Here is a 133,598-nt window from a genome sequence, read left to right as displayed (position 1 = left end):
TTTTCTGCTTCGGAGTATAAACAAAGGATCGCGGAAGCGGTAGTGACGAGGAACGTAAAGCGGTGGTCTGACCAATCAGAGGCTGAGCTACAGGACGCTCTGCGTATTGTCGACTGGGACATGATCCAATCCAGTTCCAGTGACGTCAGCGAGTTTGCGGAAGTAGCAATGAGCCTCATAGCAACGCTAACGGACACCATCGTCCCCACGGTAAAAGTTAGGGTCTTTCCTAACCAAAAGCCGTGGGTTGATAGATCCATCCGTGAAGCTGTGAGCGCCCGTACTGCTGCCTATAACTCCGGTCTTGTATCCGGCAACATGGGCAGTACAAGGCAGCGGTCTATGGACTGAGGAGCGCGGTGAAGAAGGCCAAGAGGAGGTACCGAGACAGAGTGGAATCACAGATGGAGCAGCGCGACACCAGGCGCCTATGGCAGGGGCTACGGACTATTACAAACTACCAGAGCAGACCCGCGCAATGGTGAGTGCCGACGCATCCCTAGCGGACGACCTGAACTCATTTTATGCACGGTTTGAGGCTAGCAACAACAGCGCTAGCTCGCCACTAACAACAACACCGTTAAGCGTAGCCGAGGTGAGTTATACCGCTGGGATGAACACACACTCTCTGTGACCGAGCACAGTGTGAGGAGGGCTCTGTTGAGGGTGAACACCAGGAAAGCTGCAGGTCCAGATGGCATATCTGGGCGAGTACTGAAGACCTGTGCTAACCAGCTAGCTCCAGTGTTCACCACAATATTCAACCTCTCCCTGGCTGAGTCCGTGGTCCCGCCTGCTTCAAGAGATCCACTATTGTCCCTGTGCCCAAGAATGCTTCTCCAGCATGTATGAATGACTACCGACCGGTGGCCCTCACCTCGGTGGTCATGAAATGCTTTGAGAGGCTGATAAAGGACTACATCTGCGCCTTCCTCCCTTCCTCCATGGACCCGCTGCAGTTTGCTTATCGCCCAAACAGATCCACGGATGATGCTGTCTCCCAGGTACTGCACACCACACTCTCTCATCTGGACAGCCAGAGGGGGGGGCTATGTGAGACTGCTGTTCATTGATTATAGTTCAGCTTTCAACACCATAGTCCCCTCCAGACTGGCCGGCAAGCTGACTGAGCTGGGACTGAACACCCCCCTGTGTGCTTGGATCCTGGACTTCCTGACCGCCAGGCCACAGGTGGTCAGGGTGGGCAGACACACCTCCAAATCCTCACCCTGAACACAGGATCCCAGGGTTGCGTCCTCAGCCCCTACTGTACTCCCTGTACACACATGACTGTGTGGCCAGGTTCAGCTCAACACCATCATCAAGTTTGCGGATGACACAGTGGTGGTGGGCCTGATCTCCGACAACGACGAGAAGGCCTACCTGGAGGAAGTTGCTGATCTGTCACTCTGGTGCCAGGACAACAGCCTCATCATGAATGTCACCAAAACTAAGGAGCTGATTGTGGACTTTAGGAGGGCACAACAACAGAGGATGTACTCACCACTGGGGATTAACGGGACTACTGTGGAGAGGGTGAGCGGGTATAAATACCTGGGAGTCCACATCACCGAGGATCTGACATGGTCAACAAACACAGACACTCTGGTGAGAAAGGCAAGGCAGCGCCTCTACCACCTCAGGCAGCTGAGGAAATTTAAAGTTTCCCAGAGGATCCTTCAGTCCTTCTACTCTGGAGCTGTAGAGAGCGTCCTGACAGGAAGCATCACAGCCTGGTTTGGCAACTGCTCCGCTCAGGACAGGAAGGCTCTGCAGAGAGTAGTGCGTTCGGCTGAGCGCACTATTGGAACTACACTCCCACCCTGCAGGACTTGTACACCAGGAGGTGCAGAACCAGAGCCGGCAGGATCATGAAGGATCCTCACCACCCCAACAACAGACTGTTTCAGCTGCTGCGGTCAGGCAGGCGCCTCCGTAGTCACGCTGCAAGAACAGAGAGACTGAGACGGAGTTTCTTTCCTCAGGCCATCAGGATTGTGAACTCCGACCTCACCAGGACCCCCACATAGACCCACACAACTGCCCCTCTTAGGCACACACACACACACACACACACACACTTACTGTAAATATTGTGTTGTTTTTTATTTGTAAATAGTGTGTACTTGTTGCCCTTGCACATTCCTGCTGAGCATTGCCACTTTCATTTCACTGCACACCCTGTGTGTGTATGTGACAAATAAAACATCTTGAATCTTGAATCTTGAATCTTGAATCTGCTTGTTTCAAACTGTGGCTGCGTTGTTGGCCAGCAGGGGCTCACACGGGACCGCGGGCCTGATACCCGATGTCCAGTCCGAGTAAAACAATACATCTAATCTCTCTCTAACCTGCTGTACACAACACCGCTGCATGTGCCGGAGCCTTTATGGGCGAGTTTTAAAGCAGTGGTCCCCAACCTTTTTTGAGCCACGGACCGGTTCCGTGTCAGAAATAATTTTCACGGACCGGCAATATAAATGACGTAATACATATGACGTCATACAATTATACGAAGGGCATATAGTGCCAAAACTACAACTCATCATTACGCGAATTAGTGTGAGCCGTGCGCTTGTTTACCTGCAACGAGCCGCTGATGGAGACGGCGACACAGACGTGTGTTTGGTCCGCTGCTCCTAACCGAGTTCTGGTCGCTGTCATTAGAACAGGCAGAGTTGTTGTGTGAAATGTCCCTTAAGGCCACCGTCATTTGCATCTCCAGCACATTTTTTTCTAGCTCGGACGGGCTCGATTCACCGGGTGGGTTTGTTTACAAATGGGTTGCAGGTCTGTTCTGTTGCAGTCGGATCTTTTGTGGTTGGAGTACCGCTCAAACTCTTTTAAAAGCCTCTTCCACCCGGTCAACGTCTGAAACATGTAGAATATTCCGCTGTTCACTCGCCCTGCAGCAGCGACTTTATCGGCCAACTTGAAAACAGTTGTCATTTCCCTGAAGTGACAGAATTCATTGAGCAGGTTGAATCTGTTTGAAGATTATTTGTCACTGAAATGTGCCGCCAGCAGAGGGTTCGGCGCGTGAGACTCGCCTGCTAAACCCGAACTTTAAGACTCCTGAACGCGGCTCAGACGTACACACGGGTGGATCCGGTCCTTTTTCAAAATAAAATATTTTTCCGACTGATTAAAAAAAAAAAAAAAAAACTTTATTTATTCACTTTTTTTCCGCGGCCCGGTTCCAACCAAGCCGCGGACCGGTACCGGGCCGCGGCCCGGGGTTTGGGGACCCCTGTTTTAAAGCACTTAGCATCAGTTGAAATCCCAAAAGACTCTTCAAATATTCAAATGATTCTCCTGCACCAAGACGTCGAGACGCGATTCCGCTGCTGCGAAGCAAATGAATGACATCCAAATGGATTAAATTAAGGCTAATCTGATTAGCGGCCTTGTAAGTGACCAGGATGAAAGGCGGCTTTATTATTTCCCTCGCAGTATTCGTTTATTTTTATTTTTTTACTGTCGACGCAGTAACGTAACGGGACGAAAGCGCCGCAGCCAAAAGGTTCAAACGCCACGGGCGAACACGCCGGCCTGCCAAAGTGCCCTTGAGCAAGATAACGCGCACACATTGGCTCAAAGTCTGCATGCGACTGGAGGAATTAGTCACCCGCCGCCATCGGGCGGACATTGTTAGCCGCCCTACTTCAGGATGACCCGTCGCCAGCCCGCCCCGCGGAGGCCCGCCGGCCGCGCGCCGTCAGTGATCCTCCTTCACCTGCGTGGTGCGTCACCATGATTTATAAATAGCCCTGTTAAATATGCATTCGTCAGCATTTGGGTATTCTGTACTTCAACAAAGTCAAAAGGACAGGCGAGCAATTTGCAACCGATTCCCCGACTGAATATGAACACAAAGACGTTGAAAAGAAAATGATTTCTTTGGGTTTATTGGATTTTACGTGAACACAAATTTGCCCAAAACCAAGACACATTGTTGAGCTAGTGTAAAATATTATATGTGGGCTAAAAGGTCAGTCAATATTTATATATTTGGATTCAATAATTGATATTAACTGGATGCTGTACAGTTGTCATGGTTTCCGTCTGAGTCCTCAAAGGATCTTCCCGTTTTACTCCCATCGGTTGCTTTTTGCTTTTTTTTAATGAGGTGTGTCTGAAACTCGGGGGGAAAAAGAGAGCGGGAGCATTTTGGGGCGTTCATATCACATGACCTCCATCAGCAGGTTTCTGTGGTCAAGAATGAACTGCGATGCTACCGCGCGAGAATTTTTGAAGAGCCCTGCCATACAGCAATGGATAAACGCCCTGTTTTATAAATAATGCGCACCAGGCACCAGCGGTGATTGAGAAGTGGGTATACGCAATGCTGACTGAAAAATAAGTGGGTCTAATGATGATTGAAGCAGCTTCCTGCTTCAGCTAACGTAACTAGCTTAGCCGCTCGGGTTCGACCGGGGGATTTCAGGCCAATTTGTGGACTTTAGCTACCTCTAAAGCATATTTTGTACATGTTCGTTACAGATTAGAACTAGAACGGGCACTCGGTAGAGCGCATACCTTCGCATTTCACAAGATTGGGCATTGCATTATCAACATTTTGGCATTAGTTGCATGCCAATTGGATAGAAATTGACCGTGCTATGGTAAAAAGAAGATTTTGACCTTTTCATGACCTTGACCTTTGACCCAATTGATCCCAAAATCTAATCAGATGGTCCCCGGATAATAACCAATCATCCCACCGAATTTCATGCGATTCGGTTTAATACTTTTTGAGTTATGCGAATAACACGCATACAAATAAATGGCGATCAAAACATAACTGTAGCAGGCCTGAGGCCGCCACCCGTGGGTTTCCCCCCCCAGCACCAAGGATCCGCCAGACAGCAAGAGGGTTTGTTCCAAGACATGTTTTATTCCGCACACACGACACCGAGCAGACCGCAAATCACGCGCTGCTCACCTCTCCCTCTCCACTCTCGAGTGGGAGCTTTTATAAGGGTGGCCTCGGGTGCTGAGTGATTGCCAATCACCAGCAGCCGAGGCCAAATCAGACACAGCTGCCACAATAACCTTCCGCATTTTCAATGCGAAGATAATAAAGATACATATTAATAATATATATGGACAGACATATAGCAACACAGACATAGCCTACTGTAACTACTCAAAATCCCATTTAGTGGACATTGAGCTGGTGGATATAGCATTTTGTGAAGATTACCCAAATATATTTAATTTGTATAATAATCAGAGAAAAAAGGAGTTAATTATAAGGCATGTAAACTTCTATAGAGCTTTGTTCTATTTTTAAAATGTATTCTTTCGACAAATAAAGTCTACACATGGAAACTTACAGATGCAGACAGTAGGTCTATAACCAACATTTAAATGAGTAAATTTGATTATTCAACATTTTAATATGAGCACATTTGATGATTCAGCTTGCGACAGTGTTCAGGGCCTCTACTTAAAGTACAGTTATAAAAATAAAAAATAAATTGCTGCGGGCTGCTATTGCAGAAGGAACAAAAGCGAGTTATTCTCCATTTAAGTGTTCTGTGTCCCCGCCCAGATGGAAGTCATGTGACAGTTTGGTTCACACTCGCCTACAGCTGAAAATGACAATATGTGGCCGAGCTCCAGAAGATGGAGTCGTCCAATCGTCTTATGGATTCCTGAGTTTAAACTGTCGTGCACGTGTGCTGTGTGTGCAGCCGTAAAGGAAACGTGGCTGCAGCCTCTCACTCCCTCTCTTCCCGTCTTCTCATTGGGAGAAGCAGGGCACTCGTACACCATTAATCCAGAATGAATGCGCAGTTTCATCTGTATTGATCGTGGAAGATTATACCAGCATGCAGAGAGGAGAGACGTTTCACCAATAACCTCTTTTTCAGCCTCAGAGGCGTCCACGAAACTGACTCGCGAATCCGAAATTGTTTCTAGCGTTTATCTGAGAAACGTCTGTTGTTCGCTCCCGCCAGTCAATATGCGCCCGCGGTGGCATTGAAAAACCCATCATCGGTTACAGTCCCATTGATGCATGTAATAAAATGTTTTTTTGATTGAACGACTCGGCTCTCGTTGGAAACGAGCATGACTTGTTTATCAGAGTTGGCGAGAGGCCGATTTCCACTGTATTGCTCTTCGCTTACGTCTCTTCTGCCAAAGATTGGAGGTGGTCAGCGCTCTGCGAATTTAACATATTCAACCCTTACAAAGGAACATATGATCCATCATGATGTCAGCTTTCGTCTTCACATTTGTAGTTAAGATTGACCGAGATAAAAACTTCTTGTGCGCGAAACAATAACAACTTTTTATCCTTCTAAAAAATAAGAGCAAGCCGGTTAAGTCAAGGTTAAAAGAAGAAGAAGAAGAAGAAGAAGAAGAAGAAAAATATCTCTTGTGACGTCAGAAAGCTAGGACTGAATACTAGAGTGCCATCTTATCACGACTTGACGGGGAGCCACGGAAAGTAGGACTCAATTGCAGAAATGAGGAAGTCAGATTTCGAAAAAAGCAAACGTCTTTTACTGGGCAACATTTAGAGACGAACCGAACAGACAAGAGGTCGACACAGACTAAATACACAGGGGAACTAGAATGGGCACTCGGTAGAGCGCATACCTTCGCATATCACAAGATTGGGCATTGAGTTATGAACATTTTGGCATTAGTTGCATGCCAATTGGACACAAATGTATCGTGCTATGGTAAAAAGAAGATTTTGACCTTTCCATGACCTTGACCTTTGACCCGATTGATCCCAAAATCTAATCAAATGGTCCCCGGATAATAACCAATCATCCCACCAAATTGCATGCGATTCAAGAAGATGTGACCTGTTCATGACCTTTGACCTTGACCTTTGACCCGATTGATCCCAAAATCTAATCAACTGGTCCCCGGATAATAACCAATCATCCCACCAAATTCCATGCGATTCGGTTCAATACTTTTTGAGTTCTGCGAATAACACGCATACAAATAAATAAATAAATAAATACACCGCGATCAAAACATAACCTTCCGCATTTTCAATGCGAAGGTAATGAGGCACAGGTGGAAACAATGAGGGCGGGGTCTGCAATCACACAGGAGGGCGGCACACAAGGAGGGAGGAGTCTGAAACGAGAGACAAGGTGAGTGACAGACGACACAACAGGAACAGACAGTGAACACAGAACTACCCAGAGGGTCTGGGTGTAACACATCTTGCCTTTTACTCCAGCAACAAGTCAAAATTGCTTCTAAAAATGTGCTCAATATAGAGTCAAGCCAGGGCAGTGTCTATTTTTAAGGACAGCAAAGATTCACACTCTCTAAATTCTTTGAAACTCCAAAGTTAACAGCCTTCGGCTCGGCGCTGTGCCTCTAAAGAACCAGGCGGATGTATCCCTATAGCAACACATCCTTTACATATAAGAATTACTTTTCTTTGCCACAGTAGGCATTGTTTGTCTGTCGTATTTTGCACCCTGACGACACGCACACTCCTCTTTCAGAGCCGGATATTCCCTCCACGGTGAGCAGTGATTAATGTCTTTATTCTCAACGTGTGTTCTTAATCTATCTCTAAGTGCCGCGTGAGCCGTCTAATAATGGAACTGGGATCGCCTCCCCGAGAATACTTTTTTTTGACCCCGAGCTGAATATATCAAGCGTGTCTAAATTGATTCATGACTGCCAATAGCCTTACGTTCATTAATGCCATACATCTCCTGCACTCTCTGGATATGGAGCTTGTCAAGGACGACTATCATGGCGCTGTGTGATGCTGAAAGTGACCTGCCTGTGAACTGTCAGCGTTATCTGAGGATTAATTAAGGGGCCGGTGAGCTCCATCATAAGTGCTCGCTCGAGCAGCTCTCCTCTCATCCCCCCTTTGTCCTTTTCTTTCTTCCGTCTTGCATTTAAATGTGTCCCTTCTTCTTTTCCTCCCCGTGCGCCTTTGATGACGCACAGTGCATAATTTAGTTATTAGATTCAAATTTTTTTACATTTTTTTTAATAGACTGCGATAAAAACAGTGCTACTAACGATTAAGAACTGTGTCAGTGGCCATTGTCATCATTCCCTCCCCCCCGAAACAGAGAGCTGTGCCCATTGTTTTCCCTGAGAGCAATAACCAAACACAGGAAGTCCTGCCTGCCTCTGGCTTTAATGTACACACACACACACACACACACACACCTCTTTTCTCATCTGTAAGTACGAGTGAATGAACTGGTGGCGCTGTGATTCGGATCTTTCCAGCGAGCATTCATTTATCTGTTAAATGTTGTCTTTATTTTTACGTGGCAATCGCTTATCTGACCAACGCCCCTCCCCTCCCCCCCCCCCACAAAAAAAAAAAAAACATATTGATGCAGAATAGATATGCTGTAATGACATCACCGATAACCAGGTTTCGACGACGGTGGAACGTGCCGCTCAGGATCGAGCGCTCTCTGTTTGGCGTTGCCACGACGATGCGTCGCGTTCAAAGGCATCTGCGGGTCGTGAACACTTATTCCAACCGCGACGCGAACGATGATGCATCGTGGGTATGCTTTGCCCTCTCCATCTTGGCTCAGCGTGCTCGAACGCGAGCGTTAACGTACAACTCGAAAGTAGAGTTAAGAATGATTTTAGCGAAATATTCAGCCTTTGAAACAAAGCGCTGGTTTATTTAACAAAAATATGAACCTCACAGAACCGTGTGTGCCGACGAGATAAATCCCTGAGTAAGAGAACGCTTTGACCGAAGTCATCGAGACAAATCGTCTAGAATCTATCAACGTCTGTTCCGATCTTCAAATACATCCGATAAGTGTTGACGCAACATGCCGGTAAACCACTCCAGCGGTCTGATCCCGTCTCTGTGGGGAACCTCGTGTCCAGGTGAGAGGGAATCTCAGGGAGCGGAGAGACTAACCCGGCGACATTTTTCTTACCACTGTTATGCTGATGATATCCAGCTCCAGATTTCTTTCAAACCGGATAATTTGGAGAAACTCTGCATACTCCATGAGTGTCTATCTGCCATAGAGAGTTGGATGGCAAATAATTTCCTCCAATTAAATGCAGCTAAAACTGAGGTGCTAATTATAGCTGCTGACCACATCACGTCCAAAGTGGCACACCACATGGGGTCCCTTAAGGGAAATGTACGTACCCATCTGAGAAACCTTGGTGTAATATTTGATCAGTCGATGCATTTAGAAAAACATGTCATATCCCTCACCCGCTCATGTTTCTTCCACCTAAGAAATATAGCAAAACTCAGGTCCATTATATCCCATGCGGAACTAGAAATGTCTGTACATGCCTTTATTTCATCCAGACTAGACTACTGTAACTCATTGTTCACCTGCCTCAATAAATCATCCGTCAATAAATTAAAACTGGTCCAAAATGCCGCTGCCAGGCTGCTCACCAGGTCTAGGAGGTCTTGCCAAATCACCCCCATCCTTGCCGCACTGCACTGGCTTCCAGTGCATCTCAGGATTAATTTTAAAGTTTTAGTAGTCACCCACAGAGCCATCCACGGTCAAGCCCCTGCTTATATCTGTGATCTCATTCAACCACACTCCTCTAGTCGGTCTCTGAGGTCATCCACCCAGGAACTTCTGCAGATACAGGACCAGACTTAAATCCAAAGGTGACCGAGCTTTTGGGGCGGTAGCCCAAGGCTCTGGAATGCTCTCCCCTGGCCCTGAAATCATTGCCCTCCGAGAGCATGTTTAAAAGTAATTTAAAGACTCTTTTGTTCAGGCAGGCGTTTGGACATTTATAGACATTTTCAGCGTCTGGTCCTTTTAATTGTTGCTCCCTGTGCATGTTCTATGTTCTGATTTTAAATCGTAAATGATCTGTTTGATGTTATTTTTTTATTTTATTTTTTTATTTTATTTCATTATTTTATTATTTTTATCTTACCTATTTTAAGGATGTGAAGCACTTTGTACATTCGTGTTGTGAAGGGTGCTATACAAATAAAGATTTACTTACTTACTTACTTACATTCGTAACTCACCCCAGGTCGACACTGAGGAGAGAGAGTGTCTCGACCCTTTAGCCTCCCGCTCTCCGACATGATGGATATCCAGCGCTACGTCTCCACTCGGCCACTCGGTGACCCTCGCTGAGAGGTCAGCTCTGTTCGTGTCTGTTGGAAAGCTTTTCTCAGGAGCCGCATCCTTCACCACTCTGAGCTAACAGCAGGTTGTCTTTTATTTATTTTTATAGCCCCTGTTGTGATTTATTTCATCCCTCGACTTGAAGCTACTTTCACACTGATATCTGCAGAGAGAAAAGTGAAAGACCCGCGCTCGATACCTCCAAAACGATGTAAAGAACATCAGCTTTAACGACTTTCTGTAAATGACCTCTTTAGGTGTTTTTAAAAATAGATTAAAAGAGTTGCAGGGAGGTTCATCTGGTTGTAGATGTTTTCTTTGATTGAGGTTTGTGCTCCTGTGTGAACTGAGTTATGATGACTTGAGTCTTATAGTTTGTGTAATGTGCTGCTGCTACTGTCTTGGCCAGGACTCTCTTGTAAAGGAGATTTTTAATCTCAATGAGGCATTTCCTGGTAAAATAAATGTAAAATAAAATAAATGAATACATTTGTGGTATTTTGCACATAACTTGATCTCTTAAATTCTCGTTTCTTCGATTTGTTTTGCTCGGGGAGTTTGAATTCCCACATTTCAGGCCTCTGGCAATGTAATCTTGGCTGAATGATAATCTGCCCCGGGGACCAGATGACCTCAAACCCTCCGAGGAGAAAAACACGAGCCCGACAATGAACGACGGGATTTCAGAGAGTCTAACTGTCATTTAGGTTTCTTATATTCCCAGACATCACACGGCATGTTCATGATGCCCCTTATCGGCTGATTTGTAGTTTGAATGCCACTTGCAGATTTGTTTTGAAGCCCAAAACTGAAGTGAATAGCATCCAAGGTTGATTAACTTCATTATATTTTTACCCAGTGGCCTCGTCGTCCTTCTTCTGCAATGACGGTTGATCAGGTGGGAACTGCATGGCACCAAACTGCAGAGAAGGATCATGATGTATAACCCAGGGAAGGGGAGGGAGGGGGGGTGTAGAGAGAGAGAGAGAGAGGGAGAAAAGCTGTGTTAATGAAAATATCAATTGTCGACCTGCGAACACCAACGGCAGGTGGAGAAATATCATGAATAGTTTCACGAGTCCTGAAAAGGCATCCGTGCGTCAGGGAGCAGAAACAATTTGCGCACACAAACCGATACACACAAACGTGCACGTGTGTGTGTGTGTGGCTGTGTGTTCACTGTGACTCGCACGGTGTGCGTGTCTTTGTTGGAGGAGAGTGTTCATGAGTCACCGCAGTCTCCACCCCGAGGCTCATCCAGCCAGCCAGCTGTGTAGGAGGGGATGCATGTTTTATTTCCGTCTCTCTAATACGCCGTGAAGACGTCATTATTCCCCCGAGACGTGTCGGATTCCACGAGCCTCTATCGTTTAAAAGAAATCGGCACTCGGAAGATGTGGGTATCTTAAAACGATCATTAAACGTGTTGCTGCGCGCGCCTTCCATGGCACGTGAAGGGTGTGTGATGGTGAGGGGTGTGTGATGGTGTGTGATAGTAAGGGGTGTGTGATGGTGAGGGGTGTGTGATGCACATAGCAGCGCTGCCCATAAGGGAGAGGTGAGCATGCAAGGAACTCGGCCGATTGAGGGCACACACACACACACACACACACACAGACGCCGCCTGTGAATACTAAGGAGGCCTCACAAGAGTCTCTTTTGTCAGCATCGACTCCCTTAGAGGGGAGTCGTGAATAGCAAAGAGTGTGTGTGTGTGTGTGTGTGTGTGTGTGTGTGTGTGTGTGAGGGTTTCGACATTCCTCCCAGAGCAGTATTTCACATCTTGATTTTTCTTCTTCTTTTCTCTCTTTCTCTCCAGAGTAAACCTTCTTCCCTCACACGCCCAAGACACAATACAGAAATCGGTGTAATTCTTTGGGCCTCAGACGCGATTTGTGACGGTGAAATATGAGGTGTACGAAAGCGTGTTTGAGCTGAATATATCGACAAAGAAACTGGAGACCTAAATGTTCTGCTATGCCCTTCAGATCGATGACACCTCCAGAGTGATGCCATGGAGGGTCGGAGATGGACGAGAGATGGATAACAATAAGCATTTACTCAAGAGCTGTAGTTTTTTTCCTCCACTACATGGATCTTTAAAGCTTTATTGACCTCACAGATTCAGATTATTAGTTTCAAATAGAATCAACTGATAATGTATGATGTGTTATTATATATCCGACTACACAGGAGTATTACAACTAGTTAAACTAGAACGGGCACTCGGTAGAGCGCATACCTTCGCATATCACAAGATTGGGCATTGCATTATGAACATTTTGTCATTAGTTGCATGCCAATTGGATAGAAATTTACCGTGCTATGGTAAAAAGAAGATTTTGACCTTTCCATGACCTTGACCTTTGACCCGATTGATCCCAAAATCTAATCAAATGGCCCCCGGATAATAAGCAATCATCACACCAAATTGCATACGATTCAAGAAGATTTTTACCTTTTCATGACCTTGACCTTTGACCCGATCGATCCCAAAATCTAATCAAATGGTCCCCGGATAATAACCAATCATCCCACCAAATTACATGCGATTCGGTTTAAAACTTTTTTTGTTATGCGAATAACACATAAATAAATACACGGCGATCAAAACATAACCTTCCGCATTTCCAATGCGAAGGTAACTAACCCCCTTATTAGCCAGCTGTGTCCCGTGTGGCACTTTATATCCATGCTGGGAAAAAAAAGTTATGTCTGCCCTACAATAACAACACTAAGCTCAACTCAGTAAGCTCAGCTTCCTGCACACACACACACACACACACACACGGACAGAAGAAGAAGAGGAATCCCTCCTTTTCAAATGGAGCAGCCGCCCAGTGCGTCAGTAACCTGATTACCCCAGCTCCCAGTCTGAATAAGGCCGGTCTTTGGGATCCTCTCGTCCTCTGATCCACTTCTCAGATCGGTCCTCCTGGAGAGTCCGGAAACAAGCTCAGGACAAGACGGGCGCAAAGAACCTCGAGGACGGAAAGCACCGCGGCTAAGAGGCCGCTCAAAGGAGGAGTTTTAATGGAATCCCCTCAGACATTAATTCAGCTTTATGATGCTGCTCTCCTTTTTTAGATTTGCTTTGGGAATTTTCTCCTGATATCCAATTATATTACCACATTACTGCGAGGTTACTCAGACAAGAATATCAGACAGTGTGAATGCGGGAAAGTGAATCGTAAAAGTTAGAGTTGAGAGGATAAAGGGGGGGGGGGGGCTTTGGGGCAGCCAGGCACTGAGGGGAGGGCAACAGGATACAACTACTGGGTGGACCGGGATGATTGTTTCTGAGCACAACAGATCTCTCACTTCCTCGCTTCCTTCCCTCAAACGAGGAGCTCTCTGCGTGAGTTGGAGGCAAGTTCTCGGAGTCTCCTTGCGCTTCGTTAATCGGTGTCTTTCAGCGCCGCATAAGACCCTGGATCCCCCTCTGGACGGACGTAACGCGTCACATCGCTGTGGGAAGGCGAGGAACCTGAGCTGCACTCGGCGGCTCCGAAACAATGGCGGAGTGCACACAGGACGTCAAGGAGGACTCCGCGGCGGCGGTCCGAGTCAGACCCGCGGACCTGGGTCCGACTCGAAGCTTGTCCAAGTCGGACTCTGACTTGTTTGCGTCGCCACTCGGAGAGGAGGACGGAGGTCTGGCCGGCCGCTGTGGGTCCGTGTCCGACTGCAGCTCGGGGCGGCCGTCCACGGAGCGCATGTCTTCCTTCGCCTCCGAGTGGGATGAGGTAACACTCCAGCTCTGGGGATGGGAAACAAGTGGGAGGGTGTGTAGATGAAAGAGGGAGGGGCTACTGTCGGCGTGAAGGCCCGGTCAGGCTTTCAAGTAGAGTGTGTTAATGTCCTGAAGAGAGAGAGAGAGAGAGAGTGTGTGGGGGGGAAAAGAGAAAGAAATGGGAGGCAGCATATTTACCTTCGCATTGAAAATGCGGAAGGTTATGTTTTGATTGCCGTATATTTATTTATTTATTTATTTATTTGTATGCGTGTTATTCGCATGACAAAAAAAGTTTTAAACCGAATCGCATGAAATTTGGTGGGATGATTTGTTATTATCCGGGGACCATTTGATTAGATTTTGGGATCGATCGGGTCAAAGGTCAAGGTCATGAAAAAGGTCAACATCTTCTTGAATCCCATGAAATTTGATGGGATGATTGGTTATTATCCGGGGACCATTTGATTAGACTTTGGGATCGATCGGGTCAAAGGTCAAGGTCATGAAAAGGTCAAACTCTTCTTTTTACCATAGCTTGGTCAATTTTTATCCAATTGGCATGCAACTAATGCCAAAATGTTCATAATGCAATGCCCAATCTTGTGAAATGCGAAGTATGCGCTCTACCGAGTGCCCATTCTAGTTTATTTATTTGTATGCGTGTTATTCGCAGAACTCAAAAAGCATTGAACCGAATCGCATGAAATTTGGTGGGATGATTGTTTATTATCCGGGGACCAGTTGATTAGATTTTGGGATCGATCGGGTCAAAGGTCAAGGTCAAAGGTCATGAACAGGTCAAAATGTTCTTGAATCGCATGCAATTTGGTGGGATGATTGTTTATTATCCGGGGACCATTTGATTAGATTTTGGGATCAATCGGGTCAAAGGTCAAGGTCACGGAAAGGTCAAACTCTTTTTTTTTACCATAGCACGATACATTTTTGTCCAATTGGCATGCAACTAATGCCAAAATGTTCATAATACAATGCCCAATCTTGTGATATGCGAAGGTATGCGCTCTACCGAGTGCCCGTTCTAGTTTAAGAGATAGAAAGGAAGGAAGGAAGCAAGGAGTCCAGAAGCAGTGATAGACCGTAGTAACCTTGCCCATGCCGTTGGCATAGTGCCGGTGGGTGAGTGCTTGAATGCACGAATGGCCTCCCGGCAGCAGCCCTGGCATCTAAGACTAATTGGGCTTGTGCTGTCATTCCACATCCGCTCTTCACGAGTCTCAGGGGCCCGACCCACGCATCCACCGTCTCCTCCTGCACTCCTCTGGCTCCTTCGCTCCGTCTCACGCCATCGACTTTCAGCCCAGTGTGAGAAATCCCTCCCCCTCCTCCCTTATCCCCAAAAACCTGAACTTGTGATTTGGGGGCTCTTTGGAGCGTCAACGCTGAAACTCTGCAGAGACCCTGACGGATTTTTATATCGTACCAAAACATCCAGACGTACTTAAATAGTCACAACCTTGAGAGGGCAACAGCTGATGTTGTATAACGCCGAATATTATCATAGTGCACAGCTTAAAGGCAACATTATGTGATTTTAAAAAAAAAACGTCGACAGCATATTTCTGGTATTTAATCCCCAACCCAAAGATCCCAAAAATGTAAGATCTTATTCAGAATATTAGGTTGAGATTTGGCATACTGCAATATTTTGATATCTTGGCGAGCAACTTGTTGTAAATAACAGTGAAAACAATTCACATCGATCTACTTTGACATCCAAAAGTTGAGCAGAATTGAGCAGAAGTTCTGAATACATTCATATTCATATAAGTAATTCATCCTGGAAACCTTTTAGATTAGATTAGATATTCCTTTATCAGTCCCACAGTGGGGGTGCATAGAGGATATCTACTGTAATACTAAATAATAAACGTCCGTGAATATATGGGGCTTAATGGCACATCTAAATATATTATTTTATAATAGTTTTCCGGCAGAATTACAACATAATTACATACTCAGCCAACTTTGAAACAATATTTAGATCATAATTAAGGCCGGTAAACTTCACAGAAAACAAGATTGTTCACCTAAATGAAGGAGACATTTTGTAATTGCTCTTATATCCTCAGAATTGGACTCTTGACCCCATTTTATTCTGGCTAAAGCCATATTGGTCTCGACTGAGCCTGGTTATCTTTTTTTCGGGGGTCTCGACTCTTTCTTCTTGCTTGTCGTGGTCTCCCAGCGGCCTGAAGGAGCTGCTCTGCTGTCACTACCCTAAAGTCTTCCTCACACGCTGCTCTGAGCTGTCAGGTGCTAGTAATGCTTATTTCCCGTAGTCTGCACTTCGATCGGCGTGTATTTATTTATTTATTTGTATGCGTGTTATTCGCATAAGTAAAAAAGTATTAAACCGAATCGCATGAAATTTGGTGGGATGATTGGTTATTATCCGGGGACCATTTGATTAGATTTTAGGATCGATCGGGTCAAAGGTCAAGGTCAAGGTCATGAGAAGGTCAAAATCTTATTTTTACCATAGAGCGGTCAATTTCTATCCAATTGGCATGCAACTAATGCCAATATGTTCATAATTCAATGCCCAATCTTGTGATATGCGAAGGTATGCGCTCTACCGAGTGCCCGTTCTAGTTCTAGATGTATAGATGTATGCACAAATGTGGTGAAAATGTAAAATACGACTGTATTTTCATAGATTTCATTTGTTTTTACTGCTGTACAAGTAATTAATTTAATACAATCATATATTGTTTCAGTTTGAATCATGATTTTAACAAAATGGGGCAACTTCAAAGAACATTTATGTTGTTTCCTGCAGTGGAAAAACAACCAAACAGCAATCACACAAAGCTCACGCTTAGATCGATGCACGACACAAAAACTAAAAAAGAATGAACTTGGTCTTTTCTCCATTTGGAATTGAATTGAAACGAAGAAGACACGTATGAGACTTCAGGGGTTTTAGACGACAGCCCTCTGATGCAATTACGGTCGCATCGAAGGGGTCTGGCTTTTAAACCTCCTTTCAACAAGAGCAGTTGTGTGTGTCCCCAGCTTCCTACCCCGGCATCTTGGACTTTGAGTATGCCTTGTGTGTCCCTCTCTCTGTCATCCCTCCCCGTCTCCAGCCTGCTCTCTGCTCCACCCCTCTGCTCTCTGAAAAAAACTGTTTATTCAGGCCTTGTTGGGTGGGGTGTCCTGTTCTCAAGGGCATCCTGTTTTGCAGCTGCTCTTGAGTGTCTGTTTCTCTTCCAGATTTCAAGGGATTTGTTTGGGTTGGGGATACGTGGGTGTGAGTGAGTGAGTGAGTGTGTGTGTGTGTCCTCTATGTTGTCAACCACCATCGAGCGATCAACCGGCATAAAACATTGAAGTGATGCGCGAGTCTCAGAGGGAGGCCGGGCTTCAGATCGGCTACGTAAGCACATATATGTCAGTGCATGAGCACACAGGAAGCAAAAGTACTGAACACGAACGCTGGTATTCAGATGGTGTTATCATAAAAAAGGAAGTTATGAGATCAAGCGTAACCTTTAAACCCCACTGGCATTTTCAGTGGTATATATACATTTTAAATTGTATTATTTCTGGCAGCTTGTGTAACTGCTGACCATTTTGTGAAAGCACTTGGTTTTCTATTTAAACTTTCAAAGGAAACAAACAGTATTTGTTTTTAACTGTCACAGCCAGCTGTATGCACTTAATAGTCAACATTGTAAGGTGTCCTATTTGTACAGGACTGGATATCTAAGTGTGTGTGTGACACTTAAACTCATGGTTAGCTTTCTGCAGGTGCCATGTGTAATTACAAAGACGTTACGCCATGTTCATCTGTAACTGGTGGCTGCATCTGCACGGTGAGTGTTAATGCCACAGTGGTGGTTCAAGTTTATCATGTCCTCTTTGTCCTGTCAGTATATTCTTTTGACATTTGGCTGAGGTCGTCTTTTTGGATGCTCACTCTTTATCATTCAGATCATATAGCAGGGCTCTCAAGTTTTGAAGACAGGCAAGAGTGACATTTCCATCTGGGTCAAAACCGGGAGATCAGTCCAAGAAGCAAACACGTCCAAAAAGGGGCGGGGCAGAGAATCAGAGGTCAGGGCAGGCCGGCAGGGTCAGAACAGGCAGGTCAGGAATATACACTAATAACGCTGGAGAACTTGACATGAAAACACAAGACAATCTGGCAGAGGACAAGAGCAAGTGAGGGAACCTGAGTAGACAGGGACTAATTAGGGAATGGGCAACAGGTGAGATGGGCATGAAGACCAGGTGAAGGTAATGAGGGACTAACGAGGGAGTGACCAGAGGCAGGTGAAGGGAGTTGGACTGACGAGATGGGAAGCAGCATCTGGAATGAAGTGATAGTTCGTGAGACAGGATGAAAACAATTAATACAAAAAGGAAGGAAGGAGCTAAACTTACAAATACTGTTAATAGGAAAATGTATATCTTGTTCTCCTACAAAACCTTTACTTCTGCATGGCACTTAGCTGTGTGGTAAATGTTAATTATGTTTTCCTAGTTTGAGTTTCAAAGGGTACATCTGTGCAACATTGTGTGTCCAGATAAAGAGCGAAGAATCTGGCTGAAAGAGTGAGACCTTAAAAGTGCACAATAGCTACCTAGCTACATCTTGTAGATGTCAATAATGTACCATCGCTACTATTTCATGTTAACATGGCACAACTCTAAAAGCTTAATCCATTCTCAGTGTAGCTTAGCGTCAATAGCGGTCAATGTAATGTAATCGGTTCTCTCGTCAGACGGCTTTGTAGCTGCTGTGGAACTATTTAACATCCCCGTGTTGACATTGGTGCAAGTTATTTGCAGAAATTGGAAACATGCACCTCTGAAGAACACAAAAATTGATCGCTGAGTGTGAGGCACATCCTCAGCTCTGTTTCCATGGATATTGACACCACGAACAACACATTATATGATAATCTTGCATTTCACTGGCCGTCATATGACCGATGAGAGAAATGGCATCAATGATTAAGATGATTGATGTCTTCGCCACATCTGTTCAATACTCAAAAGGCGAAGGTTAACAGAGCCACATGTTACAGATGCTTCAGTGGCTTCCTTCGTGTGCGTACTCTTAATTTCCCGGCGGTATTCCTTTGGTCATTACACATGCAAGCTTTTAAAGTGCATAGTGTGTGTTTATGTATATGCTGCAACACTCACTAACGGGGCTGTGGTCTTACACAACACAAGCAGATTGGCAACCATAAAGAAAGAATCCATATTTATTATTACGTTACCTTTGGTTTATTGTAATCTTCTATATGTATAGGATTTATACAGATGTTCTAATGTAATCATTTTGAGCGTGTGAAAACAGATATACCGTAGCTCTTATAAACCAACATTAGTTTTCATTAGTCATCTATGCATTTTAATCTGCCGTTATGAAAATGAAATAAATCCAATTTAACAAAAATCTTCTTCATGCTGGTAGATCCAGTTGATGTGGAGGGAATGTTTTCAAAGTACACGTAAGTTGGTTTATAATTCATACGGAGCGCCACGGCAGAGTGAACACATCTCAAGATTTGGTTGGACAGATGAGGTACATGAAAATGAGAGCCGCGGTGATGGTGTTGGTGGGTGGGTGGAGGTAGAGAGGGTGGGGGGGCAGTCCTTTTTCACCTGGCACATTGCCCGTGAAGTTTCTCACCGAGTGCAACACATAGGAAGCCTCATTTCCTCCAACCCGCTGTTAAATGCTGTATTTTCACACATGCAACAGACCGGTTTAAAAGCTTTGTGGCAGCGTAAAAAAAAAAAATACACACCCAGATGTTTGTCAGTTTCAAAAATAGCAAAATGAGGATTTGTATTTAAAGGGGAAGATATGGTGGCTTTCCAGTTTCAAAACGTTCAAGCAATTGTTTTACGTCATCTAGTCAAGCAACGGGTTAAATCTGTCTTTCTTGTTGTGAAGCAGCTTGAGACTGAAATCTGACGAGCTCAGCGACGCTTCACTGTCGGCCGGTTTGACAACTGCATCAATAGCAGCTGCTTGCTAATTACTGTGAGATGTGACTGTTTTGCTTTTGAAAAATCACATTTTGGAGGAAACATATTGCCCAACAGCATTGACTAATCAAGTTGAAGTGCAACGAAATTGTTAAATTATTAATTAAAAAAGCGTAACTATTTACCAAAGAGCATGAGAGTGAATGCATCAGCAGTGAGTGCAACGTTTAGATGTGGCTATATGGATATCTCACGGCCTAAACAGGTGCCGCCAATTTAGGATAACGACCCTCCTGATTGACGCTCCTGCAGGAGGTTCAAGGGGTCATAACAACATTAAATATCAACCTTTTGCAGCATTTGTACGACTTTTGTTTCTCCCCAAAAAAAACAAGGGGCGTTAGGAGCAGGAATGATTGTAGAAACCATTTTCCATTTTTCATAATAGTTGACTTTTAGTTACTTAAATAAGCAATTTCGTGTTGCAGGAACATGAATGTGTGATGTCTCAAAGAACAGCACATCAAATATATATATTTATTTATTTATATGTAATGTATGAATGTGAGGTCCAAGTTTGCCCATTGTGAGGATTTGCTGCTTTTCTTGCTCTCGTGTAATAATTGAATATTTTTTGTTTTTTTTACCATCGGGCCGACATTTAAAGACGTCACCTTGGGCTTTCCGAAATTGTGATGGCATTTAAAAGGTCAAACAATTAATCTAAAATATAATCAGCAGCAGCAGCTGTTAGTTGCAGCCCTACATCTCCTCCATCAGCCACGTATTTAGAGTTTATAAGTCTTACAGGTAGAGAAAGTGAGGTGGGTTGGCACCAGCAGACGTTTATTTTCTCGTAGTGGTTAAAAGTAGCTGGTGATCACTAAATCAATACAAAAACATTAAACACGATGTTCTTTAAAAAATAAACTACAATATTTGACGCTTAGTTCGATAACTGTAAAATTGCATCAAATTCATGTCCCTGTGCCTCGCCTCATTTCCCATAAAGGCCATGATGACTTTACTATGATCATTCTCAGTAGCTTTATTTATGCTGTGTGGTTTCAAAGCTGAAAACAATCATCTAATCACAAGCACTGCTGGATAGAATTATGGGATCTGGGTCTTGTATAGTGAGGAGCTCCTGGCCCATCTGTCTTTATTGACTGATACTGAGTGCTAATCCTGTTTCCAGACCAGCGCCAGTGAGCCAGGCAGCCTTTTGGGTTAGTTTATTATTATATCAGTCATCATTTCCATGATCTCTTCTGCTTTGGGCTCGCTGCCATCATTCATGTGCAGGAGACGTCGGCTCAGTGAACAATATTTTACTCACTATCGCTAAAGCACATTGTTCAAGATTATTTCACGTCATCCGCAATCTTATCTGCTGGCGTGGAGTTTATGCGAAAAAGAAAAATAGGAAGACAGGCAACTGCATGCGGAAAAAAAAGACCACAAGGCGAATTAAGAACTGGACTCAAATATGTCAGTATTTATGCAACATTTTCATTGATCCGTTGATGAACACCACTGCCCCACAATGCAATGCACCCTGGAAATCAAGAAAGCAGCTCAAAGCTTTAAGAAATTGGGGATGGTGAGTCATCTTTAGGAAAATCTTGTAAAACAAAGAAGGGAGTAAAACAGTTTTTTTTCTCTTTTTTTTAAAGTTTAAGTTTCAGTCTCAGTGTGATGATCGACAGCGTATGTCTCGTACAGCTGGCACAAAATCATTTATTGTATTCTGGCTGCATAAAATGTAATATGCTGATTAGCTCACTCTATATAATCAATGTTTAATGTAGAATTGGGACGCAGCTATGGTGTCTGTGTTCTTCAAAGTCCATGGGATAAATCATAAGATGTGGCATCTAGGCTCAATGCACTGTAAGTTCTTTGGCAGCTGGAATTGATTGTCTTTGTAACTACACTACCGTTCAAAATTTGGGGTCATCCAGACAATTTTGTGTCTTCCATGAAAACTCACTTTTATTTATCAAATGAATTGAACATTTCATAGAACATATCTACAAACTTCAAGCTCAAAGGAAGGCCAGTTGTATAGCTTATATCACCAGCATAACTGTTTTCAGCTGTGCTAGCATAATTGCACGGGTTTTCTAATCAGATATTAGTCTTCTAAGGCGATTAGCAAACACAATGTACCATTAGAACACTGGAGTGATAGTTGATGGAAATGGGCCTCTATACACCGATGGAGATATTTCATTAGAAACCAGACACTTCCACCTTGAATATTAATTTACCACATTAACAATGTATAGAGTGTATTTTTGATTAATTTTATGTTATCTTTATTGAAAAAACAGTGCTTTTCTTTGAAAAATAAAGACATTTCTAAGTGACCCCAAACTTTTGAACGGTAGTTCTCATGCAATTGTTGTACAGTTTGATTATGTTTGCACCATTTTTTTGTTTTGTTGCCATTTCTTTCTTTTATTTAATACTTTTGCGGCACATGGTCATTTAAAAAACAAAACAAAAAAAGCAACTGTGCACATGGACCTTTTCGCTGGTTCGATAAATCTGAGAACGTGTGCCAGATAGTTGGTGGTAATAGGCAGAGCAGATTGTCCATTGATCAAAGGGTTGGTAGTTACATGTCAAAGTGTCCTTGGGCGAGACACTGAACCCGATTGTCAGGCCGGCACCCTACGTCCTCGCCTTGGAAAGTTCTTTGGATAAAAGTTTTGCCAAATTTAGATAATTGGAAACATTGCCAATTAATTTAGATTATATTAGAATATTCCATTCCCTGGTTTATTTCAGTTTTTCAGGACTCTTTCATAACTTTTCCCTCGTGGAACAGTGACATGTATATATGCTGTGTATTTTCCAGGGGCAGTGGAGCGTGTAATGAATGTCGATGTAATAAGGCCCGTGGAGGCTGACTGACTCATGGCCGATGTGGAGCTCTTTTAATAAGTTGAATCCATATTGATTCAAGTCAGGAATCGGTTGTAGTTTGGTGGCTTGGTTAAGGATGCAGTCGATGTTTAGAGACGCACCAATACCGATTGATACTGATGCAGATCTGATAGAGGAAACCGTTATTTCAATAAATATTTTCTTTTGCAAAGCAATGTTTAGGTCAAGCCTGATGATGCCTCACCCATTACATAATGATCCCAGTCTCTTCCACGCAGTGACAGGTTATTAATTAAACACCGGTATTGTATCAACAGGTGGTATCAGCCGATACCCAAAGCCCAGGTTTTGGGATCGGAACTCATAAAGTTGGACAGGTGCATCACTATTTATGTAGCTCATTTTATCTTCCTTGGGTCCTTCTGTGTCCAATCAAAAAACAACAATCCCCACATCATTATTTTGACTTTTTAGTCCTTCGAGTTGTACTGGAAAGTGTAAACACAAGACCCATGTAGATCTATTTCTGCAGTTTTTTGGAAGTCTTGCTACTGCATGCAAATGATCTGACTCTAAATTACGAGTTGCTTTCAGATCCCGAATGACAGAAAGCATAAAGATACTTCACTACATCTCTAAGAAAGATATATCTTAACATTTCCTTGGCTCAGTTAGATTTAAAATCTTGTAATTCTTCAAATGTTTTACTTATTTCCATGTTTTGCCACCTGTTTCTGAGTTTGAGAAGAACAAGTCATAATATATGAGGATATGCATAATAAGGCAAATGCTAGGGACAATACAATTGTGTTAAACGTCACCTTACTCTCAGATCTTTTCAAATTAATAACATGTACTTGAAAGGGTGAAACGATAGATAATTTTAATGTGCTTGAGTTGAAGTGCAGATCAACCTGTATTAGCGTGAAAATCACTTCAGGATGTGCAACTATCGCTCAGAGTGGAGCCCCACGGATGTAATACCAGTTCTAACCACACCATCAATTACCCTTTTGTGTGAATAGATCTTCTTCGTTGAATATTTCCATCCTGCTCACAGACATTGAGGTGAAAGGGCTCTCTGAGTCACATTAAGATTTGGCTTGCAGGTCAGTCTAACTGCACCTTTTTCTTTTTGTTTAGAGATTATATTGCAGGCTTTTTTAAATCTTCTCCTTTATTGGACAGTGTTGGTTGAAGATCTGAAGGGAAGGAAGGAGAGAGAGAAACATGTAGCAAAGGGAAGTGGGTTGGAATCAAATCCGGGCTGCCTCTAAGGACTCGTACAAGTCTGCTCCCCAACCTTTCCTTGAATACATCCAACGTGAAGAGCTCAACACTCGATTACACGTACACACACTTGCTGATTTTGGAGGCTGTAGTTTGTGGGGCTGTTGAGGTATGTTTTTTTTGTTTGGGCTAATCTTTTTATTTTTATTATTTATTATTGTTATTATTATCTTTATTATTATTATTATCTTTATTGTTATTATTATTGTCGTTGTTATTATTATTATTAGTATTATCTTTATTTAAAAGGGACCATGTACAGTTAAAACATAAATGCCACCATTTGATGCGCTCTACCTGATCGTAGCTATACAGCTAATTTGCATCTGTCGTCCCTTGACAGATCATAATAAACATAAAACAATAACAACCAGTACAGGATAAGACGCACTACAACATGTGGTAATAAGAACACAAAATACAGAACATTGAAAGAAAGTAATACAAATAATTCTAAGTAATAAAAAACATTCAAAGTAAATAATAAAAAACATTCAAAGTAAGCAATACGAGCCATAATCATTGAGCTCAATGAGTACAGCGCTGACCAGCTTTCCTCACTGATATACATTGGGGGGGGGGGGGGGGGGGGGAGATGCGGGACAATAAAATAGAAACACCTGTCAGGTTCAGCTGCCACCTGCCAGTGTAATATTTTTTTTAACAATGAACTCACAACCTGATTGTCACTTGTCGTCTGCAGCTGTAGTTCAGAGCTGAACCAGATGGAAGGTGAAGATACCGACGGAGCAGTTGTTAGCACCCCCCCCCCCCCCCCCCCCCCCATGACATTCTCAGGGTTAAGTGGGTTTAGCTAATGACTGGATGGAAATGGAAATACTAATGGACCAATTGACCTGAGTTCACGTGTCAACTCTATTTTCATGAACTGGTGCCGGAAAAATCTGTTTGACGTGTTTCACAATAAATTTCTCTTTGGAATAGTATAATAATAAATAATATAAATATATTCTGCATACCCCGAGTAGTCCGTCCCTCGTGCCACACGGCTAGCTAATCGGTGGCCGCTGAATTTCCATGATGTTATACCAATATTTCATCAGTTAACCTACGATGACGCCGGCTTCCCTAGAGGCAGCGTTTTAATAGAATAGAATAGAATAGAATATACACTTTTATTAATCCCCAAGGGGAAATTAGTTCTCTGCATTTAACCCATCCTTAGTTATTTATTGGGCTGCAGTGAGCGCCGCCTGCGGAAGCAGGGGGGGTTCAGCCTGCTCAAGGACACTCGACTTGACTTGCATGGGGAGAGAGGATCGAACCCACAACCCTGCGGTTGCAGGACGGCCCTCTTACCCCACTGAGCTAAAGCCGCACTTAAGCTCAGCTTTTATGTAGTCCTAGTGTGTGTGTGTGTGTGTGGTAAAGAATGTAAGTAGGTTAATTCAAAGAGTAATGTGAGGTCTGTACTGCTGGAGGCGTACGCCATGCGTCCCACGTGCCTGACTTCCAGATGAATCAAGGCTTTTCCACAGTGTTGATGCCACCAGCAAAGTGCACCAGGCTTTTTTTTCCAAACACTAAATATTACATTTAATGATCCTGGCTGTGTCTCCGGTGTCGGCGGTGAAAGCAGAATCAGCTTTTCAGGCTCTCCCGCGCACGAAAGAGAAAATCGTCACCGCTGATTGTGAGTCGACTACTCTCGGGATTCTAAATTTAGATCTGCCGTAGATTGCACACGACACGACGGCTGTGGCCTCATCCTGCTAATTGCCTCGTTGTAAATCATCACAAAAAGTCCTTTCAGATACACTCTTTTCTACAATAGTCATATTGAATACTGTTAATATGTAAAAGTCTGTTCTGTGGGAGAAAATGGGATACATATGTGTTCGTCCTGTTGTGGCGATCATCATTCATTTGGCTCGACAGTGTAACTTCCTGTCGTCAACGGGAGTCACAAAAATCACACGTGGTTATGTTTTTGTTGTTGTTGCAATGAGCAGATGAGATGCATGTTCGTTAGCTATAGCTTTACAGATTTAATTCAATTCAGTTCATTTTATACATCCCAGTATCACAAATTGGAAATTTGCCTCAGAGGGCTTTACAACCTGCACACATCCACGACATCCCTGACCTTTGACCTCACATAGGACCAGAAAAAAATCCCAAAGAATTGAAAAAACAAGGGGAAAAAAGAGAAGAAACTTTCAGGAGAGCAACAGAGGAGGACCCCTGTCAGCAATAGATGTCATGTGACCATAACAAAGGCATGACAGAGTTACATGAACACATTGAATGAACATGACAGAGTGTATGAATAGTTCTTAGTAAGCATGGACCACGACCCTGAAAAGGGGGGTGGGGGGCATCAGTCGGGCCTTGGCAGGAGGCATCAGACCCGATGAGAAGTGAAGTCACAAAGACTCCGGGGAAGAAGCAGATGCAGGTTGATAAATTGGCTCCGTATGAATAAATTGTCCTACTTCTATTTCTCGACTAGCTGTTCATAACCTACGTGCATCGAGCGCCTGAAACGCACTTTGTTGGAGTTACTGTTCAGTTATCCGGCAAAATAAACAAAAGCAAACAACCTGGAAATGTGTTTTTTCTTCTCCCCTGGAAAGCCGGAGACTACTTCAATAAACCTTTCTGTCTCTAAGCCCCCGAACAACTCTCCTCCGAGTCGCTCTGTAATCTCCCGCATGCAGCACTGTGCTCACTGAACCCGGCGCTGAAGCTGTTGCCTCCTCCGGTGAAGCGTCAGTAATACAGGTCTGAGAGGGCAATCAAACACTCACAAAGAAAACAGTCAGCGGCCGATCTGAATCTCCGGAGGGGTTACTTTGGGAACGGCGAGCTCGGCTACACGGGCCTCCCGTAATTTGGAGTTTTAAAAAAAGAAGAAGAAAAAGCTTCTGGATTGTAATTCACCTCATGCCCTCGCTGTGTTTCTGCTGACTCGTGGGTTTAGCCGTTGCATTGATGTCCACGTTTGGGCCGTTGCTCGAGATCCATCATCGGAGAAGCGGCCCTCCTCCTCCTCCTCCTCTTCCTCCTCCTCCTCCCTCGTCCTCTCGCCCGGTGTCAGTTTTAAGTGATTTGGCTGACGGACGACTCGTAATTGACATTTTTTAAAAATGTGTTCTCTTTCGACAGATTGAGAAGATCATGAACTTGATTGGAGCAGGCATTGAAACGTCCAAAAAGAAACAACCCGGCTCGAGCTCAGGTAACGTCCCCCCCCCCCACCCTCCCTTCTCGCCTATATTGCGTTTTCACGCTGATGGAATGTTTCATTCACGCTGAATTGAGTTTTTTTTTTTCTAAAATATGACTATGTGGCGTCTGATTTAAATTGACAACGGGGGATTAAGTGAGTCGTATTAATTAACTATTTATAAAGCTCCTAATTGCTCTGCTGCGTTCATGATAGCCCCGCACAGTCTGCTGGATGGGAATCACCAAACCTCTTACGGCTTTTAACTGATTACGTCTGCGTCAGTATTCAAATTACACCTTGGGAAAAGGTTCCCGTTTGTCCCCATAAGTCAGGGAGATCCACGCTGACAGTTGTTTGGCACATTGTTGTTGTTTGTTGGACGCGAGGGTTTCCACTTTGAGAGGAAATCTGATTTAAAAAATGTCCCTCGCTGTGATATCTCATACTGCACATCTCCATACGGCTCGGATCGACAGTCTGCTCCATCATGTGTCCTTGGGGCGGTTCAGAGGGAGAAGCCAGCTGGCGTCGGCTCAGTTTGTTTAGATAACACTGCGGAGTTGATACAGTGTAAACCTGCCTCCACCAGAGACTCTGCCATACGGTGGTTTCATCATATAAATATATATAAATAGTGTGTAACAGCTCCTCTGGGTATGCACAGCACTGCCTTTTAGAAGTCAGGTTTATTAAGATACCATTTTCAGAAACATTACAAAATGTGGCTGTGATAAATAGGGATGTAAAGAAAGGAGGCAGACAAGTAGAGAGGATAATTGGATGATGGTATTCGGATAATTAAAACTGTCACTGCTGCGCCGTCATTCAACCATCCACGTGTCGGCGTGTGGTGATTACATTACTTCTTACATCACTTCTTCCCATCAGCCCATTACAAAGCAAGCAGTTAAAATGGCAATAATCTACAATTACTTATAAAAAGTAAGTAATAGTTTGACTAAACGCTGAGTCTACAAAAAGCCCCGGACGTCTCTTCATCCAATCGGCTCTCTTCTTGATTTAATATGTTGAACTTGAGATGAGGGCCGTGGTAAAGGTTGATTTGTTTATTAGGCTTTTTGACAACTAAAAGCTATATTGTGGAAGTAAATATATATATATATAATATATATAGATATATATATAGATATATATATATATATCATATATATATAGATATATATCATATCTATATATATCTATATATATATTGATATATATAATGTATAAATATATAATATATATAAATATCTATATATCTTTATATAGATATATATATAATATATATATAGATAGATCGATAGATAGATATATCCCAAGTTATTGAGGAAATAATAATATAATTTTCACAGGAGTAAAACACTAATTGTTTATCCGTGATTCGGATCCGCTCCGACCTTGAAGGGGTTATTCTTTTATTCTTTTAATCCCTCTCCCACCAAGTTTCATAAGAATCACTTCCCCTGCTGACGTCACCTCCTCGGTCGGAGTTAATAATTATCTGAAAACGTGTGCCTTGTATAATATTAAAAAAAGAAAAAGGAAAGGAAAGCGTTGACAATTTAAACAGCTATTCTTGTAATAAATGTAAAACAAAAGGGGTATGAAATGAGTAAAAAATTAAACATGTGTAACTCTAAAAGAAACAATAGCAAAAAGAATAACCAAGAGGAGATGCTGAAGCACAGCTGGTTTCCAGTGTTAATTTATGATTCAACCCACTTCACTTCCAGCACACCCAAGCATTCTTAGATGAATTGCTATCCTAACAATAAAGACCTGAGGTCATTCTACGTTGCATAAGAGGAAAATTGTTTTTGTTTTTCTTCTTCCACACATATAGGTGTGTGCTATTTATAGGCCTTGTTTGGAGAACAGCATGCAGAAAGTGTCCCAGATTCAGCTGAGTCATGCAGTCGCTCCCCCCAAATTTTAATCAGAGATCGTGCACAAGTAGTGCTGGAGGTTTGCTTTGAGATGCTTTTGTTGCTGCTCTCGCGCGTGTCGATAGGTAAAAAGGCGGTTTCTCTTTCACCGACATGTGATGAAAGAGAACAACCAGGTACCCGTCAGAGCCGTCGCCAGGAGAGGGAGGAGGAGGAGGAGGAGGGGGGGGAGGGAGGGGAAGGAGATTACAAAAAAAGATGGAAACCTAAATTGTCGTTCTTCCACCTTTCTCTTTTTTATTGCGACAGAACCATTCCAGTGAATTCTACTTCCAATAAACCTTTTTTTTCTTCTCCTCGTGTGCTGTCCCTCTCATATCCGGAGCCGAGGACGGCCAATAACTCATCTTATGGAGACGGATTTGTGTGTGTGTGTGTGTGTGTGGGGGGATGAAACCAGCCTTGCAATTTTGTGTTGGGTGTTTATCTGTACGTTGTGGCGTGAGAGCAGACGGCGGCTCGAGGCTCGGGGAGGAAAGAGAAGAGGAGGAGTCGCGGGGCCTCGTCGTGAATCGTAATTAGTCCGCTTCGATCCTTCTCACGTCCCGTAACCGTCTTATCTCGCTCGTGCGTTTCATCGCCTCCTCGTCGTCCTCCTCTTCCTCTTATCTGTCTCCCACATGTCTCGCTCGCTCCCTCCTTCCGTCATCTTTCCCCAGCACTCGGGGCACATCGGGCAGCGGGCTTCTCCTTGTGATGGCAGACGATGGAGCACTGGTCCGACGGTGATCGTAAAAAGCCAGAGCAACAGGGGGGTACACAAGTCGTGGAGTCCAATCACTTGCTTATTCGGGCTTTTCCCCCCACAAGAAGCTCTAAAAATGTGCAACAAGGCGTGATAACCCTGCAGGACATCGTGGAATTTGCCTCATATGAGTGTGGGGTGAGATGAAGAAGAGGACTTGAAAGTGTGTCTCTTCTTCTCTTCTCCTCTCTGTAAAAGGATCAAAGCCGTCTGCTAATCAGAGGCTCTTTGTTTCCGACGGCCCGTGTTGGACATCTCGGCCGTCGCTGGTGCAGAAGAGGACCATCGAGGTCTTCGTCGTCGTCCCTTCATACGTTCTAGTCATTTCCTGGCCGAGAAGGACCGAGACATTCTCTCTGTGCTTTGCACTTTTCCTCTGAAGGTGGAATCCTTTACGTGCACTGGCGAGATCAGAGTGCCTCTGCAATTCTAATCAGTGCAGTGTTGTGGGGGGGGGGGGGGGAGAGAGAGAGAGAGAGGTGGGGTAAGGTTAGAGAGAGAGAGAGAGAGAGAGGTGGGGTAAGGTTAGAGAGACGTGCGGAGAAGAGCGGGTGTGTTTGAGTGTTGTACGTGGAAGAAAAAGGGGAGCGAGAGAGACAGACGATGACGAGGAGAGAGAGAGAGAAATAGTGTGTTTGAGGACGAGAGGCAGGGAGGGAGGGATGGAGAGAGAGAGGGAGGGGAATTGAAATAGTGAGAGAGAGAGAGAGAGAGAGAGGTGGTTACGTGGAGCAGCACCTCACTACATCTGGCAGCATACGGCAGCCCTGCAGTGCGATCACACAGCATGGGAATGGGGCTATGAGAGAGAGAGAGAGAGAGAAATAAAGCAGAGAGCTGAGTCTCTTGTCTGTTGTGGGGATGTGAGAGAGTTCTCCTCCTGGAAGTGAGGAGAGAGAGAGAGAGAGAGAGAGAGAGAGAGAGACAGGCAGGGGATGCAGCAAAGCTCTGCCCTGAGCACAGAGGCTGCTACAGCCGTTACCCAGCGAGGAGGAGGAGAACCAGGTGGCGGGCTGAGGTGGGAGCGGAGGGATGGGGGGGCGAGGGACGAGGGGGGGGGGCAACCTGCCTCACGAAGGAGCCGTAGCTTAACCCGCACCGTGGTCCTGCAGTGATCCTCGCTTTTCAGTCGAGAGTTTCACCCGGACGGGAATCGAACCTGGATTTACGGCTCGGCGGGAGACGAGGAACTCGCCCTCCGGCTGAAGGCTGCCGAGGAGCGCGAACGCCGGGCAGCACCGGGGACGCCGAGCAGCCGACCGGGAGCTTCATCGAGGAATCTATATTTGGATTTGATTATGAATTGAGGAGTTTTGGAATCGGCACACTGGAAAATCCTTCTTTTTTTGGGGGGGGGGGATGTCGGATTTACAATCTGTCCACCTGACCGTACTCCTTCGTGGCTCCGGACACAAAATGATTTAAAGAAATGTCTATTCCTTGATATAAAAAAATAAGAAGAAGAAGGAAAAACACGAGTGCCGCTACCTTCATTATATGAGCCGTGTCCTAGCTCTCAAAGAGATTGACCAATGAAGCCATGGGACACAGCCAGAGCTTTACAAGTATGTGTTGAACTCCATCACGAGTTTATTTGTTGGGGGACCTGATTATTTCTGTGTTACAACCCCGATGGAGTAATTTCTGATGGTAAAAAAAAGAAAAAGATAATGGGGATAGTTTATATCAATACTATGTGATGTATGAAGATGTCTGATTTAGTGATAGCTCTTCCCCCTTTTCCCCTGAGATGTATTTAGCCTCCTGACTTTCAGAATATTGTGACGAGCTCTAGAAGCACTTGTTCTTCCTCTCGCTCCTCTGCTCACTGAAGGAATGCTTAGTGAACCCCGCCGGCTGGAAGACGGCCGTCGTGGCTCGGTCCGACATAACTAACAGTACCGAGCTTCAGACGGGCTTCCTCCCCCGCACGACCTCCACCCTCGCCTGACATCCTCAGTCACTCTCACACCACTGGGTGTATATTAGCCTAGTCAGCCTGCAGCACTTCCTCCCCCCCCCCCTTTCCCCTCCCATTCAACACCCCGTACCTTGGGAGCCCCTCACCCCCCCGGCCTGGACCCTGTCCCCCCCCACCCCCGCCCGGTGCCGCTGCACTCGGCGGCTCTGCCTCCGCTGGCCGAGGATGATGTGGCAATGCCACGTGTCGTCCTCCGAGTGCCGCTGCTACCGGCTGAACGGCTTCTCCCTGCTGAAGCGCTTCCCTCTCTCGGCAGATGGGGCCTGTGGTAAAGCCCTGGACCAGCCGGTCGGCGAGTGGCTGGAGCACGTGGGGCTGCCGCAGTACGAGAGCAAGTTCCTGCTCAACGGCTTCGATGACCTACGATTCATGGTGAGTCACCGGCAGCACGCCATGTCCGGGGGGGGGGGGTCCACTTTGCGTCAGCCGGTCTCTCTCACCTCGTGTCAAACTTGCTGCTTTGGTCACCACTCTGCTCTCTCTCTCTCTCTCACCCTCTGGCTGTCTGTCAGTAGCTCCACTCCCCCCCCCCCTGTCGCCACCCACGGAAAGATGAATGACAAGAAAAAAAACCATTAACTTCTCCTTCCCCGACATCCCCTCTCCTCTTCTAAAAGCCACCTCGTATTGAATCTGCCTTTTTAGGGTCTCGACTTGACCTTTTTGGGTAGATGCAACCAGATAACTTGGACAAGCAACCCTCTAAACACGCCGTCGTTGCACGGTTGCTTGCCAGATGTCACTAAATCCTCAACTCATTAGGCTCTGCTTGTGGTGCTTATGAGGGGGGCTTGAAATAATTGCACAATGTAGTAATAAACTGCAACAGCAAGCTAATTTAGTTGTTTTACACACAGCATACTCCTGGGTTTAAGCGCTTAATTACAATTTTTTTTGCATGCTGGCATTTATTTTTTACGAGTAAGTAAGTTAATTAACAGCCACGCGGTTCGTCCGCCGCGAAGTTTCTAAAACACGATCGGACAGTTTCTGGAAACAAAGAAATAAACCTTTTTGGGCTGAATGTTTAGCATCAGATGACACGTTGATGAATGGATTCAGCTGCCGCTCCAGTGACGTCGGCACGGCGACCGAGAGCGTTGTCGTGCTTCCTGTGGAGAACACTGGGAGGACGCTTCATATTCAGCTCGGGGATGATTCTAGAACACGCACTTTTCTATTTGTTCCCGAGGTGAAGCGTGTGTCGTCATGAGATGTGATCGTAGTAAAACGGAGACAGGAAGTGGGTTTGACGCGGATTACATGCCGATATATTGACGTTGTGTTTAGGCGGTAAGCACGAGGTCATCACGCGACGTGAACCCTGAAGATGGTGTCTTTATGTCATCGTGTGTCCACCAGACACTAACAGGTTGTGTTGATCTACTGGTAAATGTCCTGCTCACAAAATATGAAAAGGATCATTTTATTTTATTTCTTGGGGCATTTATTGCTCTTTTTTTGTTGTTGCATAAGCAGAGAGAGAGAGAGAGAGACATACAGAGACAGAGAGACAGAGAGAGACAGAGAGAGAGAGACAGAGAGAGACAGACACAGAGAGAGAGAGAGAGAGAGACAGAAAGAGACAGAGAGAGAGAGAGACAGAGAGACAGAAACAGAAAGAGAGACAGACAGAGAGAAAGAGAGAGAAATAGAGAGAGAGACAGAGATAAATAGAGAGACAGAGAGAGAGAGAGACAGAGAGAGAGACAGACAGAAACAGAAAGAGAGACAGACAGAGAGAAAGAGAGAGAAATAGAGAGACAGAGATAAATAGAGAGACAGAGAGAGAGAGAGACAGAGACAGAGACAGACAGAGAGAGAGACAGACAGAGAGAGAGAGAGAGAGACAGAGAGAGAGAGAGAGAGACAGACAGAGAGAGAGACACAGAGAGACAGACAGAGAGAGAGAGACAGAGAGAAATAGAGAGAGAGACACAGAGAGAGACAGAGAGACACAGAGAGACAGACAGAGAGAGAAAGACAGAGAGAAATAGAGAGACACAGAGAGACAGAGTCAGAGACAGAGAGAGAGAGAGACACAGAGAGACAGAGAGAGGGAGAGAGAGAGAGACAGACAGAGAGAGAGAGACACAGAGAGACAGACAGAGAGAGAAAGACAGAGAGAAATAGAGAGACACAGAGAGACAGAGTCAGAGAGAGAGAGAGACAGACAGAGAGACAGACAGAGAAATAGAGAGACAGAGAGACAGACAGAGAAAGAGAGAGAGACAGAGAGAAATAGAGAGACAGAGAGACAGAGAGAAATAGAGAGACAGAGAGACATAGAGAGAGAGAGACAGACAGAGTCAGAGACAGAGACAGACAGATAGACAGAGAGAGAGAGAAATAGAGAAATAGAGAGACAGAGAGAGGAAATTGCATGGAACAAAGGAATTGAACCCGTGACGTTGGCTTCATAAAACATGTTATCTTCATCCTTTGATGAGCTGGACGCCCATGGATCCTGATCATAAATGTTATTTATAACAATCTGTTTGCCTTTATAATGGATGCCAACGCTCTGTAAATCCAATATTAACCAGAACTGTGTCCTGCTTATTGACCACAACAGGCCTAAAGCCTAAAGTTATTCATGAAAGAGCAGACTGAGTACCAAACATACTCAAAAAATCGTTTTCGGTTGATAGAAATATTCCTCACGGTGAACATTGTCCGGTTTTCCCGACGTTACTTCGCAGACGTCCTCAGAAAGAAAGTCTTATATTCCACGTTGATGAAGATTTCCGAGACGTAATGCGACGAGGAAGACGGGTCGTTAAGCATTCCCGCGTTCGCGCCGCGGCCGATGCGCCGGGGAGATGAATCGTTAATTTCACACGAGGCGAATTACCCCGCGGCTATTTACAAGGATGTGGAGGTCGAAAACAAGGGAAAGGTCAGCAGTAGTCGGACGTGGCGAACGGGTAACAGTCTGACCTTTAGGATTCCGCCAGACTCGCTTCAGATCTAAATGAGCGTCAGGATTCACCGCCAGTCAAATAATCCCCCGTCATTTATTATGTTCCTTTTCGTGGCAAATGTTCCAGCGAGAAACGTCTCGAGAAGTTAACCCATCGTGCATCTTCCCTCGTGCGTTAATATTGCGTCAGACGTTGCAGCCCTCTCATTCGCAAACGTCGTAATGTCGAACTAAACATGAACATATTTGACATATTTTACGTCTTCTTTCTTGGCCAAATCATTTCTGAGCCGGCCGACACACCATGTGAATATTTTTTTTCCTTCTTTTTAACAATTCCCCTGTTGTGCAGAGCAGTTCTAGTTACCTTCGCATTGAAAATGCGGAAGGTTATGTTTTGATCGGCGTGTATTTATTTATTTATTTAGTTGTATGCGTGTTATTCGCATAACTCAAAAAGTATTAAACCGAATCGCATGAAATTTGGTGGGATGATTGGTTATTATCCGGGGACCATTTGATTAGATTTTGGGATCGATCGGGTCAAAGGTCAAGGTTAAGGTCATGAAAAAGTCAAATTTCTATCCAATTGGCATGCAACTAATGCCAAAAAGTCGAGTCACATTAAATCAAACTGCCGTTGCTCATGAGCTATGGAAGAACTGAACCATGTCCCATGTTTCAAAAGGCGGCATGAAATAATAAGTTTGCGGAGTCTCCCGAGGCGTCGGCAAACTTCAAACTGTTTTAATAAAAAAGCGGAGGAAGCTATTCTGGGCCAGAGCCCCGCTTCATTTTGACCGTTTCTTCCGGTGATCAGCGAGTAGCCGCAGCCGGGTACAGGCCCGCGAATAATGCTGCATCGCGCTCTGAAACCGAGCCAGGAAGAGCCGGACTGAGTGAATACGACAGAACATTTGAACATTCTTGGCCAGGAAGAATCAATCTGCAGCAGGCCGCGGGGAAGAAAAACGCTTAGCTCCACATTCTCACGGTTCTCCGTCTTTCTTTATTCCCGGAAACAAGTCGACAAAGCAGCCGCGGCTGCAAATACATGAACGGCTACGCGAAACAGACAAGAATCTGCTTGTCGGTCGAGATTTCGGGAGGTGTAGAATTATTGTTTCTCAATGAAATCCTCTAGTTTCCTCGTGGAAACACGGCAACCGAGGGATCCTGTGATGCGGCTGCAGTTACGGAGGCTTTGTTTCTTCCGGATCAGATTGATTACTCTTGGCATGCACAATTAATTTGACTTCATTGTCCGCCCACTCTACTGTTACTGCTTGCGCGTGTGTGTGTGTGTGTGTGTGTGTGTGTTATTATCTGCACAGCGACAATGCTGCCCTGCTAGTTACAGAGTAGAATGAGTCATGGCCTACAAAGCTAATTGTCATATGCCATGTAGTGTGTCTTCTATGTGTAAATATACTGTATACCAGTGTGTGTGTGTGTGTGTGCAGGTAATGAAATGACTGCACAGTGTAACAGATGATTGATGTATTTTTCATGGATTCTGTCTATTTTGTGTATTGTCTCTGTGCATGTGTGTGTTTCTGTGCTTGTGTGTACGGGTTTGACTGTGTGTGTGTGTGTGTGTGTGTGTGTGTGAATGTGTCTTGCGGCTCTGCACATGTAGGGAGGTAACGTGATGGAGGACCGGGATCTCAGAGACGTTGGGATCACTGACCCGGGACACAGGAAGAAAATCCTCCATGCGGCACGCAGCTTGCCCAAGGTACTTAACATCCCAACTTTCACCCGGGCACCGAGGGAGCACAGTGGCCGTGTCTCGGAAGAAAAAGATCAAAATGTTATGTTGGTAAAAGAATAGTAGATACGCAAACACAGAGATGATACAGACAAAGGGAGGACATGTCTTATAGAGTGAGTAGGTACAATGAATTCCAATAAATTATGATTGGATTCTGGGATAATAAGGATTCGTCTATAAGGGGTGTACAACTCATTTTCACCACATCAGCGTCACGGCCGCCCTCAAAGTTTTGTAACTGAAACATATAAACGTATAAACTACTCCCCAACATAGTGTTGAATAGCTGTCTTTGCATTTGATTATTGTTTATTTGTTTGAAAGATTGTAACATAAGAACATTTCTCTAATATCATAACATGAATCCATTTCATTTGAAACCTTCAAAATAAAAGCCCGGGATATTTTTCTTAAATTTCAATTTAAGAAAAGGTGATCGTATGTCTTTCAAGCCGTCAGGGGCCACATGAAATGACGTGGCGGGCCGGATTCAGCCCGCGGGCCTTGTGTTTGACACCTGCGGTCTACATCATATGATGTAATAACGGTGGTACGAGGGTCGTAGGGGAAAACGTTACAGGCAGGGCATCAGAAAAGTCAGTAGCATTCGTTCTATTGGGACTTTGAATATCTGGAGATTCATTCCCTGCAATACTTCCCGTCTTTTGTCAACAAACAGCTGGTGGCGCTATAAGAAAAGTCCGGGGATCACTAAAGTCCAGAGCGTTTATCCTCTCCCCAAACCTGTTCACATTGCAGTCCCTTTAGCCACTCAGCTCGTGGAATTATAGCCACAGCTGGAATAAATGTATATAAACTGTATATTTTATTATTTTGAAACCATTTTCTCAGTACAAAAATGTTCACTACCTATTCCCTTCCCCATGTCTTCCAGGTAAAAGCACTGGGCTGTGACGGCAGCACCTCTCTCGTCTCCTGGCTGGACGGCCTTGGTCTGCACGAGTATCTGCCCAACTTTCTGTCAAGTGGCTACCGCACACTGGAGTGTGTGAAGAACCTGTGGGAGCTGGAGATCGTCAACGTAAGAAGACCTTCACTTACAATTCGTCCAGTGCGGGCGAAACACGTTCTTTACGAGCGGGAAATTCTTCGGTGTTCCGCGCTCACGAAGAAAACTCGAGCGTCGGTGGACTCGCGTCTTTAGGACCTGGACCCGTCGTCACTGAGTGGCCCTGAACCACAGAACCACCTCGATTTACGGCGAATGATTGACGCCGCCGTGTTGAAGTGACAAAGCGCTCGACGATTGAAGCGTTCGCATAAAACTAGAGCGGAAACATTTTCAATACGACGGAGTAATTCGAAGTTAACTATGCGATAACACGAACATTAAGGAGCAATGTGGTGACCGGCGACAGGAAATATATCATTTGGTTACATCTTTGTGGAAACCGTGCTTCATTTTCATGATCGTTTTGGAATGACAGAGACGGAGTAATTTATTTTTGGGCTGAAAGATTTAGATGAACATGTGTGGCAGGTTCTGTCTCGGTTTGTACACTCTAGTGTCGATAGCAAAGATAAATCAGCGTCCTCTATGATAAAATGACATTTCCCAGATTTTTCTCTTTAGTTCATATCTTAATGTTTTACTTTTTGTCTCGCTTCAATTTTTTTTTTTAACCCTCCTGTTACCTTCAGGTCAATTTGACCCCATTCAATGTTGAACCCTCCTGTTACCTTTATATTTACTGACATATTTTACCCTCGGGTCAAGTTGACCCCAGCAATTAAAACCTCCAGAAAATTATTAGAATTTATATTGTTTCCCAAGTTTAAGTGTGAGGTACTTAATGTTTGTTTGTTGACTACCTAAATAGCCCTTTAAATATATAAAAAAGTTGATATTTCTTATATGTTTGACACAGTGAAAAACAGCCTGGGGTCAAATTGACCCCAAAGAACACCGACGTTAAACATTGAATGGGGTCAAATTGACCCTAAAGGTAACAGGAGGGTTAAATGAGCCAATCCGGGACGGAAAACTCCATTTTGTTTCCTCGTCCGGCGGCTGTATGAGCTGTTAGCGTCATGTTAGCGCGGGGAGCTAACCGGTGGCGCACGCTCACATGCACTAACGTGAACTAAAAGCATGCGCGGCCGGCTCGGCCATGTTGAGAAAGCAGCGAGCTGGCAATAACAACAACACAGAATTCAATTATCTGCTCAGGTAGACATCTCTCCGCTGAAGCTTTACACAGCTAGTAGTTGATTGCTGCTATATTATTGCTCAGCTTGTTAAATACAGCTCCTTTTAAGCTCATTTAAATGTGCCGTCTCAGGGCATACACACAACCACCAGACACTTTACGGAATTAATTACGTGCAGCACAGTCACACAGACCAACGTCAACATGTCGATACCAGCACATTTAACCCTCCTGTTGCCTTAGGGTCAATTTGACCCCATTCAATGTTTAACCTCCTGTTACCTTTATATTTACTGACATATTTTACCCTCGGGGTCAATTTGACCCCAGCAATTAAAACCTCCAGAAAATTATTAGAATTAATATTGTTTTCCAAGTTTAAGTGTGAGGTACTTTATGTTTGTTTGTTGACTACCTAAATAGCCCTTTAAATATATAAAAAAGTTGATATTTCTTATATGTTTGACACAGTGAAAAACAGCCTGGGGTCAAATTGACCCCAAAGAACACTGACATTAAACATTGAATGGGGTCAAATTGACCCTAAGGTAACAGGAGGGTTAATCCACTACGACAATAACATTACCATTCCTTACAATTTAAAAAACCTGAATCACGGTTATAAAATTACTGGTTGCTCAATAATCGTTTCTTTTTTTTTGTGCACCGTGGGGGAAAAAAAAGAATAAGAGTCCGATGCTTGATGGCCGTAAATGAAAAATAAAAGCCTTTTGTGCACGTGCACCAAGACGGTGGGGGAACCAGCAGCAGCAGCTAAACACACGGTGCATGCAGTGGGCGAGCGTGTCCGGCCGACTCGACGGCGTGTAAGACGCGTGTGAGCTCCATGCTCCAGTGGGCACGACTTCCTGTGAGCATCTACCCAGGGATCACTTTGCCCATCACGTCTCCTACATCCTCCTCGGCATCTTACGACCAACCGTCAATTTGATCCACGAGCTGGTTCTTTCATTCCCAGATAATCACTATCACTAATGAAATGCTCTCTTTATTTCACACACCTCATGCATAGTGGTCTCCCTCTGGGTTTATAAGTGATAATAAAGAAAGAAAAGCAGTGTAAAGCCAGACTGGAGACAAGTTGCTGCCTCTGACTCTCACTGAAGAAATAATTGAAGCCTCCAGGCAAAGAACCATTTGAGCCATATTTTCTACAGGCTACATGATTGCGAATGTAACATTAATCACTCGCCGTCCACCTTTGCTGGATGAGCATGAATGTTAATACTCAATTATGCAAATATTCAGTCTGAAGATAATGAGTTTCGACCACACAGAATTAACCTGTGCTTCGCCCTCTGAGGGTTTTAGCTAAACAAGCAGATGTGGCATTTGCAAAAGGTTTAAAGCGACAGCGTGCAGTGTTAAAAATACTCTCAGTTACAAACACAAAGACGCACCTCGTTAACCGGCCTGACAGCCGCAAAACAAATGCTAGCAATGCGCTGGAGTCCCCCGCACACCCTTATGTAGCTAGCTACCTTGATGTAGTGAATGTGGAACTATCAATTGCCAGAATACACGGTGCTAACGAATGAACTATCTTATCCTGGTGCACGGCTTAAAGAGAAATTCAACAATATATAATTGTACCATATTAATACATTCCCGAAGATAATATCTGGAGATGTATGAGGGAGGTGGGCGTCGCCAACAGTGGGAGGGGGGGAAATTTACAGTATTTATGTGAGTGTATGTATCAGGGTATGCAGATATGTGCATATATATGTTAATATGTGTGCTTGTTTTTGCATGTCTATCCATATTTATATATGTATATATATATTCTTTGTTATTTTTTATATTTATTTATTTGTATGCGTGTTACTCGCATAACTCAAAAAGTATTAAACCGAATCGCATGACATTTGGTGTGATGATTGGTTATTATCCGGGGACCATTTGATTAGAGTTTGGGATCAATCGGGTCAAAGGTCAAGGTCATGGACAGGTCAAAATCTTCTTTTTACCATAGCACGGTCAATTTTTATCCAATTGGCATGCAACTAATGCCAACATGTTCATAATTCAATGCCCAATCTTGTGATATGCGAAGGTATGCGCTCTACCGAGTGCCCGTTCTAGTTTCTTATGGTTTTGGTCTGAGTACCTTTGTGTACATCCTTTCTTTTGCATGAGCATATCTTTGAAAACCGATAAAAGATTTGATCACAAAAAATAAAATAAAAAATACTCTCAATTTAAAAGAAAATGTAATACGTGTGAATATCAGTGCATCTGCGTAATACGGCCGTCGTCCCACGAATCGCCAAATTCTTCTGTTATTTAAGCGCGATGTCCTAAAAAGGGATGGTGAATCATAGAGTGTCCCAGGAAGTAGACGGTGCTGTACTCGAAGCTTACGGAAAAACAGATTGAGGCTGAATTATTGACGAGAGTTCATTTCTGTTTGCCGGCGTCGGGCCTGCAGAGGGGCGCATGCCACCGACTCTGTGTCGCTGTGTTTTGGATAAACCTCGATTAGCTTGGATACATTCTTGTGTTTTTGCAATATTGATGTGCCGATGCAACTTTGAAAGTCTGTCTGTATATTTTGGGCCCTGATGCTGTCTCCTCTCTCCTCTCCAGGTGATTAAGATCAGTGCCCTGGGCCACAGGAAGAGGATCATTGCCTCTCTGGCGGAGAGACCCTACGAAGAGGCTCCGTCAAAGTCCCGCCGTCTGTCCCCGATCATGGTGAGCGAGACCCGAGATGTTGAAACTGATGCAGTTCACAGAATGATGTCATTGCGAGCTCTTCGTCGGGCTGCGATCATCCCAAAAACACAGCACAGTCTAAGACATGTGTTTTTAATCAGACTGCAGCCGTGTCGGTGCTGCGGTTTAACCATCGCAGAGCAGGAGCACACGGCCAACGCTAATGTGGTTGATTGATTTGGCTCAATATGCACAACGAGAATGTCTGTTCTGCTTCTGGCCTCCATGTAAATAGATAGATAGATAGATATATACTTTATTAATCCCCAAGGGGAAATTTGTCATCACAGTAGCAGCACCAATAAACTAAACACACGAGAATAAAATATAAAATACAAAATGAAGTATATTTATATATGTATATAAAATGAAACATATGTATATATATATACACACACACAAACAAATATAATACAATGACTGTGCAAAGTATACAAAGTAAAATATAAAATACAAAATAAAATATATATGTATATATACAACATATATGCATACACAATACAATACTAATGACTGCAGTGTAAAAATTAAATTAGATATATTAATATTAAATATATAACCCACATTTTGTGTCAGTGATGCCAATAAAAGGTCCACAAAAATGTTTTATTTGAAATGGGTTTGTTTTGGTATAGTAGTGCTCTATATTTTAATAAAGTTGATGATTAAACCGTTTTACTTCTCTTATTGAACAGCGATCAAAATAGAGCTGACGATGAAAGTTAAGCAGCGTTGCTCGACGAGCTTCATTTATATGCCAACTTCATTTTGTAAGGAAATGGATCCTCTTCTCTTTTTTTCTCATCTGCGGATATCTAATTTTGGAATGAGATTCTATGATATCATTATGTTTATCACAGATAAATACTCAGGGATGATTACCCAGGCAGATTAAGAGAACTGAGAATCTCCATGGAAGAGGCTCTTTTGTTGAGGATTAAGGATGGAGGAAACCAGCCCGTGAAGGTAATCTTTGTGTGTGTGTGTGTGTGTGTGTGTGTGTGTGTGTGTGTGTGTTCTGGCAGTTCCACGACCTCCTGTCCCAGACCACGTCCCCCCTCAGTCAGATGGACCCCTACACCAGTCGCTCCATGGACATGCTGCTGCCCTCGGCCGAGTCCGACCGGAGGCGGCGAGGAGCCGACCAAGACTGCAGCGCGTCTCTACGCTCGTACAGCGAGAGGCCGCGCTCGGTGGTGAGCTCCGCCTCCTTTCACTTTTCACATAGGAGGAGGAGGAGGAGGAGGAGAAGAAGAAGAAGAAGAAGAAGAAGAAGAAGAAGAAGAAGAAGAAGAAAGTTAGATGTGTCAGGGTGTCACATGTGGTTGCTGGAGTTGTAGCCAAATTTGAACTACACCACAGCTCAACCTACTGGTTGAGTTATCGGTCAGTGGGCGGAGCCAAATAATCACAACAATATGACGGGGCATTTCAGTGAAAGTTAAAAGATGACAAAGCTGACTCATTGACTATACCTTCCACTTTTAAAACATGATCCAGCCTCCATTGTTGCAGCTACTTAACGTCAAGTTAACGAGGTAACGTTCTCCTTGAGCTCGGGGGTCTTTAGCACCATTCAGCGTGTTTTAACTCACTCTTTACGATCATTGGTCTCCTGAGTAGCTCAGGTACTCAACGCAGCCTCTTCATTCACTGACTGTGAATTTGGTTCTAATGCGGCTTCCCGGAATTTCTCGATTTCGCCTCTATGAAAATTATCCAAGAACAACTTTATTCCCTAAAGGTCAAAACGACGACACGTGCATTACCCGGCCGAGCCGGCGTGACTCGCTGAGGTCGAGGAGAAAACGTCCCCGGATCTATAGAAATGTTGAGCATCTGCAAAGCTCAGGATCAATCCATCCGTTTCATCTCACCGCCGACCCCACTCAGGGGTCACGCGGAGCATTTTCAAATCAATACTTTTTCATTTTACGAAAAACTCTGAGTGGATTATTGTCAGTCGTATATTTTACCGCGACAGGTGATTTCACATTGGAGCTCCGCCCGGCTCACACGGGCGTAACGGCCCGGCCCCGCGCACGAGTATTTATGATCATACCATCAAAAAGGACTTATGTAACAGTGCGATGTTCCTTCTGCATCTCCGCAGGACCGACAGAGCGACCGACACAAAGACTCTCGTTTGAACCTGCGGCCGCCGAGCCAGTCGGCGACCTACGCCACGGTGTCCGCCTGGCACCACCAGCCCGAGAAGCTCATCCTGGAATCCTGCGGGTACGAGGCCACCGTAAGTCGCTCTTTACCGTCTCTGGCGGAGACGCGGACATAGCATCGTTTATTTAGAGTGCGCGGGACAGAATTCTCCGCCGCGAATTGACTGTTTCCGACCCGCACTGCCGTTGACCTGTGGCGTGTGATCCCAGTACCTAGGATCCATGGTCATCAGGGATCTACGAGGGATCGAGTCCACGCAAGAGGCCTGCGCTAAAATAAGGGTACGTGTCACTTGAAAGCTCGGACAATATGTTTCTCCTAATCACCTTTGCATTGAAAATGCGGAAGGTTATGTTTTGATCGCCGTGTATTTATTTATTTATTTGTATGCGTGTTACTCGCATAACTCAAAAAGTATTAAACCGAATCGCATGAAATTCGGTGGGATGATTGGTTATTATCCGGGGAACATTTGATTAGATTTTGGGATCGATCGGGTCAAAGGACAAGGTCAAGGTCATGAAAAGGTCAAAATCTTCTTTTTACCAATTTTTATCGAATTGGCATGCAACTAACGCCAAAATGTTCATAATTCAATGCCCAATCTTGTTATATGCGAAGGTAAGCGCTCTACCGAGTGCCCGTTCTAGTTTCATTTGTTTTGACATTTTGAAGAATGACTGCAAAATGTTGCACTGAATAAAACATTTGTAAAAAAGGGGATAAAAAAAAAAAAGCAAATCAATGCTAAAAAATGACATTACAAGAGTTAAAGAAGAAACATGATGGGTAAAACAATTTCTTTTGAACCATTGTGCTTTGTTGTACTAATTCCCACCAATTTTATTGTGTCCTTTGCAGAAATCAAAGGATTCCAGAAAGGGTCCAGTCGTCATCCTGTCCATTACCTACAGAGGCGTAAAGTTCATCGATGCAGCCACAAAGGTAATGGCGGCGTATGTTCGCGTGCATGGATCTCTCCAACCTCCACTCGCGGCTGATTTCCAGTCACCTCTCACTCCCCCGCCCTTCTCCATCAGACGATCGTCGCGGAGCACGAGATCAGGAACATCTCTTGCGCCGCCCAAGACCCAGATGACCTCTGCACCTTCGCCTACATTACCAAGGATCTGAACAGTGGCCACCACTTCTGTCACGTCTTCAGCACCGTGGAAGTGGTGAGTGACACGACTCCCTCCTCTTCATCGAATCGTCTCGACAAAGCGTCCTTTGTGGGAAGTCCGGCGTCCCGCGGAGAGAAACGCTAGCGGCGCCGTGTGGCCATTACTTCCTTGATTGACTCTTGATTGGAGGGCCTCTCCTCCGCTATGATTGGCCTTTCCGTGCACACGCGCAGATCATGTTGCAATCTTCGTCTCAGCCTCCGTAAAGGTCAAAGACGATCATTTCTTTTGCTCTTTGGCACTTCAGATACCTGCAGGGACACACTTTTAACGGAAGTGTCGCAATGTTGAGCCTTATTTATTTGATGTTTAGCACGACGGCTTTTGAGTTTCTCTCAAAGATATTCGTGATATTCAGACGAGAGCCAAAGATAAATGATACGAAGCCGTTATCCGAGGAATGTGAAGAGCGGCACGCCTTTGTTTTTGGCGATGCAACGCTTTTTACACGATAAAATGACTGTAATTCTGTCATAAGTGATTACATTTTACAGTAGATATTAAATGGTTTTAAAGAATTAATACTAAATGTTTAGTCGTGTTTACTAAAGGTCGTGAGGGAAATTCCATTATATATATTTTTTTTTTAATTGAAAGCGACTTACAATCATGTTGCATTCATACAGTAGACAGTTACGTGTCTTGCTCAAGGACACATCGACTAGGGCGGGGATTCAACCGCCAACCCCCTGATTGAAAGACGGACCTGCTAACCTTTGACCCACAGTGGCCTCTTATTAAATGCAAAGGGCACATATACTGTTCCTCTTAAGGCAACGAGGGCCACACTTTTTGCAACGAGGGACAAATTTGATAAAGTAAAGATGCTCTGGGGCCGATGGTTACTTCTGACATTTTTTTAACTAAAAAAGTTACATGAAAATACACACCGTTATTACACACCGCCACCCTGTTATAATGGGAGGGGGGACACTGAAGTAATTCCCACCGCTCCTGAAGGCGGCGGCCCTCACTGTCAACTTTTCTCTCTTTTTTTGCCGTCGCCATGGCATCAATGTTTCGAGAAGGGTTCGATCCACAGATGCAGAGCAGAGAACTTTAGAAAGGAGGAATGACGTTTTTCAAGTCTTTATGATTTATTTATTCTGACGGATCTGGCGGGCCATAAAAACACATTATATGACCGACGCTGCGGTCCGTATGAAGTCTGACCGCGGCCGGACTTTGGACATGCCTGATCTAACCTAATTAAATCTAATAAATGAAAGTGTTCCTACATTTTTTGTTACACCCATTAAATATAAATATCTTCATTTTTGTAATTGATTTAATTAAATGTATCAAACCATATTAAAATGTGTCACCTCTAAGAAGGGCTTTAATAGGTTTTTTTGAGTGCTGCTACTGGATCAATATCACTGTTATTGGATCAATCACAAACAGCCCAGAGTATAATAAAAAATAAAAATGTAATAAAATGTAAAAAAGTCATGGAAAGTAAAAAAGTAATAGAAAGTAAAAAAGTAATAAAAATAGAAATGTAATGAAAAAGTAATAAAAAGTAATAAAGTAATAAAAAGTAGAAAAAGTAATAAAAAAGTAAAAAAGTAATAAACAGTACAAAAAGTAATAAAAAAGTAATGAAAAGTAAAAAAAGTAATAAAAAAGTAATAATAAAGTAAAACAATTATAAAAAGTAAAAAAGTAATAATAAAGTAATGGAAAGTACAACAAGTAATAAGAAAGTCAAAAAGTAATGATAAAGTAATCAAAGTAAAAAAAGTTATGAAAAAGTAAAAAAGTAATAAGAAAGTAAAACAATTATAAAAAGTAAAAAAGTCATAAAAAAGTTTTTAAAAAATGATAAAAAGTACAAAAGTAATAAACAAGTAAATAAGTAATTAAAAGTACAAAAAGTAATCTGGCATATGTGCAAAGGATAGTCCCCAATTAAACTTGTTTATATGCACACTACCTGACTTAAGGTGAAGTTTAGATGCATTGTGACACTAAAATAAAACCACTGGATGAGTTGTTTTGTGTCACTTTGCAGCAGCTGGAATGCCAGCTGTACGAGTTGTACTTATTCTACTTATTACAGATTTATTACCAAGACCTGAAACCGCCTTTTAAACACATGTTTTTTGTCTTTCATTCCCACAGACACAGACTTACGAGATCATCCTCACGCTGGGACAGGCATTTGAGGTGGCCTATCAGATGGCAATGCAGGCCAGGGCCAGACACTACGTCCCGCCTACGTCTCTGAGCCCCGAGGTCATCGAGACCAAAGCCAGCCGCCCCGTCTCTCAGTCGTGGAGCAGCATGCGGAGATCGACAGTGAGTACCACCCGACAACTCTGTGATCGACAACCCCCAGGTTGAACCTGTGCTATCTGGGAGGCTCTTCAAGATGTGTGTGTGTGTGTGGTGGAAAGTGATGAGTCATTAATCTGCTAACCAATTTCCTCTCAGCCCTCAACTCTGAGTCACTCAGATCGGGGTGAGATTTTATTTATTTTGTATGCGTATGCAAGAACCATGATGGATGAACAGTTGCATGTGTTGCTTACGGGTGTGTGTGTGTGTGTGTGTGTATGTGTGTGTGTGTGTGTGTGTGATTTCCTCGGGGACCTTTCTGAGGGCTCAGCCCCGCTGACGTTGGCCCCATCTGCTGCTGCCTCGTCGCTATTGATCGAGTGCGCTGCGTTAAAAAAAACGTTCACGCGCACCCTGAGCGACGCATTGATGCATTGACCCCCCGGGCTGCACATCACGAGCATCACGGGGGGGGGGGGGATCAGTGTCACCTGAGAGCGCCGCACAGCCGGGAGCGCCAGGGCCGCCAAGACCCCACGCGCTCCCATGCGGGCCTCACACATCTCCTTGTTTAACTACCTGCCTGTGAGGATAATATATGGAGCCGTCACAGAGCCGCATAATGAGTCTGGCTGGTTGTTTGGGTTTTAATTGAAAGGGGATTGGAGGGGTGGAGGGGGTGGGGGGGTGGACTCTCCTATCTGCTGCAATTTGTTTTAATGTTTTTTTATGGCTATGTGAACTTTAAAGCCTCGTTGGTTTAACCCTTGTGTTGCCTTCGGGTCATTTTGACCCGATTCAATATTTAACCCTCCTGTCGCCTTCGGGTCAATTTGACCCGATTCAATGTTTAATGTCGGTGTTCTTTCGGGAGTCAACAAACAAACATAAAGTACCTCACACTTAAACTTGGAAAACAATATTAATTCTAATAATTTTCTGGAGATTTTAATAGCTGGGGTCATATTGACCTCAAGGGTAAAATATGTTAGTAAATATAAAGGTAACAGGAGGGTGAAACATTGAATCGGGTCAAATTGACCCGAAGGCAACACAAGGGTTAAAAACAGTTTGCAATGCCCCCCCCCCCCCACACACACACACACACACCCTCGATCAGTCGATAAATCGGCCGTTTTGGGCTTATTTTCAACAAGCTGATGAGCACGTCTCTGCCAATCGCGAGGTTTAGAGCTTTTGTCTCATTCATTTCCCCCCCCCCCCCCCCCGCGAATTTAAATCGATTATCGACCAAAATTGTGTTCAAATAATATTGTCCAACAAGTCTGACAATCAATCTGTTGATGTTGAACACATGGGAATAAAGAAAAAGGTTTTGCTTTTGTTTAGCAGTTCCAATATTTCTCGTATCAGGGATAATGTAAGAATAGACGGCTGTGTCCGGCCTCCGCGCGGAGAGGAAACCCTCCGAGGCTCGAGAGGAACAAGAAACATACAAAACCCTGCCGTTTCCCTCTTTGCCCGTTGCGATGCGTTCCAATGCTCTGTCCCTCTGTGCTCTCTCGTCTCCTTTTAACGTGTCTTTGTTCTTGTCTTCTTGGTCCTGCGGCCTCCCAGGGTGCCCCTCCGCTTGAATGCCGCTGCTGTCACTGTCACACGTGCACCACCCACCGTCCGTCCTTCCTCCCGCTGCACTCCGTTAGCCCCGGAGTCCAGGTCCTTCTCTTTCCTTTCCTCTATTCAGTCACCACACACACACACACACACATCTGCTTTAGACATCAATCCCCCCCCCCTTTTTTTCCCATCGCCGTTGTTGTTGTTGGTGGGATGCCGCAGTGCATCTTGTCTTCTTGTTTTGTGGTTCTCTTGAACATTCTCCTCATCCTTTTTTTATTTTTCCTCTCATCTACATCCTACATTTCAGAGTTTAAGATGCAATTCGCTGACGTTTTGTAGCTTTAAACACATTCAGGGAAGAGAGAGAGAGAGAGAGAGAGAGTTTCCTGATCGTCTCAGTGTAAAAAGCTTCTGTGAGGACTGTCGTCTTCCTTGTGTCAGCGGGCGGCTGGTCGACCAGAGGGTTGACGTGGTTCAGGTGGTTTGAAGCTCCCTTTCTCATTCTCTTTAATATTTGTCTTTTTTAAGACGTCCTTCATACGCAAAGAATACTTTACATCCCAGACGCCTATTTTGTGACGAATGTCCATCAACCCGTGTTGACCGGGGTGTGTGTGTGTTTGTCGAGCACACGTTGCCTCTGAACCACCAATCGGTGTTGACTTTAACTCCCCGTGGCGTTTGGTTTGACTTGCCGCCCTCGGAGGCCGCGTGTGTGTTTCCCGTCACGCATCCTCCATGTTGTGGGCCGAGTGTCATGTGATCCACGTGCACGTGTGTGAGCCGAGGACTCGTCCGCGCGGCGCAGTGGCCTCCGCCCCCGGGCCGCTCCCCGTCTCACGCCCTCCTCCTCCTCCTCTCCTCCCCCCCCCCCCCCCCCGGCAGATGGACCCCCTGGAGATGGACGCAGACATGCAGTCTCTGGGCAGCACCACCTGGCTCTTGGACCAGCAGCGGGACCCCCACAGGCGGCCCGTCAGCACCAAGTACGAGACCACCATATTCTGAGGCCGGGCCCCTCAGCACCCCCTTGTACTCCTCTCCCCTCTGCATCCGATTCTTTATTGATCTCTTTCTCACACACACTTATACATGCGAGCCCCGTGCCTTCTCACTGTGATGGTTTAGCATCCCTCAGGGCGGCCGACTCCTGCACCCTCCTTTGCCCTCCTGCCCAGCGACCCACGCCGACCTCTTCACCCGCCATGACAAACACTCCTGCGGCTCTCCCGTGCCTCCCCCCCCCCCCCCCCCGACTCACCTGTTGCTGCTGCAGCATCTGGCGGAGCCCTGGAACGGATGATCGTGGACTGATCTCATTTTTACAGCGGCCCTGCTCTCTCAACCAAACTGCCTCTTCCTCCTCATGCTCCTCCTCCTCGTCAACTTGCATCCGCCTCCGAATCCCCGGATATCTACCAGAGGTTGCATCTTTATTATTATTTTTCTGTCAGGCCATTTTTTTTAAATTATTGATTCTCTGCAGGCAAAACAAGCATTTATTTTACTTTTTAATTTTTACGTGTTTCTAAATTCCAAATTAGCATTAACTTTTTTTCAAAATGTTATAATATTAATATTGAGTAAATTATTGCAGACATGAGTGTATAATTAAAAAGGTCAATGTGTTCAACTAGAGGAGAAGTTAAACTTTTTGAGAAAGGAGCTTATTCATTCGTAATTAGATGAGAATAATGTCCCGTCATGTGAAGCAGCATGCTAACTTAGCTTAGCAGGCTAACTTAGCTTAGCATAAAGAAACGGGGGAACCGCGAGTCTGGCTCTGGTCAAAGCTTAAACTAAAATCTTCTCTCCACACCTCCTGACCAGGTAATAATCCAGCCCTCTCGTAAAACGTAAAAATACGTATTTAACAAATGAGATAAAACATGTTATTTCGTGAGCTTTGTCGTGGGTTTTTATTTATTTATTCCATCAGCCAGTTGGCTCAAGTTAACCAGTACTCACTGGTTAACTCTGGTTAACTGGGTTCAATATTGTCTAACTGTCTTAACTCTTGACGAGAAAACTAATCAACGGTTTCCCCGAAAAAGTTGAACTTTTCCCCTTTTTTATATCGCTCCGATCGAAAGTTTTCTTCTGAAATGATTTTTTTTTTTTCAACATCACTTTTCATTTGAGAGTTTCTGAATGGTTCTGGTTGTTTTGCCTCAAGACGGTTATAAACAGATTTTTTTTTAATTTCTCCATCTTCAGCATGTCCTGTCTTACCAGGCGTCTGCCACTGTGAGGCGCTGTGTGGAGAAGCGTTGCTAGCGCGGGACGCCAGACGGACAATTCAATCAGAGAGACACGAAACGGCAACGTGCAGCAAACAACCTCGTCTTCTTCTTCTTCTTCTTTTTTTCTACTCATTTGTAGAATATCCATAACGACGCTAAAGGATTGGTCGTGAAATCAAATCGCCGACGTCTGAACTCAAACAAGAACTCGACCCGCGAACACACACACAGGAGGATACGTTTCCTACACTTTCCCGAGGACAACAGCTTTACGTCGTTATGGTTATCTATAATCAACTAAAGTCCCCACCTCCTTTGAATACCACCACCAACCAACCAACAACTGCACCCCTCCCCACCCCCTAAGTCCGCCCCTCTGCTTCTAAAAGAAGACACAAGACAACACTTCCGATTCCCGGGTGTGTCGAACCGACTGACGATGATGAATCGATGATGTCGTTCTTCCGATGGTCGAGTTGGGGCTCTGGCCTCTCTAGCGCCCCCCGTCTGCAGCTCTCTGAGCGTTCGCCGTAGCACCGAGAGACCGCGAATCCACGTCTTCTACTCGTCCATTTAAAAAAGAAGAAGATTAACGCTGTTAAAACGTGGCACTTTTTTCCCTTTAATACCGTTTCTTTTCTTTTCTTCAATGCAAATCGTGTATTTTGTGATACTCTTTTGATAGGCCGATGCAAACCCTTTTTTGGAAAGGGCGATTAAAGAAGGGATCACGAAGCGCTGACACCCAACACCCAAGGAAAGATGATCTCACCAAACATAACCGAGTATACCGACATTGGATCCTCGACGTGATTTCACGCAACTCGTATATAATTTGTGATGAGTTCTTTATTTTCTGTAATAATGCAAAAAAAAAAAAAATGTCATGCATTCTGGATTCATTACAAATGATTATGCTTACAGTTTAAGAAAACTCAAATATCCTATCTCTAAATATTAGAATATCATGAAAAAGTATACTAGTAGGGTATTAAACAAATCACTTGAATTGTCTAATTGACAAACACTCAGCTGTTATAAATCTTTTTTACTTTGTCTGAGGAAATATTAAAATTTTATGAGATAGGATTTGAATAAAAATTTCAGTTGATTTGTAATGAATCCAGAATGCATGACATTTTTTTTTTTTTTTTTATGCATTAAAATAAAAGAACTTTATCACAATATTCTAATTTTCTGAGACAGTCCTGTATATCAAAGAGCCCGGAGCACAATGTGGCGCACATCTCCCAACATAGCGTCTTATTATCACGATTACACGGGGAGGTATACAAGCCGTTTCACACCAATTTTAGAATTAATTACGGCGCAAAGTATGTCACCCGAAAAAAACAACGTCGGCGCGATGAGATTTTATTTAATTAAAAGAGACAAATCTCAAGTGTCGCGCTGATGCGAGTGGATTTGTTACGCTGAGACCGTGACACGGATTTATTTATTTTCACGAATAATTTCCTTCCTGCACTGTGACTCACAAGATGCTCGTCGTGGAGTCGATGCGTTTCTGTCGGTGCCGTGTGCACCGCCACCTGCCCTGCGTGCTCGTATGCCTTGTTTTCGTCTTGTCCTCGTGGGAGTTTGTGTATGTCTGTGTGTGTGTGTGTGTGTGTGTGTGGTGTTGAGCTCCTCTCCAGTCTGGAGACCGCCTGTTGAAGCTGAACTGGCTTGTGAGTGGTACCGTGGTACCGTGGCGTGTCGGTGCCACTTTGTTCCCGACTGGTAGCTTCCACCGACGATGCATGTTGGCAGTGTGCGTTTCTGTGTGTGTGTTTTCTGTACCCTTTGATGCACTTGGCCTGAGCCGTCTGTGTACGTGCTGTAGCGACGTCTCGTCTCTTCTCGCCCATCTGCCATTTGCTTTTCTCTTTATGTTCCCTCCTCTCCTCGCTCACACGCCACCACAGCGACTCATCCCTCACCCCACCCCCCCCACGTCGCCACGCCTCCCATCATCTTCGTCACGTGTGTTCTTCCATTTTGTGCGTCGCCAAGACAATCCTGCTCCAGTATGGAACGCATACTATAGTGAGGAGAAGAAGAAAAAAGCATTACACTTTCATGAGCGGCAGCTATTTAACCCTCCTGCCGCCTTCGGGTTAATTTGACCCCATTCAATGTTTAATGTCGGTGTTCTTTCGGTAGTCAACAAACAAACATAAAGTGCCTCACACTTAAACTTGGAAAACAATATTAATTCTAATAATTTTCTGGAGGTTTTAATTGCTGGCGTCAAATTGAACCCAAAGGGTAAAATATGTTAGTAAATATAAAGGTAACAGGAGGGTGAAACATTGAATCGGGTCAAAATGACCCAAAGGCGGGGGGAGGGTTAAATATTTAATCGGGTCAAAATGACCCGAAGGCAACACAAGGGTTAAAGCAAGTTTTGGTGGCATGACTTGGCTGTGCATGGACCAGTTGTTTCTTTTTTTTATTTTAACATTGGTGTTTTCCTTGTGTAGCTCACCCCGGCGTTCAAGTTTCCGGACACCAAGCTGTGAGTTGAAGGGGAGCGGCCGATGTGAGTGTGTGTGTGTTGAGATGTAGTGGGCAGAGCAGTGGAAAAGAGGTGTAGAGAGAGAGAGAAGGATTTAGATCTCACTCTGTACATCCCGCTGCTCCTCCACTGCCCCTCATATGAAACCCCGACACACTGACGAAAGGTGACCCGTTGGCTAAACAGGACTGTGTGTGAGAGAGCGGTCAGAACGAGGGGTCACATGTCCTGACCCCCATGTGACTGTCTGACCGTGCCCTGTAGGTACTGTGTTGTGGAGAGCACTGTCGACCGGTAATGAACATTTCTATTGATTCAGGTCTAAAAAGTTATTAAAGGGTAAAACAGATATGTAACAGTGTAGAGTAAAAAAAGAAAAAAAACTAAAACTACCAGCATACAATGCCTTGCCCATGTTTGTGGACGGAGCTCGGGGTTGTCTATGAATATGTGATACTGTCTAAAGATTTGAAAAGCAATATTATATTAATGACAAATTAAATAATACAATGACAAAAGAGTCCCTTTCACGTCTGTCGTCAGCATTGATTTTCGTTTTATGGTCAAAAAAATAAAACGGATATATTACACCAGCGGTTTCAACTTTAAAGTGAAGAATATGACAAGATGAGAACTATATTATACAATATCAGTGTTTCCCTGCTATGGAGATTATTGGATGGTGCAACTAATGTATATATATATACATATTTATATAAATACATACTGTATATATATATTAAAAAATATGTATATATTTATATATATATAAATATATACATATATATATAAAAATAATAATATATATACACAAGAGATGTGTGTATCATTTATTATATTACAAATCAACTTTGGTGAGATGGCCGCACAAGTGGTTTCACATGTTTAACTTGTTTTATGAAAACAACTTTTTTATGATGTTCAAGACCATTTAAAAGAAAAATGTAAAAAAATATATATTTATGGTAACCATTGATGTTTTCATTCACGTACCTTATGAAAGTATTCTCGCTGAGTCGTGCCACTAAGAGAGTAATCCGTCCCATTCTGTCGTTTGTGTTTCGCTGTTTACTGGATACACGTATAATAACTAACTTATGTTACAAGTGTAGACGGTAATAATTTCCCCAGAATACTGATTCAAATGTGTCACGGTGAACTGTGGCGCTTAGCAGAATTTTAATTTTTTAGTGGAGTGAAAAATGGAAAATGTATTAATCAGATATTCATTTACAAACGAGCACCTGTTTAGTACGCCACGTCCCACTAATCTGAACTGTGGGGAAACACTGAGAATATATTTGGTTTATAATTAAAAGATGAAAAAGAAAAAAACTGAATTCGGAAAAATTGCACTGTCTTTGGTAAATTAAACATGAACAAATATAAACATGAAGATAAGAGAAACCAGCTACTTATTAAAACTAATAAGTATTATTTACAAACTTAACATAATCGTTGGTACTTTTCCTGAGGGTGTTTATCTTGAGATGAAGTGAACAGAAAACCAACAAAGGTTTTTTTCAGTTAATTTATCTTTTCAAAAACATTTCATGATCATAATCGGCCTCTTGTTGTGAGTCTCTGTAAAACTCATTTTGTGTCCCACAATCTGTTTTCATGATGTTTTGTGCTCTCGAATGTGAGGTGAAGACACACCAATGCAATTTCTTTTTTCTTCTTCAACACCTAAAAAAAATATATAATATATACCATTTTTTTAAATGTCTTTTTTCCCTTGAACATTCCCCGTTCGCTGTATTTACATTGTAGCCGACGCATTCAAATGGAAAATGGCATCTTATGTTGAGGCCACCGGAGGTCGTCTGGGTCGGCCTACCGCGGGTCCTCGCCGGTCTCGGCCTCTCCCGGTGGGAACAGCAGTTTCCGGAGGACGGGCGCGTAGAACGGACCAAAGACGCTTCGGTTGAAGTGGACGATTCGCCCGAAGGCCGCCCCCAGCTCGGCCAGCTCGGCGCCCAGCGGCCCGAGGGCGGCGGGCGGCTCTGGACTCCCTTTAGCGAGGCCGCCTTGCAGCGTGGCCCGGAGGAAGCCCCGCGCTCTCTCGCCTGTGTTCGATGGAGGGAGGGATGAGGGGGAGGAGGGGGAGAGAAGGAGAGAAGTCGGCTCTCTGCGGCAGCACACATCCAAGTTTGAAAAAAAAAAAAAACACCCCCGTGGACATGTGATGACCCAAACTCAATGACATTTTAACGCATGTTCTCTCCTACAGATTAAAATATACTACCATACACCGCATTATTCTGACTATTTTTGAATAAGTATTTTTTTTTCTTCAAGCCAAAAATGCCCCAAAAATATTCCTCTGGTTCTGCTCGTGAAAAGATAAGCTCCTTTTTTCTTTTTTTCATGAATAACCAAAAATAAAACATTATCTGTGTGATGATGTCACACGTAAACTGGAATAATGGACGTATTAACCAGTAATGAAAAATGGCCGGGTTTCTCTTATCCAATGAAAATGGTGCATCCCTAATTTTCTATACCACACAAGAAATACAACTTAATTCCAGCTTTCACTACATATAAACTTATACGTGGATTTTAACCACTCCTCCCCCACCGCATTAGTGCGTCAACGTGTCCTCGATGCCGCCCGCTTGTGCTCATCCTGACCTACGAGTGTGCGGACCGGGTGGTCGTGCTTCCACAGCTCAGATATCTGTCCGCTCAGCAGACTCCGGCTCTCCCGAGGCGGCGCCGCTCCCCCCCGCTCGCTCGCGGCTTCAGTCAGCAGCTGCAGCGCCGTCTCCCCGAGCCCCGGCAGCGCCTCCTTCAGGTCGGCTTCCCTGCGGCGCCGGGAACACAGCATTAAGACTTCATTACCAGTGGGCTTCATTAGACGTGTGCTGGGTCACGGGCCTGTGAGTTCATCCTTTTAACAGGAGCGATGAGCAACGAGTCCTGGGACGCTTGGGAGTCGATAAATAAGGGTCTTTAATAACATCACGGCCTCTCTGGTTTGGAATAAATAAAACTACATTTTAATAAAGGTGATTAAGAGGTGAGGAGTAGCCTGTGCTGCAGTGTGTTAGCAGGCCTGGGGTATCACACGCTGCTGTTCCACATCTCTTCAGAAAGAACTAGAACGGGCACTCGGTAGAGCGCATACCGTCGCATATCACAAGATTGGGCATTGAATTATGAACATTTTGGCATTAGTTGAATGCCAATTGGATACAAATTGACCGTGCTATGGTAAAAAGAAGATTTTGACCTTTCCATGACCTTGACATCGACCTTTGACCCGATCGATCCCAAAATCTAATCATATGGTCCCCGGATAATAACCAATCATCCCACCAAATTTCATGCGATTCGGTTTAATACTTTTTGAGTTATGCGAGTAACACGCATACAAATAAATAAATAAATACACAGCGATCAAAACATAACCTTCCGCATTTTCAATGCGAAGGTAATGAGATTAGCCGGATCCGTTGTGACGGGTTAGTTGTCACTGTCACCTCCATCGGGTTCCCTCTCATACAGTACCTGTTCCCCCATGACAGTCAGTACAAGCATCACCAGATCCTCCTCTCACCTGGTGTGACTGCCCTCCAGCAGGGCGCTGACGGAGCGCCTGAGTCTACCTACAAACCCCGGAAGGGAGAAGACGGCGTCCCCGCACTGAGCGCGGGTCAGGAGCAGCACCGACGCCTCCAGGACCAGCATCTGGAGCCGCCGGCCCAGAGCATCCAGGCGGTCTCGGTCCAACAGCACGGTCTGCGTGTGGAGTTCAGGGTCGCGTGTCAAAACGGTTAATCACGGAGGGATTTGAAGCTAAAATAGGAGGCGACAGCTACAGGACAGAGCGCGACATTCCTTTGGATGTAAAACGTGTCACTGGAAAAAGTGAACAACTTTAGATGGGGTTTGTAGGTAGATACAATTTCATTAAAAGAAATGTTGAATATGATAAATATGATATGAGGGAGCAGAACGTTTAAATCAATTAGCTAATAGTATTAGATTACTTGCTTCAATAGCTAAAAAGTAGCCCAAGAGATTAAATTAAAAATGAATCCACATGAATACATCCAAATGAAATGTATTATTATTATTATAATGATGGCTAAAAGAAATGGATAATTTGTTCAAACATAATTATATATATATATAATATATATTGAAATGTTTACTAAAAGAAATTAATGAATCACTTAACCATATTAAGATGGATAAAATAGATAAAAGTAATAAATATAGTGAAATTCTTAAAGAAATGGGTAATTCGCTAAAACGTAATATATACATATATATATGGAATTGTTTACTAAAAGAAATGTAAAAATCACTTAATGGATAAAATAGAAAAAAAGTATGAAATATACACGTGAAATTCTTCCTTTAAAGAAATGGATGTTATGTAAACACTCCGTTGAAGTTGACCGAAACACCTGCAAATGATGCTTAATTTTATGAAGAAAATACTACTTTTTATATAATGAATAGTGTGAAGTAACCTGGAGGTTAAAATCAGTTCAAATTAGCCCATTTGAAACCTCATGGGTGAAGTTGAAAGAGTGTCTGAGCTCATCGGACTGGAGCCCTAATGGGCCGTCACATGCCTTAACGGGGGGGGGGAGGTGTAGGAGTGCGTGAGGGGACTAAATATTTCCTGCCGATCAATAAAATATCCCTCAATCTGAATTGCAAAGTGCAGGGTGATGTCATATTGCTGACCTCGGGGTATTTCCGGTCTTGCGGGTCCCAGCGCAGCAGACGCATGAAGGCCCGGTCCAGGACGGCGGTGGCGCTGACGTCGGGACAGGAGGACTCGGACCGAGCTCCGGCCGCCGCCGCCTCTTCCGCCACCGCGACCTGAAGCCAAGCGGCGGTGTGGTCCAGAGAGGCTGAAGAGAAAAATGTTTTTGTATTTTTATTTAAAAGCTGCAATGTGTAAAATCTCCACAAGTATTCGCAGATCAAGGGGCCACATAACATGGCGGGCCGAATTCGGCCCGCGGGCCTTGTGTTTGCCACCTGTGTTTTAAAGGTTCCGGGTCTGTCGGCCTATGTATTGTCTGTTTATTGGATTTAAACCAAAGGGTCCTCGCCAATTAGCAGTGAAATGCGAACCCTGATTAGTTTGAAGTGCGTGGCCAGGAACTATAAATGTAAACTTTTAAATGTCCGCTTAAGCCACAGGTGTCAAACACAAGGCCCACGGGCCGAATTTGGCCCGCCACGTCATGTTATGTGGCCCCTGACGACTTTAAAGACGTTTGATCACCTTTTCTTTCAAGAAAAAATATCATACGCTTTTATTCTGAAGGTTTCAAATGAAATGGATGCATGTTATAATTTTAGAGACATTTTCTGATGTACAATATTTCTACACTCAAAAAAACAATAATCAAATGCAAAGAGAGTCATTTGACACTATGTCGGGGAGTGGTTTACACGTTTATATGTTCAGTTACAACTGTTTAAGGGCGGCCGTGATGCTGATGTGGCCCACAGTGAAGATGAGTTTGACACCCCTGGTTTAGGCAGTGGAATAAAAACAGTTATATTAAATGTGCAACACGTTTGTTTCAGCAAACAACGAGGAAAACAATTGCCCCGTCTTTCCATAACAATTAAGACATTGCTGGAACAAGAGAAAACATGTATTCAGCACAGTAATTAACTGGCTCAAAAGATGTATTGTGGAGGTTACTCTGATTATCCAGCTGTACCTGGACAGAATATCTGAGCCGGAGGTCAAGGGTCGGCCCTCGAGCTCGTCACTTAATCTACGAGAAGATGGAAATGAAATAGCAGGGCGCTGCTTCAGAGAGACGGAGGGGCACAAGCTGTGTAATTGAACAGAATACGTTTAAAAAGTGACAGTCACCTTCACCGTCCATCAGTCGCACAGCAGCAGGATGAAGACTTAAACACTCTTCCTCACCCGGCTGCTGGTCCAGGATCTGCTGGAACTTGACCCTCTCGTACTGCACGGCCTGCTGCAGCAGGTGAGGCCTCAGGCTCTGGAGGGTGAAGTTCACCATGTCGGTCTTCATCAGGACCAAGACGCGGAAGATCTCCCTGAGGGAAAGGGGAGGCGGCTTTAAGGGGAGGAGGCTTTAAGGGAGGAGGCATTGAGGGGAGGAGGCATTGAGGGGAGGTGGCTATAAGGGGAGGAGGCTTTAAGGGGAGGCGGCTTTGAGGGGTGGAGGCTATATGGGGAGGCGGCTTTAAGGAAAGGAGGCTTTAAGGGGAGGTGGCTTTAAGGGAGGTGGCTTTGAGGGGAGGCGGCTTTAAGGGAGGAGGCTTTAAGGGGAGGCGGCTATAAGGGGAGGAGGCTTTAAGTGAGGAGGCTTTAAGGGGAGGTGGCTATAAGGGGAGGCGGGTTTAAGGGAGGCAGCTTTAAGGGAGGCAGCTTTAAGGGAGGAGGCTTTAAGGGAGGAGGCTTTAAGGGAGGAGGCTTTAAGGGAGGCGGCTTTAAGGGAGGAGGCATTGAGGGGAGGTGGCTATAAGGGAGGAGGCTTTGAGGGGAGGTGGCTATAAGGGGAGGTGGCTTTAAGGGGAGGTGGCTTTAAGGGAGGAGGCTTTGAGGGGAGGAGGCTTTAAGGGGAGGTGGCTTTAAGGGAGGAGGCTTTGAGGGGAGGCGGCTATAAGGGAGGAGGCTTTGAGGGGAGGCGGCTATAAGGGGAGGAGGCTTTAAGTGAGGAGGCTTTAAGGGGAGGTGGCTATAAGGGGAGGTGGCTTAAATGGGAGGAGGCTTTAAGGGAACAGCTCCAGTAACTTCCTGTTTACATGTTGAAAGCTTTTGATTGGACGATACGAGAGATGTTTTCTTGCCAATGGTTTTAATTTTCACAATGTTTTATATGTTTTTATATATATATATATTCTTATATTTGTATATATATATATATAATATATAAAAATTATATAAAATAATTATATATATATTAATATATATATTTAACGAGCTGCATTCTGGTGGCTCCAAATGACATTGAGATGTGAACAAGATGTGTCGGTTTTTGTCCCTCACCTCAGGAGCTCCACGGGGTCCCCGAGGCCCCTCAGGGCCCGGACCTCAGGGTCCCGTACAGGTGCACATAAGGATGCCATGGTGTCGGTGACGTATCCGGCCAGTCGGTGGAGGTCCAGAGCCCCGTGATCCACCTGCTGCTGGATCAGCTCCATGTCCAGCACCTCGTCCAGCTGAGCTCTCAGTCTGACGTGACTGGGCAGCAGCAGAGACCGGAGGATCTAAAAGAGAAATAAGATCTGAATAAATCCAGGATGCAGTAATCCAACAACAAAGATGCATGTGAGGTTGTTTAGAAATTGTGTCGCTGTGAGATGGGAATGCTGACGAGTAGATCTGTCTTCTGTAAAATGTCCCGCTGAGTATGAACTTCAGCTTGATTACAATTATTTAATTCTGGTATTTAAGGGTTCTCGTCAAATAATTGATCACGGCGAGTCTCCGAAGTACGCCGATATCGCTTTCAAATCACAAAACAGAACATAGCTTCAAGCCAACTCTGGCACAAAACATCAAAGGGTCACATTTATATTTAATATTGCACATGGTCACGTGTTAATCAAATATATAAATAAAAATACTGTAATTGATAGATTGAAGGAGTAGCTTGACATTTGGGGTTAATACATTTGAGAAGATTGATACCAAGAAATAGAAATGGGTGGCGTCAACCCTCAACTCTGCCTGAAAGGAAACAAGTGTATAAACTAAAAGTATTCCTTCAATAATGAAGATTATTATCACTGAAAGTACCAAGTCGTTATCTAATCAGTGGGAATATATTTATCAATAACAAACAGATTCAGTGTATTGTTGCAGCAGAGAGCTCCCATGAGACGCGCGTTTATGTCGCCATCCGTCCGCACGGCGGCCTCCGATTTGATCGTCAAAGCAAATGAGGATGAGCGGGGTCAAAGGTCGCTGTGGAGGCTCCTCCCACCTAGGATTGGACGCCGTGCACACTCACAGTCTTGACTTCCTGCAGCAGGGTGACGGCGTGGCAGTAGTTCGGGGGATCGCTGCTCAGCTGCTGCTGAAGACTGTCCCAAAACGCCCGGTGAACGATCGCCGTCACTCTGCCCTCCAGACTACAGGGGAAACAAACAAACAAACAAACGGCTCAGAAGAGACTTCATTAATGTCGGATATAAAGATACCCACGGACACTTTGGGTGCGTTTTTCCTTGCCTGTCGGTCGGAGGCCTCCTGGGTTTGAAGCAGAAGTCTCGGTTCAACACGATCTCGTGTGCGAGGTTCAGGTTGGAAACACAAGTTTCCAGCTCTATCAGTCCGGATAATGAGGCGGTGGGTGGGCTCCCTGACACCAGTCAGGACACACACACACACACACACACACACACACACACACACACACACACACACACACACACACACACACACACACACACACACACACACACACACACACACACACACACACACACACACACACAGTCAGATACTTAAGGCTGCCATGGTGCTGGTAATTTAATAACTAATAGTGCCCCAACCCAATAACAGCCGTCATAAAGCATTATACCTGTGGGAGAGTCCAGTTTCTCCAGACAGGGGCGGTCCGGGGGGGAATCATCCGCCGCCTCGTCTCTTTGATTCGGCATTTCAGCAAAAGCCTCGACAGTTAAAGAGCCTGGTAACTATAATAGTGGATGAAACAACAGAAAAATAGTCAACTATTTTTGTATATAGTTTCAGTTATTTTCAAGATTTTCTGCATTTCTTTGTCACATAAGACTAAACGGAGTATCTGTGGGTTTTAGTGGACTGTAGTTCAAATATAACAAGTAATCTGACGACAGAGTATCAACAGGACGACGGGCTGGTAGGTTCACGGGGAGTCGGACTCGCGGGTTAACCAGGGACAGGCAGGGTCGGCGACAGGAAATCCGTCTAGAAACAAGTGCTGAGAGTCTGGCATAGAAAAGGAAGAACAATCTGGCCAGGTGTGTCTGTGTGTGTGTGAGGCAGGAGACTATATAGGGATTTGATTAGTGATCAGAGACAGGTGTGTGAACAGTTGAAGGAAGTCAGACTGACGAGGTGGGAGTGACCGAACCACAGAGTGACGAGCTGAATTGTGACAACAGGTGTGTGAACAGGTGAAGAGAGTTAGACTGACGACGGGGAGTGAGGAGGGTGTGGAGCTGAAACTGTGACAACACCACATTTTATAAGTTATATATACCTTCTTACTCCACTACATTTATTGGAAACTTAAACAGAATGCAATAATATTAGTAGTAAACAAAGTGCTGTATCTATATTGGCTTCACACTGCCAATCTCCAACATTATAATTAGTGATGCAAGAATAATATAATAGTATACAACAATAACAAAACTGAAAATAGTACTTTTTAACTTTTTTAAACGTTGGGAACATTATTTTGATACTATTTCTGTACTATTACTGAAATAAAGGATCAGAGTACTTTATCCACCACTGTAAATACATTAAAATAAAGGTTCATCAAACGACACACTGAAAGAAAAGCAAGAGTCGTTAAATAAACGAGCATAAACTGACACTGAAGACAATAAATCACATTTTAGAGACAAACTTACCTGTGATTGGTATTTCGGTTATTTATGAAATGATATTTATGAAAATTGGGAAGTTGCAAGCTGAAACGCCACCCCCCGTTTCTACCGTCTAAAAATCTCACACAGATGCTGAAACAACAAAGTTTGAACCTGGGCTGAACCACTCTGAAAAGAAATATAGGGGTAGTTAAACAATTAGAACCATTGATATCTTTTGAACACATACTCCAAACCTGTTTGTATAATTGTATGGTGGTGTAAATACGCATATGAATACATTCATTTGTTGATCTTTTATTTATTTTGAATATAAAATACAGAAAAGGACAACGGCCTCGTTTGGTTTGGTCCGTTCTCAAGTCTAATCAGTGGGCGTGTCCGCCGCGTGTCTCCGCTGCCTTTTAAAACGAGACTTGTATTGTCCTCCTCAGTTTGTACCTGGTCCTGCATTTGTTCAGTGGAAAACAGAATAGAAAGCGCTCGGTGTGTGTTTGTATTATAAATGGAGTCATTGTGATTTCCCCATGTTGTAACTTTTTTTCCATTTCCGTGAAAAGGCACATGAGTTATGCAGCAGTGTGAATCACTTGCTCTAACGGTATCAGTGTGAGGAAATTATAAACACTAGAAGTTGAAAAAAGACTTTTGCAAAGCAGACCAAGACTAGAGGTGCTCTAGCCCTCAGCAGAGGTCAGAAGTGACAACGGTCAGCTTCTGGAGAGGCAGTCATGACTGGGGAATGAAGGCCAAAAAAAGCCCTCATAGAAAGTAAAAGCTCCCTGACAAATAACTGCTCTCCAATCCGAGAAGAAGAGTGAAGAGGAAACCAACACTTTCTTCACCAGACGAAGAGAGCGTGCAGGAACCAGGCCCGGGGTGGGTAATCGGGAGAGTTCCCGGTGGGCCGCTTCACTTCTGGGCCGGTCGAGAATTTTATTTGTTGACATTTGTCAGGTTAGTCCATCTTCTCTTAAAGTGGGCTACACACGTTCCGCATTCTGACACCGCAGCCTCTGCATGGGTTGTTCCATGCGAGGAAATTCACCCCTCCCAAATAATAGAGTTGGTTCAGTCCATTATGGAACTCAACCAACTCAATTTGGGAGAGGAGAACTTCACCCCTCCAAAATAGAGTTGGTTCGGTCCTTAGCCGTCTTTTCCAAAACGTTTTCTCAGCTACGGATAGCTGGGCCGGCCGGACCGCAACGATACGCGTCAGGGAGGATGGACGGGAGGAAGAGGGCAGGAGGGGCTGAAAAAGCCAGGTTGAAAAACAAAGGCATTGGAGGAGGATGCTGCCAAATGTGCCAAGCTTACAGATTTATTTTCAAGAGGACAAACACAAGTGACAACTGGTAAAGAGAGACAAAGGCCTAATGATTAGCAACATAACTATTCGGCTAACGTTGTAGCCTTGATTAATATCATTGTAGCGTTGTCAACCTATTCCCAAGCAAAATATTAAATTGAATTAAAATATTAGCCTTTTTATATCACCCAAAATATGGCGATCCATAGACTTTGCAAATATTATGCAGATATTGATATATACTATTGATATTGATATTGAAGTATGCAGTAATATCACTCTTAATTTTTCTTTGTAGCTTCGGAGCAGCAGATAAGACAAAAGTTATATATTCTAAGAAAGAGCAGTATATGACAGTACTTGATGAACCAATATGCATTGTTTGCTCAGAAGTGGGTGTAGTAAAGGAGTAAATCACCAGTTCACCACTATATAATACTCATGCAGAAAAATGATAATGACCATGACCATGACGGCCCCCATGAGGTCTCACTCCAACAAATCTGGCCTACTGCCTAATCTGAGTCTGACACCCCTGCTACGCCCTTCTGCCTTTTTTAATGTTGTGCATATTTTTTGTTAACTTCTCATCTTAAGTGGATTATTATTGTTGTATTTAACCGTTACATTATTTGTTGGACCATGGTATTAATAAAAGAACTACAGGATAGTAAGAGCTGAACTGTTGCTTCATTTATCCAATTTCCACTATAGCCTACAAATGAAAAAAGTGGGCTGGTCTTGAGCCTGAGATTCCCGGGCTGAAAAGTGGCCCCACTCCGGCCCTGGCAGGAACCGACAGTCGGCATGAGAGAAAATAAGAGGAAGCTGGACCTGAAGGTCACCGAGACTCTACTAGAGGCAATACTGACACTTTCCGTGGTAACCGATTCACGAGTATCAACTCGTCGTGATCTCGACTCTCAAAATGCATGTTCATTATGTCATCCTTACCTTTCTTCAGCTCTTCAATGAGAGGCCCACGCTCACTCTCTGCCATGTACGTCTTCATCCGATCTCTTGCTTTGCGTACACTGAGCTTCCATCTCTCCTACATGAGGAGCAGTTTCCTTTCTCTTGGCCTTCAGGTTAGTCATCATATATATATATATATACATATATTTGTATATATATATACATTTATATATACATATATATAATTATGTTTGAACAAATTTCCCATTTATTTTAGTAAACATTTCCATATATATATATATTATCTTTGAACAAATTATCCATTTCTTTTAGCCATCAATTAATCTCTTGGGCTACTCTTTAGCTGTTGAAGCAATTAATCTAATACCATTAGCTAATTCATTCAAATGTTATGCTTAAATGACGACTAGTTTCCATATAATATTTTCATATTCTACATTTCTTTTAATAAAATTGTATTTAAAAAGAATTAGTAGATCTAAACGTTTTCACTTTTTCCAGGGACTCGTCTCCGTGAAGCTACCTGACTGATATCATAAGCTATATTTCTTAAATTAATTTACAAAAGAAAAACTTTTAGCAGTTATCAAACCTTTGCAATAAGCAGCATGAACATATAATATCAACAGTAGAAAGGAACATAGTTGCATCTTTAATATACAAGCTCAAATTCCTATATATATATTCAGGTAAGTGCCGTGTTCACGCAATTCTCAAAGACTGGAAAATCCCAAATAGTCAAATGTCCGTAAATGTCCGTTGAATGCCGACAGCAGTTGATTTCCTTTGCTGTAGAGGAGCAGGTCAGTATAAATGTCCACTGCTTCAGTCTCAAGGCAGTTCATTCATGTGGAGCTCACCTTATTTACACCACTGTGATGAATAAAAAGGGGGGGGGGGGGGCTCCGTCACAGCTTTTACTTGTAATTTACAGAGGGTACGGAAAGTATTCAGACCCCTTTAAAATGTTCACTCTGTTTCATTGCAGCCATTTGCTAAAATCCCAAAAGATCATTTTATTTTTCTCATAAAAAAACAGAAATGAAGAATTTCTTTGCAAATTTATTCAAAAAGACAAAATTAAATATCACATGAGCATAAGTATTCAGACCCTGTTTTTTTCTGTCAAGATGGGGTACCGAGTGTACATTGATGAGAAATTAAATTAACTTTTTTGATCTTAGTAAACGGCTGCAATGAAACAAAGAGTGAACATTTTAACCCCCCCACCCCCCATCATATGAGACGGTTATGTGTGTAACATCTGGAAATGTCCTGTTTCCTATGAGACAGAAGAGATGTACATTACAACTGCAGAGGATGAGCACACACCCGTCTATAACCCACACATGGGTGGAATATACTCACAAGTATTTAAATAAACATCCAAACCTTTCTAGATATACCAGGAAGTTTGGATTTTAAGTTAATTTTTTTACAAACCTTTACTGCCTTTGAGAAAAGACTTTCTTTCACACGGACGCAAAAAAAAAATCCAAAGACAGAAATCTATTGCAAATTATTTATAAATGCAAAATGTTGTGTAACAAACTTGTTTTGATAAATACAAGCATTTGACAAAAAACCTAATCTGAAAAGAACAAGGTTCATCTTCCATCACAGCCACAAAACACAAATAGATTTAAACATATTTCATGAGACACAATTATTATAATAACAAACAACTCCCAGGCGATGATATGTCACATTTGCATATTTGAAAATATTCAACGCAGTTAAATTTCTGTTGTAAAATAAAAAGGATAACTTAAAAAGAAAACAGCCTCACACTTAGCTCCGGTCTGGACCGAGCCGCTGAGTACGCGTTACACTCGTTTTGCGTCGCCGCACAATTTCCGCTCTCACTCCAAGCGGAGTGTCTCGTAACGTCGAAGCAAATAAAAATAAAAAGGAAAATAAGTGCCAAAAGTCGGGCCGGGCGAAGAGTGCGGCGCGCCCAAACTGTCCCTCCGATAACTTAAGTGTCTCCCCGTTAAACGGAGACGGGAAATCAAGGTCGCCATCTCGTAGATCCTTTTGAAAAAAAAATCAATCGTTTAAATCGAGAGGTGAAAAACTGGAGCGTTCCTCCGTCAAAGTGAGATGGACGTCGCAGGAGAAACTGTGCTTTGGGTCGAAGAGCTGCGAGTCTTACTGTGAGGAAAAGGCGTAATCTAGCCACATATACGGAGAGAAGGGGCTCTCTGTCATTCACGCAGACTAAAAACCCCTCTGATGATGTCATGATTCATTCAGGCGGAGCCGAGCCGTAGTGCACGTTGGCTCCACGCGTTCTTTCAGCCTCGTTACCTTCGCGCTGAAAATGCGGAAGGTAATGTTTTGATCGCCGTGTATTTGTATGCGTGCGTGTTATTCGCATAAGTCAAAAAGTATTAAACCGAATCGCATGCAATTTAGTGGGATGATTGGTTATTATCCAGGGACCATTTGATTAGATTTTGGGATCGATCGGTTCAAATGTCAAGGTCACGAAAAGGTCAAAATCTTCTTTTTACCATAGCGTCAATTTGTATCCAATTGGCATGCAACTAATGCCAAAATGTTCATAATTCAATCCCCAATCTTGTGATATGCCCGTTCTAGTTTAGCTTTTATTTGTTCCTACACTGGCCGAAATCCGAGATTTTAATCAAGGAGTCTCCACTAGACGTGTTAATCTGGGTGACGTTTAATAAAGGCCGTAGCATCCTCACCTGGCGTTAATAAGCGCTCTCGTTCTCGAAAAAAGTTCTGCCCTCGTTACGAGAAGACCTTAAAATGCGTAATAAGTTCACGACCCTGCGCGTCTCGGGTCAAAAGAAATGCCCTGCAGTCCATGCAATGTGTTGTGCGTGCACTTTGGGGCTGCCGTCGAATATTCTAATTTTGAATATGTATATTCGAAGAGTAGAGGAAAAATGGCCGCCGTGTCGCGACATGTAAACATAATTTAAATTTTGTTGTTGTTGTAATCTTCCCATATTTGTACTTTTCAAAACAGAAAACACACATTTTACACGGTGAGATTTCCTGCTGTTGACACACAACACAGCAAACGGCCAACAGCTCCATCCGGCGGCTCGGTCCGACCCGCCAGCTGCTCCTCGTCAAAGCAAACGGGAAGAAGGGTTAGGATCCCTCGCTTCAATGTGAGAATCGACATTTTGGAATATGGCACGGACCTCGCGGCGAGTGCACGTCATTAAAAAAAAAGGCAGACTAAAAAGCTTCCGGTGCTCGAGCTGCAACTCTACGAACAACAACAACAACAACAACAACCTCCATTAGCCCTGTAGAAGATGAAGAGAACAATCATCACATCATGGAGCGGACGCCGGCGAATACGAGTGCCGTCTAGAGTGCGATCTGAAAGGAGGGGGCGTGGCCGTCGTGCAGTCGGGACTGTGATGTATAGTCGGCATTATTATGAGGAGCGGTCGTAATTTAGTTCTTCTCTCTCACACACACACACACGCACACACACACACACACACACACGCACACACACGCACTTCCAAACGCTACGAGTCTTTGAGCATGTTGATGCGAGCGAAGATCTTGAGCGCCGGGCCCAGTTTAATGTTCATGGTGTTCATGAGGTGGTCCTCCTTCAGCAGGAGCAGCGCCTGCCCGTCGATCTCCTGGGAGCGGAACTCGTCCGCGATCTCCTGACAACCTGCACGGACAGCAGGGGGAGGAGTTAAGACAAGTTAAGAGATGATGAGACAAGATGAGATAAGATGAGAGAAGATAAGATAAGATAAAAGAAGATGAGGTAAGACAAGAGAAGATGAGATAAGATTAGATGTTCCTTTATTATTCCCACAGTGGGGAAATTTCAGGATCACAGCAGTGGGTGCAAATTAGAGCATTAATACAAATAAAAGATACAAATAAAACACTAAAACAACACTAAATACTAATTCTAAAATACTGAATATAAGGCAGTGACCAAAGTGAATTTCCAGCAGGTTAAAGTGTCCAGGAAAATAAAGTGCAACAGGAAGAAATAGAACCGAGTTTCTTTGTGTGAAAATAATCAAAAAGAACTGACGAGCGTATCGATGGGCGAGTACGGGTCTCTATACAACCGAGAAAAGGAAACGGGATGCGTCTCTGTCTCTGACCTGGCAGCGAGCGGATGAAGTCGTAAACCTCTCCCACGTTCCACTTGGCGGGGTCGTTGGGGACGAAGCGGCGGCAGGGCGACGGCGCGTCTCGGACGCCGCCGTCCCGCTCGGAGGCCCTGCTGCTCGGATGCCGGTGGGCGGGGACCTGAGCCGGGGGCGGGGCCGGGGCCCCCGAGCTGGCCGCCGACAGGGGCGACGACGGCGGCTCCTCGTAGCTGGACATGTCCGAGCACGGGCTGGACTCCTCCTGGCTGGGCTGCGAGGGGTGCGGCGAGGACACGGAGCCGCCCTGGGCCTGCCGCGGCGAGGGGGTCCGCTTCTGAGGGGCGAGAGACGGAGGGGCGCGGCGTGAGAACCGAGATTTAGAACGTGCGGTGGCTTCCAGTGACCCCCTTGACCCATGCGGGGACTGGATGGGGATGTTTGACCGATACCAGTGGCTGTCACGTCGCCGGGAGCTGGACCCTCTGGATTGAAAAACTCACTTCTTAACCCAAAGCACCCCCTCCCCCCCCCCCCACACACTCCTTCAACCGTTACATAACTCAAAAGATCTTGGCTGCAACAGCGTATAAAGATTGTTCTCCAGCGAGCATCGTTATTCAGCGTCGTTTCGAACTGCCCGACTGCGTCGTAAAACTGTCATTTCACATCTCGCCGTTTCAAGGGGAGAGGCGGATCCAGATGCTTCAGATGTCGGCGGGAAAAATCTCCATCGACGCTTCAAAGAATACTCAATCGCCAATTCAAGAATGAAGGAGATAATTGGGCACAGGCACAAACCATCAGAGTTCATGAAAAAAAAAGCACGAGGCGTGAAAAGTGCATTGGAAGCAGCATCAGATGAGGAAGCTTTACGTGTGTGTGTGTGTGTGTGTGTGTGTGTGTGTGTGTGTGTACCTGCTTCTTCGCCTCTACGCTGGAGCGGCCCGGAGATCTTCTCCGCCAGCGGCTCGTCGGTTTATTCCTCTCCGGGCGGAAGAGGCCGATCCGCTTCGTGCAGCCGACGTTGTACCTGCCGACAACAACAACAAAATCCACGATGAGTTTTCCTTTTGTTCCCGTGACGAAGTCGTTTCAACGTGAAGAAGAAAAAAAACCGACCCCCCCCCCTCCCCCTACCTAAAAGAAAAAGGGTGACTTGCCTCTTCGCACACACCATGGAGCAGAACCTTTTGGAGCCTTTGAACGTGAAGGCGAAGTCCACCCAGCCGCAGTATTCACACGTCAGCTTGGGCTCTTGCTCTTTTTCTGGAGCGAGAGAGAAAAAGAGACAACATTTTCACATTAAAAGTGTTAAAAAGCCAGAGAGGAGCAACTTCATTGAGCAGGTTGGTTTGTAAGGTGTAATTATGATGTCACAGGTCTCGTCAGGTCTGTATCTAACAACAACAACAGATTCTTTGGAGCAGGAACTGTGTGCGTGTCATTATTTAGTTTTATTCGCATATTTCACAAGTCTCGGAAAAAACGGTTTCATACGCAACCGGGCGATGATATTTCATTCTCGCGTGTCTCACCCGGCAGGTTCATGTCCTCGGGCTCAGAGTCGCTGTTGGCTGCGTTGCTGACGGGGGTTCTGTCGGGGTCCGAGGAGAGCTGGTGATCCAGCTTCCTCGGGCTGTCCATAAGAATCGGCAGACGCTCCACCTGGTGACCGGAAGAAGATATTTAGAAAGACGGTGGCAGCAAAGCTCCGGGAGGAAGAAACGGAAGCTGCGACTCAAATTACAGCTTCACGTAAACGACTGCAAAACCAAAACTTCACAACGGCTCATTTAAGTGCAAAGACTTCCTAGACGTCCTATATGGGAATACAATATTAATCCATCTCCTCGATAATAGCCATAAAATAGACATTTTTATAATCAGTCTTTATAATTAAATAACGACTGGAGACGATGTTGGCAAAGGAGGAAATGTGCTTCCAAGAGTGCTGAAGCAATTGGTTAAGCAGCAGAAAGTGTATCTGCAACAATTGTGATAGTCAATAAATCAAGAACAGATGGGAGTGAATGTCTATAGCATCTTAACCCTTGTGTTGCCTTTGGGTCATTTTGACCCGATTCAATGTTTCACCCTCCTGTTACCTTTATAGTTACTAACATATTTTACCCTTTGGGTTCAATTTGACGCCAGCAATTAAAATCTCCAGAAAATGATTAGAATTAATATTGTTTTCCAAGTTTAAGTGTGAGGCACTTTATGTTTGTTTGTTGACTACCGAAAGAACACCGACATTAAACATTGAATGGGGTCAAATTAATCCTAAGGCGGGGGGAGGGTGTAATATTGATTCGGGTCAAAATGACCCTAAGGTAACACAAGGGTTAAACGGTGAATACGCTCTGCTTTGCTCTGTTTAATATCATTTAAAATGAAACGACGAAAAGGTTTTTGGACTGTTCGTCTGGGTAATTAAAGAATAAACACATAATTAATTAATAGAATATATAAACACCAACAATCAATACAACATTAACTCCCTTATTAAACATTAACCACAGTTAAAAGTACCATTTCAATGTCTTTGTAATGTTGATACCTTTATACTGCCTTTAAAGACTAGCAGTTACAACACATGGCCAGTAGGGGGCGGTGAACCCTCGGGTGAGGAACAACAGCGCGCTCATGTCACTTTGTTCAGAGAAGAATCACAGGTTTTTATATTAAAAAAGAATGTTTTTTTCACAAACAAACGAGGAATTTTTTTTGGTGGAAGGTTGCACTTTGTGTGTGATTATAATAAAGATTGGACGATAAACATCAGATAAACAATCGCGTTACATTCATTTTAAGCCAGGTGACAGATTTCTTCTCTATTTTTTAAGCCGTGAGAAAGGTGACCGAATCACACCGCGGCTGTGAGCCGTTGGTCGTGGCGGAGGGATCTGTGGTCCCCGCAGGGCGAGCACACTGGAGAGCGCGGGCGCGCGCCGGCTGCGGGTTGTTTATCGAGTCTCTCTTGCGCGCGCACACACACTCACACACACGGGGAACGGCTCGGCTCCCTCCTGGATGACGAAGCCCTCGATGACGTGCGTGAGGACCTGGGGCTTGACGACGGCCTGCGGCGGCTTGCTCTCCCCGTTGTGCGGCGCGCTGCCGGTCACGGTGGGCGCCTCGCTCTCGGTCCCCGAGGTCATGGCCGGAGCCGGGGGCCCCGGCGCGGCGCTCGCCCTCTTGGTGGAGGCCCCGGTGCCCGCTGTGAACCGAGGGGGGAGAACACAAAGTCAGACGGTTGATCGATTAGTCATTCATTGCTCTTGTGATATTTCATAGGCGATTAATGTGGGAAACAATCGGCAGCTTTAATGTCAGATTCAATCTTTGAATGAAATAAATAAATAATAAATACAGTTTTTAAATCCGACTTCTCAAATGTTACCGCTTGTCATTTGTGACGGTAAATTAAATATTTGTGGAGATAAATTAAACATAACGACACATTCAAAGACATAGCCTTGAGCTCGTCAGTATAATTCATTTTCTGCCATTTTAGAGGTCAAAATAAACAATATTAAAACCAATAACAAGAATAGTTCATGACATCAATCCTTAATCAAATCAATGCACAAATTAAAGACGGTAAATCCACCTCAACTCGGCACATCCACTTTTTTTTTTCCAACACCACAGAGTCATCATCACGTCAGGATCCAGTCATCCACCTGTGCGTCTCGATGACCTCACTGGTCTAATAGAAGCTTATCGAGTGAGAAGACGATAGATAACAAGCAGCAGATCCACAACGGGCCACGGATCAATAATCACGAAGCTGAAGTAAACGCGCAACGTGAATGAGATCTCTTACCAACTTCCGCTGTGTTCACAGAGAAAACATGCCCGGTTTGTTGTTGTTGTGATCCGCCACACACACACCGACCTGCAGCAGCTGCTGTTTGAGGTTGTGTTTTGTGAGCTGCAGCTTTTAGACCCGAGCCCGCCTCCCCGGTTCCTCCCACGAGAGGAGAACAGGGTCTCCAGGTTCTGGTTGTAATTCAGCCCCAGCGACTCCCTCCACCCGGACAACTAGAATGCATTTAAAGCCGCCGCCACACACAAACACACACACACACACACACAAGTACTGCACGGACAGTTTGAGGCTCAGATTCAGATTAATAACACGTAACATAAATGAACAATGATGTAATATTATAGATTATCAGCTGGCTATCTTGCAAATGTCCAATTATATCTTAGTCTATAAATAAATGTATATATAGTGTATGTAGGAGCCATTTTCTTATGTTTTTGTAACTTTGGACCTCCCACCACTAGGTGGGGCAAGTTTGCTTTAAGGTGTTGTTTATCTCTACTTTATGAGGTGAAGTGGGAGGCCAGGTGTTGCTGATTGACGAGACCTAACAGTTTTTGACCGTCTGAATGTGAGCCAGGTCTGTAGGTAATGTCTGAACTTAATGATTGTTAATAAAACCACAGGACAAATTATCGGGACTCTTGGTCTTACTAAAAACGCGTCTAAACCTTCGACAATGAGCAGCCAGTCGTGGCCCACGTTAAACAGGTAACGGGGGCACTACAGTGTATATGTACGTAGTTGGAATTAGTTCCACCGTTTACCAGTTTACACATTTTTGCATCAATAATTCAATCCAATAATACAAAAAATGTGCCATTCTGCATTATAATAAATACAATCCAGGAAGTCCAGTTTGATAACAGACCAATGAGTTTGCAGCATGGATTATTAAGGGAACTGCCTGGTGCCCCAAAAATATTGACCGCCACAATAAAAGTGACGTGTGGGACCCCTGCCCGGAGACCTTGAACTACACACAAGGCCAAGTACCACTCCTTGTAAGATGCATTGAATATCTGCATATTAATTAACAGGGAGGTGTATGATGCTTTTGTTGTGATGATCGTGAGGTAAACAGCAGCAGCAATATCCTGTTTCCCTCACATGAATAAAGAGGCCGTGTTGCTGCTCGCAGCGCTAATTAATGTTCGTCTGAGCACAACTTAAAACCTCCAAATACCCAGAAAAGATACCAAAGACGTGACGTCACAGACTCTCAGCCTTCGATGCCCTCGTGCACAGGTGTCACGTCATTTTATGCGGCCCCCTGCCGGCTTGAAAGACACGTGATCACCTTTTTTTTTAAAGGAATCCGAGAAAAATATCCTGTGCTTTTATTTTGAATGTCTCAAATTAAATGGATATATGTTATAGTATTGGAGAAATGTTCTTATTTCTACACTCAAATAAACGATAATCAAATGCAAAGCGAGTTATTTAACAACATGTTCGACAGTAGTTTGTACATCCGGCCCTTTAAGAGGGCGGCCATGATGCTGAAAATGAATTTGACGCCCCTGCCCTAGCGGGCTGCGGCCTGCAGTCGTCTGCAGCGTGTTTACGGTTCAATAAGGATCGGCCGCTCCTCTAAATGACCCATTAAATACTTGAAAGAGAAGCGACAGCGTGTCTGAAGTCGGAAAGCTCAAATACTCGATATGCTTTTGTTAAATTTTCCGAAAGTAAAAAAAAAAAGAGGATAAAAAGCTTGAGGCCTGTCGTCGTCCTCGGCTGCAGCCGGAGGAGCAGACATAGTTTCCCTCTCTGGTGGTCGGTGAGCATCACACCCATAAAGCTTCAATCTGTGGTCCACACAATGTTTCACAAATGTTTCCATTTCCAACCATTTAGGAGAATCATCGCCATAGAAACTGATCCGTGTCAACAGTGAGAAAAAAAATATACGCCCAAATAATTTGGTGCCGAGCAGGAAGAGCGGAGCGGCCCGCTCGGCACGACCGACTCGCTCGCCTTCATCCAAATCGCCTGGCCGACAACACGTGACCGGTGAATACCGACGAATATTAATTCGGCTATTTTCTCGCGCCGTGAAAGCTTTTTGAAGCTAAAGCAAATAAATAAATCACTTTAGAGTCAACCAACGTTGCAAAGCCGCTGCTCCGAAGTTCAGACGCCGATTCTTCCCGAGCGGCCGTCACAAAAGCACGCGTCGCACAGGGGGGGGGGGGGGGGGGGGTTATCGGCCTCAAACTCAGGAGAAAACAACAACAACTAGAACGGGCACTCGGTAGAGCGCATACCTTCGCATATCACAAGGTTGGGCATTGAATTATGAACATGTTGGCATTAGCTGCATGCCAATTGGATAGAAATTGACCGTGCTGTGGTAAAAAGAAGATTTTTATCTTTTCATGACCTTGACCTTTGACCCGATCGATCCCAAAATCTAATCAAATGGTCCCCGGATAATAACCAATCATCCCACCAAATTTCATGCGATTCGGTTTAATACTTTTTTAGTTATGCGAGTAACACGCATACAAACAAACAAACAAACAAATGGCGCTCAAGACATAACCTTCCGCATTTTCAATGCGAAGGTAACAAGAGACCGAGAGCGGTGGAACGCGGCGCGCTCTGAATTACAAGTCATCGCCGGCATCGATTCTCCTCCACCTGCTTCTCATCCCCGCCGGCTCGTTTAAAAAAAGTCTGCCTCGGAAAACGTTTCGAGAACTCTAATTTGGCGGCGGGGGGAAGCGCGCCGGGTCGGCCGTTACCTTGTGGCTGGGCGGCCGGAGCGGCTGCGGCGACCTTGGGCTGCTCCACGGGCTTGGAGGGTTGCGGTGGCGAAGGCGCCGGTTGTTGTTGTTGTTGTTGTTGCTGCTGCAGTTGTAGCTGTTGCTGAAGCTGTTGTTGTTGTTGCTGCTGGAGCTGCTGTAACTGCTGCTGTTGTAGCTGTTGCTGCTGCTGTTGTTGTTGTTGCTGTTGTTGTTGTTGTTGCGTGGCTGGACACGTCTCCCTGACCACCAGCGACGTTGGCTTATCTTTAGTGTCCTGGACCAGTCCTCGGGCGGCCTGCGATGTGAGGAGGAGACGAAGGGAGAGCGTGAGAGATCCCGTTAGAGCTTTTAATGTCACTGGAAGACCATTAGGCTTGGAAAATATCACACCAGTGGAAACACATCACGCCAGTGGGAAAATATTACACCAGAAATCCCAGAGAGAAGATTCCTGGGTTTTTTTCTCCCCCCCCCCAACATGTATATATGTCTTGGAGAGGAGTTTAATTCGGTGGGTGTTGGAACAAAACAAGGAGAGTGTGAGCAGTTCAGACGCTGAGTAGGACAGGAAGTCACGGCGCATTAGGAACTAATGGTGGACAGAAACAATTAAATCACATCAAACGGTTACTGGAAACCCTCATATACCTATATCCTCTAAATATATGAGAAATGGTTTTCTGTAGAATGAAAAATCCACTGATTTTCTCAAGCATTCCCAAATAAAATAAATAGTTGTTCCATAAGACGATATGAGTGTACAGCTCTCAAGTCTGGGAGTCCCCAAAGCAATGCGCTAATGTTCTGAGTGGGTATCCAACAGGCGTTGAGACGCCGTTACTCAGGGCCGCGATGGTCAATGCACGGGAAAAAAAAAGTCAGGGGATGACCAAATGGAACCACGATGGTTTACATGGCAACGCAAAGTGGAGCAACCGACCACGGAGCATCGCTGGAGCCACACGGCGAGCGTGAGGACAAATCCTTCGGATCCCAGTTCACGCGCTTTCCGTTCAGAGCGGGAGAGAACGCCGCGGCGACACAGAGTTCCCCAAATAAATGAACTGAATCTAAAAGGCAGACTGTAGTGGCCATTTGTCGTCGGAAATCAAACACAAATATAAATCAAACCGCCACTGATGCTCCGTGGGTTTTGGTGTTGACGCATGCAAAAGAAAGTACTGTCCATTTCCGCCTGTTATTATTTTGATAATTTATTTCTTAAACCAAAAAATAAAGAACAAACAAAATGTTGACACTTCCCTGTGCTGTGGTAAAAAAAAACATTGGCCACCCTGGTGCATGCTGGTCCTGTGCCTATACACCTCTTCATATAACCACAGGTGCCCAGTGTTACCCAATCAGTGAACCTAAAACTAAATATATTAAACTAAACTACAACTATCATAAAAAACAACTAACATACCAAAATATAACCTAAACTAGAACGGGCACTCAGTAGAGCGCATACCTTCGCATATCACAAGATTGTGCATTAAATTATGAACATTTTGGCATTAGTTGCATGACAATTGGATAAAAACTGACCGTGCGATGGTAAAAATAAGATTTTGGCATTTTCATGACCTTGTCCTTGACCTTTGACCCGATCGATCCCAAAATCTAATCAAATGGTCCCCGGATAATAACCAATCATCCCACCAAATTTCATGCGATTCGGTTTAATACTTTTTGAGTTATGCGAATAACATGTATACAAATAAATAAATAAATACACAGCGATCAAAACATAACCTTCCGCATTTTCAATGCGAAGGTAATAAGCAATAAACAATCAATATTACTTTACAATAAAACCCAAATACAAAAGTCAAATTAAATAGCTCCAACACAGACATTAACTTGGCAAAACCCGAGGGGGGGGGGGGGTACCGTAGCTGAACTCACCGTCGGTTGTATTTGCAGGTTGATGGCGGTGAGCTGGACGGGCTGAGCTTTGGCGTGGTTGAGGCAGGAGTGGACGCCGTGGGGGCTGACGGTGGAGTGGAAGATGGTGGCCTGCTGGCTGGGCATGGAGGGCTGGTGCGGCGCCGGTTTGGTCAGAACGGGCACCGGGTGCTGCAACGGTTGAATGGAGGCGGTCTGCAGCAGCTGGCCCGCGGCCCTCGGGGAGGCCGGACTCTGGTGGACCACGAACTGCTGCTGCTGCACCAGGGAGTGGGGCTGGACCTGCGTGTATGCTGGAACACAGGGACGGGACGATGAAGACTTATGACCGTGTGATATTTCAGTTTTTCTTTTTTTATACATATGCAAAAATTTCTACATTTCTGTTTTTTTCGGTCAAGATGGGGCGCCGAGTGAACATTAATGAGAAATAAAATCAACTTTTTAGATTTTAGCAAATGGCTGCAAAGAGACAAAGAGTGGACATTTTAAAGGGGGTCTGAATACTGTCCCCACCCTCTGTAAAAGAGCATATCATGGTTTTAAACTGATGAATACGATTTACTCGTTACTTTAGTTGCCATGAACAGATTGGATTCAGATTTTGATGTACTGCACACATATGGCATGTGGTCATTATTTCTATATTCTGGCTTTATATATGAATAAGAGATTTGAAATATTATAATAATGATATAAATCGTAATGTTTGGCCTAATTTACTACGATGCTATTGACAAAGTTTCATCATTTTGTGTTTGATAGTATTTGATGAGATGTTTAATGAATTGGGTGATTCATTCAACTTCTATGTGGTTCTTGCTTTACTTCCTGCGTTCCTCCGTCTTATGTCATAATCACCGGTTGATCGTTGGCCTCTTCGACTGTTGCTCGGTGAGCAATTGTAAAACGTCACTTTTGAATCTCTAACCCTTTTTGGGGGATTTTCAGACCCAACAAGTCGTCAAACTATATGAAGTAATCGTTACATTTTTCAATTCAGTTTATTTTGTACAGTCCTATATCACAAATTACAAATTAGCTTCAGAGACCTTTACAGTCTGTACACATGCGACTTCCCTGACCTTTGACCTCACATCGGATCAGGAACAACTCCCCCCAAAAAGACTTTCAGGAGAATAAAAGGGAAGAGAGGAGGATCCCTCTCCAGGAGGGACAGAAGCAATAGAGTTAAATAGCTGCACACTCCTACTTCAAGCCGCAGTATCGTCCTCCATTACGGTAACTCAGAAATATCTTTAAGTCGGCAAAAAAATAAAAAATGAAGAAAAGTAGACGTCTGCACAAAAGAGCGCGTTTTAAGCGTCCCCCTTCCCCACCGGGAGAAACACTGAGAATCTGCTGACTCGTTTCTTTTTTCCACTGCAGCCCAAACGAGGAGAGGCACGCGCGGCTTCTGCCGTGTGAGTCATGTGAGCGCGGAGGTGTGCTCGGTGACGCCGACGAAGCCCCTTCGGAAACCCAAGCGTGGAAGTAGATGGAGTACGTCGACTTTTGTCTCCAATCCCCCCCCCCTCCTTTTCTCCGCCCGCTGTTCTTTTCATGATGTTCCATGTGGGCCGGAGTCCATCTGGTTTAAAAAGTTTCCCTGTGAGGCATCAACCACAGGCTGTGGAACACATCGACGAGTCCATCCAGCATGTGGCTCGTCCTCAGGATCTGCTGAGAAGTGTGTTTTTACTTCTTTTTTTCCCACACGTCGAGAAGAAAACTCGTGTCGGCCACATTTACAATATTCAGAGCGGGATGAAAGAGAGATGAGATGAGACATCCTGCAGCGTGTTGCTCACAAGGCATCAGGATTAAATGTTTCAGGTGATAAGAACATCAGCTTCGCTGTTTTGCTTCTGCGCTAGTAATTTGCATATTAAACTATATATATCTATATATGTTTATTTTTAAACTGTTGTTTCTGTCATGAATAATTTGACTTAGGAATCTGGCCCGGGGTCTTATTTTAGTTTAGTTTTAATAAATTGACATGGAAATATAAAATCTTTTCTTTCTTTTTAAAAAGTTTTTCTTTTTGTCCTATACAATGTTTTGTTGCGTTCTTTTTTGTTCAATGAAACTGAAAAATAAATTAACAAATAAATAAAATAAAATAATTAAAATAAATAAAATAAATGAATTAAAAATAATAATAAAAAAGGATATAAACTCAGGCAAAAGCTAAAGCAGAATATGTCGAGGACAGGGACAGTTATTGCATTGTATCTGTAAACCAATCAGGAGGACAATAACAGGGTCTGACGCCGGCCGCCCCTGTGAATCCTGATCACTTTCTCAAGCCCCTAATGAGGAACAGAGAGAAGTCTTGGAAGGAGGCGGGGGAATTCAATAAAATGCTATTCTCCACAAGGTCTTAAGGATTAAGGACTGGAATGACTCAGCCCCCCCCCCCCCCCAACCACCCACACACACATACAATATTCAGTATGTGGCAGCGGCCTCCACGCCCCCAAAGTAATGAATGTGCGTGGATCCTTTACTCCAGCTGCGTGTTGTTGCGCAATGTCCCGCGGTTGAGGACGTTGTACGTTCCTGATGTGTTAGGAGTACCAGACCCTGGAAAACCACAGAGTTCCCACACACACACATACACACACTTTTCAGAACAAAAAGGAGGTGAAGTGAAATGCTGAATGTTTATTTTCGAACCAAAAGATAAGGAGGATTCTTAGTGGACATTACATTTTGCATAAAGTTGAATTGTGTGTTTTCATTTAACATTTTTTTTTTTTTCACACATGAAATTGGCAACTGATCGCCACGACATGAATACACAGAGACAGACTGTGTGTGTGCAGATCTGGTCTTTTAATCTTCAGGGCTTTTGGGGAGATTGGAGACTTTAAAAAATAACAATACGTTGAACCTCTTTATTGGTTTCTTATTTTTCCATCGTGTTTCCCAGGTATTTCTTGCCATCAAGTCTTCAGATTATGAGCAAAGAAATGAGGTTATCTAGTAAATATGACTCAGAGAGTGAGATTTTTAGAGTATCTCGTCATTATTTAGACTATCGTATTAATGCGAGCAATGCAGGCCAAGTTAGACTAGCACAGCCCATTAAGGGAGACACATGTGAGATGTATGTAGCTCAAACTAAATGCTCCAATTGACAGAAATAATTATGGAACTACTTATGAATTACACATAATTTCCTCAAATTGAACCAATGCAAAATATAGTTTAATTCGACACAAAGCCTAATTATATTGACTAAATAAATGTACGGTTATTATGGACAGGGTGAATTTGAAAATCACTGGTTTCCTTCAGCTAGATTACTGCTTTGTCCCGTCTGATATGGCATGTCGGTATAAAAAAACAAACACCCTTTCCCTTCCTCCTGATCCACAGTGTATTAACTCCCCAGCATCTCATGAGCACACCTGTCCCTCATGGCCTGCTGCTATGGCAACCCATGTTAATTTTTCACAGGCAGCATGCAGCCAGATTTTCAGCTTCCACCCTCCCCTTTCTTTTGATGTGAATCCATTACTGCAACAAAGCAAGACACAGTGGTGCACTGACACGCTCAGACACACACACACACACACACAACAGTGTACTGCCGTGTCTCTGAGGTTTAATAATGTAAATGCAGTTTTCACTCCCAGAACATATACATACATGTCTCAGAAAATTAGAATATTGTGATAAAGTTCTTTATTTTCTGTAATGCAATTAAAAAGAATAAAAGGCTTGCAATATTTCAGTTGATTTGTAATGAATCCAGGGGAAAGCATGACATTGGTTTTTAATTGCATTACGGACTAAATATGATTTATCACATTCAATTTGCTGGCATATTGTACATGCATGTGGTCCACGCATGTGCATATTTTTTTTTTCTGCTCAAAACACACACAGTATTCTGAGAAGTGTGATGTCATAGGGGGAAAGTGAAGTGGTTTATCCTGAAAACATACCGGACTAAATATGATTTAATCAGCTTGGCCTGCTGGCATATTCACCACCACTCACACTAAAAAGAAGGAGAAAAAAACAGCTGCTGACTATCAATGACATAACAAGTGGTTCATAAAGACTCTTGGCTGTGGGACTTTCACAGCTTTTAATTCACAAAGCAGCTCGACTGTTCTCGACATGGACCGACATGCTTCACCGTGTGAGCGAGCGGAGGGGTGTTCCGGTGCCACGACACCCTCACAGCCGTAAAAAAAAAAGAGAAACAAAATCCTCTAATCTTGTCTCAAGATAAACACGAGAACACATTTCTACTGCATACATCACACCCACAGTCTATTTCGAGGTTTAAAAATGGACATCTGTTTTAGAAGAAGCATGCAGCAGCTGGCGGGAACATGTATCTGCCCACAAAAAAAAAAAGAGAATAAACTTCCTATGGAGTGTCAGATAATACGAGCCATTTGCTCTGACGCCGAAAACAAGAAGAAGAGTCCGTAGCCAAACAAAGCTGAACTTAAAAAGAACAGCAGCGTGGCAACGGAATGCAGATGTATCGTCGGTATCATACGTTATTATCATCATAAACATTTTAGTTTAGAATGTTACGCTAATAGTTTACAGCTGAGGCTGATGGGACTGTCATTAATGTAGCAGGTATTTTAAAACCATAGGAAATGGATGTTATCACTAAAGGCGTGAGGACTGTTTATTTATAATTTATAAGCATTTTTTGCTTCTACCTAAACCTTTTCAGTCTTTCTCTTTTGTATATTATATAGGATAATATTGTATTTGATTTGATTGACTGAATAAAATACACAATACAATTTCAATGTTTGTTACTAGTCCAGATGTTGAGATTTCAATTTGCGATATGGGATATTAATAAAATGTGCTTAACGAGCACGGCTAAAGATAAGTGACGCACTAAATATTCTGACATGTTTACGTACCTTATAATTTCCTTTTATTCGTTTAACTTTGTATCTTCAGTGTGAACAACTATGCTCTGGGATTACGGGATCAATACATATATATGTCTGAGTGTCTCACCATTATTCATGCTTCAAAAAATAGAAAAGGCTTGCAATATTTCAGTTGATTTGTAATGAATCCAGAATGCATGACATTTTTTTTTTTTTGCATGTATTACAGAAAATAAAGAACTTTATCACAATATTCTAATTTTCTGAGACAGTCCTGTATATATATATATTATATATATTTACTTTGTTTTCCCCTTGTATATTTAGTATTAGTATTTAGTTTTTTAGTGTTTAGTTTTGTGTTTTATAATTATTTTTATTAATGCTCTGATGTGCACCGCTGCTGTGAATTTTGAAATTTCCCCACTGTGGGATGAATAAAGGTATATATCATATCATATATAATGATTAAGAATTTTTCTTATCAACTGATTGATCAGATAAAATTTTGATATGGGTAAAAATGCCTTTTCTCTCTCTCCATTAAACCAAAAAGAAGCAGCAAATCGTCCCATTGGAGAAGCTCGAAGTGGTAAATGTTTAATATCTGTCGGTTAAAAAAGAAAATGTATAAATCATCAAAGTTGAGTTAATCGACTAATTGATTCCGCTTTAAAACCCATATCGCCATTTTCTATTATTTTCCTCGATATAGACCGAACGCCTTTTGGATAGAGTTCCTACCGTTGGTTGGTCCCGACCGTTCTAAGAGGCCTGCACACAGACCTTTTCAGCGATGAGGTGGCGGACTGCACTCACCTGGAGCAATCAGAGGCTGAGCACTGACGGCGGTGACGCTGCGGCTCATGTTTATAGCTCGGACCTCTGGGACCGCTGCTCCGTTCCCCTTCTTCCCCGCTTCAAATGGGCCGTCGGAGGAGCCGGCCTTCCCCCCCGCGGAGGCCTGCGTCACCTGGCTGGGACTCTTGACCAGTGAGGCGGGCTGGATGGGCACCGGGCTCTGCTTCAGACTGAGAGCCTGCAGGGTCTGAGTCTGAGAGGAGGACGTGGTCGCCCCCTGCTGGCCACGGATGGCCAGGTTCTGGACCTGATTCTAGAGGAGACAGAACCATGGGAGGTGATTGATGAACAGATTTACAAGGTGGGTTAACCCTCCTGTTACCTTGAGGGTCAATTTGACCCCATTCAATGTTTAACGTTGGTGTTCTTTGGGGTCAATTTGACCCCAGGCTGTTTTTCACTGTGTCAAACAAATAAGAAATATCAACTTTTTTATATATTTAAAGGGCTATTTAGGTAGTCAACAAACACACATAAAGTACCTCACACTTAAACTTGGGAAACAATATTAATTCTAATAATTTTCTGGAGGTTTTAATTGCTGGGGTCAAATTGACCCCGAGGGTAAAATATGTTCGGAAATGTGAAGGTAACAGACCAGATATTATCAGTATATCAGTTTATTGCAAAATGTATCCAGCTGTAGCTTACTTTTTATATCAAGATCATATTTTTATCACAGCAGAACAGAAGGTATCAATTATTTTTAACCACTTATTGAAAAAGGTGGTAAAAACTTCTCTTGAAAGATTATGTCTGGATGAAGAAAAGTCAATAATCTGACATTTAAAACCAAATTATGGACAATATGTACCCTCGTAACTATTCTTCGGACCCGAAGCGTGAGGCATTTAAATATTTTAACTGGATTTGACTCTATTCTGACTTTTTATTGCCATTCAACAGCATCTGATGCATGACTTCCAGTTACTCATTGCAACAGTTTCTCTAAATGTTACACTCACCTCTACATTTCAGATTTGGTTCGACCAGAAAGATTCAAGTCCAGGATGATTAAAATACAAGTTTGTAATTATATTTGTCCTTGAGTGACATTCTGGACCCACCTGGGAGGAGGTCTGCGTGGAGCTCTCTGACTGGACGGCCGTCACCGTGGCCGTCGGAGTGAAGATGAGCTGCGGCGACAGAGGAACCGCCCGGCCCAGGCTCCGGGCCACCTGCACCAGGTTGTTCTGTTGCGCCTGGTGGAGTGACAGCAGGTTGAAATGGACACGTTCCCCCACAACCAGCAGCAAAATAGGCCAGAAAAATCGGTGTATTCCTTCAGAAATATATATATATATACACACACTACCGTTCAAAAGTTTGGGGTCACTTAGAAATGTCTTTATTTTTCAAAGAAAAGCACTGTTTTTTCAATAAAGATAACATTAATCAGAAATACACACTATACATTGTTAATGTGGTAAATTAATATTCTAGGTGGAAACGTCTGGTTTCTAATGAAATATCTCCAGAGGTGTATAGAGGCCCATTTCCATCAACTATCACTCCAGTGTTCTAATGGTACATTGTGTTTGCTAATCGCCTTAGAAGACTAATATCTGATTAGAAAACCCTTGTGCAATTATGTTAGCACAGCTGAAAACAGTTATGCTGGTGATATAAGCTATACAACTGACCTTCCTTTGAGCTTGAAGTTTGAAGAACAAAATTAATACTTCAAATATTAATCATTATTTCTAACCTTGTCAATGTCTTGACTATATTTTCTATTCAATTTTCAATTCATTTGATAAATAAAAATGAGTTTTCATGGAAGACACGAAATTGTCTGGATGACTCCAAACTTTTGAACGGTAGTGTATATTTTTAAAACAACTGAACCTTTTGGTCATGCAAAAAAAAAAAAGCATGCACATTCAAGAAATTCCCCTCTGTGCTTAACGAGCCCTCTGGGGCACGACAGATTATTCTGCCCACCCCCACCCCCTCTGGTGGCAACATGAGACGAAAGCACCCTATTGACTACGGCAGAGGAAGCATACATATGCACCGATCCCAAAACAAACGGGGGGGAAAATACAGCTGGAGAGGAGTTTAATTATGCCGTGTGTGTGAGTTTGTGTTTATGCATATATGCACGCTCATGTAAATGCGCCATGGCCGATGCTCCTTGTGCCTGCGGCCTCACCATCTGTGCACGCAGGTACATCTGTGCCTGGCTGGCTGTGAACGTGGGGCTGGATGGGCTGCCCAGCAGAACTGCCTGATGGGAAATGCCGGTGGGGGTCGAACCGATGCTCTGGGCCCGGCTGATCAGCTGTGTGGCTGCCGGGGACGTCGTCAGGTTGATCTAGAGGGAGGCGATGATAATTAGGGGGGTTGTGCACTTCCTTTCCCGAACCATCGTGTATTTGACATGTTTGCGAAAAAGGAAACTCACAAAAAACAGACCAAGTATCCAGAATATGTCGAACATTTTCACCACTGAACGTGACCAAAAATGTATTTAAATCTCTTTAAAAAAGAGAAGCCGCACGGCGAGTGTGGCACCAGGCTTCCTTAACCCTCCTGTTAACTTTAGGGTCAATTTGACCCCATTCAATGTTTAATGTCGGTGTTCTTTGGGGTCAATTTGACCCCAGGCTGTTTTTCACTGTGTCAAACAAATAAGAAATATCAACTTTTTTATATATTTAAAGGGCTATTTAGGTAGTCAACAAACAAACATAAAGTACCTCACACTCAAACTTGGGAAACAATATTAATTCTAATAATTTTCTGGAGGTTTTAATAGCTGGGGTCAAATTGACCCTCGAGGGTAAAATATGTTCGTAAATGTGAAGGTAACAGGAGGGTTAAATCTCTTTAAAAAAGAGAAGCCGCACGGCGAGTGTGGCACCAGGCTTCCTTAAAGCATCTCGTGGCCCAAATCCGCTTAGTTCCCCAATAATCTAATGGACGACGACACCTTTAACCTCGGAGACGAGCTGCACTCACCGTAGCCGGAGTCGATCCCGCTTGCTGGGAGGAAGTGCCGTTCTGTGAAGAGCTTTGCCGGCCAGCTGCGATACTCGCCTAGAACATGGCGCGAGAGAGAGGGAGAAATGTACAATTTGCTGAATCCTGTCTTGGAGGAGTGGGATGGGGATGTCAACAATAACAACACCGCCGTGAGGGCGATTCTCTCGTGCGATGGTATTTGCCCACCTGCTGCGCGGCGGCCAGGCTCTGCAGCTGAGCGTTGCTGAGGTTGTGCTGCTGCTGGAGGGCGGCGGACTGCAGCATCAGATGCTGCTGCTGCGCGGCGTACATCTGCTGCAGGTACTGCGCCGCCGTGTTGGGTCTGTGCAACGCCTGCTGGAACACCTGCACGCACAGGAAGCCCACGACGGCTGGTTATGTAAATGCGACACGCGCACAAAACGGGAAAAAAAGAAAATGATGTCTGTGTGTGGAAATGAGAAGAGTGGAATATCAAAGAGTCGGTGCACAACAACAGATCTGATGCAACGTGCAGTTTTATGTAGACCTTCAATGGCAAGAAATAAACGACATAAAAGGGCAATGGTTCACAGTCAGTCGTGAGTCAATGGGACAAATATGTCTCTCAACTAAACTAAACTGAATTGAACCCATCACGCACATTCAATGTCGGTGATCGACAAATTCGTCAGCCACATCGGCTGCTACTCCTGTAAATAGTCACTGCGTCATCAAGCTCATACTCCACCGATTTCACAGGAGAATAACCTTTTTACTGAAGAAATAATGACTTTCCGACATCCCGGTGCCGTAAATACTCACTATAACTAAACGTGTACGAATCCACGGCTGAAAATAATCCCCAACAAATGCACCGTCTAAATCATCTTGTAAAAAAAGAAAAGAAGGTAACAATATATCCAAATCACGGCTGAGAGGAATGGGCTTCTACTGACTTGGGGTTGTTGTAATAGATCATAGACTGTGAATCTGGATGCGATAAATATGGTTGGACAGGCAGAGACTCTCTCTCTCTCTCTCTCTCTCTTCTAGAGTGTTTTCAAAAGGTCTCAAACTTCTGCTGCAGGCAGGCAGACATGAACCCACTCCCTCCATCATCTCCTCGACCCACTTATGACGGAGAGAGCTAAACCTCCGGAATAACTTCCCTCACCCTTCACCTCCGAGAGTGCCCTCTCTTCCTGGTTACCAAGCAACCCGGAGAGGATATTGACCTGTGGTCCACTGAAGCATCCGGACCCAAGCGGCGGTTATATCAGGGTTCTTACACATTTCCACCAATGGATTTCCAGGATTTTCCAGGACTTTAATCCAAATTTCCATGACCAAACATTTTGTGAAATCTCGGTTGTATACACGATCGCAGATTATCCCTCAGCTATTGTTGCTATGGCCAACGAAAAATCGCCTGCTTATAATTTAAGTTGCTTTCTTTTTTTTCAAACTCGGCGTAAATGAACATGTGATTATAACACATTTCCAGGACTTTTCCAAAACTTTTGTGATTTAATTTTTCCCCAAGAACTTTTCCAGGCCTGGAAATGACCATTTTAAAATTCCATGACTTTTCCAGGTTTTCCATGACCGTACGAACCCTGTTATATCATTCATTTATATCCAATCCCAAAGTGACGTGTTGGCTTGTATTTGGTGTTACAAACACCGGTCCGGGGGCCATAGAGCAAAGGACAGTTGTGTGTCCGTCACACGCACGATACTCAGAATTAAGATAAAAAAACCCACCTGCACTGTTTGTCGATCGGGTATCCCGCTGTACACCGATATCTGAGGCACCGTCTGTCTTCCTGCTGTGGTGCTACCACTGGCACTACTGGGAGTGTTACCGCCGCCACCGCTACTACCGGACGTGGTGGCGGCGGTCGTAGTGGCGGTGGTGGTGTTGGTGTTGTTGGAGGCACTACTACTGCTGGCAGCTGTGGTGCTGGAGGAGGCGGAGGCGGCGCCGGTGCTGTTGGCCGCGGAGGCCCCCGGCTCACTCTCCATGGTGCCCTCTGCTCTTCTCACCTTTGACCCCCGACTCTTCTGAATGGCTCTCCTGTGCCTATGGAAGAGAAGAAAAAGAAGAAAAAAAGGGAGAGAGCACATGAGAGAATGTCCTCACGGTGGAACTTTCTTGACGCCCCCGAACCCCGAGAAACTCTACGATGCAGATTGAAAAGAAAAGAAGACGGTGGACGAGCGGAAATAAATAACCGTCTTCAGTGGATGAACAACACCTGGACACGGCAGGTAACGAGCGGCTCATCGCGGAGGACGTGTGGGACCAGCGGCGCACAAAGACTGGCTCTGATGAAGACGTCAGAAAGGAAGTGAGCACCGTGACAGAGATGGAACACTTCTAGGGCCGCAGCCAACGATTATTTTTAATGATCCATTCATCTGAAGACTGTTTCTTAATGAACGGATTCCTGTCTTCGTCTATAAAATGCCACACATAGTAAAAAGAGGCCAGTTTCCCACGGCTCGAGGCGGTCGATTTAAATAGCTTGTTTACGTTGACTCACAAAAAAAAAAAAAAAAAAAAGATATTCAGTTTACCATCGTAGAAGACAAAGAGAGAACGAGAAAGATGGATACAGTTAACTGATCATCAAATAGATGCCAATAAACAGTATTTACATATTTATAATCCTGAAATATAGGAATCAGGAACCCAGTAGGTCTACCTGCCTTGCATACATCACAAGGATGCTCCTCTGTCAGACTAGAGGGACTCGGTAAATAAAGCTCTACATTACAGGGTTCTGACACATTTTGACCAGTGGATTTCCAGGACTTTTCCATGATTTTAAACCAAATTTCCATAAACAAACTAAAATCTCGGTATAAACATGAACAATTTAGAACATGTTGCGTATTGAGAGCGTACGCCGGCTTATATTTTGAGCGTCTTCCTTTAAAAAACATATTAATTATTTCAAACTCGGCATAAAAGTACTCTGTCTATATTTAATATTTAATTTAATTTTACATTGCAGTCATTAGTATTGTATTGTGTATGCATATATGTTGTATATATACATATATATTTTATATTTTACTTTATATACATCTATATCTTTCACTTGTATACATCTATATCTTTCATCCCTGTATTTTATATTTTATTTTTTATTCTCGTGCGTTTAGTTTATTGGTGCTGCTACTGTGACGACAAATTTCCCCTTGGGGATTAATAAAGTATATATCTATCTATCTATCTATCTAAATGAACATGTGATTATAACACATTTCCATGACTTTTCCAAAACTTTTATGACTTACGTTTTTTCCATGACTTTTCCAGGCCTGGAAATTCCCATTTTAAAATTCCATGACTTTTCCAGGTTTTCCATGACCGTACGAACCCTGACATTACTCTCATCTGCAGCAGGACGAGTGTCAGCTGGGAAATGAATGATTTGTTTACGAATTGTTTATTTTGTATGCACAATTTCTCTGCAGGAATATTAAAATATAGGCCTGCATGTTCAAATAAACTACCCCTGCACCCGCCTCGTGATTACGGATAGAAAACAGGCCGTTTCTGAAACTCTGGGCACAAACTAAAGAATATGACATCATTCTCCCAAAAAAAGGAAAAAGAAGTTGAGGCATGGCACACAACACAGCTGGTTGGGGCAGCACAAAAAAATGCCATTTGGGAAGCTCGTGAAAACCAGGAAATTAAGCATGAAAGGTGGCGTGGCTGCCTCTCGTTAGTGGCCTCGCTAAAAATAAAAGAAAACATCTTAAAAAGTGGAGCAATTCACAGAGAGGAACACACACACACACACATTGGGAAGGCAGGTGGGGCCGTTAAGGTGACTGAAACTCCCACTCCCATCATGGAGATGGAATTTCTAGCCTTGAGGTAAGAGGGGTGAGCATTAAGTCATGAGGAGGGAGGGAGTGGGGGGGGGGGGGGGACCAGAGCAAGTGAGGGGTGAAGGTTGAGTGAGCAGGCTGAGGATCTTAAGCCGGTTGGAGTGGAAAGAGGGTGTGTTGGAAGTAATTAAATAAAGACCAATGCTGGTTCGCCATGTTGCAACTCTTAAGCTATTTCCTCCTCCTCCTCCTCCTCCTCATTGTTAGGATTAGGGGGCCGGGGCCAGAGCTCGGCTCTGCAGGCCCACTTACGCCACAAAGAGGACTTAGAAATAAACTGCAATCGTACTGACACCGAATGTTATTCTTTGAAGCGGCAGAGGAAGATCAGCCCCGAAAGGTAAACAAACCAATCACCGAGTGAAAAGGGAGTTTGGGCTTTTAATAAAAACTATCAAATAAAACACACGTATGCAAAATAGGCTGTGGATATATATACAACATACACATACATATATATATATGTGTATATTTTGTTTCCTCTGTAAATTCAGTATTTTAATATTTAGCATTGTGTATTGATTTAGATTTTTTATTAATGCTCTTATGTGCACCCGCTGCTGTGATGCTGAAATGTCCCCTGTGGGACTAATAAAGGAATATCTAATCTAACTAATCAGTTCTAAATCCCCCAAAACAAAAAAAGGTACATTCATTTTTATTTTGCTCTCAAAAAGCTGATATCTAGTCGGACTCTGGTTGTAAACAAAGCCCCGGCGTCATTAGCCTACATCCCAGAGTCCGTGGCCTCTTCGTGTGTGGAGCGGCGAGGGAATCCCCTCTGGTAACGACGCCTTCGCTCGCTGTCCTTCTGAAAGGAGCCAGCCATCCATCAGCGGAGAGACGCGACAGAGAGCGACCCGCTGCACTCCGCCCTTAACCCCACAATGGTTCTGAGATGGTTTCGGGAAGAAGAAGAAGAAGAAATAAAGACAAAAAAAAACACCCGGTACCCACGAGAAAGCGGCGAAGCGCTAAATCGTGGCGGCGTCGGCACGCAGCCGGTCGGCGTCGCGAAAAGAAACACGGCGTCTCCGAGCGCCTCGTACGTATTGATCTGAGCGCGCCTGCGTTGCGCGACTGTCGGATCGGCGTCTGGAGGATGTGCCCGGCCTGCAGGAAGAGGAGCGCCGTGAAGAGACTGTCAGACGTCAGACGCCTCCGTCAGCCTCCACCCGCCGAGTGCACCGATTGGAAAACGCTGACGACCCACATTTAGAAAGAACGACGACAACAACGACGCCGGGCGAATCGATTGATGTGCGATAATGGCTTTCGTAGCCACGTGATCCAGAGATGTGTGTGTGTGTGTGTGTGTGTGTGTGTGTGTGTGTGAAGGGGTGCTCTGCTGCTGAGACAAAGCCCCCTAACCCGGGTGCTCCTACCTCCTCCGGCCCCCCCGACGCGATGCAGGGGTGTGATGCCCCATCCCCCGGGAGCGTGCGGTCCTCCAGCAGGATGCTGCTCCTCTTTGTCTGCCCGGCTGACTGGTCGGCAGGGGCGGAATGAATGGACGAGTGAGCGCGAGCGTGTGTGTGTGTGTGTGTGAGGGAGCGCGTCTCCGTGCCGTGTATCGAAACCGCCAGCACCGCTCGTCAAACCCCCGACACGCAGCGAGCTCGTCGTCCCGGCATCAACACCCCGCTCCGCCAACCGGGCCGCGGGCCGCCTCCTGGTGATCTGGTATCCTAGCGACAGCCAACAGGGGCGCCGACGGAATCCCCGTGAAGAGCAGCGTGCCGATTGGTCGGCGGGATCCTCTCTAATGAAGATGATGGTAATGATTTTACTCTGTCTTTCCCCTCCCCCCCCCCCTCTGGCGCCGCCTGAATACTGATTTATTTATTTTTGACGGATGCTCAAACCCTCCTCCGTAAGGTCGACCGTCTGGTTGTTTTTTGTGTGTGTTAAATCCAAGGTGATGAGGTATTTGATTCAAATGACAGTTTAGAGGTTTTCCTTTAGTGAAAACTGAAGTCTCCATTTCAGTGCCTCAAATCTGAGGGACGACAGGAGAAGTTAGTGCAGTAGACGGAGTAATTGGGCCAATTTTCTATCATAACATTGAGCGGCAATTCACGGCCAGAGCGATGAACCCATCATCTAATGGGACGCTAATCATCATCAATGTTGTGACAAGACTGACACTGATGCACGAGATAAAGGGGGGGGGGAGAAATCAATACAAATGTGGATCCGTCAAGACGCCCATCGTCCTGCTGAAACGGCAGCAGTAAAGCCCAAACTCACGCCATGCATCAGGATCAGCACCGAACCGCCGACCCAGAGCCGTCACGGAAATGAAATGCAAAACAATAAGACGAGAAAATTGCAAATCCTCTCCTAAAATTGAAATGGGAGCAGCCGAATCAACAAAAAAAAACCCTCTCTTTAAATGACAACAGAATTCATTGACGGGAAATAGGAAAGATAAAACCACGGGATAATGGCACACTTATGGTCCGGCCCGGCCCGTTAACACGCCGCCCGACTGTCTGGCCGTATGAAATGTGGCCGTTTGAAGCGCTCGCTGGTGCGACGCGGTGTTGATGGGGGCCGACCGCGCGTGATCGCATTGATTATCATCTTCTCATTAGCATATAGATTAGCTGGCGGCGCGAGCTGGGAGATCGCGAGACGAGAGATGAGGGATCCAAACAAGAAAGGGGGGGGGGGGGGGAATACAATAAAAAAAAGGAAACGGCGTGGCTTCGCAGTGAAGTGGAGGTGTCGGGGGCGGTTCAGCAAAAGGGGCTTTAAAACCAATAACCACCCTTTTGTTCAAAAAGCATTCAAGCTCATTATTACATTTTTAACTAGAACGGGCACTCGGTAGAGCGCATACCTTCACATATCACAAGATTGGGCATTGAATTATGAACATTTTGGCATTAGTTGCATGCCAATTGGATAAAAATTGACCGTGCTATGGTAAAAAGAAGATGTTGACCTTTTCATGACCTTGACCTTGATCTTTGACCCAATTGATCCCAAAATATAATCAAATGGTCCCCGGATAATAACCAATCATCCCAACAAATTTCATGCGATTCGGTTTAATACTTTTTGTGGTATGCGGGTAACACGCATACAAACAAACAAATAAATAAACAAACTAGAATGGGCACTTGGTAGAGCGCATACCTTCGCATATCACAAGATTGGGCATTGAATTATGAACATGTTGGCATTAGTTGCATGCCAATTGGATATAAATTGACCGTGCTATGGTAAAAAGAAGATTTTGACCTTTTCATGACCTTGACCTTTGACCCGATTGATCCCAAAATCGAATCAAATGGTCCCCGGATAATAACCAATCACCCCACCAAATTTCATGCGATTCGGTTTAAAACTTTGAGTTATGCGAGTAACACGCATACAAATAAATAAATAAATACACGGCGATCAAAACATAATGATAAATCTTAACAGATAACACAGGTCACGTCGAGGGATGCGCGGATCTGACTCGGCCCCCAGTAAAAAGGTTCCGCGTCCCTGCGCTCTGCAAAGCAGCGTCTCCGCGGCGATGCCAAGGTCGTCCCCCCGAGGGGTCGCGCCGGTCGATGGGTCTTGTCCGAACAGAGCGGCCGGGGGCACCGCCTTTGTTGGAGTGTGTAAGACAGAGATACCCTCTGAGCCCGAGGCGAGGTCGGTCGGGGCGGCCGTAATTGAGACGTCTGACTCGGGCGGACCTCGCCTTCCACGGCCGAGGAGACCGGCACAAAAGAGACGCTGGCTGCTTTCCAGGTTGAGTAAGTGTGTGTGTGTGTGTGTGTGTGTGTCGACTCCTGCTGTGAGGATACAAAACCCTTTCCCTTGACTCTCCCCAGAGGGGTTCAGCTATATTTGGTGAGGCCCCGGCCTGTGAAGCGCCGACTGCTCCACGAGACGCTCGACAAAAAAAGGAAAAATATCGCTCGGACCGTTAACAAAAACTCTGAAAAATAAAACGCAGCGGGAAGCAGAGGGAGAAGCACGAAGACGAGGCGGTGGCAGGAGTGAAAAGATTCCCCCTGATCTGATCTATAAATACCAGCGCTGAATAGTTCTGGCAAAGCTTTCAGATGAGCGGCACGCTTCATTCCAGCACCGATCCATCCGAGCCTCTCGGGGGGTCGGTCGCACCGAGAGGGGGAAATGAAATAGGTCAGAGATGAGAGAGATGAGCAGCGGCACAGAAGAAGGAGAAGAAGAAGAGGAGATGGACGAGGAATAGGAGTAAGAAGAAGAGAAGGAGGAGGAGGAAGAGGAAGAGGAGGAAGAAGAGGAGATGGACGAGAAATAGGAGTAAGAAGAAGAGGAGGAGGAAGAGGAAGAAAGAAGAAGAAAAGGAGGAAGAAGAGGAGATGGACGAGGAATAGGAGGAAGAAGAAGAGGAGGAGAAGGAAGAAGAAAGCAGAAGAAGAGGAAAGAAGAAGAAGAGGAGATGGACTAGGAATAGGAGGAAGAAGAAGAGGAGGAAGAGGAAAGCAGAAGAAGAAGAGGAAGGAAGAAGAGATGGACGAGGAATAGGAGGAAGAAGAGGAGGAGAAGGAGGAGGAAGAGGAAGAAGAAAGCAGAAGAAGAAGAGGAAAGAAGAAGAGATGGACGAGGAATAGGAGGAAGAAGAAAGCAGAAGAAGAGGAAGAAGAAGTGTTGTGCTTCACTGCCTTCATCCGACTCGAGCGCTTTCAATTTCCATCCCCTTTGCCACGTTTTCGTCACTTTGTCTGTTAAACATCGTTTAGTCACGATGGGTGACAACAACGTCTCCTAAAGCACGTGAAGTTAGACAACAACGTCTCCTAAAGCACGTGAAGTTATTTGCTGTATATTCCCCTTATATTTGTCCTAGAGTCGCACCACGTCCCCCTCAGTATATGGGCATATATAAAGAAGCAAGCCCTCGACTACGAAGCGGTCCTCATCGGACGCCCCGCAGCAAATCCACTTCCCACATCTGCAGCGACCTCGAGGGGTTTCTGTCGTCACCGTGACTTAAACACGTACGGGAACGCGTCTGGCGAGCGTCGTGCCAGCGACGGCGTGCTCGCGGTCTGGTAGAGTCAGACCGGTCCGGATGTTCCACCCCCGAGCGAACGCATCGAGCCTCTCTGACGCCGGGCCTGCTCGTCTCTCATCGAGGCAGCGCGAGGCGCCAGAGAAGAGTCAAGCGGGTCCGGAGGAGGGAGCGCCGCGTCTCGCATGCAAATACGTCTTAAACAAAACATGAGCGGGACGTGTGGCTCTCGCTCGCCCGTTAAATAAACAAACTAGAACGGGCACTCGGTAGAGTGCATACCTTCGCATATCACACGATTGGGCATTGAATTATGAACATTTTGGCATTAGTTGCATGCCAATTGGATAGAAATTGACCGTGCTTTGGTAAAAAGAAGATTTTGACCTTTTCATGACCTTAACCTTGACCTTTGATCTAATCAAATGGTCCCCGGATAATAACCAATCATCCCACCAAATTTCATGCGATTCAGTTTAATACTTTTTGAGTTATGCGAGTAAAACGCATACAAATAAATAAATAAATACACGGCGATCAAAACATTACCGTCCGCATTTTCAATGCGAAGGTAAACATCGCAGCCTTGAGGAAAATCCACGCGCTTCGTCGCTGAACCCGTCGCTGCTATTTATTCCGTAAATAAGCAAATTACCGGGCACGATCTGACCCTCTTGAGATTACAGATAATATGAGGAGGACGGTGGCCTAGTGTTACCGTATCTGGAGAATAGCGATGTTGTAAAGTGACTTTAAATACAGGAGCTAAACCATTCCTATATTTCATACGATTTCAGCGGCATCTCTGTGGCTCCAAACGGATGTGAAAATCGGCACGGGTCATCGGGCGCCGCCTTGTAAAGTGGCTGTCTGACCTCATTGGCCGGAGGAAATGGATGCTGAAATAAAGCATGCAGACAGAAAGCCATCGCAAAAGCGAGTTAACCACAAGCCACTCTGTCCATTAAGAGCCCGACCTCGAGTGCTCCTGTAGTCGTACAAGTTTATCTGAATCAAATGGGCTCTGCGGCTACATTGGATTACTTTCGGCGCGTATTAAAATATACTCATCCAGCATCCGAGAAAGGAGCGGCACGCGAGTGTGATTTACAGATTAAATTTGGGTGAAGCCGATTTAATCTAGATGTTTTGCAGTGCACTGATATTACATATGATATTTTTAAGCAATATATTTGTAGAAGTCCACCGTCGGCTGTTCTGACTGATCAGTAAAGCTTTAAGTAACGTGACGTATTAGTGCATATTACAGATATGCTTTTTACAGATGTTGTGTTGGATAAGAAAAACGGAATCACGTCTAAGGAGAGCTGAAATTATTCCTCATGAGAGAACATTTAAAATCACCTATTTAGACACCAAATCATACAAGCTACTATTTTCATAAACAATTGATCGCTTTTCATTTCTTAAGCAAACATGTCAAATTTGCCGATTCCAGCTTCTGCTTCCAGAAAAACTGCATATCTTTGCGTTTCGGACTATTTGGTTGAACAAAACAGGCGATTTTAAGACGTTTTCTTACATTCTAGGAAACATACAAACCAATAAGAGCAATAGGGGAAACAATAATAATAAAAATAGTACTTTTAATGGAAACAACTGCCCGGCTGCAAACACACCCACGTGACCGAACACTGTGTAAACCAAACACCAACTACCAGGGACCTTAATGTGACTACATAGAGGTCACTGAAAGGTCATGGCTACACCGAGGGGGCGGGTGACCTACACTTAACACGTAACTCCTCCCCCTTGCCAAAAGCCATGACCTTTGGGGACCTAAGTTCCTCTCGCGAGCACCTGGCTAACTTTAGCAACATATTTTTAGAAGGATAAAGCAAAGTGCAAACTACAAAAGCCGTAGAAGAGTTGCCGTCGCGTGGCCGTGACGTACAAATAACACACTTGTTGTTCTCACACACTGGTTTTCCATTCATGGTTCAACTTCTCCTCGGTCGCGGCGCTGAATTCCTCCACGACACGAGCTAACCCGGAGCTACGTGGCTTGTTATTCATCACCGCACATCTTGTTTTTAACGTACGGAGGTTCAACTGACCGTTAAACACCGCGAGAGAGCGGCGGGCGAGCGAGAAGCAAACGCTGCCTGTTGTTGTTGTTGTTGTTTTGGGGCCCCGAGAAGACGTTAGCTCATACCACACGTTAACTCCACGCGTTCCGACACACACAGCGCTACACACAGACAAACACACACACAGGGACTGACCCCCGCCCGTGCCGAGCGTGACACCCCGTGTGAAGAATCGAGCTACGCCGCCGCGCTTACCGTTGTCGTGGAAGCCTCGGAGCCTCGCTTGCCTCTCTTGCCGCTGGCTGTTTTCTTTAAACTGATATTCTACACCATTTTCTGGATAGTGGCTCGGAGCAGAGCAGCGAAAGAGCAGAGCGGGGAGGAGCCCGGAGCAACTCTTTGCATTTTGCGTTCCTAACCGACAACGTGACGTGCATTTGACCAATCAGCGCAGAGTATGATATGTGACCCCGCCTCTTCTGCTGTCAGCCAACACCCACACCCCTCCCGCCCTACGCCCCTCCCCCTTCCTCCCCCCCCCCCACCCCGCCGGCCTTGTGGCTGGTTCCATGCGCCTGTCAAGCGGGGACCGCTGTCTTCGTCGCCATGGCAACAAGGGATTTAACCCTTTGCTCCAGAGCCTTAACTATAGTAAAAGTATCAGTAGTAAAGCAAAAGTAAAAAGTGCTGCATTTAAAACATATTTATCAGCAAAATCTACTGAAGTTACGATACGGTAGATGAAGGAAATATTGCTGTGCAATACAAAAGTGAGAAAAGTGCAAATATAGAGCGCATATTCTAATGGTTGTGGTGCAAATTTAAAATATATATATAATACAAAGTCAACATCAGTTAACAGTATGGATCAATTAAAAAAGAACGGTAAGGATCAGTCTCGGTGCGCACACGTTAGTATTAGATCAGAAGAATAGGTGAAAGAGAACATGACTAATTTAAACTCTTTTATCAATTTAATCAACAGCAATGCACCATATTTTATATCATCATATGTGTGTAACTCCGCTGTCCTGTGAGAACCACGTATCTCCCAAAAGTCGCAGTGTTCTGTCTTGTAAACTGAAATGAAACTAGTACAGATGTGTTTCATAGAAGTATAAAGTTGTGTTGAATACTCAAGTTTAGTTTAGTTTAGTTTAGTTTATTAAGGATCCCCATTAGTCTACACCGTAGTGGAGACTATTCTTCCTGGGGTCCAGGCAAAAAAACATTACAACACAATACAAATACATAAAATGCAGTACAGCATGATCAATTATCACAAAAACACTTCGACTTAGAAAACAAAATTTACATTAAAAGTAAAATAATAATACCTAAATACCTTAAATACCTAAAATAATAACCTAATCTACGATAATTTCCTTTCTGATTATTGCTGCCTTAAGTTTCCTTTTAAAATCACATTTATTTCTTGTTAGAGTCACACATGAGGGGAGCACATTCCAGTATGCAATGGCTCTGTACATTACTGATTTCTTCGTATAGAGTATATGCATTGTTACATTCTACTATTGATGTTTTCAGCTGGGTACTTAAGAGTGTTACAGGAGGACCAGAGCAAAATCTGAAAGATAACGATGTATTCATTGCCCCACTTGAAAACGGCCTTTTTGTTGTCCCCTCCAGGAAGGTCAAAGGTCAGGATCAGGACCCACGAACTAAACAGCACCACTACAGCTGAGATTTGGGATTTTGGGCACTATAGCAAGTCAGAAGAAGCTTTTGTATTCTTTTTCTCACAGTACTTGCTCGTAAACACTACAAGGTACAATTTATTCTTCGTCATCGCCATAGACAACATGTTGACCCTAAATTAAGACCATTCTGGTGTGTGTGAGACACATTAAGCTCAATTTTAAAGTGTGTGCATTTGCTTTCTCTGAATTTTCACTTGGTCTTCATCAGCAAAAAAAATAACAAAACATAGCCTGAACATTTATTACATTTTATGTGTGATTTTTTTTTTTTTATAATCTTTTTTATTTCACACATAGCACATTTCTACATTCTTTTAACCCCTATTTTCTTTTTTAATGACATTTTACTGGTTTAAAACCTATTCTGTTGTCTCATTATTTAGAGGATAATGATGAAAATGTAGCTATACAAAAACCTTACGTTGGCCTTCTGCATATATATTGTGCGTCCTACGAGAAATATTGTGATGCATCGATAATATCAAGTACCAATATAGATAATTGGAGATCTCTGCTGGTATAATTTCAAGTTTCAAGTTTCAAGTTTTTATTGTCACATCCCCTTTTATACAAGTATAATCGGTTCGTGAAATTCTTATGTGCAAAACACCCGACAGCAGTAGCAGACTAAAAAAAGAATAAGAATGAGAATAAACTATACAATATCCACACAAAAAAAAGAAGAAGAAAGTATTAACGACCACGTGGAAACGGCCGAGCACGGGGCCAAACCCAACACCAATGAATCGCTCATGTTTCAGTGGGTCGCTATTGTGTTGCTCGCAACATGAGCGAGGGAGTGCATTCACCCGCTCGCAAATACTGAATAATTGATGGGAATATGACTTATATGCTTGGCCCCTTGAGTTAATTATCTGGTGTTTTCATAGCTCCCTTGATACCTCGCTCGCAGCATCAGCATGAGCACAGTGTCATTCCAGCTACTCAGTTAATCCCCAAAGACCCACAATGGGCTCGCAGCCAGACAGACGGTGGGATATTAATGTTGCTGCAGAGGTATACCACGACATTCAAAGCTCTGCTGGGCCGGGACGTATACCTGCATGGTGATGTTTATGCAAGATAATGGGCCAGATGTAATGTGGAGATATACACGAGAGTGCTAATGGAATATTTATGCGGGCTCCCGTTCGGCTTGGCCGATCCTCCATTTCAACGGGGTCGGGGATCGGGTTGGTTGGTTCTCTATCCTCCGAGCAAAGTGTCCCTGTGAGTCTCCACGCTGCCGCTCACTGGGTTGAAGCGGAACATTATGAGATAGAGGTCAAGCCTGGAACTAAATCACATGTGGCAAAACGATTTGCGTGAAATAGCTGTTATTCAGCTTTACTATTTCGTAGTTCATATTTTGAACACACACATGTGTTTTAGCTCATGCTTTCCGTATTTATTTTTTGTTTTTTAAAGGGAGGTAAGTGCAGAAGTGCTTCAAACGTGCAGTCTTCTCAATGGCCAGCAGGGGGCGACTGCTCTTGTAGGAAAACGAGTCCTGATTGTATGGAAGTCTATGAGGAAATTACTTCTCACTTGATTTATTACCACATAATAAACATCGCAAACACAAGTTTACGATCTAAATCGCTCGTTTGAAGTCTTCTTCGATACATGATGTTAGATACAAGGATTATCCTGTTGGTATAATAAAAATAATAAAAAAGGTAATTATGGTCCCACTTATAGTGAATAGAATAGGCCGTAAAGCAATGTGTGCTTTAGGCTTCAAAAGAGTCAATGCACTAAACAACGGTGACGTCACAGTGACTGTCGACTTCTGATATACATTAGATTCTTTTTTAACTTGTGAGTCTGCCACTGTGCAAGATGGAGGCACATAGCTTTTCAGGTGTGTATAGTTTAGATCAAAGTGAAGGTCGAGTTTGAAGATGGGTGTGGGTCGATTGTGGGCACCGGACGTAATGGGGTGGTAGGGCAATAGGCCCCTCCCACAATGACTATACGGAGTACAATTCTTTACATTTAAAAGGTTTAATTATTCGGGGGAAACTATTTAAATTGACAAGAATTGAGAGTTAACGTGTAACATATTCCCTTCCAGACTGTGTACAAAGGTTGTTTTCAATATATGAGCGTAAATATGATTTGAGAGATGTTTGTAAGTTTACTGTAAAAAAAAAAAAAGCTAAAAGAGGGAATAAAAGAATATGCATTTCTATTGTAGGAGTCCAATTATGGAACAACCTTAAAATGGATGTAAGAATGGTCCACTCATTTTTGTTTTTCAAAAGGATTATTTATAAAACAATTTGTGTGATTGAAGCGTATGAATGTTTATTCTTTTTTTTCTTTATTTCATATTACTTATCTGATTAATTTGATAATAATAATTTAGGATAGGAACATATAAGTATTGCTTCTACCTTTACCTTCTTAGCCTTTTTGTTTCCTATATTATATTGAATAATATTGTATTGTATTGCACTGATTGACTGAATACAAAATACACAACATTAAACTATTTGAAAGCTGTCACATCACTGGCTGTGATTTTACATTGTGACCTAAGTGAACATCAAATATTCAGCATTGTGCAATGATATCTTTAAACCACCGTCTATCTTATCTGACACCGTCTAATTTTACATTAGGGTCATGACTCGTGCTACATAAAGAAAAAAACAGCAAGTGTGTTAATACGACACCATGGTTCAACGATTCACAGCTAAAGTAATCTGTCGCTTTATCTTAAGGTTAAAGAAATTAGCCGTAAAACCCACGACGAGCTCTTCTCTGAGACAGATAGTGAATTCATTTTGATTGGAGCGTGGGAGGATGACCTTAAACTGACGGTGAGTGAGCAGGATTGACTGCAACTCGGTTGCATTACCGCAAAATTAAAACATAACATGGATTTTTGTCCTGGAGAAGTCAGCCTGAACATTTATTACATTTTATCTGTGAAGTATTTGTTTAAATATTCTTTTTTATTTCACATTTAGCACATTTCTACATTCTTTTAACCCCTATTTTCTTTTTTATGATTTTTTTTTGGTTTGAAACCTATTTTGTTGTCTCATTATTGAGAGGATAATGATGAAAATGTAGCTATACAAAAACCTTACGTTGGCCTTCTGCATATAATATTTTTGAAACTCCCCATAAACCATGCAAGGGAGCAACTCTTCTGTTAGCTTCTACATGCAGTTTCTACATGTTGTACATGTTGTGTAGAGACTCTCTTGTGGCTGACGAAAAGAGCTGATTTAGCCTTTAAGTGGAGGTGAGGATAAAGTGACGAGTCCACAGAGGTTCAGTCAATCGGCAAGTAACTATCATCTTGACCTGATGGTTTATTATGACAGGTATGAGTATGACATGTGACTTTCATATTCCTTTCTTTTTATTTTTTATTTGGGTTTCTTTAATAAGGTAAAGTGCACATTAATAAAAACATTTCTGTAAATATGCCAGTTAACCAAGAGGCTATATTTTTCATCTCTAGTCCCGAGTAAATCTCAATACATGGACAGCAATACGTGTTATGCAACATGAGAACAATTAGAGAAAAGTTACAGTAGATACACACAAAAAAGAATGGATGAAATATTTCTTGTTGATACCAAAATAAGAGACATGTGACATATTAAAATTAAACGCGAGTACGGCAGTGAAGCTTGTGTTCGAGGAAGAAGTCAAAGGTTGGAGAGGTCAGAGGTCAAAGTTGCACAGCTGAGATCAGGAATCCTTTCTTGGGCCTTTTTGAAGTTGGCAAACAAAAAAAGGTGAATGATCAGTGTGAATTATGCAAATTAGGAGAAATTGAGAATGAATCACATTTTCTTTTGTATTGTCTTCATTTTAATCAATTTAGAATATATCTATATTCAATTTGATCCTGAAATGTGTCCACGCAGCGTCGATGACAGAATGGATTCTCTTGGTTTCTGGTCTCTTTTTTTCTGGTGTCCTGTACGCCTGTTTGGTCTGGGGCATATTATTCATGCATGACACCCTAATAATCATAATAATAAAAGATCAGCCACAGAGTGAGGCATTGTGACATTTCAATGAGTGACAATGGAGACATAACTTCATTCAACACAAGAAAATACTGAACGGTCACCGCCCACTTCAAAAGCCAACAAGGCTTTTATTAAGTTTGTGTTCTCCACCACATTTATTCATCCAGGAAATGCTCGGCACGCATGTCAAGCTCCACCCTCTGTGCCCACACGAATTATCTGACGACTGGAGTCACAAAAGCCACCAGTTGTGGGTGAAGGCGAATGCCTTGCTCAAGGGCACTTTGAGATTGATTGAATTAATGACAACTCCCCTTTAAAAAAAAAATAAGTTCCCTTTAAGCCATCTACTATGACCTGTGTGTGTGTGTGTGTGTTTTAGTCGATATTGTCCATATATGACACACGTGTTACGTGGTGTTATGATCTTGCATGTGTCTTCCACAAGGGGGCGCCATCCTGTAATCTACCTACTAACTGCACACTGCTCAGGCACGCAGTCATTTGGACAAATGGGTGCGAGATAAGACGTCGCGTATCAGACACGTGACTTCACAAGCCAATAATGAAGTGGTAGTCTGTGGAAGATGCCAGTGTGTGAGCATCACCCTCACACATCTACGCACTGTCTGGCATTCAAATCAAGAGATTTAAAGAATGAAATAAACCGTGTCAGTTCAACAACAAGTGTGTCACATGTCTTTATGTTGTCATCATTCTGAACCAGTAAAATGTGTTGACACTCTTATCCAGGAACGGGTGGGTAATTGTTCCCCTGAAACAATGACAATTCCTGAAATGAAAGGCTGCGTGCGCTGGCTTCATCTCTGGTGAGGCCCGTCTTGTTTGCTTTTACTATTCGCTTCAAACAGAGAGACTGAACCTCCACCTTGATGCCTTTTTGAACATTAAAAAAAAAATGTAAAAAAAATTGGGGGAACGGGCGACGGAGCGGAGCTCTGACATCAAAGTTTGCTTATTGGTTCAAGAATTTCTCCGTTTTCTCCTCATTGTTGTGCGGAGTTCTCCAATGCGTCTGACTCGGTGTTTGTACAGCAGGGATGACTATTGTCACATCGGAGGATATTTAGTCTGATTCGGCCCCGGCAGACATCCAAGTTTCAAGTTTTTATTGTCACATCCCCTTTTATACAAGTATAATCGGTTCGTGAAATTCTTATGTGCAAAACACCCGACAGCAGTAGCAGACTAAAAAAAGAATAAGAATGAGAATAAACTATACAATATCCACACACAAAAAAGAAGAAAGTATTAACAATATATATATAAAACAATGTAATAGAATATACATCATGGCAATATATATATATAAAACAATGTAATAAAATATACACTTTTTTTGAGACTATATATATGTATATACATACAATATATATAAACAATGTAATAAAATATACACCATGGCCATAGATATTCACAGAATATGTTCTGGTGTATAGTTTTAATGAGGGTCTCAGTCCTTGTTCAGCAGCCTGATGGCCTGACTGAAGAAGCTGTCCCTCAGTCTGTTTGTGCGGCACTTGATACTGCGGTATCGCCTGCCTGACGGTAGAAGGGTGAACAGTTTGTGGCCGGGGTGGTTATTGTCTTTCATCATCCGTTTGGCCCTGGCCACGCACCGCTTGGTGTATATGTCCAGGATGGAGGGAAGCTCACCTCCAACGATGTACTGTGCCGACCGCACCACCCTCTGTAGTGCCCTACGCCTCAGGGCGGTGCAGTTCCCGTACCAGACGGTGATGCAACCTGTCAGAACACTCGATGGTACTGGTGTAGAATGTTCTGAGGATGCGGGGCCATGTTGAATTTCCTCAGTCGCCTAAGGAAATACAGGCGTTGTTGGGCCCTTTTCACCACGTGAGTGGTGTGCGTGGTCCATGTGAGGTCCTCGGAGATGTGCACGCCGAGGAACTTGAAGCTGCTGACCTCTCTACTGCAACTCCGTCTATGGAGATGGGGTGTGCTCTCCTCTCCGCTTCCTGTAGTCCACGATCAGCTCCTTGGTCTTCTTGACGTTGAGGACGAGGCTGTTCTCCTGGCACCACTGTACCAGTGATCCAACCTCCTCCTGTAGGCTGTCTCGTCGTGCCGGTGATCAGCCCCAACACTGTTGTGTCGTCAGCAAACTTGATGATGACGTTGGAGCTGTGCATGGCCGTGCAGTCGTGGGTGTACAGGGAGTAGAGAGAGGGCTCAACACGCATCCCTGAGGGGCTCCGTGTTGAGGGTCAGCGGCTCTGAGGTGGTACCGCCCATCCTCACCACCTGGCGGCGGCCCGACAGGAAGTCCAGTATCCAGCTGCACATGGTAGAGTGCAGGCCTAGACCTCTGAGCTTGGTGTCGAGCTTGGCGGGAACAATAGTGTTGAACGCTGAGCTGTAGTCCACAACCAGCATTCGCACACAACAGTTCCTCCTCCAGGTGGGAAAGGGCGGTGTGAAGTGCCATGGCAATGCGTCGTCGGTGGATCTGTTTTGACGATATGCAAATTGCCATGGGTCCAGCGTGGCAGGCAACATGGAACAAATGAAGTCCTTGACCAACCTCTCAAGCATTTACTGACAATCGAGGTGAGGGCTACGGGTCTCCAGTCATTCAGGCAGGTTACCTTGGGGTGTTTGGGGACAGGCACAATGGTGGACATCTTGAAGCTCTCAGGAACAACAGCCTGGGACAGGGAGAGGTTGAAGATGTCTGCGAAGACTCCTGCCAACTGGTCTGCACATGCTCTGAGGGCACGCCCGGGATGTGGTCGGGACCTGCCGCCTTCGGATGTCCACCCGCTTGAAGGCTCTGCGCACATCAGCCTCTGAGATGATCAGCAGGCTGGTCTCCTCGGCGGCGCTGCCTTCGGCGGCTGCCGTTCACGTCGAACCGAGCAAAGAATGTATTTAGCTCGCCTGGGAGGGAGGTAGAGGAGTTCTCTTCACCGCTGGTTTTCCCTCTGAAGTCCGTGATTGTCTGTGGCCCTTCCACACACCTCTCACGTCATGGCTCTTGAGCTTTTCCTCCACCTTGTTCCTGAACTCCCGCTGGCAGAGCCGATGGTCTTACGGAGGTCGTGGCGGCTCTTTGTATTCCGCCATATTCCCGAGTCAAAGGCGGTGTTACGCGGCGGAGTGCAGCGCGAACATCGCCATTTATCCACGGTTTCTGGTTGGGATAACCGAACCGACTTGGTAGGAACAACGTCATCTATGCATTTCTTGATGAACCCGGTGACTGAGGACGCGTACTCACTGACGTTGTTGTCCGACGCGACCCTGAACACATCCCAGTCAGCACGCTCAAAACAGTCCTGTAGCATAGACTCCGATTGGTCCGACCAGCGTAGCACTTCCTTCACAGCGACTGGTTGCTGCTTAAGCCTCTGCCTGTAGGCGGGAGTAGTTGGATGGAGCGGTGGTCCGATTTGCCGAACGGTGGGCGGAGGAGGGCTTTGTATCCATCCCGGAAGGGAGTGTAGCAGTGGTCGAGAATCCGCTCCCCCCGCGTGTTGCTTGTTATGTGTTGGTAGAACTGGGAGAACTTTCTTCAGGTTCGCTTTGTTGAAGTCCCCGCCACAATGAAAGCAGCCTCGGGGTGTGCCGACTCCTGCTCGCTGATCGCCCGTAGAGTTCCTTCAGCGCTATGTCCGTGTTAGCTTGAGGCGGAATGTACACAGCAGTTACGGTGACTGCTGTAAACTCCGCGTAGCCAGAATGGTCGCCACATGAGCATTAGGTACTCCAGGTCCGGGGAACAGAACGACTTGAGAGTATGTACATGACTTTGGTTGCACCAAGATCTGTTTATCATGAGACATACCCCTCCACGATCTTTACCAGAGAGAGTCTTTGTTCTGTCCGCGGTGGACGGAAAATCCTGCCGGCTCGATGGCTGAGTCGGTAACCTCCTCCGACATCCATGTCTCCGTAAGGCAGATGATGCAGTTGTCCTTAGTTTCCCGGTGGAATTGAATACGAGCCTGGAGCTCGCATAGCTTATTGTCCAAAGACTGTACATTTGCCAGTAAAATGGTGGGTAGTGGGGGTCGATTGGCTCGACGTCTCAGCCTAACCAGCACGCCAGCTCGCTTCCCCCTCAGTCGGCGACGTTTGCGTGAGATCGCGCCTAAAATGGACGGAGATAGTTCCGCTACTGTTCCTGGCGGGACGTCCGAGTAAGAGTTGAAAAACTCTGGTAGGCGGCGAGCAACTGCCGATCCAATCTCCAGAAGTGTGCATCTGTCGTACGTTAACTGGCTGCTAACGTTCTGGGAGGTTCTGGGAGGACAGGAGTCGACCTCTTTGTTTATGCACCGTGACCTCTGCTCACGCCGACACTATTTACACCGATTCACAAGTTAACCAGTCGGTCCCGCCCTTTGAGATGCTGCTATCGGCCTATAGGCTGCTGGGGGACGTTTAAGGATACACTGAGCACCTCTCTCCTCTTCTCTCTCTCCTTATGGATGAATTTTCATCTCTCCATTGCACATTATTAACTCTGCTTCCTCCCCGGAGTCCTTGTGACTTCACGTCTCATAGGGTCCATTGGACCTGGCTGGGTCTGATGCCCCGCCCACTCCTCCTCTCTACCTCCGCCTGCCTGATGGATCACGGAGGTCTGGATCGTGGTCCATGCCTACTACCAACTATTCATACACTCTGTCATACTCCTTGAATGTGTTTATGTAACTCTGTAACGTTTCCTTCTGGTCACATGCCATCTATTGTTCTCTCCATCCTGGACAGGGATCCTCCTCTGTTGCTCTCCTGAAGGGTTCTTACCTTTTTTTCTCCCTGTGAGGGTTTTTTCTATTTTGTTGGGAGTTTTTCCTGATCCGATGTGAGGTCAAAGGTCAGGGATGTCGTATGTGTACAGATTATAAAGCCCTCTGAGGAGAATGTGTAATTTGTGATAATGCGCTCTACAAAATAAACTGAGTTGAAATTGAATTGAATCCCGTATGAAGCGACGCAGGAAGAGGACTGCCATGCCAACGAATACTTTAACCCATAAATGACCTTTTGATATTTTCCAGTTACTATTCTTAACTTGACTTTAGACATCCTGGAAGAAAATAAACTGGTGGAGGAATTCCTCTGCGTCAAATCCTTTGTCTGATCCCTCATACCTGTGTGTCCTGGTGTTTATTCTTTCACCAGAGCAGTTTTTGTTGTTGTTTTATTTTATATTAATTTTCTGATTTATTTTGATTTCAATTTAGGATAGGAATTTATAAGCATTTTTTTTGCTTCTACCTATACCTTTTCAGTCTTTCTCTTTTATATATAATTTTTATAGGATAATATTGTTTTGTATTTGATTTGATTGACTGAATAAAAATACAAATAAACAAATACCTGTGTGTCCTGGTGTTTATTCTTTCACCGGAGCACATGGTGCTTTAAGGTGAGCCGCGAGTGGAAAACAACCTCACAGCTGATTTACAGCTTAAAAGAGTTTCACTCCTCCCGCTTGTTATTTCAATTTCTCCACACCCGATCAGAAATAATAGGATTTTTTTTCCAGCCATCAAAGTGGCAGCAGGCCGGGTGGCGTGCGGTGAACAGCGGCCCAGTGTGTTTCCGTGCCGACCAGCTGGTTCCCGCACCTAGTTTGTGTTGTTGATGTTTCTCTTTGCCTCTTTTATTTGTTTTTAGAAAAGAAGGAATGGCGTATTGGTTACCACAAACATAATGACGACTAACAAAGACATGTGTAAGAAATAGAAACATGATGATGTGTTTCTGATTTCATTATTTCTTACCTCCGCGATGCAGAGGGATGTCTGTGCATCTGAAGTCGGATTAATAATTAATAATATTTAGCTCAATACCGAACACTCTTAGTCATTCAAGTCCACTTAGTGAAGAGGTATTTAGACGGTTCCTGTTCTTGCGGTGCTTAAATAAAAAATTCTCAGTTTTTTTTTTAAGGGACATCCCCAAACCTTCAGAAACATCTAGAAATCAATGTAAAGATTACGTAAACTAAAGCGTACCTCAGACAATTCTTATATTTACTTACATGAAACCAAGAATCTCTTGAAGCAGTACTGTAGCAGCTCCATGGCCACTACCCGTGGGTTTCCCCCCCCCAGCACCAAGGATCAGCCCGGAACCACGAGGTTTGGTTGAAAGCCATCATTTATTTGTCAGCAACAACGCACAAGCAGACCGCACAACCTGCGCCTCTGCTCCCTTCCCCTTCCCTCCAGCTCTGCTGCCCTTTTATACAGGCAGCATCGGCTGCTGACTGATTGCCAATCAGTCAGAGCAGCTGACTGATTGTCAACCAGCCAGCAGCCGAGGCCAGATTGGGGACAGCTGCCACAAGTACATACATCACCAAATATAACAAAAACAAATATACAAGAAAATAAATATTTTCTTGTCAGGCTGTGCAGGTAAATGTCCAAATCCCCCCCCCCCAAAAAGGAAATTGCGTTAGCAAAAATATTATATTAAATATTATTCATTGATACATTTTGTAAACATGCTCATGATCAGATGAGTAGAGGTCTAGAATGGCGTCAATGAAAAGCATCTGGATTCACTAAAGCTGCACAAACAACAACATACAAACAAACACAGACAACAACGTACAAACAAACACAGACAACAAAACACAGACAACAACATACAAACAACAATATACAAACAAACACAGACAACAACATACAGACAACAACATACAAACAAACACAGACAACAACATACAAACAAACACAGACAACAACATACAAACAACAACATACAAACAAACACAGACAACAACATACAAACAAACACAGACAACAAAACACAGACAACAACATACAAACGACAACATACAAACAAACACAGACAACAACATACAAACACAGACAACAACGTACAAACAAACACAGACAACAACATACAAACAAACACAGACAACAACATACAAACAAACACAGACAACAACATACAAACAAACACAGACAACAACATACAGACAACAACATACAAACAAACACAGACAACACCATACAAACAACAACATACAAACAAACACAGACAACAAACACAGACAACAACATACAAACGACAACATACAAACAAACAGACAACAACATACAAACACAGACAACAACGTACAAACAAACACAGACAACAACATACAAACACAGACAACAACGTACAAACAAACACAGACAACAACATACAAACAAACACAGACAACATACAAACAAACAGACAACAACGTACAAACAAACAGACAACAAATACAAACAAACACAAACAACAACATACAAACAAACACAGACAACAACATAAAAACAAACACAGACAACAACGTGCAAACAAACACAGACAACAAAACACAGACAACAACATACAAACAAACACAGACAACAACATAAAAACAAACACAGACAACCACGTACAAACAAACACAGACAACAAAACACAGACAACAACATACAAACGACAACATACAAACAAACACAGACAACAACGTACAAACAAACACAGACAACAACACACAGACGACAACATACAAACAAACTAAATACAGGGTGAAGAGGATTTTACTGCATTGTATTATATTTTTCTCAACAGGTGGTGTATTAGAGTTGTACGAGTTTGTCACAGCCAGATGATAAAATAAGATAAAATAAAAAGATCAAGTGTGTGTGTGTGTGTGTGTGTGTGTGAGTGCATTGCAGGTTAAATGAGGTGACTTAACAGTGGAAGGGTGGCATGTTCCGGTTGGGCCCACACTGCTTTACTTTTTTCTCGGAAACCTGAAGCACTCACGGTAAACTAGACCCAGTTAAAGAGGCAGTCTGCGGTGTGTGTGTGTGTGTGTGTGTGTGTGTGCAGCGTGCCTGGCTGCACGCACACACCTTTCTGTTCTTCTATTTTCAGCCCGTGAGAGAGAGAGAGCGTTGAGGGTTTTAAACCACAGGCGCTTGTGATGGGTGAAGAGGCGTTTCAAGGGTTTGGTACATTGGGTCACTCGGAGAGAACGAGGGAGAGAGAGAGGGAGAGAGAGAGAGGGAGGGAGAGAGAGGGAGAGAGAGAGAGAGAGAGAGAGAGAGAGGGAGGGAGAGAGGAGAGAGAGAGGAGAGGAGAGAAGGGAGAGGGAGAGAGAGAGGAGGGAGAGAGAGGAGAGGGAGGAGAGAGAGAGAGAGAGAGAGAGGAGAGAGGGAGGAGAGAGAGGAGAGAGAGGAGAGAGAGGAGGAGAGAGAGAGAGGAGAGAGAGAGAGAGGAGAGAGGGGAGAGGAGAGAGAGAGAGAGGAGAGAGAGAGGGAGGGAGAGAGAGAGAGGGAGAGAGAGGGAGGGAGAGAGAGGAGAGAGAGGGAGAGGGAGGAGAGAGGAGAGAGAGAGAGGAGAGAGAGGGAGAGAGGGAGGGAGAGAGAGGGGAGAGAGGAGGAGAGGAGGGAGAGAGAGGAGGGAGAGAGAGGAGAGAGAAGAGAGGAGAGAGGGGGGGAGAGAGGGAGAGGGAGGGAGAGGGAGGGGTGGAGAGAGAGAGAGGAGGAGAGGGAGAGAGGGGAGAGAGGAGGGAGAGAGGAGAGAGAGGGAGGAGAGAGAGGAGAGAGAGAGAGAGAGGAGAGAGAGGAGAGGGAGGAGAGAGAGGGAGGAGAGAGAGGAGAGAGGGAGAGAGAGGGAGAGGAGAGAGAGAGAGAGAGGGAGGGAGAGAGAGGAGAGAGAGAGGGAGAGGGGGGGAGAGGGAGAGAGAGAGGGAGAGAGAGAGGGAGAGAGAGGGAGAGAGAGAGAGGGAGAGAGAGGGAGAGGGAGAGAGAGAGAGAGAGGGAGAGAGAGAGAGAGAGAGAGAGAGGGAGAGAGAGAGAGAGAGAACCAGACACACTGTGCTCGTTCGCCCTGACTGTCTGGCGACAAGGAGACGCGTCTGAATCATCAGACTGTTCTCCTGACGGGAAGTCACGAGATTATCGGAATGGTTCGTTCTCAACCGAACAGGTGAGACGTCCGTGCACAATGGACAGGAAGGTGGGAGGAGCTACACATGCAGAGCCACAAACGGGTTACCCCAGCCTGGCGTGATGTCTCGTGCGTTACAGTTATGACATCGTGCCACAAGTATTGCTCATGCTTTTTAACACGATTATTTTTATTTCAAACATAGACAACACGAGACGGAAACACAAGACGCAGAACGAATTATTAGATTAATACAATAGATAAAGCAGTGGAGTGTGAAGGGATGACATATTTTTGGAGGTCAACTTGAAAGTTAGCATCACACTCGTTATATTTTTGGGGATTATTGCAGAAAGTTAGCTATGTGGTTATGAACCATTTATTATTACTTCACAATCTTCACAAATCATCGCCCCTTTTATGTTTTTTTAAGCCGAAAATACAATCGCACATACACGGCGACTACGTTTTAGGACTCATGCAAGTAGTATTAAGTGATATGGTTTTATTGATTTTATACTAATATATTGTGACTATTATTTACTCCTAGTGGCACCTAGTTTTATTATTTGAACATATTTGGAATTTGCTGCAGACTGATCTTGGTCTCCGGGAACCGGTTCGAACCGGTGTTTTTAAAAATAGATTAAAAGAGTTGCAGGGAGGTTCATCTGTTGCCTTCGCATTGAAAATGCATGTTTTGATCGCCATGTATTTGTGTGCGTGCGTGCGTGTTATTCGCATAAGTCAAAAAGTATTAAACCGAATCGCATGTAATTTGGTGGGATGATTGGTTATTATCCGGGGACCATTTGATTAGATTTTGGGATCGATCGGGTCAAAGGTCAAAGTCATGAAAAGGTCAAAATCTTTTTTTTTACCATAGCACGTTCAATTTTTATCCAATTGGCATGCAACTAATGCCAACATGTTCATAATGCAATGCCCAATCTTGTGATATGCGAAGGTATGCGCTCTACCGAGTGCCCGTTCTAGTTGTAAATGTTTTCTTTGATTGAGGTTTGTGCTCCTGTGTGAACTGAGTTATGATGACTTGAGTCTTAGTTTTGGTTTTATTCATGCTGTGATCAAAAAAAATTATCTTTCTTTTTTTAAAATATTGTCTGTGACTGTTTTATGTTGTATTGTCTGAAACTTTGTGTAATGTGCTGCTGCTGCTGTCTTGGCCAGGACTCTCTTGTGAAGGAGATTTTTAATCTCGAGGCATTTCCTTGTTAAATAAATAAATACAAATAAAAAAACATAGAGTGGACGTGTGTATGTGTGATGTGGATTGTGAGGCTGGCAGAGTGTTCTGTGGGATGCAGCGGCTTGGCGGCCAAATATAAGTTATATTATCTTATCTTATTCCTGGAGCACTCTATATTTGTGTTATTCCATTCCTTTATCCGAACCGCTTATCCTATTTATGGGCACTGGAGTGGATCCCAGCTGACATTGGGCAAAGGTGGAGAGGGTCGCCGGTTCATCTCAGGGCACACATAGAGACAGGCCACCATCCACGCTCACAGTCTCTGGAGTCCAGGTAACCTGAGCTGAGTGGCTCATATTATTGTGTTCTGAACTTGAATTTAAACAATGAGGAAGAGATATATGATGAAATAATTGGAGGAAGTGAGTGAGCCGAATAAGATAAGATAAGATAGAATAGTATCAGAAAGTGTCAGATGCATATAAAGAACTCTCCACTCTTAAATTTAGATAAATGTATGTTCCTTATTATATATTTCTACAAGGTGCCCCTTTTTACGCTTTTATCTTTTATGACTAAAACGGAAAAACAGTAAAGACGAGATGCGCAGGCTGAGAAGTGGGGTGAGACAAAAAAAGGGGAACAGAGTCTGTCTGTGACCGTCGTCATAGCGACACATCAGTGCGTGAAGCCGAAGCCCTTACGCGCTGTGTTTTAAGGATGCAACATCTTCCTGAGAAGCAGAAACCTCAGGTTTCCCCTTGAGTTCGAGGGTGGTACTGCAACGTGTTTTCATAGTTCAGACATCACTCCTAGCGGTGGTGTTGACGTTGTGCTGGACGAATGAGCCAGACTAGAGCAGGAAAACTAGGCCAACGTGTCCTCAAACAACGGTTCATATTATATCTTCAGAAAAGGTCCTCCTCTATTTTTGTTTTGTGTATTTTCCTCCGAAGGTCAGCCAACGTGTGTCAATTTATGTCTTTTTTATAAATAAACTTTTGTCCGGTTGAGACTCGTTTAAGTTCAGGAGCATGAAGGTAGATTTTTGAAAAGTTTTGGAAAAATTAAAGTAAATTCATTTTTAGTTTTACTCTCAAAATAAAAATATTTGCTCTCAAAAAAAACATTCGCTCAAAAAAACCCACTTACGCTGCTGAATGAGCGAGCCCAGAGCAAGTCAAACCCACCAATAGAACCTCTTCGCTCATTCAGCAGCGTAAGCCCCGCCCACTACGTCCAAACTCAACTCTTAGATTTTCATTTTGAGAGTGCAAGTTGTTTTTTTAGATCAAATGTTTTTGATCTGCAGCAACAAATTATATTGTATAATATTTAATTACTTACAAACGAGAAATTTACTCTAAAAAACCTTTGTTTTGTTTGCGTAATAAAGACACAAATCTACCTTCACACCTATGGGAGCAGATCGTCATTAACATTAATCAACGTGGACTTGTTTCTCACGGAGAACAAACAGGAAGCAGGTTGTCTGGACTCATCCTGTGTGTGCTTTAGCTTTATCAGACTTCCTCGCTCATCATGACGTCTATAACCTAACACACACAAATCATCAAGCGGGATATCTACGAATTACGGCGCATTGTTTTTTATTCTTTTTTTTCTGTGAGAAATACGTTGTTTAGCCAGATGTCCCTGAACCTCTTTGGAGGGAAAACAGAGATAGTCGAACCAGGAAGTTTACAACGCAGCATCAGTGAATGCTGTGAAACATAAATACCTTTCCTTATAAGCCTCTTTTCCAGGAAGTAAATATGTCCTAATAGTATCAAATCCCTCTTTCACTGAGCCTTGAAGTGTGGAATTCTTACACTGCGAGCTGGAAAGCACGACCAAACGTAACCTCTTGACCTTTTCCACCTACAGATGTCACGAGGGGATTAGGGTGGACCCAAATGCACAACTCAGGAGACAGATAATGCAAATAAAGATCCTTTATTGAGAGCGTCTTCAGGAACGGAACAGACAGAATAATCAAACACACTGTGGAACGCTCGAGGGCTTGGTCGGAAAAACACGAGACAATCTGGCAGAGGACAAGAGAAAGTGAGGGAACCTAAGTAGAGAGGGACTAACGAGGGAATGGGCAACAGGTGAGATGAGCATGACGACCAGGTGAAGGTAATGAGGGACTAACGAGGGAATGGGCAACAGGTGAGATGAGCATGACGACCAGGTGAAGGTAATGAGGGACTAACGAGGGGGTGATCAGAGGCAGGTGAAGGGAGTTGGACTGACGAGATGGGAAGCAGGATCTGGAATGACATGATAGTTAGTGAGACAGGATGAAAACAACAAATAACTAGAACGGGCACTCGGTAGAGCGCATACCTTCTCATATCACAAGATTGGGCATTGAATTATGAACATTTTGGCATTAGTTGCATGCCAATTGGATACAAATTGACCGTGCTATGGTAAAAAGAAGATTTTGACCTTTTCATGACCTTGACCTTGACCTTTGACCCGATCGGTCCCAAAATCTAATCAAATGGTCCCCGGATAATAACCAATCATCCCACCAAATTTCATGCGATTCGGTTTAATACTTTTTGTGTTATGCGAATAACACGCATACAAATAAATAAATAAATAAATACACGGCGATCAAAACATAACCTTCCGCATTTTAAATGCAAAGGTAATAAAAGGAAGGTGTGGAGCTAAACTGTTACAGCAGATTGGTTTGCTGCTTTCATATTCATGCTAAAATGACCGTTGCTTCCCAAGCCGCTCAAGAAGTGGACGGTTTCACAAGGAGACGGCGGGCTTGCTCACACGTCCTCTCCTTGGCTTCGGTCCCGTCTTACCTCATTTGACCCCGGCTCTGACCTCAGAGATGCTCTACTGGACCTCAAACACTGCAGCAGCAGCAGCTTAATGCCATGTGACAATGTGCTTTTGGCATCTTGCCCGGTTTGCGTAGGCGGCCGGGAGTGACATTTCTTTAATTGGACGTGACGATGAGGAGAGAGGGAGCTGGGTTCACCGTTTGAGATGATCATGTGACCACTTCACTCGACCCCTTGATAACACATTGCTGCTTTGGGACGATTCATGACGGTGATCTATTATCGCATATTCCAGACAAAACTACTTCAGGTGCAATTTTCTCGCGTCTTCATTAATGGGCGGTACCGTTTAATTCAGCTTTTCCCTTTTCTCTTTGAACCTGAACACACCGAGTTCAGCGTGTGATGATGGTCACCTGACCGACTGATTCAAAACCAGTGGGAACTGACTTTAAATACATTCAACAATACTTTTGGGGTAATGTAAGTCAAACAACGGTGAGAGGGTCATGGGGAAAGTTTACCACCAAACTTTAATGTTAACGTCTAAAGTTTTCGGTACTTTAATTACTCTGGGATTAGACCCATTTAGCTCTGCTCGAGGCGGATTTAGGGAGCCCCCGGTGGCACGGGGGGTGCAGTCTTTGTGGGCCCAGCAAAGAAAGGAAAGGAGTGTGTCAGCGATTTAGGAGAGAGCTACAGCCGTGCTTGGCCTCTCGCCTGTGGGCCTGCAGGGGCGCTGGGCAGAGGGGCGGGCGGGACAGTGAATCAAGAGATTTGAAAAGAGAGATGAGGCGAAACGGAGAGAATAAGAATGGGCATTTAGTCCCTCTGGCTGCCTCTGAAGCAGCCGGTTTATACCGGTTTGTTTTTTTGCTTTGGGCTCGTTCATGTGGTCCGGTTGGTTCTGAGCTGGCACCGAGTCTGCATAACTCCATGAAGGAGCCTCTCGTTGGTTTCATTTGAGATCAAATTAACGTCTTTCCGCATTTCTGTACGACATAAAAGTAAAAGACAGCTGATTTGAGAATCTTTTATGAAAATAATATATTCTCAATGTGGAGGTTGTAAGATACACATCTGGACAGATGTACTTCTACATTAACTGGTTTTAAAATGTAAATATATTGTTTTGTGCATTTTCTAATTGATTGCCGACACTTCATTCTTCCGTTTTTTTCTTTCAGTATTTGATTCCTTATTATTCTATGTATTTTACATATAGATAATGCGAGTTAAAATAATGAAAATCGTATTTGTAACTCGTGCTTCTGCTGTTTTGGCTAGTTTAAGTTGAAAAATAAGATGTTATATGATGTCGTTAAGAATAAAGTTGTAAAATTTTTCTTTTGTGTTCCTCAATTTATTCATTACTTCTCATCCAAACAACACTATGACTGGAAATCACAAAATACTTTGCCGGAATGAGGAATAAGTCATTTCCTGCAATAGATGACACATAGGAAGAATACAATTTGGAAAACCTCTTTTAAAACCTCTATTTCACATTGAGATCTTTGGCAATAAAAAAATACAAGTTAAAAAGTAAATAACAGATTTAGCAGCAGTGAAAATAAATCCTGAGAACAGATATAGGGTAAAATTAGAAAAGTATATGGCTAAAAAGGCCGGTTGTCTATTGCAACAAAACACAACAAATGTTACGCCGCACATAATCTTGTGTTGGCAACTGTACTTTATCTTGTAGTTTCACAACCTCTCAGTCAATGAAGTGAAATGAAAGCGGTTGAGAAAGCCTTGGGGACCATAGTTGACATGCCAACTCTCTTAAAGGGCAACACACGCATATTCACCGCTCTGCTGCCTGTTGCCTCGGTGAACGTTGGTGTTATTTGCACGTACTGAGCTGAATGGTAAGTTCACCACACCTCATGTGTCACTTCAGTTGCATCTCATAAAACCGGTTTCACAAGACATTGGTGGTTTGATATAAATTATCACTTATATATTTAGGTATTCATTGGCACGTGATGGCGTTCGTATTGTTAAAGGCGTACATCTGAAATACAAAAAATACATATTATTTTTAATAACAGTTCTCCAGTTTTTTCCGTATCGGCTCTTCTTGCTTCAGTATTGTTTAAAGTCACATGATGAGCTGAATCAACTCAACATTTTCACTGGAAATATTGCTGTGTCATGACTTTAAGAGATGTTTACATTTCTGCATAAATACCTGCAGCGACAGTTCTCACTCTCAGAAATGAATTCATTCCAAGCCTTTTGGAAAGAAATCCTTCAAAAAATATTATGATCTGTAAGGTAAGAAGGTGTAATAGATGTAACTTTATAAGATAAGAAAACTAGTGAGTGATAATGAGATATTTAACTTAGGACTAAAAACAAAACCTTGTTGTTTTTAAACTGCATGCTAATTGATGATTAGCCACATACAATTATTTTACACTGCATACTAATTTGTTTTTCACATGAATGTATATTGCATTATATTGTATTGTATTGTGACAAATTGCAGTGCATTATTACCACACCCAAACTGATTATTACCACAGAAACATTCCAGCTTTGGTGACAAAAGGTTTAACATTTGCCTTTAGTTACTTAATATAAGTAAAAGGAACAAAGCTATGGTCAGACTCAGTTTCCTATATTGCAGTACAACATAGTGTACTTTAACAGAACATTTTAATCAAGTAGACAAATTCCCATTTTGGGAAAATGGTTTTGGAATTTGAGAAACTTCCTCAAGAGTCGGGAGTTTAATTAACATTAATTATTATAATCTTGTAAGTAATTGCTGTTGGATGAACCCAGTTGATAACCTCACTGACTCACTCAACTCTTTCAAAAATGGAAATTCCCCCAAAAAGTATGACGTAAATGTGAAAGTTCCATGAATCAGAAAAGTTGCTCAATACCATTTATTTATTTATTTATTAAAAAGCAGCTTGTCTTATACTTGTTGATATATTTAATGCTTAAAAAAAAAAAAAAAACCAGCATCGGGTTTTATATAAAATCATTGTTTTGTATTAAACATAATGTGTTTACATCTATACACAACTAAACCAACATTCCTCCAGTGAAAAGACATACGTCTCTCCAAATGCACCACTTCCTGGTCCCTTTACTGGAGAGAAGTCAGAATGGATTCCGTCTTCCCTGTTCCTAATCTGGGATTATTAACCACCATCAGGCAGTGTAGAGAGATCTCATAGGCAGCCAATCAAAAGCAAATGTATGAAGGACAAAGACATGTTTGTGTTGGTGAAATACAGGAAGAGCTCTGCAGACTCGGGGTAAACAGATGCAGACACAATGCTCGCGTTCTTCCGTGTGAATTATGTCCCTCGATGCGAGTTATAGAAACTGATATGCAGGAAGATTTCAAACAAGGAATCCTCGAACAGCTTCTTTGGCCTTCCTTGTAACACACTGGGAAGTTATTAAACACACTTTTTTTTATTGTATTCTGTCTTAAAATGTGTTTTCTGATTCTTTATGGTGCATTTTACCCCCCAAAAATAAAAAAACATCTTGATATTTTTTTCAAGCCTCTGAATACAAATAGCATGTGATAAATTGGGATAGAAAAGATATTAAAATAAAATCATTTATTAAAATCAATTATTTGTTCTCTGTCAAATATCAGATTTAGGCATATCCAGATCATTCATATACAAAAATCCCAAATTGTCATTTTAATAAGTTATCCTGCATAACTATAAAGGTAGTAATACATGTTTAATTTGCAGCACACTAATAATCTCCGTATTTGGGAGTTATCTGTTCGACAATAATATAATATATATATATATATATAATACTTATTCTCGGTTCTCTCCGGGTTCTCCAGCTTCCTTCTGTAGTCCAAGGCGTGCAGCTCAGGTTCATTGATTTTCATTGATAACTCGAAATCTGCCCGTCGGCGTGAATGTGAGCGTCTGGCGACATTCCTCGGGTGCACACCAGCTCCCTCGCGATCCTGAACCGGATAAGCGGTTAAAGGAAATGGATCATTTATTTTGTCTTTATTTGACACAGAGGACAGTGGAGAATTACAGGCGAGAGAGAGAGAGAGAGTGAGAGAGAGAGAGAGAGAGAGAGTAGGGTATAACATGCAACAAAAGTCCTAAAGTCAGAATAGAACCCAGTAGAAATCAATGGTAACCACAGAGTTACCAAAGCAGTCCAGGCTCTAACATTTAACGGGCTCTTCCTTGGCCCTTTGCTACACACTTCCGACTAAGTTTCATGAAAACCAGGCCAGTAGTTTCTATGAAGATGACCTCCTTGGTGGACGTGAAGATGACGATGGAATTTGATGCCGTTTGTTTGGGCGTTCCCAGAAGGCAATCTCCGGTTCTTAGAAGTGAAGTCTATCTAATGGCCAGCAGGGGGCGACTCCTCTGGTTGCAAAAGGATGACAGACGGTATAGAAGTCTATGAGAAAATTAACCTACTTCTCACGTGATTTATTACCTCAGTAAACGTTGTAAACACAAGTGTATGTTCTCTACTGCTTGTTCCAGTTCTTCACTTCAGCATCTTGTTCATCTGGTAAATGATTGTGCACTTCAAAGCAGAATAAACAATAGGGTACGCTTTAGGGGATGGCTACCTGGATTGACTGAATGACTCAGTGAACACAGAGCAAATACATTGTGTTTGCTTTCAACAGAGAGAGAGAGAGAGGAAGAGAGAGGAAGAGAGAGAGAGAAAGAGAGAGAAAGCAGTAACTCTGAAGTTCTATCCTTCAGCTCTATCCTTCTTTTGCCATCAACCATGGCACAAGTCAAATCTAATTGTTTCTTTGTGGATGATGTGTAGGTTTTCCTTCCAAAATAGATAATTATCTCCATTACAGACGTGCTCATTTGTCCATTAAGGCAGAGGGAGACTTTATAGATCCACTATAATGGATCTGTATGTGTGAAATTAATCCCTTACAGTGTTTTCAACAATGAACTCATCTATCAACGAACAACCGATAATACAAATGGGAAGGTAGTGGCTTCTAACACAAGTCAGGTGATCGTGAGTTTAGATTATTTTCTTCAGCGTCTGAATTCCTCCTTAGTTACGCAACATATTTGATAATAATCCTCAGAGTCCAAGAAAAACAACAGGAGGAAAAACAAGAAATTGCCGAATTGCTGAACATCTTTCCAATCTCCTCTGGACACGATCCTTACCAGAAACAGGATAACCCTCTTGGGCAATTTGTATTTAAACGAGTTGTCAATTTAGTAAAGTAAAACTAGTTTGAACCTGTTTAGCTTAGAGGAGTCTGGGTAAGGCTTCTTGAGAGAGGGCGACAGTTATAAGCAGTTGAGAGGGATTCAGATTTGCACACTGCAGCTTTAGAAGGTCACAACAGAGGTTCAATTGTGTCACGCTTCTCAGAAGAGCTGGGGATTTAAGCAAACGTTTTTTTAAGGAGAACTCTTCTCATTATTTCTCGTGTAAAGGCAGTGGAAGCATGCAAGCGCTGTCAGCTGAGGCCAGGGTCAGAGGTCACTGGGTAAAAGTTTATCCGTCATCATCAGCGCAGCAGCCTGTCAAATAGAGTTAGCGACACTTGAATTGACACGATGTTGCATTAAGTTACGAGGCGTTTAAAAATCAATTAAATCTAAACTTGTCAGGTTCTTGTGACGGGGTGAGGCTCAGGCGCAGAGAGACAGGCTGGACGCAATATAAATAACAAAACAAAGCACTCTTTAATGAGGCAAAACAGTTTACAAAAAAACAAGGTCCAAAAGGGGCAGGCAGAGGATCGTCGGTCAGGGCAGGCAGGACGACGGGAAAAAGACACGGAACTAGAGACTACAATCCAACAGCAGACAAAGGAAAGACTGACACAATATATAGGCGGGGGAAACACAGGTGTACGACATCAGACACTAACGAGACGAGAGTGGCTGAGGGCAGGTGCAGGGAATTAAACAATTAAGACAGAGACGAAACAGAGGAGACAAAGACACGGAACACAGGAGAAACAAAACCAGGTGTTACAAAATTATGGATATGACAATTCCATTGGTTGGTTGGTGTGTTGAGTTAAAACTCTGTAAAAAAAACAAAATAAGTATCCCAACATGCCTGGAAGAAGGAGGTGGCCTCCATCTGGATTTTAAAACACCTGTGAAACATTCCTTGCTCACAACCTTCGTCATCAGGGTTCAGAGTTTCTCTTTCATGCTGCCTCTGGCTGTTCCTACATTATTACCTTTCCCCCCTGCTAAGCTAGCGGTATGGCTCCAGAGATGACAATGTATGTCCAGACTGAAATATTTGTGCATATTGGATGGATTATACATTTGTACAGATGTTTGTCCTCGAGGAGGAAACCTGCACAGACTTTGGTGATCCACCGCGGCCTTGACCTGACCAGAGCAAATCCCCAATTTGCAGGAGGATTTTGGTTGCATGTCATTCCCTCATCACTGCCCTCTCTACCTGTAATTAAACTTTTCTCAAAATGTAGCAACAGAGCGCATATAGGTCCCGCCCACACCGACGGGGGAAACCACTCATTGCTCCCCATTGACTTTATTGTGTAAAGTTGGCTCCCTTGGTCACTTTAATCTGCCTGTGAATCTAAAAGCCGTTGTGTGGTGGGATTTTCTAATCAATTCAGTTTATTTTGTACAGCCCGATATCAGAAATTACAAATTCCCCTCAGAGGGCTTTACAATCTGGACACTTACGACATCCCTGACCTTCGACCTCACATCGGATCAGGAAAAACTCCCAAGAAAATGAGAAAAAAAACCTTTCACGAGGAAAGAAGTGAAGAAACCTTGAGGAGCGCAACAGAGGAGGACCCCTCTCCAGGATGGACAGAAGAATAGACGTCATGTGACCAGAAGGAAGCGTTACAGAGTTACATAAACACATTCAATAAATATGACAGAGTGTTTGAATAGTTTGTACCAACAAGTAAAGAACCAAGAATTAAGTTCTTACAAGATGCCGAACCAAAACATTCATGATATTCACGGTCAGCGCTTTCACCCCTCGACCTCGAGGGAATCACATTTCCTGTTTATCACAAAATACCTGCGAGCTTAAATGCTAAACTAAGATTTTGAACATGGGGAGTGTTAAACGGATAAATATCAGCATTTTAGCATTGTCGCTGTTAGCGTGTTAGGTTGTAATAGTTTATTTTGATATTGCACATGTACAGAGGAAGTCTTATGCTTTAAATTAATACATATAGAAAGGTATTATAATAGGAAATATTAGGGAGAATATTGATATTGTTATTAATGTGTTATGAAGCATAGGGATACTGTCTACTCTATGCAAATGTAAATGGAAAGAATTAATGTATGTTGCATGAGAGTGACTGTATGTTTAGTATTTCAGATTGTCGAAGCCGGTTGAAACCCGTGAAGTGACTTTAATGCAGACAATAACAGACGGGACTTTTATTGTGAAAATACTTGTCTGGCGACTCGACCGGAAGTGACGTTTTGACCCGTGGATAATGATATTTGACCCCTCCATATTGATAGCGGACTTTGAACCAACGAGAAGGTGTTAAAGGACGGACTAGCCTTTGAAAAGTACGCGATTGGCTGATTTTGGGACTAAAACTCTGCACTGGAGAAATAACGCGCTCTTTCGTCGGGGGCCCGCGTGCTTCAGGCTGGACCTGAGGAGCCCGGGTCACCACGAAGACAACGATCGGGAGCCTTGATTGTACGTTACAAGCATGCAGATCAGCAGACTGTTGGTCTTGTTCCTGTGTGAGCGCTGTCGATATGGCCTGTTGTGCTACGGGGTATGTCACAACACGGTGGGTAGGTTTATCTTAACAGTGACTGATATTGGGTGTTTCAATGGGAGGGAGTGACAGCATGTGTACATGCGGTCCACGTTATCAATACCTGCTGAATCAGCGCCACACAGATGAACCAAACAGATGTCCCAGTGTTAGACGTCTCCGGATCGTCCCGCAATAGCTCGGGTTTCACAGCGGTCAAACTGACCGACATTGTCATCCAAAAAGGCAGCATGCCAGTTTGGCTTTAAAAAGGAAAAGAAGTGCTCCCTCTTTTTATTTCTTCTTCCTTTTGTCCCGTGACGATATATCTTTGGATTTGCAGTCTCCATGGTTATGTAAGCGATGCCCCTGGGAGTGATGGTAACCCCGCACAACCCCATGCAGAGTGTGGACATCTCGTACTATTTTAATAACCGTGGCATGAGATCCCGTCGGCCCGCTACACTGCAAGAGCCTAAAAAGAACGAATGACAGGTCAGCCTCTGGCCTCGGCCTACCAGACATGTCAGTGAAGAGCCAAAGGGAAACTTTCTATGGGGAGGCCAAGTCTATCACTCTTCACCAGCGACAGAACACAAGGTCCACGGGAAGGTCACTGGTCTGTTACAGGACTTTGGTGTTCACGACAGTATTCATACTGGAAGCCCGAGCATCGTTGGCAAAGGCATGGAGTCAAAGTGACCACGAGAGGATAACTTGATGACTTAAAGCTGCTGAATATTTGTACTGTCAGTGGATCAAATGACCGTTTGCATATAAAGGGGGTCGTCCTCAGGGATGAACCCACAGATGATAATCACGGTACTCTGAAGGTTCTTTCAGGTATGTTTCAGAGTCTTTCAGCTCATTGTTTTGGCTTCATGAAGGTCTTGTTTTTTTTAATAAAACTCATCGTTCTCAACCATTTTTCCGATTTAAATTTGCGGTGAAAAAGCTGAAATATTCCGCTGGACGTTTTTTTTTCCCGGATTAAAAAAGTTGACGACCACCTGCAGCATTTAGCATCTGAAGAGCCAGATACTTGTCTCAGGAGTTGGTTCCCAAAACAAAGCAAAAACTAGAACGGGCACTCGGTAGAGCGCATACCTTCGCATATCACAAGATGGGGCATTGAATTATGAACATGTTGGCATTAGTTGCATGACAATTGGATAAAAATTGAGATGGTAAAAATAAGATTTTGACCTTTTCGTGACCTTGACCTTAACCTATGACCCGATCGATTCCACAATCTAATCAAATGGTCCCCGGATAATAACCAATCATCCCACCAAATTTCATGCGATTCGGTTTCATACTTTTTGACTTATGCGAATAACACGCACGCACGCATACAAATACACGGCGATCAAAACATTACCTTCCGCATTTTCAATGCGAAGGTAATAAGTTGGACTTATATTCATCAGGCAGACACAGCATGGCTCCAAATGAATGCCAATTGTGCACCGTGTCTACCTAATAGACATGAATATATATGACAACAAGTTTTTTTACAAGTTAGGTGTTCTAGTGCACCTGTTATCAATGTATTTGGGTGTTTTACATATTATTTCACTCTATAAAGGAAGAAAATGCTTTGACAGTTACATTTATCGTTGGAATACGAAATCTATACACATTATGTATTCAGCAACTAATACTTTGTATATTTGAAAATGTATAATTTAATTTCCTTTTCAACTCCTTTGCTGTATCATGGCAAAACAAAGATGAAAGAAAAAGGAAAAAGAATCCCAAACAACATGTGACAACATGATGCCGCGTTAATGAGGAAGTTTTCCTTGACACAAGTTGAATTATTTTATGTTGTAATGCGAGTTTGTATCTAATGCTTATATTCAGGCTGTAACATCACACGCACCAGTGATGCACTGTTGTGACCCCGTGATGAAAGAAGGCCTTTGATGCGTTTGTGTTTCGCAGGACCACAACCCCGGAAACAAATCTGTTTTCTTTGGATAAACCCAAACCCAGGCTCTTGGGTTTTCGGAAAAAAAGCTCCTGCAATGATGCAACGTGTGCCAAACAGGTGAATGCCGTCAGAACACACCCTGCTTTCGCATTTCCGCTCACAGACTGAAGTCCTTATCTTTGTTCATTATCAATACCAGGTTTGGATGGAGTGGTCAAATACAGAGTAAAAGTCCATTATTATGCAATGATTTAAAAAAAACCATCATCCTTGTGTGGTGTTTCTACAAGGTTATACATTTGTGTATTTTCTTTTTGTAAAATAATACTTTCAGTATAACAAACTGTAAATGCTTGCTATTTCACAACAAATATCCTGTAAAAAATAAATTTGTTAATAAAAATAAAAAAATAAATAAAAATAAAAAGTGTATTCTGTCCATTTAGAGGTCATACTAGTTTGTTAATCAAGCAGCACACCTATTACAGTATTACAACTTTAATAGCCAATAGTTGGATGACAAGATTTATACCAGTCATGTCTGTACGGTAAAGATGAAGCTTCAGCCATTAGCTGGTTAACTTAGCTCAGCATAAGGACTGGAAACAGTAGGAAACAGTGAGCCTGGCTCTGTCCAACAGCAAATTAAATCCACGTAAAAGCACAAATAAAGCTCACTAGCTTATGTTATATCTATCTGCATGAAATATATATGTAAAAATGATAAGATGTGGTTTTAAAGGGGTGCATGAGGTCTACTTCACTGCTCCCAGCCAAAAAAAAAGCGTCCCGCTCACACCCCCCCCCATAAAGCTACAACTCTCTTTTTTTACAATTAGTTTTTTGTACGGATTAAACATACGAGATATAACTTGTTAATTGGTGAGCTTTGTAGGTGCCGGCAGATTTTATTACCTTCGGACAGAGCCAGGCTAAATGTTTCCCTTCTTTCTCGCCTCAATGCTAAGCTAAACTAGCCTGCTGGATGTTGCTTCCTGTGAACCATACAGATATAAATGAGTGATATACACTTCAGCCAATCAGCGTCCTCGTATAGATTCAGCTTTGGGTCGAAGTCGTCTGGCTCTAAAGATGAGCGTTCTCGTCAGGAGCATTTTTTAAACGGGAGCGCTAGCACAAACACTTCTCTTCCGAGAAGACTCGACCCGCTAAAATGTCTCCTCCAAGACCCGTTGAGAGAAGAACTTTGGCGGAGAAACGACAGGTAAAGCGACCGTGCCCAGATCAACCGGACTTAAGAGAACAATAGACTGGATGAGAGGGAAGCAGCACAGGAAGCTTGTAGAGACCGGTACGCCCGGAAGGTTGGGTTAGCTGGATGCTGTCGCGCTAATGACGCGTTGTGCTTTATACATCAACGGGGACGGATCCGGCTCGGACGGCTCCGGGAGGAAGGGACATGAAGCACTTGTCGGAAGAATTTTCAGAAAACATGAGAACACCAGGACACACGTGGATAACGCCGTCAAGCAGCCATATTGGGCAAAGTGAACGTCGCTGCCAGCTGGACGACGGACACAAGAGGAGGTGAAGAAACACAGTGAAGAGGAGGATGAAAACAGGCGAACTTGAACCCTAAGAAGGTTCATCGGGGCATCTTAATATGTAAACATGTTCTATTAGATTTATATATATATATATATATAATAGATATATATGTGATTTATATTATATGATATCTATATTGTATATTTATATGATATGGTATTTATATATCATTATACTGAATATTATTATATGATATATATATTTATATATATTAATATACTGAATTGTTTGAATAAGATGTCCTCATTCTGTCAGTGTTGGAATACATTTCTAATATTTAACTACAAAGTACAAATGCGTGTTTGATACTTTTTTGGATTTTGTTGTTGTTGCATTTCTTTGCTGAAATTGATTGGATGGTCCTACCAACAAAAAATGACACCAGGCGCCACTGGAATGAAATGAAAGCACATTTTGTCTGGCATTTTAAGGTGTGTGAACTTGTCAGTCAGGTACATAACCAATAAATGTCAAAAGTATTTTTCTTACTTTGTCTGAAGATTTATAATTAACATACAAGTAATTCCTCTTGCGCAATTGGACGGATGTGTCATCCATTTGATCTGTGGGAGAGGCACTTGTGTCTCAAACGGAAACACCCATTTGAGGACACGACTTATAACAAACACGTGACTCGAGACTCCTAGAATTTCACTCAGAGTTTGAAGATGCTTTCGTATTTCCCAAAGAAAAAAGCGGTTGTTTTTACAGTCGGAGGATTCATTGGACTGTGAGAAAAACCTGGGAGCTCCCACGGCACCGCAAAGCCGTCCTGAGAGTGGAGAGCGAAACAAAAGCTGGCGATGGACGCTGACTCGTGAGGGAAACAAAGCAGGGGAGCCTACGTGCACGGGGGCACAGACTGACTCCCGGGCTCCCATTCACAACAGGAGAATTTGAGATGCCTGTTGAGTCAGGTGAAAATTAGCCCGCAGTTTCAGTCGAGTCGCTGTCAGGCGCGTAGGAGGTCAAGAGATACACCGGCCTGTCGGGGAGATCCTGATGTGAAAACAGCAAGATAAATCCAAAACATCAGAGCCCAACAACGGATAAAATGGCAACATGTCATGTGAAATTGTAGCGATAGACTTTAAAGTTGTTTTTTATTGTGCTTTATGGCGTCAAAGACACAATTTTACTGTTTTGATTCAGCCTCACTGCTCTCATAATGTCGTTTTCAGTTGTTTTCGGTGAAAAGAGCCCTAAGAACCCTTTGTACGTCACATGCCCGGCACTTTCTGTTGCCCAAAAGAGTTCAACATACAGGTTAATGCAGATGTGTTCAATGCTTTAAGTGAAAAAACAACAAACAGATGAATAAAAATGTTTGCCTTCTGAAATAATCAAACACTACCGTTCAAATGTTTGGGGTCACCCAGACAATTTCGTGTCTTCCATGAAAAATAACACTTTTATTCATCAAATGAATATAAAATGTAGTCAATACATTGACAAGGTTAGAAATAATGATTAATATTTGAAGTATTAATTTTGTTCTTCAAACTTCAAGCTCAAAGGAAGGCCAGTTGTATAGCTTATATCACCAGCATAACTGTTTTCAGCTGTGCTAGCATAATTGCACAAGGGTTTTCGAATCAGACATTAGTCTTCTAAGGCGATTAGCAAACACAATGTACCATTAGAACACTGGAGTGATCGTTGATGGAAATGAGCCTCTATCCACCTCTGGAGATATTTCATTAGAAACCAGACGTTTCCACCTAGAATAGTCATTTACCACATTAACAATGTATAGAGTGTATTTTTGATTAATGTTATCTTTATTGAAAAAACAGTGCTTTTCTTTGAAAAATAAAGACATTTCTAAGTGACCCCAAACTTTTGAACGGTAGTGTATACGCTAACTCTAGATGAGAAGATTTCTACAACTCTATTGTGTGGACGCTAAATATAAGGTGGCTAGTTTAGCTCAGCTTATCATAAGGACTTGAAGCAGGGGGAACCAACAAGTCCGCTCTGTCCACAAGTAAACCTCCTTCCAACAAAAGGGATCTAAATTGTTAATAAGTGAGCTTCAGGTATAGCGGCTTTTATTACCTGGGGCTGTGTAACTATACAACCGCCTGCTGGCTGTAACTTCATATTCTCCGTATGGGAGCGGTATCAAGGGAATGCACATATTTCCCCAAAACGTCAGACTATATTGCTTTAAACGTGTCCCTTCTTGTGCATACAGGATTTTTTTTTGTAGCTGCAGGCCTGGAAGCGTGTGGATCAAAGAGGATTCCTCTGTGGACACGCATGGCACATTTCCCATGCGTTGCAATGTGTAGAAAAGCCTGCAAACAGTATATCATTTTATGAAAAAGGCTTTTTTTTTTCTTCAAACGTGACCAAAAACTTGGGCCACTGGCCGCCGGCATCCTGCGCGTTTGATTTAGTGCACAATACCATCCCGCAGAACACGAGCGACCAGAGTCTTTGTTTCAGAGAAATGTCTGTTATTGTTTTTGTTGGGCTTTCAAAGGATTTGCATTTTGAAAACCAAACAAACTGTTCCACAACGTCCCGCCGCTGCCGCTGCTGCCGCGTGAAGAGGCCATCTTCCTCCGCCGCCATCGCCATTATTTTTTATCTCAATATGCTTCAACCACCAGCCGTCGCCAATCTGCGAGGGGATCACGTCGCCTCGTCTCTGCTCGCGTATCGGACGTTACGTTTTGTTTCAGCTCCAGCACGTCCGAGTTTTCCGCGTGTTTGATGAGAGTCACATATTAGCACTTTCTCACCTCAAAAAAGGAATTTTAAAACACTGTTGTCATTGACCGTGTTTACATGCATTCGAATAACTGGCTTAGTCGGACTGAAATCGAATTATCCGTTTCATGTAAACACCTTTGTTCGACTATGTGCGGTCCGAGTACGATCCGATTAACACCCCTGGATAACTCGATCCGATCCGGTTGATAATTCGACTATCGCGGCATGTAACGGTGAATTGGATTAGGAACTGGACTTTGCGTCTTTGCGCATGCTTGAGATCCCGCCGCCCTCCTCCCTCCCTCCCTCCCATGTCGTGACCCGGAAGTCGAAAGAGTCGCAAGACACGATAATGTCACTATTAACATCATGCAAGAATAGTAGAGGGATGTAGCTTCGCCTTGCTCTCTGTTCGCCATCTTTCTCGAAATGTTGATGTTGTTGTTGGTTGTTGTTGGTAGTGGTGAAGAGGTCAAGCGGAAATGGCTGTATCACCACGAGTTGTAATGAAAACAGCGCCACCTATCGTATCGGATATGACATGCTTTCAAAGGCCAATGATTCGAATTACTCACTGCCATCTATATTGGGATAACAGCAGAGCCCCCAAAAGATAGCAGAGTCCGACTAAAGCAAGATTCGAATTATACCATCATGTAAACGCACTGATTTAAATGGTTTTAGCGTGATTCTTCGACACAAACTGAAACTTGCTGCTGCGTTGCTTGTTGCTATACTCTCGGAACCGTAGTGTAGTTTTGTTGCTTTCTTCTGTCTTTGAGGGGAACACCGGGGGCATTGGGACATGCAGTTCCTACACTTGAATACAGGGTATTGCATTAGCATTAAAAAGCATATACAGTGGGTACGGAAAGGTAGAATGGCAGAGGATCCCCAAATCCAGGTGTGAAAAAACTGGTTGCATCATTCCCAAGAAAACTCATGGCTGTACTAGCTCAAAAGGCTTCTACTCAATACTGAGCAAAGGGTCTGAATACTTATGACCATGTGAAGTTTACAAACATTTCTACAATTTACGTTTTTTCTGTCAAGATGGGGCGCTGAGTGAACATTAATGAGAAATAAAATGAACTTTTTAGATTTTAGCAAATGGCTGCAATGAAACAAAGAGTGCAACATTTAAAGGGGTCTGAATACTTTCCGTACCCAGTGTCGGTAATTGCCTGCTAAGTTGAACGGGTGTGGTGGTGTCGACGTGGTCGTGCCAATGATGTTGCGTTTTAATCATGTGTTGGGCTGTAACCAACATGTAATACAATGCTAAGTGGTTTGGGATATTTGGACAGTGCATTTGTTTGTGGCAGAACGAGCGTCCGAACACGTGCTCCCGTTCGCCCCCTAGTGGCTTTAAGAGTTACGTTGGAAATGCGTTGCGGCCTCTGCGTCGACATTCGAGGCATTTTGTTTGAAAAACCCGTGCAGCTCGAACTTTTCCCCGGCGTTTCCCTGTTATTGTTTTCCCAAGCTTTCAAAGGCAGAAGATAGAATACAAAGGGAACACATTTTGACAAATCCTACCCTGTTACCCGCCCTCTTCACAGAGCTTTCGTGCGTTGAGAAAACACGTGCATTTCCCACAATTATTGTCTTAATTTAATTTGTATTTTTACATCCACTCAGACCGGGACACTTCCCCTCAATCCCAGACAAAAGGCAGCAGGTAGTTTTCATTTGTTTTGTCAAGCCTTTGATAACAAACATCCCAGATCACAGAAGAATGGATTGAATGCACGGCAGACATGTCGGACAGTATCTCCACCGACATGGTGATGGATCAATAACTTATTCTTAGAAGGCTGAGAGCTGAAGGCAAGAGTCACATGGTCAAATTACTCCTTAAAATGATAGTTTCAATTTCAAACAGTTGGGTTGTCTGCATGGGACTGAGTACATCATTGAGTAAAAGATAACTAACAATGGATATAACAGATAATCACACTTAAGATACCATGAGAGACACTTAATTGAGTTTTTTTGTCCATACACTCAAATAAATAACAATAGTAAATTAAGGTTGAGTGGTAGACTGATACATAGCATGATGTACTGTATGTGTTAGATATTTAATTAACTGGTTTACCCCCCAAAAAACAAATTCCTTGCTTATAATTTTATCCACAGGTGGTTTGCTCTGTAGATTTTCCAGAAATGTCCCAATGAATGGAAATATATCATAAACATACAGTACCAACATTGTACTTCCACTTCCAAATATAGCACCCTTTATAAATGGTTTACACGTTGTGACTGACAGTGATATTAATAGTTAACAAATAATGTACTCAGGATTCATTGATCAGGTATAAACCATTAATGAGTGTTGGGTTGCCAGGATGTGAAGAATCATTTCCACTGTTGAAAAAAACACTACAAAATAATAGCTAATTGAGGAAAAGATAAGACAAGATCTACCTTCATATACATATTTAAAGTCTTTTAAATATTTAAATTCAAAGTTAGATTCGAGGCCTCTGTTGCTCTAAACTGTGTTTGCCTGCAGCTGGTTGAATGTCACTAAGGCAAGGATGTGACTAATGTGACTAACGGCAAGTCAATTAAACTATTAGTCGATCAACAGACAACTAAACTAGTTTAAGAATTGATTCATTGTTTACTTTTTTAGTTCACTACATTTCTGTGGTAAATGCTCGACGAATACAATAGTTTTATTTATATATTGTATTTTAATACAATACAATACAATTATCTTTTCTAAAATGCAAGTTTATTGATAAATGTTTGCTTACAATAAACACATCACTCATAAAAATGAACAGAATCAGAATACATTTGAGTATATGCACACATAAAATGAATTTGACTCAGTTGCTCTCAAAGTGAACAATAGAGAACTCATTCAGGAAGTGCAAGAAAACATCATTTAACTTCTACAATACATTAACACAAATAATAATACATACAGAATATAACAGCTATATTTATATATTGTATTTAGATATATAATATATATAACATATATATATATAGTATATATTATATATATATACATACATATACATATTGCCATTATGCTGCATAGTAGCTATGTAAGTACTTGCAGCTTGTAATACTTTAAGTAGATTTAACAACTTTTAATATAAGTTGGTTACAATACATTAACACAAATAATAATATATATAACAGCTATATATATATATATATTTATTTATTCATGTATGTATAATATATATAACATACATATAAATGTATATTATATATATATATATATATAACATATATATAAATATGTATATTGTATATATTTATATATATTGCCATTATGCTGCATAGTATACAATGTAAGTAATTGCAGCTTGTAATACTTTAAGTAGATGTAACTACTTTAAATATACGAAGGTTACAATACATTAACACAAATAAT

General features: G+C 43.6%; 3 protein-coding genes across 14 annotated transcripts; 1 reads left to right on the top strand and 2 right to left on the bottom strand.

The window, feature by feature from the left end:
• Positions 1-13,399: 13,399 nt before the first annotated feature.
• Positions 13,400-53,976, top strand: anks1ab (ankyrin repeat and sterile alpha motif domain containing 1Ab). Of its 8 annotated transcripts, XM_056437032.1 has the most exons (15): positions 13,400-13,852; positions 27,130-27,202; positions 32,122-32,237; positions 36,428-36,526; positions 37,458-37,604; positions 41,344-41,451; positions 42,498-42,668; positions 43,586-43,723; positions 43,860-43,931; positions 44,512-44,595; positions 44,691-44,828; positions 46,959-47,135; positions 48,693-48,791; positions 49,581-49,681; positions 53,422-53,976. In XM_056437032.1, exons 1-15 carry the CDS (start codon positions 13,622-13,624, stop codon positions 53,504-53,506), a joined length of 1,839 nt encoding a protein of 612 aa, XP_056293007.1. In that variant the 5' UTR covers positions 13,400-13,621; the 3' UTR covers positions 53,507-53,976. The 8 variants fall into 8 exon arrangements, with proteins under 8 accessions (XP_056293007.1, XP_056293012.1, XP_056293010.1 ...); XM_056437037.1 differs by lacking the exon at positions 42,498-42,668; XM_056437035.1 differs by lacking the exon at positions 49,581-49,681 and having other exon boundaries at positions 13,401-13,852.
• A 296-nt stretch (positions 53,977-54,272) lies between these two features.
• Positions 54,273-63,939, bottom strand: LOC130208107 (T-complex protein 11-like protein 1). 3 transcript variants are annotated; one of them, XM_056437043.1, is made up of 10 exons: positions 63,051-63,939; positions 62,009-62,123; positions 61,657-61,786; positions 61,436-61,556; positions 60,469-60,689; positions 59,377-59,513; positions 58,164-58,333; positions 57,022-57,203; positions 56,094-56,266; positions 54,273-55,525 (listed from the first exon to the last, which is right to left on the bottom strand). In XM_056437043.1, exons 2-10 carry the CDS (start codon positions 62,085-62,087, stop codon positions 55,293-55,295), a joined length of 1,446 nt encoding a protein of 481 aa, XP_056293018.1. In that variant the 5' UTR covers positions 62,088-62,123; positions 63,051-63,939; the 3' UTR covers positions 54,273-55,292. The 3 variants fall into 3 exon arrangements, with proteins under 3 accessions (XP_056293018.1, XP_056293016.1, XP_056293017.1); XM_056437041.1 differs by having other exon boundaries at positions 59,320-59,513; positions 63,051-63,937; XM_056437042.1 differs by having other exon boundaries at positions 59,320-59,513; positions 61,657-61,750; positions 63,051-63,937.
• Positions 63,940-66,782: 2,843 nt separating this feature from the next.
• phc2b (polyhomeotic homolog 2b (Drosophila)) lies at positions 66,783-97,901 on the bottom strand. 3 transcript variants are annotated; one of them, XM_056437774.1, is made up of 15 exons: positions 97,799-97,901; positions 88,343-88,661; positions 86,804-86,962; positions 86,594-86,671; positions 85,785-85,946; positions 84,697-84,831; positions 83,588-83,882; positions 77,883-78,175; positions 75,972-76,269; positions 72,392-72,609; positions 70,925-71,054; positions 70,550-70,655; positions 70,305-70,419; positions 69,402-69,723; positions 66,783-68,950 (listed from the first exon to the last, which is right to left on the bottom strand). In XM_056437774.1, the coding sequence occupies exons 2-15, from the start codon at positions 88,601-88,603 to the stop codon at positions 68,796-68,798; spliced, it is 2,727 nt and encodes a 908-aa protein (XP_056293749.1). In that variant the 5' UTR covers positions 88,604-88,661; positions 97,799-97,901; the 3' UTR covers positions 66,783-68,795. The 3 variants fall into 3 exon arrangements, with proteins under 3 accessions (XP_056293749.1, XP_056293750.1, XP_056293748.1); XM_056437775.1 differs by lacking the exon at positions 97,799-97,901 and adding an exon at positions 97,571-97,611; XM_056437773.1 differs by lacking the exon at positions 97,799-97,901 and adding an exon at positions 91,873-91,979.
• Positions 97,902-133,598: the final 35,697 nt, after the last annotated feature.

This window comes from Pseudoliparis swirei, chromosome 18 (assembly GCF_029220125.1).
Source record: "Pseudoliparis swirei isolate HS2019 ecotype Mariana Trench chromosome 18, NWPU_hadal_v1, whole genome shotgun sequence".
NCBI classification, from domain to species: domain Eukaryota; kingdom Metazoa; phylum Chordata; class Actinopteri; order Perciformes; family Liparidae; genus Pseudoliparis; species Pseudoliparis swirei.
Note: the sequence above shows the minus strand (reverse complement) of the source record. Positions and strands in the feature narration are given on the sequence as shown.

Bases quoted from the DNA above. Each gene is read 5' to 3' on its own strand.
- anks1ab (XM_056437032.1), top strand. From the start codon at position 13,622: ATGGCGGAGTGCACACAGGACGTCAAGGAGGACTCCGCGGCGGCGGTC. The intron at 13,853-27,129 runs GTAACACTCCAG...CTCTTTCGACAG, and splicing joins TCGCCTCCGAGTGGGATGAG to ATTGAGAAGATCATGAACTT. The intron at 44,596-44,690 runs GTAATGGCGGCG...CTTCTCCATCAG, and splicing joins TCATCGATGCAGCCACAAAG to ACGATCGTCGCGGAGCACGA.
- LOC130208107 (XM_056437041.1), bottom strand. From the start codon at position 62,087: ATGCCGAATCAAAGAGACGAGGCGGCGGATGATTCCCCCCCGGACCGC. The intron at 61,787-62,008 runs GTATAATGCTTT...GACTGGTGTCAG, and splicing joins GAAACTGGACTCTCCCACAG to GGAGCCCACCCACCGCCTCA. The intron at 61,557-61,656 runs GCAAGGAAAAAC...TTTCCCCTGTAG, and splicing joins AGGAGGCCTCCGACCGACAG to TCTGGAGGGCAGAGTGACGG.
- phc2b (XM_056437773.1), bottom strand. From the start codon at position 91,916: ATGGGGCATCACACCCCTGCATCGCGTCGGGGGGGCCGGAGGAG. The intron at 72,610-75,971 runs GTAACGGCCGAC...CTCGGTTCACAG, and splicing joins TCCGGCCGCCCAGCCACAAG to CGGGCACCGGGGCCTCCACC. The intron at 70,420-70,549 runs GCAAGTCACCCT...TGTTGTCGGCAG, and splicing joins TCCATGGTGTGTGCGAAGAG to GTACAACGTCGGCTGCACGA.